Source organism: Fistularia commersonii, chromosome 34 (genome assembly GCF_037954325.1).
Source record: "Fistularia commersonii isolate RoL2024-O1a breed Wild chromosome 34, RoL_Fcom_v1.0, whole genome shotgun sequence".
Taxonomy (NCBI): domain Eukaryota; kingdom Metazoa; phylum Chordata; class Actinopteri; order Syngnathiformes; family Fistulariidae; genus Fistularia; species Fistularia commersonii.
This window is the reverse complement of record NC_141317.1, coordinates 5,324,852-5,441,592: the sequence shown is the minus strand read 5'-3', so window position 1 is coordinate 5,441,592 and position 116,741 is coordinate 5,324,852. Positions and strand designations below refer to the sequence as shown.

At 43.0% G+C, this 116,741-nt stretch overlaps 6 protein-coding genes across 11 annotated transcripts; 5 read left to right on the top strand and 1 right to left on the bottom strand.

Moving 5' to 3' along the window:
- The first annotated feature begins 20,482 nt into the window (after window positions 1–20,482).
- On the top strand, window positions 20,483–33,961 carry calcoco1a (calcium binding and coiled-coil domain 1a). The gene is made up of 15 exons (XM_086141750.1): window positions 20,483–20,640; window positions 21,611–21,774; window positions 21,852–21,954; window positions 25,183–25,385; window positions 25,545–25,757; window positions 26,308–26,456; window positions 26,542–26,611; window positions 26,719–26,874; window positions 27,256–27,510; window positions 27,661–27,786; window positions 27,968–28,063; window positions 28,974–29,061; window positions 29,239–29,486; window positions 29,756–29,847; window positions 31,891–33,961. Exons 2-15 carry the CDS (start codon window positions 21,643–21,645, stop codon window positions 31,916–31,918), a joined length of 1,959 nt encoding a protein of 652 aa, XP_085997876.1. The 5' UTR covers window positions 20,483–20,640; window positions 21,611–21,642; the 3' UTR covers window positions 31,919–33,961.
- Window positions 33,962–36,760: 2,799 nt separating this feature from the next.
- On the bottom strand, window positions 36,761–80,030 carry rarga (retinoic acid receptor gamma a). 4 transcript variants are annotated; one of them, XM_086141408.1, is made up of 9 exons: window positions 79,990–80,030; window positions 66,721–67,083; window positions 42,605–42,753; window positions 42,111–42,252; window positions 41,010–41,173; window positions 40,487–40,663; window positions 40,008–40,212; window positions 39,679–39,837; window positions 36,761–39,554 (listed from the first exon to the last, which is right to left on the bottom strand). In XM_086141408.1, the coding sequence occupies exons 2-9, from the start codon at window positions 66,887–66,889 to the stop codon at window positions 39,190–39,192; spliced, it is 1,530 nt and encodes a 509-aa protein (XP_085997534.1). In that variant the 5' UTR covers window positions 66,890–67,083; window positions 79,990–80,030; the 3' UTR covers window positions 36,761–39,189. The 4 variants fall into 4 exon arrangements, with proteins under 4 accessions (XP_085997534.1, XP_085997532.1, XP_085997533.1 ...); XM_086141406.1 differs by lacking the exon at window positions 79,990–80,030 and adding an exon at window positions 74,121–74,936; XM_086141407.1 differs by lacking the exon at window positions 79,990–80,030 and adding an exon at window positions 74,172–74,936.
- Window positions 80,031–81,882: 1,852 nt separating this feature from the next.
- Window positions 81,883–95,421, top strand: nr1d4a (nuclear receptor subfamily 1, group D, member 4a). 2 transcript variants are annotated; one of them, XM_086141814.1, is made up of 8 exons: window positions 81,883–82,281; window positions 89,544–89,852; window positions 89,950–90,038; window positions 90,127–90,271; window positions 92,430–92,968; window positions 93,080–93,265; window positions 93,600–93,810; window positions 93,924–95,421. In XM_086141814.1, the coding sequence occupies exons 1-8, from the start codon at window positions 82,263–82,265 to the stop codon at window positions 94,118–94,120; spliced, it is 1,695 nt and encodes a 564-aa protein (XP_085997940.1). In that variant the 5' UTR covers window positions 81,883–82,262; the 3' UTR covers window positions 94,121–95,421. The 2 variants fall into 2 exon arrangements, with proteins under 2 accessions (XP_085997940.1, XP_085997939.1); XM_086141813.1 differs by having other exon boundaries at window positions 89,541–89,852.
- A 387-nt stretch (window positions 95,422–95,808) lies between these two features.
- Window positions 95,809–98,731, top strand: slc61a1 (solute carrier family 61 member 1). 2 transcript variants are annotated; one of them, XM_086141863.1, is made up of 2 exons: window positions 95,809–95,933; window positions 96,304–98,731. In XM_086141863.1, exon 2 carries the CDS (start codon window positions 96,384–96,386, stop codon window positions 97,815–97,817), a length of 1,434 nt encoding a protein of 477 aa, XP_085997989.1. In that variant the 5' UTR covers window positions 95,809–95,933; window positions 96,304–96,383; the 3' UTR covers window positions 97,818–98,731. The 2 variants fall into 2 exon arrangements, with proteins under 2 accessions (XP_085997989.1, XP_085997990.1); XM_086141864.1 differs by having other exon boundaries at window positions 95,814–95,928.
- A 387-nt stretch (window positions 98,732–99,118) lies between these two features.
- LOC147214350 (protein lifeguard 2-like) lies at window positions 99,119–104,521 on the top strand. Its single transcript, XM_086141741.1, has 12 exons — window positions 99,119–99,306; window positions 100,528–100,618; window positions 100,746–100,834; window positions 101,588–101,652; window positions 101,751–101,804; window positions 101,898–101,948; window positions 102,037–102,076; window positions 102,370–102,407; window positions 102,596–102,683; window positions 102,803–102,898; window positions 103,026–103,079; window positions 103,184–104,521. The coding sequence occupies exons 1-12, from the start codon at window positions 99,292–99,294 to the stop codon at window positions 103,331–103,333; spliced, it is 831 nt and encodes a 276-aa protein (XP_085997867.1). The 5' UTR covers window positions 99,119–99,291; the 3' UTR covers window positions 103,334–104,521.
- A 1,664-nt stretch (window positions 104,522–106,185) lies between these two features.
- senp1 (SUMO specific peptidase 1) lies at window positions 106,186–114,756 on the top strand. Its single transcript, XM_086141990.1, has 18 exons — window positions 106,186–106,738; window positions 106,967–107,025; window positions 107,127–107,314; window positions 107,397–107,472; window positions 107,568–107,760; window positions 107,878–108,019; window positions 108,114–108,232; window positions 108,726–108,994; window positions 109,119–109,182; window positions 109,296–109,337; window positions 109,430–109,511; window positions 109,596–109,736; window positions 109,993–110,124; window positions 110,844–111,047; window positions 111,151–111,230; window positions 111,332–111,416; window positions 113,352–113,447; window positions 113,552–114,756. Exons 1-18 carry the CDS (start codon window positions 106,605–106,607, stop codon window positions 113,612–113,614), a joined length of 2,169 nt encoding a protein of 722 aa, XP_085998116.1. The 5' UTR covers window positions 106,186–106,604; the 3' UTR covers window positions 113,615–114,756.
- Window positions 114,757–116,741: the final 1,985 nt, after the last annotated feature.

The window sequence follows — 116,741 nt, the reverse complement described above, 5'->3', positions numbered from 1 at the left end:
TTGTAATGTTATTAGGTGGGCTATAAAAGTGTCAGACCACAGTAAACAGGTAATCAAAGAACAAGCTATGGTCCAGTGTATGTAGGCATCAATCACAAAATAATGTAGAGGATATCTGTTGGAAACTGCTTGCCATTTGAAATAATGTGATAGGTTTACTTTTTGTATTCAGAACAGTAAGTGATACAAACTCATCTTTGTAAAAGCGATTAAACAACTGTGTAAGCATAATGGATCAAAAGAGAAGAAAATTGGAAAGCATTAGCCTGTCATGAAAAGTAACAGATTATTCCATGCTGCACTTATCGTGATGTAAATTTTATCTGTGTTTATGCCATGCAGTGTGGATGTGTTGTCAGGAGACATCACATAGATCAATCATATCTATCCCCTAAAGTAATCCTAAAAGCCTCAGCATAAGAGGAAAAAAAATATCTGCATGAGTTAGAATTAAGAAAGAGTTTGTATTTTGCAAGTTATTTATTTTCATCAAGCAAAGTGACTTAATGGAGTAAGACAACATTGGTCAATCAAAATGTGAAGAATTACTCTGCAATAACAAAAATCTTACAATTCCTCAGGTTAGCTGGGGAACATGACTTGAGCAAAAGAACTGATCTACATCTAATTTGTAATTGCATACCATACTGTTGGGACTGTAATTGCTATGAATGGAATTTTGTCCACTATAATTCCAGTTCAATTATTTTACTTTCACAATAGCAGCATTTACTAAAGTAGTTGACATGTGACCATTTTATGGGATGGAGGAGACACCTGCTCCTCCTCGTAACTGTTGAGTTTATCTTCCTTCTTTTGTCTCCCTGACTTTTAGAGACCTTGCATTGAAAAGGATGCCTGGCACAGATTCAAAGAACGTATGGAAAGACAAACCTTTTCGTTTTTTTGGACCACCAAGGTCATTAATGGGATGAAGCCTGGGAGAAACTTTTGTCAGTCAAAATTTCACCTATGGCACACTCCTCTGCCACAGCATAAGTCCTTTTCATGTGCAGACTGGATGTATACTCTATCAAACTCTCCGTACACTGCTTACACTTTTATTGCATGTCTGCCACAACTCTCACACAAACTTTGTAATTACCAATGGCTTGCTGTTGGTCAGTCTATTGGTCATACCCCATACCAAAAGCTCAGTTTCCCAGCATTGATCCCCAGGCCATGTCAAAAATACTCTAGAGGGGAATTGATAAATCCCATTTCCAACTATGTTGGAAACTACCATGAGGGGAGTGCCAGTGTCAGAGTGCCAAACTCAAATGTGGTGCATGCTATAGGTTCTCATAAATCTATTCCATGTCGCTTATCAAGACCGAAATACATTGAAAACAGATTTAAAAATCCACTGTACAACAGATGGCACAGGTTAAAACACATTTCACCAGAATGACCGTAATAGAATGCAAATCTGGTGACCAGACGATTATAACAAGCTCAATTTTCCCTTTGTTTATCTGTCTGAATGCCCAACTCCCAACCCTTACCCTCTTCCCTTCCTTTTCCCGTTCTGTGAATACAGGTTATGACAACCAGTTATTTTGGCTTGGGCAGGTCTGTGCAGTGTCTGACAGTTACTGAGAAACAAAATAGCCTAACGTGGCATCAAGCGATCCCAGTTCATGTTTGTAAAAAAGGCAGCTGGTGCCCAAGTGGATAAAATGCCCTTACATCTTTAAGGACTATTAAAAACATAGATAAAAGATAAACTTACAAAAAAAAATCCTTGCGCAGAAGAAAAATTTTTGCTGGACATCTGACATGCAGTATGCAATCTGTTTACATCTCAGTCTCGGCAGTACTTCCTGTATTCTGTTCCTGTAATGGGCTGTTTGGTTGCACATTCCTTCCCTCACCGGCTGGTGAGTCACTACCCCTTTCCTCTGATTGGTTGCAGGCCTTGATAAGCATGTAAGAAGTGGTCTTTGGTCTGCAGGTGTTAGCAAAACCCCATTGAAATCCTAAATGATGGCCTCTCAAACATGGAAACACAGCTACCAAGACAGTACAGTTTATTGTCCGTCTTCGAAACATAAAGGGATGAAAAACTTGCAAAATGAACAACATTTTAAAAGCTACCATTAAGTAATTCATGCAGACCCCTGAAGTTCAGTCTATACATTAGTTTCTTGGTCCGCAAAACAGTAAACCATTTAAGATATGCGCCTTACGACAGTGATTTATAATTTTCTGGAATTTCTTATAAAAAAATAGGGCTAAAATGTTACTTTAGACTTTAACCAGGTTGGTGTCACCAAAACATTACCACAGTAACTCAAATCAGGTATTTCACAACAACCTTTTCCCTTTACTGTATGCTATCTATTTCTCCTCTGTCTTTTTTTATCTAAATAAAGAAGATATACTTTATTACACTTGTTTGCTGTTCCTATTAATGCAATGAGAAGGAGTCCATTATTTGTTTTTACTTCCTTAGTATACTATTAAATATTGTGGAAAAGGATATTTGATAACCTGGTTGCAGTTATGAGAGAAACAATGATTATATTTATCTCTTGCTAATAAGTTTCAAGATTTACCACTAAGCTGTCTCACAATTTTTTTTCTTGTTTTAAATAGTGTTTGGACATAAACTAGCTTTTACAATTTAATAACACTATTACTTAGGTTATTACAGTATGCAAGTGCCACTACTTGAGATGAGTCTGCTCATCTACTTCATAGAAATGCTCTTCCTGGCAGCTTGACAGGAGAAACTGATAGTGAGGACTTTGGTCCCAGATAATGCCCATCTCCTCGGTCTTTACATAGCTGCATGGATAGCATACGTGGCACTGCTAGTAGCACAAGTAACAGCCGTGGAATGTAATTTTATTTTTGTTTGGCTTTCTGTAATTGGTTTGAGAAAAATAATTACTTTAATTGTTAGGCAAAGCCCTAGATTGGACTAGTTGTCATATTTGAAGTGTGTTAAATATGAAGTCATGTCACCATGCAAATGGGGATGTATTACATTATTATCAGCAGATAAAACTGTATTGAGTTGGCGGTGTTCACTTTGTTGTATTTCATCACAGGAAGTATACATCCAAAGACGGAAAATCATCTAATATGAACTTCGTAAATGTACTGTTTTAGTCAAATGAAACCACAATGTGCATTGTGATAAAAGTTGCACAAGATACTTCACACATATCACCAGTGTTTCGGTTTAGTACGTAAAATATGTTATAAAATTGATGTGAAATATGTTAGTTTACTTGTTAAAAACAGCTTACAGCAGTTTTTGGCCATAGGCTCCAATTTCTCCACAGTGCTTTGAATGAAAAAAACTAAAGAGTGGAAACGACAGTTGGTCCACATCTACAATACAAGACCAGAAGTTGAATCATTCCAATTTTATAACCCATGCAACATATTTGTAAGAAAAACAACGGCCAATGAAAACCGAACTGCTAGCAGGATTATATAAACAGCACATTGCCAATTTCCAATTATTTCAAAGGAAGACCTTGGAAAGCTAGCCATGCAGGTAAAACTACTTTCTGCAATTAATAATGACTGCAGCCGCTAACTGTGGCAGGAGTGTCTGTAAAGACATGTCTCTAAATTTAAACTTGCAATGTGCTCACCATGTCTAAAATAGTCTAAAGCTGAAATCAAAAATAACAGGTGTATAGAGTTGTGCAATGAAACAGTGATATGTTACTACAACAGTACAAGATAATGATTCAATAGTTTCTGGAAGTGTCACTTTGGAGCCATTCAAATTTTCCAAAGTTAGTTTGCATGACAAACTAAAGTGAACTCGCTTCCTGGCGCATAAAAGACCATCATATCCCTCGGCAATGGAACTTGCTACCAGATACAACCAAACAGCCAGTACTTGAATGGATATGTTGTTCAAATGTATTATCTGTGACAAAAATGTGAAAATGGAGTGAGGAAAATGAGTTACAATAATGAAAAAAAAAAAAATTGACAACTTATTTTGCCAGTATACAAAACTCAGTTGTCTTGATCAGAATTAGCATAAACGATGGTGGGAAACCAACCTGACCAGCAGGCAGTGCAGAACAGTTTTTTTTAATTACCTCACTTGCTTCCACCCTTTAGAGTATGTTGTCAAGCCACATCTGCTACATCTCTAAAATAAACCCACAGGCATTTGTGTTTGTAATTGAGTTTCCACTAAGCTTACAGCATATCTTTTACATTTTGATAAATACATGACTCAATTCAAGGTGATCAGCCATCTATTTTATTCTTGAAAGTAAATTGGTAAGATCTAAAAATTGTGATCGATTCAAGGTGAAAATATAGTCTTACTATAATCAAAGAAACCCCCCCTCCTAGATATATCAAATTGATCCCCGCCTATTATTATTACATATATTGGGGGGCGGGGGTTAAACCATTGCTTACATACTCACAAAAATCGAGCAGCACTCTTCAATTGTTTTTCTCAAATACATTTTTTATTAAGTATTTGTATCAGTATCTGTATTGCAAATTACAAATCAGTCGCTGTGTCAGTTATGTCAGCAAAGCATTGCTATCTGATTATTCATTCTTTCCTCCATACGAGTGTAGGGCAGATGATTAAGTGGCAAACACATGGTCTCCAATCCATTCAGATAAACCAAACAAGAGTAGAAGATGCTTCCATTGGGAGACCTCTGAATGAGACAGCTTAAAAATGTTGGTTTTTGTGTGATTAATTTTATTTGCCCCATGCTACCCATGCCACAACCCTAAACAGCTGTGTGACTGTAACCTTTAGGTTTTTATGTAAACCTTGTGACAAAATGTAAAAAAAAACTGACAGAGAAAATAAATGATCCATTTATTTAGAAAATCTTAAAAACCCGAAGTCAACATTTTGAAAACTGGTTCATATGTAAAAGTGCATCTCAGAAGCTTTTTTCCCCCTTCAATCATAACAATAACTCAGTATTACAACATTAGAATACAGATTATAGGTGCCCTTTTTTGTGAGGACAAAATTTGTCTCAAATTCATATTCATTGTGCTAAATATGCTAGAAGTCTGTACCTAGAAAAAGGGCAAGCATATAATGCACAATGTTTGGCACAAACACAGTATGAAATCTGTTTTAGTATGCGTACCCCTTTCAAATTAGGTGTGATCAAAACTATTATCAAAGCTTAGATGCCAGTTTTTGATTATATTATGAGTATTTACAGCTATAGTATTTCATGAGCCATAGCATTTCTGTTTTTTTCATCACATCGTAACTCAAAAATAAAGGTCGTCTTTACTAGACCTTTTACAATCAATAAACTTTTTTTTTAATCTTGTTTAAAAGTCAGTTACTGTCAGTTTTTTGTTTAAAGAACCAAGTCTATAAATTTTGGAATGAAGTTTACTTCGTTCCCTTCTTTTAACTTTTGGTGGGAGGTTCACTATTTATGATTGGATTTGGCGTGCATCCTAAAGTCATCTAAAAACAGCAAATGCTGTGGATCAGAATCGCATCTCAGTGGTGCATCTATTGCCACTTGCTGTGCTTTTAGATGGCTAACAAATAATAATCATCTTACAAAGGTCTTTAAACCCTTCATATGAAAAGTTCCACGTCAACTCCAGTTTTTGTGTTTTCCATGTGTGCATAAGTAAACACCAAACACTGGTACCTTAACGTGTTATCCTGAATAACTAGAGAAATTATATGCATATACCATTGGCATACAATTCTAGCTAGGAGTTTGTGCGTGTGGGGAGGGGGGGTATTTTAATCAGCCCACAAAACCCCTTTGCAGCAAAGAGAGGTGGAGTACATCGTGGCTTCATGGACATATTTGGTCATGTGGGTGGAGTTCAAAATGTATCTCCTCCACTCTTGTTCTGACCAAATGGAGGAAAATGCTTATGCACAACATGGCTGCACCAGGACCTTTCCTACAACCTTCAACATTTTTCCACAGTAATCATTCAGAAATGTTTCCTGTCTTTTTGACATTTGTGAATTAGTTCAACCTCGTTTTCCATTACTACAAAGATACTACGCAATTAGACTTCATATGTTTTCAGTTACATGTGCTGAGCTCATTCCTGCTCACTATAGCTTTCCAACTCCAACACCCCTACCAACCATTTCAGAGCAATGTGGAAAACATAAGGCAGTCTTTAATTAGATAGACAAAGAGACTATTGTAACTATTCATTTATTTTTTGAAATACAGTGGACTGTGTGTCAACATTATATATTTGATGAAAACAATTTGTGACAAAAAACTGTCACCCTAAACGATGTGACATAGAAATATGGTGATGCTGGCAAATAATGGTTTTAATTATCCAAGATCTAATTGAAACCACCTGATATAATTGTGTCTAATTTCTTGTGCATGTATTGCAAACATCTTGTCTTAATCACATTTCTTCATGCCTGGCTTATTTTAGTTACAGACCTCCGACGGTACTCAAAAAACAATAAACTAACAATCTGAGGTTTAACATATATTTAGGCTATAAAATTGAGACATGAGCTTTTATTATACTGCAAGGTTTACATTTAGCTGTCTAGTCCTAAAATTGCCATATTCTTCCCTATTAAACAAGGCTGCATCCAAACAGATATGCAAATGACTGCTGTTTTTGGAGGAATCCCGAATACACCAAAGGTTTCAAACAATACATCTATCCACAAAGGAAGCTTTTTAAGAACCCACTTTGGTTACACTGCATAGGTTTAGTTTTTAATGTGTCTGACCCTGTTCTTTATCCCACTGAGGAAATCCTGAATGATACTATCTTTTATAAGACAGGCAAGACCATCATTGTCATAAAGATGTGGTTTACACTATTTGTTTTGCTAGGTTGAAATTGCTTTTTTACTCTTGCATGAGTGTGTCAATCATGTCTTGCCATAAACATTTATTGTAATATTAAACACTTGTGAGGGATGTATTATACCCGTTGACTGAAGGGTGCCAACACACAAATTATTTCAAAAGTCCGTTTACACCATATGCTGATATTTATCTCTTCTTTTACACCTATGTATATTCAACAGGACAATAAATAGTATGAGTTACATTGTAGCTGCCTCAATTGCTTTGGAGCTACACGGGCAGAAACGGTCTGGCAGCCAACTGAAGCGAACAGAAGATGTCATGCAATAAATAGATTGATAAATATACAAATACATAGATATGACTTGAGATTTCTCCAGCAATCCCCAAAATACTGCACTTAACTGAAACTGGTGAAGGATAGACTGCAATGGGTCCACACTTGCTCTACTTGACCAATGTATTTACATTTTTTTGGATTTTTACTTTCAGGTCCACCATCTGACAAGGCAAATATATCGATTAAAAATTCAGGTTTGACATTTCTTCTTTGGTGGCTGATTAAGTTGCCCTTAGTCAAAAGAAACAAAGACTTAAGGGTGAGCAATAAATCAATGAAGACCTTGTTTCCCCTGGGCTATTCAGCCACTTGGGGTGTAAAACTCTCAAAGGCAATGAGCACTTGAAAGTCTGGAGCTGTGGACAGATTCTGCCCAGCAATTATCCCGTCTGCGTGCCTCCTAAACTCTGCATACCAGATATGTTTGGGCCTCTTCAGCAACAGTCACAGTTATGGAGACACAGATGCTAATGGCACCATCTTTTCAGGGCTGCAGACAGAGGGCCTCTGGCCATCGCTTCTAAAACACATGCCACACAGCCTGCACCACCCACACCACACAGACCTGTTATTGATGACCATTGACGGCTCTCCTCTTCACTTGAGCCAGGGTGGCCGCCATAGGCAACAAAGCAGTAAATACAACTTGTCAAGGTAACATAACTTGCTCATCTGTGATTATCGGTTTCTGGCACTTATCTTGTTACGGAGAACAGATATACTATAAATGTGTGAACATATTGACAAATTTCCTCATCTCCAACCGACTTTGGTTGTGGTGGCTAAAGGTTTGTGATTCCTTTTTGAGCTGGTGCCCTGTAAGGAACGGACTGACAAGCACCTGTCACAAGGATTGATGTGTCCAGCTGGCGTGCACGAGGTGGGTTAAGACACATAGGAGCAGGAGCTATTCACATTAAGTCAGATGGCCAAGATGGGAGGGGTGTGGTTTAGGCCTGAGTGGAAGATTTGAAGGTGATAGAGAGATGAGGTAAGATGGAGGTGCGGAAGGGAGGGGTTGATCATTGTGGAAGACGACGACAGGAGGTGACTCTACCTTGAATATCTTCAAGGTGACTCAGTATGACAAACATTCCCAAGGGTTTACTACTTCAAAAAGGATAGAGAAGGGAGAGCAAAAAAAGAGAGAAAGAATTTCAAGGTGCAAAAGCTCTTTGCAGATGTCCAAATGCGCAGTAAATCACTGTGAGGACCTGAGGGTGCTCAAATGTTTTTTGACTGAATCTTTCTCCCAGAGGCTCCAGAATGACTAAAACATTAACAGGAGTCTTCAGGGTAGCAGAAGCCTCCCCATCCCCCACTAGCGCCTGCACAGTCCAAGGACTGTGCAAACATAAGGCTAAACCAAAATGGTTTCCATTCAGATGTTGTCCAAATGTACCGCAAATGTTTGAGACCAGGAGAACGCTTGATTAGACAATAGCTTTGTGCAAACTAACTATTTAGATGTGTGTCCCCATTCTCATGAGTCATAAAGTCGCCCCTGGCATTTCAGTTGAGGTCTGTGTGTCGAGTTACAGGTGTTCTTTTTAACACGGTTGCTCAAAAAAAAAAAAAGTTTATGACTGCTTCTGTGGCAGGCTTAGGAAACAGAAGTGACATTGGACTCAAAAAACAAAGTTAAACCGAAGATGTAATCACTTTTATAGCACAATAACAAATTGCATACACAACAATACTTGTGCAATAAACACTTTTCTCCCAAACACCTAGGGAGAAAATGAAAAGTTAATATTCTATCACACCAATCAGTGTGCTAAGAGAAAGGCAACACATTACTAATGAAGGAAAACATACACCATAATTTAATTTTATTACTCTCTATTACAAACACATAAAGCTGTATTACAATGAATATAAATGATAAAAAAATGAAGAACCTAATTAGCAGCCAAGAATCATTACTTGACTTTACTTTCTTTGGTTTAAAATAAAGGAAAATATAAAACTATTCTCTGAATATTCAGTAAGAAGTTTAGTGCGGCACCATTATTCAAATGTGCCATAACATTAATGTATCTATTTCTTATTGCTCATAAATGGTTGAGTAGCGAAATGAGTAGTAGTGAAATGATGAAATTCTTTTTAACAGTTTTATGGGTACAAAATTACAACTCCACATTTTGAATTCATTGAACTGTAACTGGCAAGCTTACTTTGGAGAGAGAATAAATGTTCTTTTTATGTATGCTGTTTAAACTTTTTGAATGCTTAAACATTAATGTGTCACAGCATTAACATTATTCTTTTCTATGCATTGTTCTATAGATTAGCAGATCTTCAGTCCATCCCTCATTTTGCCTCCTCTGACCTCCAAATTGAAAATGAATGACATGATTTAATGTTAATGAAGAGAACATTAATAGGGATATAAAACGGTGAATGCTTATAATTGCAGAAGAGCTTCACAAAACTATTTCCACGACTCAAAATTATTTCGGTACATGGAGTAGCACAAATCTCTACAATGTTCAATCTAAAAACACATAAGAGAGGCAGGAAAACAATACTGTGCCACAGACAAAATTTAGATCAGCGAAAGATAAAGTGGCTCTCTGCTGCCTTGATGTGTGTAATTGACTGCCCCCTGGCAGAAAATGCTATTATTGCACTAGCATTTCACCTAAGAGGAAGAGCGATCCATTCCAATGACCACCACTGGAAAAAAAATGCCTGTGTATCGTACAGAATGGAAATATTCATACACTAACTTATGGCACCTGCATTGGGTTAGTTTACAGTGAACGGGAATAAATATAAACAATATGCACACGCGCACACACACACACACACACACACACACACACACACACACACACACACACACACACACACACACACACACACACACACACACACACACACACACACACACACACACACACACACACACACACACAAAGAAACAAACAGACAAATCCAAAGCAAATCATTTATACATTATGGGCTGGATGTAAAGAAAATTGAAATAAAAACTGCTCATAAAGTTCACCTTTTTTGAGGTTTAAAAATAACCATACTAGCGATGCAGAAAAGTTTAAAAACACAGCTGGGCAGTATATATATGTGACAGTACTTTTTAATATAAAGCCACGTTCATTGAGACACTAGCTGTAATGCAGTAAGGTTAGATGTGCTATTAAACTACCCTCTGTCACAAACACATGCTATGTGACTGAACTGCAGATTAGCCCTAAAACTGACACTGTGGGAATGGATACTGCATTACAGTACCTCAGTTAAACTAAGGGTGGCAGCACAGCTCCTAGTACAAGTCAATGCAACTATGATAGCTGCCAGAGAACATCACCAATGCCTGAACAGAAAACAACCAAGAGATCCACAGGGTGGATGACGAACACCTTTGGTGATTAAAGTGTGGGATGGCCCTGGCAGTCATGACTGAATAAATATTGTTTACTCCATATCAGCCCACTTGCCTCTCCTTATAGCCATTCAAATTATAAATTGAGTATTTGAACCTTTCACAGATGTATAAAAAAAACTCGACACCTCACAAAAAGCACCACTCCACCAAGAATACAGAGGTATGACTCCAATGAAAAAATGAGTTCCGATCATGGGGGTGGAGGGTTTCAGGGACACTGATTTGACAGTGAAGGCATATATCATTTCAAGAGACATGAGTATTTTCACGGGTCTTCCTTTCTTTGTAGATCTGACATTATGCCTTTCTGCTGTTGTCTTTAAGAAGTCTAGCTTTATATATATGTGTCAATATAAAAACAGTTAATAGTTATGAGACAGGATAATACATTTCTATCTTGTTGATATTTCAATCAAGACCCAGTTGAAATTAAAACTTTGGACATAAAAAGATCACTGGGAGGGTCTCCATCTGAGAGAAGATTCACTGTTAATAAATAAAAAGAATAGGAATCCTGTCAAAGCACTCGGTGATAGCATAAAGTTTAAGGAGTGATAGTGTAGAATAAGCTGAAGCCCAAATGGCATTTTATTTTATTTCAGGAACAAACTACATCTGAACCCTCTCAGAGAGACAAGTCAATCTCGATGTTTGCTAATACAGTTCCATGGACAGGGGATAAATCCCTGTTAGGCAACAAAAAGCAGATCAATAAAGAAGGCATGTAAACAAACGACTGTGGAAATGAAGTTGAGATGGATAGAGATGGTGAGGGTGACCAGCAGTGTTTCATATAAAGCACATAGGACAGGGATGCTAAAGGATAAGCTGGGGGGACTGCTGACGTGAGGAGCAGTGGGAGTGACAATGAGTAGGGGGAGATCCAAGGCCATGAAGAAGAGAAAAGAGAAAGAAGGGAAGGTGCACTGGAGACAGGGGAAGCAAGAAATTGAGGGAGAGAGAAAAACGGTAGTGTAGAAGTGATTTATGCCAGCTGTATAATTTTCTACAACGCTGCTCCCCCCTTCCCCTTCCCCTACGGCTCTCCTTTCCTCCTCCATATCCCACCCTCCCACCAGGGTGTGCTCCTCCTCACTGTCACACCAAGAACAGTCCCTGGCCACACCAGCCAGTGATTAAGATTCTGCTGTGATGTGACTGCAGCACTTCGCAAATGGAAGACTGGACATAATTTCCCTAAAATGCTGTTTTTTATCACCTATTTCCCCTTCATCAGCTTGCCGCACACGATTGATAGCTGATGGCACCTCTGACAACTTAACGTTTTTATGGTTAGATTTATGGGCTATCTGCTCCTCTCCTTTTACAGCTCAAACTCTGTAAAAATGCTTATTTCTCAGATAAGGAGAGGGAGGGTGTGGGTCTATGTGTATGAACTGGTATCAAACCCATGGAAATGTATGTATGAGAGAGAAGGGCCCACCTTACTGCATTGCAGTCTACAACAGTGCAAGTCTTCCAGAACTTTATAGCTGTTTGGAAATTGAAATTACCCCTGCATGAAACCGTTGATTAAATAATTTGAGGAGGTACTCTGATCAATCTGAATATTTGTCATATCCTTCTTGCTAATTATTAGCAAGATTACGAAAGGAAGGTCTGTTTACAATGCATAAATATAAATCCATTTGGAGTCAATTATTTCATATTTTACGACAAGGCAAATGGGACAAAGTGCATCACTCTGTAGGGCTTAAAATAAACACATAAATAACATTCCTTTTCATACACACAAAACATAGTGTGCAATTGGCATGTATATTCACATTGACTGATTATGTAAAAAAAATCGTACATGTGCAACATGGAAGCTTCCAGCTGCTCCCAGGTTAAAGCATGCTGGGATAATTACGGTGCAAATAGTCTGTATGTGTGTGTGTGTGTGTGTGTGTGTGTGTCTACACACATGTTGATGCAGGTTGGTAATCAGTGTAGCTGGGGGCTGCTGGACGTACTGGACTGCAGTGGAAGGGTGGCCACTGCAGGTTCTCCGCCCACCCTGGTCAGATTTACAACCACCACAGGCTCCCAGTTAGCCTTCTCTTCTCTACTGATGATCCTGGCAGATCCCAGCCAGACATCCCTGGGGACTGGAGTGTGACAGGGAATGGGGGATGGTAGAGAGCCAGATAGAGAGAGCCAGAGAGAAACAGAACTAGTCTGATGGGATCAGTGATTCATAGACACCGAGGAGGACACACCCTGGAATGGGGTAATACCACACATGTTTTAACTGGGCTGGCCCATAATTCATTAGGGTTACCAAGGCTACATGGAGCACCTCAGGAGCGAGGCCACAGAAATCATCCCTACATATTTTGTGATGCAGCCCATTGCGCACACATGAGTACGGGTGTGTGTCTCTACCTATAGCATGTGTGAGACTGTGATTGTGTGTGTATTGGGGGGGGAAAGAGGTGGACTCCTCTGCAGAGGAAAATCAGAACATTCTGTATAGTTCTTCATCACGTTACATGTAAAAGTAATTTCCAACAACAAGTGAAAAATAAAAATAAATCCTGTCTTCTGATGTGAGGATATCATTTGAGACAATAGGGCATCAAATGTGCAAGAGTAAAATATGCAAGACTGGCAAATCTAAATAACACTATCTTGTTCTTGCACGGTAGAGGTAGCTATTAAAAAGTGTAATCTATAACTTTTACAGATTATTAATCAGAATTTATGATTTGTCTTACAATGAGCTTTTTTCAACCAGGACTGTCTAAAATTGACAGAAACAATGTATTACTGCATTGTGAATACAAAATCAACAAATACTGTCAAGTCAAAACCAACATAACACACACAAGTATATCTTGAAAATATCACACTAATGTTTTCTACAAGACACACTATGCTTTATGTTTTATAAGAGGAAAATAAAATGGCTGGTCCTCACTAGGAACAAAATATAATCTCTGTTTATAACAGTATTCTCATAAAGCTGCCTCAGGATATTACATCTCTACTCAAATTTAAAAATACTGTTCACACAACTGCAACAGTATGTCTCTACAACAGCAATAGTAAATCAAAACATCAATCCACAACAGTACTCAACTAAGGTGATTTGAATTTATCTGGTTTTGGGGCTCTTTGAAGAAGAAATTCATCCAAAGCAATAATTAAAACACAAATCCTAATCCTTTTGAGAGTTGGCCATTTAGGAGAATAGCCTGTGCATCAGTTCCATAGTTACAGTATGTGTAATTGTGAGAAAATCACTCACAAAAATCCAAATTATTTTAACTGTTTAAATATTGTTTAATTGTTTAATCATTTCTATTGAAATCAATACTTATCGTAATGTCTATTACTTTTAGCAATATTTTGATTGTGACTTAATCGTGGTTAAGATTGTTTCTGTTGACACTAGGATATTAACCGCCAAAATGCCGTAATTCTGCCGGATCAAATACAGAATCATTTTTCAGGATCACAACAGGAATTTGTTGATAGCATGTGGCCTCTCATGAGGTTTAAAATTGTTTTAGGGGAGTTTCAGTAAATTTAGTTTAAGTACTGCATGGATTAATTGAAGATTGCCACATATTTTGTTTTTTGGGGGAGATTGTTTATTTCTCATTCCTAGAATGTGCAAAAATAAATGTCTTAAGATTTATCTTTTGAATGTATATAAAGTTATGTCATTTGGCAATATCAGGCTGGCCCAATTGGTTGTATGTCTTGGGTCACAAACATCCCAATTCCATTCTTGGCGCAGACAGGTGGGAACTTAAGTTTGAGGGTTGGAGGTCACCGTAGCACAGATTATGTCTGAGCAAGTTCACGTTCTCCGAAAAATATTAAGTGTTGTTTGAGAAGATATGAATTCAATTATATTCAATGGTGTGAAAATGTAGAGGTTAAAAATAAACCATTCATCCAGGAATTTTACATTGTGACTTTCTCCGTATCTATGTACAGCCCTGATTGCAAAATAAATTAAATAAAAATTCTTTTATGTCCGGACAAGTGATGAATACATGATGAAGAGCATTCATAAATAGAAGACCACAACCCTGAAGCGGATTCCCACAGTGCTCAAAAGAACCTAACGTTTACAGGGGACATTAATTGCTCCGATTATTCCCTGTAATTGCTGTTGTTTTCTCTGTCTTGACTTTTATAGGGGTCCAACAAACAGGTATGATTTGATTGTAGCTTTGGACGACAAATACAGCTCATGTTGTTTCAATTAAATCTGGGGTATTCCTGTATCCCACTTCGGTTGACTGAGTCAGTTGTCTAATTCCCATTTTCTGAAAGCAAGGCAGGATTATACACAGGAGACCAGATGATGATGATAGTGAATGAGGCCATTACACCCTTACTCAGCACCTGGGAGGTACTGTATGACAGTGTGGCACTGAAGTTTTATTGTATCATTTCCTAACCCAGTCTCAGCCTGTTGACATCACACTGACATTCTGGACATATGTAGGGTACCGAAACAAACACAAAGTACCAAGTAAAAACATGACCTCAGTACAGTAAAAGTTCTTTACCATCTAAATACAATTTAATGGAAGCCTTTTAATCACATAATGTAAAGCATGGTCTCTTCTAAAAGGCCGCAAACTGGGTTATCCTTTTAAAAATGGTCTCTTTCTGATTAAGCAATCACATTGCTTGCATAGGCTGCCCAGTTTTCATAAATCACTTCAAACATACATGGCATTTGATTAGAGCCCATTAGCAATCACCAACATCGTGTACATGTGGGGAAGCATCTGCATGTATCTCATCTCATATTTTCCATGGTCTGCTCTTTTGGATGTTCCTCATTAGCGTGAATATTAATGCCACCAGAAAGAGGGAAGAGGGGTAGAAAAATGTAAAAGGAATTTGGAGGAGCTTTTTAAAGGGGTCATTTCATCAGAATCGTTATTTTTTTGCAGTTCTCTGTAGGCTCGTAACTTGCGGTCTATGAAGAGAGACATGCCGCAGTGGGGCTTAATTTAAAACCAGAAAGGTCACAGCACTAAGAAAGGTCCTCAGCTCAGCCAAAAATATAAAATGAGGAGGAGAAAAAGAAAGCAGTGGGGGCGAGGGAGTGGGCCAAGAAAGAGAGCAGAAAGAAAGGAGATCAGAGGCTGCCGATTGAGTAGGGGGGACCCAGGCAGAGGAAACACATTCAACTAATTTGGAAAGATGGTGTTATGGAATGAAATACAAAAATGAGATGAAAAAAAAAATCAAGCGAGAGGGACGAAGAAAAATGACAGTGGATAATGAACTCAATTGTAATTGAACTGGAGCTGCATCAAAACAGATGCATGGGGGGGATTTGTTTACTTTAATAGTGTTTTTGCAAGTAATTTGTTATAATGGCCTACAATTTTAGGGAAAAACAGCATTCATTCACAGTGAAGAATTGCCAGTCTGTTCAACAATCTGTGTTGGCAGAAACACAACCCTCCCCAAGCCTTTGCTGAATTAGGCTCTCCATACTGGACAAGATTGCTAATAGTCAGATGGGAAATTTGCTTTGCCATATGCAACTCAGCACAAAATATGTATGACTTTGAACAGTTAAATTCTCCCCAGATCAATCTGCTCTGTCCTAAGTATTGATGACACTTGATTTGGCTGCAAAATGAATGTCATGTTTTGGACCTGGCCTTGTTAACAATATTAAACGGTTCAGCACTGAAGCCAGCCGCTGCCAACTCCACCTTACATTCTACAACCTAACATCCATGCCTTCAATCACTTGTTTATCTATCAGTTCACTTTAAGTGTCCTCTGGGTTTTTGACTGCACCACATTACATAAAAGCACACAGGAGCCTCATGGCAGAAGCAAGACAACCTCTGATGTAAAGCCTCATGCTTTGCACAGATAAGGCGGGTTCAATTTTAATGTTGCTAGCACACCGAGACGCACCAGGCTCACTTGTAAAACAGAATGCCCCATTCGCTTGTAAACGCAGCAGCCCAAGAGGAGGAAAGATGGGGGTTGGGCCGGCTGAGGTGGGGCTGCATTAAAAGGACGAGAGGAATTCCACTTGTCCAACTCCAGCAATCCATTCAGTGGATCAATTTCATCTCTCAAATTCCCAATCCATTCCACATCTCGTTTAAAAACTAATACCCAATTCCAATCACAACTGCAGTAAAGCATATCTTGTAAAAGGTCATAGTGTGACCTCCGAGTTCTCTAAACTGGCTTCTGGTTGGCCTACTTTCCTTTGAAATATTGCACAGCCTAATTCAAAACCTGCCCTCTATCACAGTCACACTGCCACCGGGACCTGCATAAACCCTATGAGTAGGCGTTAATACGAAGTGTCACGAAGCAGAATTCAACACGATATTAGTTAATATTTGGAACCAGACTCTAACAGATTTTCTCCCTCTCAGATATTCTCTCTCTTTCTTGCTCTCATATATGTGCGCACGCGCACACGCACGCACACACACACACGCACGCACACACACATGCACACACGCACACACGCACACACACACACACACACAAACCCAACTTGCTACTAGGTTCCCAGGAATGATTTGGGGATAGGTGCATGTCTGTGGATGTGGGTTTGCCATAGGCAGAGTGCCAGTATATAGTAGAGCATCTCCCTTGCACCCAGCCAAGGGAACTGATCAGATGGACGATCAAACACTAATCATTCCCTCACGGCCCATACTGAGTAAAGCTGTCATTAATTTTGCGGAATTACATCAAATCTGAGACATTCTTTATGTGGCCCACGGCCTGTAGACAGTTATACGACAGGGACTGCTGCGCTAAGCAGATGGGGCAGCTTGGCTGTGCATACTAAATACCTCCGTCCCCCATTTCTCCATTTCCTCCCTCCCAACACTAACCTCCTTCCAGGCACTCGGCTCCAACTCCCTCTTCCTTTGTTTTCTACCCTTCTGATGCCTCTCCTTGAATATATGACCATATAGGTCTCACTGATTACGTCACTCAACCCACAAGAATGGTATTAACGATTTTAAATGATAATAAAGCTTTAAATAATATAGTGATTGGAAAAAAATGGCACTCAGTAGTGATTGCATTTCTGTTTACAATACACATCTTGTAATTTAATATGACGGGGAAAAACTTGCTTACTGACATAAATCTTTAATGGTTTTGCTCTTTGGAGTTGAATAATCTAATTGTTTACCCGGCAATACACAACAGAAGGTCATAATCCCATTTGCGGTTTCCCTGGCAACTGATTGCTGCTGAAGGCAAGCTGCAATTTATGACTAGTGACACATACCTGCCATTCTCTTTGAATGAGATGTGGTAAGCTAAATTCAAACAAACCACCTCAGGAAATGAAACTGCAATGACACATGGGAGCTAAAACATTTTTATACTGAGAGGAACTCTGAGCCAGGCTGCAAATGAAATAAAGTTGCATAAAATTTCCCAATTGTGGGACAATTAAAGGTGCTTTCTATTCTAAAAAGCATTGCTGCCACTAGTAAACAAAGGTAAAACATTTTATATCTGAATACATAGTAATGATAATTCTGATGCATCTGTGTTGGATTTCTTTGTTCCAAAATCATCCGTTTGTTCTACCATCCCCATTTTTTGGCTCAAATTAGTTGTATTCAAGTGGTCTGACTGTGCTATTTGATGATGATTTTTGCACATGATGTGCCATGATGTAATTTACTCCCGATGAATATTGTCTTTCATATCAGCTAATGTATATTTTCAGTTGTAAACCTAAAGAATGCTTAAACAATCACTACCATTCAAAGGCACTATTAATGTACGTTTTGGGGCAGTAATTTCATACAGTTTTGGTTTGTTTGTCTGAAGGTGGATATCTGTATCAAAATCAGAATATCTGTCATACCAGGCATCCAAGACAAGCTCATAACGTTTTATTAATAATCAACTTTCAGTCAAAAATAAACACCTTGCACTTCTGTCGAGAAACCATCTTAAAGTTTTAAAACTTGGAAAAGAAAAATCTGGGCATATTCTAATTTTGTTAGGGGAAAAAACCTAAAACAAAGTATCCAATTAATTCTACTGGAAGCAGCAAAGATTATCTAGGCCAGGATAATTGATTATGAGTTAAGCAGGTGGCTTATATGTTTATCCCCATCTGACTTTTCATAACAAAATCAAAGCAGGAGGAATCTAATGAGCATAATTTGGGCTGCCAATGCTACATAATGACGTCCCAGAATTTCAAGATTTGGAAAACCTGTTTTCTTTATATACATAGAATTAACACAAATCTAAATAATGGCAAATGAATGTTTACCAGAGCAGTACAAATTATTTAATTAACCCACTACATAGGAGGTGGCACCACTTTGCTCACATGGTCTCTGCACACTATTAATCCACTTAAACACAATTTATTGGGTCTCAACATTGACTGTCCGTCGACATAAAATTGCTTGAAGCATCCTTATAGTGTCTTGAACAGACTAAATTAGCCAAACTGAACTTACTAATTGAGGAGGAGTAAAATACTATGTGACTGGATTGACTCATCATTGAACAGAGATAAATAAGCAGGCTATAAACAGTAGGAGAACACCAATAACTATAATTATATATTACCAACATTATTTAAGCTGCAGTTGGTGATGCGGAATTACATTAATAGGCTTCTAACAGTAATAGCTTCTTATATGGCGAGAGTTTTTGCTTTTGGTCATTCCAAAGAATTTAATCTGACTACATGCATAGTAGATGTTTGTTTTTCTCTTGGAATGTGACTGTGTGTGTATGTGTGTATATATATATATATATATATATATTCATTTAAACTGATTCTGTCTGAGCAAAAGACTGTACAGCAAAAGACTAGCTGCTGTCCTCAGGATAACTTGTGTAGACACACACACACTCAAGTTGCTCCTAAGACTATAACAGCTGAAACATTTTAATGTGTAATCCTCATCATCTTACTGCCCATTTATATAGTGTACAACTGTGGTGATATCTTCAAAACCTTTTGATTGGCACCATAAATTTATGCTCAAAGGGACGCCAACATACACCTTCCTCATCGAAGTGCTTAGTGTTTTTTTTTCCTCTCATACAGTCAGAAGCCTGAGAAGAAACAAATGATTGCTGACATTGTTTTTCAGGGCTCTGGGTCTGCCTAAATGCCAGAAGTATGCACTGCATCTCGTTGGTGGCTTTCAAACATTTCCTGTATGGAGAAACCCTAATACGAAGCACCGGATTTTCAAAATGGTATACTGCCATCTGCTGTACGATTACGTAGCAGCGGCTGCATACGTCATGTACCGCTACTGTCCTTTCCTTCTCTCATGCACAGTACGTGCAGAGAAAAACGGCTACAACATTGTTTACTTTCGATTGTGTTTTAATTGGATTCGAATTAAACCATGGAGGTGATTTCCAGTAGTCAAAAGTTACAAATCTATCAAAACAAAGACGTTTTACAGTTGTAGAAATAACAAATTACGTTGTTCCATAGTGGAGATGTACGATTCATGGACACAATTATTTACGTCATATGAACGAAAGATTGGGAAATACGTCTTCAGATGCAACTGGCAGAGTTGCATACGAATCAAACACCGAAAACGTCAAGGTCTGAATGAAGAACCTTAAAAGTGAAGCACGTTCAGATTTTATACTTCCACAAGGCATCCTAAATGAGCAGACCAGTCTATTTTTACATATCAGAGCATCAATAGAGGCAGAGTTAATAGTTGTTTTTACACACACCTCTCGGTTCAACAACACCGTGCAACATTGACTCCGGTGCGAAACGTGACAGGCGTCATATTACGTTTTGTACACGAGGCGCGCTGTTCTACTGGGAAGTGTGGGGGTTGTAGTTTAGAGACGGCTTTTAAGCGTAGAGCAATCAGTGTCACGGACTACAACACCCACAATGCCTCGTGAGGGTAGACCTGTCGTGCTCGTGTTTTGCTTGGGTTTTTGTTATTGTTTCGGGGGTTGTAGAGCAACTGAGGCCGTGGAGGAGAACACGGCTGCTCGGCTCATTTGACGTGTTTTGTTTTTTTTTTTCGCAAAGTGTCTCGCCAGTGTCCCACGGCGAGACTCGCGTTGGTAGAGAAGTGAGGGCGATAAAGGTAAGCAAAATGTCAGACGGATGACAGTTATGTGCGCAGATGTTAACATTGTTCTCAACGATGCCTGCGAGTTTCCGGCCTGGCAGTCAGGGTGAACGTGTCACCGGACCCACGGAGAGAGCCAAACAGCGAGCACTTGTCCACAGCTGTCTTTGTGTGGTTTTAAAGTCAAAATGCGCACATCGGCGCTTCTTGTGGCACTCGACATGTGTTTTCTCGACATGTGTTACTGCAGGGCCTCAAGCCTCGTCCTGTGTAATATGAACCCTCACATTATGCTGCCCGTGTATTTCACGCAGCTGTGAGTCGTTCCGAGGTATTCAAACTAGTAAAAACTTGTAGAAAAATATATTCTTGAATTGCAAAATTCCCGGTATATTACCGAACTCTGGTTGGTAAACAACAGCAAAGAATAATTTTTATAAAAAAGACAATCCCGAATTTTAGAGCAAATATGTTGTCTCGCTAGTGTTCCTGCTCTTTGCAATTACATAGGAATTGAATTTCCGAGTCCTAATACAGTGGCAACTACCTTACAATGCCTTCTGTAAACCACATGTCAATGTGTTTAACTGAAAGCAGATTCCTCAAGCTTCATAGTATATCTACCAGTGGAATTTGAGAGCGGGGCGCGCTGGAGGCCCCAGACACCTTGTTCCACATGCTTACACGTGATTGTGTACAATAAGCAAATTACTTGAATCTTGACTGAAATAGCTGTACTGTCAGATATGTAATATGTCATCCTGCTCAAATACCTAACTGTCACTGAGATTTAGTTGGTGTGTCCTTGCCTCAAATGTACTCCCAGTCAGGATATCAGCTTACTCCAAATAACCACTCAACAGCTACAAATATCTTGTTTATTGTTTTGTTTTTTTTAGCTGTAACCTATGACCTAATTCATCTCGTCTTCCTTCATTTTTTTTGGTCACAAAACTGTAATGAAGCACTTTTTGTTTTTCTACAGGTGAAAAATAGCAAGATTCTACCAGTGTTGCCATGGAAAAGGCTTGGCGGGTGGAGTTTAGAAATGTCAGCTGCAGCTACTTCCCTCAGAGTAGGGTGGATTGCCACTACACACTGAACTCACTGCACAATTGGGAGAACAATGACTGGATAGGTCTCTTCAAGGTATTGCAAAGCAGAGACATGTGAGAAACATTAGACCAACACCTGTGAGCTAACTGTGTATATGTTTTCCTACTCAGGTGGGATGGTCTTCTGTGAAGGACTACTACACATTTGTTTGGGCACTTGCTCCAGCTGACTATCAAGAGGGCACCGTTGTCAACTGCTGCGTGCAGTTCCAGGGTACACTCACCTGTTTTCAACTTCCAATGGTTAATTTAAAATCCAGGCTTAGATGGAGCAGTGGATTAATGTTACTGAAAAATGCCTTTTCCCCTATTGCTTGATCATGTAGCTGTAAAATAATAGGAATTTACATGATTGAATTTTGACTTCATAGTACGGTTGAGGAAAAGATTTCAATTGAGTATTTGTGTAAGGCCAGCCATTTGTCTAAAAGCTGACCTTTGGAATACACTAGTAGGCAGACATCGGTGCACTCTCCACTTTCATAGGATATTGTAACCACAGAAATGATATTGTTGAAGGATTGAAAAATTCATGAATTTATGCACAAGAGTTTCAATCACAATTTACAATAATGAAAAGCATCTAGGACATAAAGTGTCACAGGTTTACAACTAAAGAAGTGATTTCTGTCAATATATTGCCCACTGTACTCTGTGGATTGTAATGGGGAAATTTGGTTTGGCTATTCCCAGTTTTTATATGGTCTTTTTGTGAGGTTATGCTATCTCGCTCCTTTCTGGCAAGATCAATTATCAAACCACTTTCACATCAAAGATGAGCTCACCTTTTGGAACCGGTTCCTCCGAAGTGGAGCCAACAACTGTTACCCTCACTCTCCGTCAATGTCGTCACATTAATATCGTGATAGGGAAAGGGGAAAAAATCCGCACACCCTAAAAGGCTCCAGTATAGTGCTTTATTTTTTGGGGGTTGGAGATAAAATTATTGTAACAGCAGCAGATCTCACAGACTATAGTTATCTGGCACCTGTCCTACAAGTCATCATTGCGCATGTCCCATCAGCCAACTTAGTCACAAATTAAAACTTCTGATTGTAGCAAAAGAACATAAAACTTACAACTTTGTTTGACTGCAGGGCCCTCAGGCACCATCAGAGAAAAGTATTTCCAGTGAAGGAAACAACTAAGTTAGTGCAGAAGACACTCGTCCCTTTTTACCAGTCTCATTCACAGACTGTCGTAATTTTCTTCTTTAGCATGTGGCTGAAAAATGAGGATGACAAAGACAGTGGCTCAGAACCTGCTCGTTTTTTGCTGCCCGGCTGGAAGCGACAGTGTTCACTCTGTCAGTGGCAGCTGATAAGCATGATTCAGTGTGAAGGGCACATTTGCAGCAGGTGATGCATTGACCTGTGCTGGCGTGATTTATCGCAAACTAAAGCATACCATCAGTGTCACTCTTCGGTGCAAAAGCAGAGGAGAGAACTCTGGGGAAACTGCTTATGGTCCCTTATCACCGCTGACGCAGTGATTTAAAAAAGGTTGCCTGCACTGTGACCTAAAACTGGTGTTGTGAGTTACAACGCAGCCCATAAACCACACCGCACGACATTCTCTCCCGTCGGGTTTCCATCTCCAACCCCCCTTTCCACTGTACACGTGTTGTCCAGGAGGATTTCCGAGTAAATCTCCGGATAACGGCCCCATGTGAGATAAGGACAAGCTAAGGACGCCGAGCTGTGGGAGCAGTTAAACCCGGCCTGCAGCAGGGGGGCTTCTCTCTGGACACAATTAGACGGAAAAGTGTTTCCGTAATTTCACGAAGGGGGGGCACAAATATAAACTGCTGCTAAGGGGAACTTACCATACAGCACAAATGCTGTAAAACACAATACTTGTGACCTGCTGATAGGCCTGTCAGCTCATCAATTATATCGGCAGACTTGGTAGTGTGGCGCAAAATTTGATTTCAAGTGCCTAAAAGTAAATTGTGGCACTTTATACCTCTTACTAGGATATGAAAGTTGTTGGTGAGAGAGAGGAGGATAGGTTGATTTGCTGTGGCGACCCCTGAAGGGAAAAGCCGAAAGGAGAAGAAGAAGATCGGGATATTTTAAGCCAGTTTTACTTTTATTTTCTTAACTATTCAGAAGCCATTGAAAAAAAAGATAGCAATTAACTAATTTGATTTGTGCCTTCCTCCTGTTTCATGTTAATTGTTTCGACCTGCGCAGTGGAGGAACGCCGTACAGCCATGGGGTGACGACGGTTCATAACGAGCAATAACGAAAAACACAGAAAGGGAAATATTCATACTATTATTCATAAACATTTTCACACATTCTCAAATATTTTCACACATTTATAAACATTTTCACACACTTGTAAATATGTTCACATATTTCCCCTGTCGGGTCATCCCGCCTCGTCGCAAACGGTAATGAAGGTTAGCGGTTCCATTAGAAACAGATAGCCGAATCGAACCCAGACCGGAAACACGGAGCAAACTTAGGTCGGCAGGGAAAAAAGCCGAGGCCCGAGTCAAGGGCCGCGGTCAAAGTGCGGACTTACGTTTGAAAGCGCCACAGGTGTTGACATGGAGGGCTTTTCCTTTTGCTTGTATCCGGAGTCCAGGACGGCACGGCACTGTTTCGTCGGATATGACGCTGTTTCTGTTGAATTGGACCGGTGTCACGAACGGTTATCTGTTATCCGCTGGCACGTTGGCGTGTTTACTGGCTTACATTAGACGCATGTAATATAAACGGTGTGGGTGTGACCGTTTCTTGTCTCTAACACATATATTTAGACAAAACATTTTAATGCCGGCCTGAACCGCCGCTGACATTGATTCTCTGTTCGTTCGCATTGCCCAATAGCGGCTCCCGCAAAAAATTGAACCTTTTTGAAACCGGAAGCAAAGGTGTGCAAAATTTCCTGCCAATCACAGCACGTTATCTCACAGGTCGCTATCACACGGATCTGATTGGCTGAAAGATCAGACACGTACACACACGATCAATTAGATATAAGTAAACGGATGTATACGATGAAACCCATTATAACACAAAACATTACTTTCATCATTTTTTTGTTTTTCTTCATGCAATTAGGAATTGTTTTTCATCCTTTAAATGATGAGTAGAACTAGCCCCAGTGCCTATTTAAATGCAAAGGGCGTTTTGTGCAGGAGTAGGTGGGGTAGGGCATTATCATTTATTTGAGGCAATGAACAATGATGATCTGCCATGAATTTTTAGTGAAAACCTAAAAATTATTCAAATCAAGTCTAAATCTTATTTTTGTTTGTGTAGGTAGGTGTTAATTCCTGTTGTTTTGCATTTTTTTTGTCCCAGTTCCTGTAATTTCACTGTGTGTATATATATTTATATATGAGTATATAAAAATATATGTATATACACTGCTATATTCCTCTGTACAGATAAAAACTAACATTTCTCTTTTTTTGGATCACTTTTAGCTTCATACCTACCAAAGCCCAGCTCCCAAAAGTATGAATTTGTATACATCGATGCAAAAGGGGAAATATGCTCACGCAGCTCTGCATTCACATTCGGGGCCCCAAGACCACTTGAAGATCTGGTGACCCTTGAGGAGGAGCCTCATGGAGAGGAAGGAGAAACTGGCATGCTGCTGGTTGTACCCAGGGCTGAACTGCTCCAGGTGAGAAAAACAAATGTGAAAAAAAGTGACAAGATAATGAGCGGAAGGAAGTATGTTTCAGCTAGTGGGAAATCAATAGTATTGTTTACTGCCGGCACAATGATTAGAGCACCATGATAATACCACCTCCGCTTCCTGCTTCCTCATGTATCTTTCCAGAGTCGGTTGCAAGAATGTCTGCGGGAGCGATCTGAGCTTCTGCAGATACAGGAAACAGCTAACAGGCAAAGAGAGAGGGAGGCGGAGGACTATAAGAAAGAGAGGGAGGCCTGGGCCAGACAGCGCAAATGGCTCGAGGATGATATTGACAGACTACATGAACAATTGAAGCATTTGCAAGAGGAGATCAAGGAGGTGGAGCAGAAGCACCAGGTAAGTGAAAGAGCCAAGGTTATTTTAGTGGGTCATTTGATCGGCGATGATATTGTGCTGGCAGGGTTTCACCAAAGTATGAGAAAGAAGAAGAATCTCAATTTGGCAAGAAGTAGATGGAGACTCTCTGTGAATTTAAAACACAATGCAAGATATGACAAACAGCAAGAAGATCAGGGCGCAAAATACAGGGATGGTGTGGGAAAATAGCTGGTTTCTATGTAGGAATTAAGGAGGGACATGCAGAGGCAGGACTGTTATACACATACCAGACGTTACTACAACATAGTCGAGGTAGAAAACAGAAAAGAGATAAATCCAAAACAAAATCACAAATCCTAATCTGAAAATCACCAGCTCACGCAGGTATGAATTATCTGATGAAATGCACATGTATCTGTTTTATCAATCTCTTTGCCATTTTCATGTGGAATAACACTGATCCATTAAATTCTGGGACTAGTAAGAAAGAATGATTAACGAGGTTGCCAAGTCATAAATTATGTCATAAATTAAAAGTGTCACTGACTCTCTATGTTTGGTCTGTCAGGAAGAAAAGGATTTGGGAGAATCACTGACTCAAGAGAAAACCGCTTTATTGGAAGTGAGAGAGGCGGATGAAGGGAGAATCAGAGAGTTGGAGGAGGAAGTCAGAGCCTTGACACAGAGAACTGTGGAAAGAGAGACAGAGCTGGAAAGGTTGCACATTTTTGCCTTTTCCTCTTTGGGATTTTTGACTTTGATTTTGATGACATTTATAGATGCTTGACACATTTTTGTGCAGAATGAAGGAAAGAGTAAAGAGAGCAGGAGCCCACAGGAAAGAAGAGGAGAGCGAGAGGAAGTACCTGCAGGTATTAACACTTGCTTTTTAGCTTATTGCGACTTACAGGTCAGCTTTCATTTTGTCCTACATTACAGTACCAACACAAACATGAGGTTGTTTTTCTTTCACTCACAGACCAAACTGGAGCAGACAGAGGGTGATCTGTGGACTTTGTCCAAGGAGTTCCAAAGCCTTAGGACTTCACTGGCCCAGAGAGACACCAGTGTGCTGCAGCTCCAAAACACCATCACCACTCTCACCCAGAAACTCACAGTAGCCCACAGGAAAGAGGTCAGAAATGTCTCTGAAATAGTAGCTTTTGTCTTTTAACACTGGATGAAGTAACCTCATGCTAGTATCTCCAAGTTTGTTATGCACCATAACAATTGGCAGACCTGTGCCTATTTCAGAACAACTTATTGTTACATAGTAGAAATAAAATATTTGTGATTGGAATTTCAAATTGTGTATTTTTATCCATTATAGCATAATTCAAATGAGATGGGTTTCTGTCTTACCTTTACCTAACAGCTTACATTTCTGCATAATTTCAGATCCTTTTTAATGACTCAGGAACTCTTGCACAGAACTCTTGTGAGCATTCTGTTAAATCATTCTAGATTGACAAACTAAAAAATCCTATCAAATTCTGTCTTCTTGTTTAATGATCAGACAGAAAACGAGGCCACGCTCAAAGAGATGAGGAGCCTGCGTGAGCGCCTGAACGCTAATGAGCGTGTTGCAGAGAGCTTGAAGAATGATTTAAGTGCCATGGTAGCCCAGAGGGATCAAGGGCAGGCCGAACTACATCAGGCCCGTCTTCAAGCTGCCCAGCTAACACTACAGCTTGCAGATTCCAGTCTGGCCATGAGGGAGGGCAGAGCCCAGTGGGCCCAGGAGAGGCAGAATCTGCAACATGCATCCGAGGTACTATGAGGTTTACTGCGCACCAGAATGGTAACATGGACAGTTCATCTGTCTGTGTTAGCTAGTTTTGAATGTTTGGTTTGTTCTGTTACATCAATGATTTCAAGTTGTGTCTATGTGCATGTGTGGGTACGTGCACGCGCCTTGCAGAAGGCACATGAGCATCTAGAGAAAGTCAACACAGAATTGCAAGGGATGGAGGAGAGGCTTCAGGAGGAAACGATGGAAAAAGTTAAGCTTGAAGTAGAACTTGGGAGGGAGAAGGATTGCAACAGGGTAAGAAAAATAACAATTACCTCAGAGCTTTAATTTCAATTTCTTGTTGCATGCTGATTTTTAAACCTACCGCAAATACATAAATGCATAAAGATACAAAATGTATCTCTGTATTTGCTGTTTAATGCTAAACAGTGTTTTCGTTGATTTGTCCAATTATTTTTGGTCTTTTGCCTCTCAGGTGCAACTAAGTGAATGTCGGAGGGAGCTCCAGGAACTGAAGGCAAGCCTTAGGGTTGCTCAAAAAGAGAAAGAGCAGCTGATTTTTGAGAAACAGGTAAGAGCCAGTTAAGGTGTACAGGGCAGCTGGCATTTTCATTGAGATTAAGTCAGCTCAGACTTCACCGTTGTTACTTTTTTCAGACACAAAGTTAGAGGGAAATAATTGGTACCACTGTGTAATTGCAGGTAGAAAAAAAATTCATGGCAATGTATGGAATATGTTTTGTGTCTCATTGATGTCCCGAATCGAACTAATTGGGTGTTCCAGGTAAATCAACATTCTTTTGAATGAAGCTGCTATGTCATCGAACTACTCCAGTCATGATCAACTTTATTATTCATCATAAATGTTAAATAACAGTTTGTGCCACTGCATCCACTGATCAGATTTATTTCTTACAAAAACCTATTCTTAGGTAAACGAAAACAGTTCCATTTTGCGGTGTTTATAGATACAACATACATCCCAGTATATTGGTATTGTGAATCTCCAAGGTGTTGGCCATCTTTTGTTTCTTGTTCTCTTCGTAGTTGTTATTGTGCTGTATAAATTGTTAATAGTTCAATATAAATCAGTGGATTTCCAGGCAGTTGGTACTGTGTTGTTAAAGTGCCTGACCACCATCACACTTGCAAAAGTACTGGCAGAATAAATGGTCACTTTTTAAAATCGAAGTCCGTTGAAATGTTAACATCTGCCATGTGGCAGAAAAGCGTGTATTTTGCAGTGCTTCGTAAATCAAATAAATGTTTAACTATTTATTGTAAAGTAGTAGCTTAGAAGTGATATTTATATGATAGCAAATGTTACGTTTGAGTATACTCAGTGTATATTCTGTGTAACCAGTTTATGTGGCTTGAAAGAGTCAGACATCAAGAGGGTTATGGGGATGACGGCTGTTAAGGCCTTGATTATTAAAGTGCCACCCTGGTTTGTGCTCTGATGGCTGTATTTCCTATTACAGGAGTTGATGGAGTACATCTGTCAGCAGGAGCAGAAGATTGGAACAGTGGCCAATGCCAAGTGGAGCACTGCCCCAAGTGCTTCCACAGGTGAATGGAACCAGACATTAATCTGCTCTATGCCCTGCAGATGTGAACAATAAAAGTGCTAACTATCATTGAGCAGCAACACTAAATAACATTCACAATGGTCTGTGTGATGGTCTACGCTAGCACTGCCCTGGGATAGTGACCACTTTTTCTTCGCCAATGCCCCTGTTATTCCAGGGTGTCCCGACAGTGAATCGTCCGACTCTGAGGACGAAGACCCAGAAGCGTTGCAGCGTCTCCGTCCGCTACGATCTGCGGGACACTATAGCCTCTGTGAGCAGGGCTCGTCCGGGTCCCTGATCCTCGCCACCCCTCCCCCCTCACCCAGGGAAATAGAGAGGGGTGAAGTGGTCATCAACCAGCCAGCTCCCCTGTCCTCACCGCACCAGCCAGGAGCCGACCCTCAGGCACACAGCTCTGATTTGGTGAGACATGCTACGTGAAGCACTCGGTCCCGCCGTGGTCTAATTATATGCGATACTGAAAATGAAGTACGTCTTCACGCTGGCCATGTATACGAGTTAAACATGAGCTCTGGATCATTTGATAGAGACATTATACCCCAAAGCCATTACTCCGTTAGTCTGTAAGTTATTAGACTGTAATAGCTGTAGGTGAGATATATGTTGAGTGCTTTGCGTGTGTGTGTGTGTGTGTGTGTGTGTGTGTGTGTGTGTGTGTGGACATACCATAGGAGGAGGAATCTGGCCCTCTTCAATGCGGAATGCACAACTCTGGAGAAGAATTGATGCTCTTGCTGCCTGATCATGGAGAAACTGTTCTCAGGTATAGCATGCATTATTATACACACGCTTCACACACACACACATTGAATTACAGAGTAAGATTTGTACGGATTTTCAATTGTGTCAATAGTGTCAAAGTGTTGCGCGATAAATTTCATTTCACTTTCTTTAAGGAAACTTTGTTCCTCTAATCTACTACATTTTCAGTGAGAAATAAACTTGTTTTTTCTCATTACATCAACTAAATTTAAATAACAACAATAAATGTATTTTTACTTAAGGCTCTCTTCATTCTGCATACATTTATGAGTTTTATCATTTTCAATACCCAGGTCCAGGTAATCGTTGATGAATCAAGTGAAAAATATGAAAATCAATAATATCTGTAAACTTTGGGACTTAAAACTTGAGAGTCTAGTTGACTGCCACCCCAAGTTACATTCTAATCATATCCTAATATTTATCAGAAAACCTGACACACCTGGAAAACAAGCAGTTGTTTTTTTTGAGTCATGTAATTCACAAGGAAATAAGGAGATTTTAAATGGACTGGAAAATGTGCTGGAGTCTGGAAAGTTCTAAAATCAATTGTCTTAATGGGATTATGAGCGTACGTGGAAATCGGTATCGTCTTAAAATGAAGCAGCGACAATTTTAGAGGAATTTATTAATGTTGGTTTTCAGTCTGTAATCGAGCCACATTTTTTTTCCTCTTGGATTACTTCATTCATCAAAGCAGTGATTTGGACAATGAGGGACGTCTACAGTCTGAATAAACACTGAACCCCCATCAACCCTTCCATATAAAGATATTAGTGCGTTGGTGCATTTGGAATACATCATATCACCCGGAATAGGAAGGCAACCTTGTTTTATTTGCTATATATAATTAGGTAAAATTACTGTCAAATGCAACTGGAACTGAAACTGCTTTATACGTTTGACATGATATTTATAGTGGTGAAGGCAGAGCTTGGGGCCAACAAGTGCAAATAAAAAAACACACACTCTCACCAAGTTGGCCGGAGCAAATACACACAGTCACTGACACGTCTGCTACGGAGCCTCAATTAGGGCGACGCTTCCCTTCACTACTCTCTCCTGTTCATAGTGTACTTCTGTTGCTTTGGCATATTTAATTATCATCATTAACGTTGCAAATTGTCAACGATTTAGTTGACTGCAGGTGATAAAGCCTCTAACGGGCCGAAATGATATAAATGGACGTATAAACACACCGTCTTGAGCCTTCATGATGCATTATTACTGAATCACCGTGGTCAGCATGCACTACCCTCAATGACGAGCAAGGCATTAGCGAGCAGGCGACAGCAAGATGGATACAAGGAATCAAGGACAGCTGAGGATTTTAACGTGGAAAAGTTGAGATTTTTATAGCTGACTCCATATCAAAATGAACATTTCTTTCTAACAAACAACCCCACACATTTCTTGGCTGTCAGGGTGGCCAGGTTTACGCTGCGGCAATGCATCATATTTTATGGGCTCACAACTTGATTTGTGTGTACAGCCTCACTCGGCAAAGTAATTAGTGAAAAATTTCCCGTGAAGTGAAAGGAAGTAAACGAACGAAGAAAATATTTCAGCGGGTGGATCAACTTAAGTACCTTTTGAAATTGTATGTACCTAAATAAATCCGGATATTTGCTCTACACATCTGCTCTGATATAAAAATAGTTCCACATGTACACTATGAATTCAAAGTCCGCTAATGCACATAGACAAATGCAACCGGTTATTTATGGTGACAGGGTAAGTATGGCTGGAAGATGGAAGTTTTGAATATGTGGTCGTAAAAGAAGTTGAGTCAGGGGGAGCCTGTGTGAGACAGAGCCGGGGCATGGGAGGGGCGAGATGGGAGGACAAGGGGACAGATAAGTTGACAGCAGGCTGTAGCAATGATTTACCTGAGGGGTATACCACAGTCACGGGCCAATTTTCAGCCTCATTAAAGCCTTCCTTCCCCTCTCAGCCACTCCCTCAGCCTAACCTTTTTAGACTACAATGTGCATTTCTTTGGGTTTTTCACACGTTGCACGCTCTGCTTTGTGTCTCCTTCCAGTGATCTGGCAGACACTTCGCTATGGTAACCAGCGGGCATCCCTCCACGTCCAAGCCGAGCCCAAGGCTCGAGGAGAACTTTCTTCGGAGTTATCTCGTTCCCCCGATATATTTTTCGTTCCCATCTAATAAGCACATATACGGTCTTCTCTCCACCCAGACAGAGTCGATATGCAATTTTCATGTTGTCTAAACCTTGCATTTTTCCTTTCTAGATTGTTGTATTTTGCGCCAGGTTTTTATGTTTTGTTAAAAACAACATAATGTTTGCCGCAGCAGGTCAACACCATGTTTATGCTGACTTATATAAGACTATTGCACAATTTGAAGTCGCAGGCTTTTAGACATGGGCTCTGGCGTTTGAGTTTGCAGGCTGTAGCAGAATGATTTCTGTTGAATCATTGCTATGTCGAGAGCTTTACGATGGATGTTATGTCGTTTTTATGACATTTGTGATTAGGAGTCATGACAGGCACTGTAATTATGTTTTGTGCAGGCCCAGCTCCGCTGAAAATCATGGCAAAACTGCCTTCCAGTGTTAAATCCTCCGTAGCTGCTTCGAACACTATTCATGACAGCGTAAAGTAATGACACAGCATCATGGTAGAATTATTTCACACTAATGTAGGTCTATGACATTATATTTCTCCTCCATTTACTCAGAACTAAGATTTGATATGCACTTTGTTGTACGCATTAGCGGTTGATTGTTGTCATGCAGTAAAGGGGATTTAGAGATGCAGAGACAAGAGAAGGGCAACGGGAAGCTTATTAAACAGGTTGGGCTTTAAGTCTGTGAAGACGGATGCCAGATGACACTTTCTTCTTCAGTTACGTCGTATCGTTACGATAGCATTAATACTCATTAGCTTTCCCTCATTGATTGGCTGCAGTTTTCACTTCATCATCCTGGACCGGATGTTTCATGACCATAAAAACGAAATGTTAATTCACTAGCTGGCCATGCGGTTACTCAGCATCACACTATGATAGTTTTTGGTCATCCTGAATTTGTGCCTAAAATGTTTAAATGAGTCTTATCCAAGCAAGTCATGTCTGAAGATCTGTCATCAGGTTATGGTGTCAGTATTTTCCCTTTGCCCTCTGGCAATATACTGCCTCATAAAAAATGGTTGCCTGTCTTTTAATCAATATCGTATGCATTTTTCATATTTTCTATTTATAATTAACGTGAGTTATGCTGCAATGAAACTATATTCAGGTTAGTTCAAAATAAGGGATTTTCTCACAAATGTTTGTCTAACGTGTAAAAAATTTCCACGCTCGGTTAAAAAGAATTTGCTAAACACCTTGCTTTTTTTTCGGCCGTATTTCCACCCTATTTTTGCTATAGTGGAGTTTTAGATGAAATATTGATACTTATATGGATACTTAACAAGTCCATCCTGTTGTTTCCATCTGGTTCTTCATCATTACCATCGCGTGTTGTGTTTAAAGTTGTGTTTATTGCTTTTAGATATGCGACTATATTACGGTTTTTGAACTCGAGATATGATACTGCTAGAGATTTGTTTGGAATTAAAGTGAATATACCAGCAGATTTGAGATCAGGCAGATGCATAATAACGGATTGCCATTTAAAACAGCTTCAAGAGGAAATTTTCAAATAGTTCTCTAGATCAGATTTAATATTTCATGTCTCCGTGACGTCCAATTCTTTCCTTTGTCTCGCCGAGTGTTCTTCGATAACAGTCAGTGTCAATTTTCAGTACAAACAATGTTTAGAGGAGACTGGTGTTCTTTCCCAGAGGACAGCGCACCCGACGTATTCTCACACATCCTCCATAGTCCTCCATGTGACTGTAGTACTACGAGATCAATTTAGAGAAGTGGGTTTTTCTTGTGGTTGTTGCTCCAAGAAGAGATCCAGTGCAGCTGCTCCTCATCAGACAGACCATCACGTTGCAATAAAGCTCTAGCGGTTATGGTTTGTTTTTCAATTTTTTGGTGCGTGAAAGGCTATTCCACATATACACCCCGTATTTTCTTATCAGCCATGTAACAGGATTTGGGTGGGGTTCGATATAATAAAATGGTTTATGTATCCATTATCAGGTGTAATGTGTCTTATTCTGGCCAAAGATCATAGCAATATTTTGATCCTCACATGACATTTCACTGGCAATTAACTATGCAATTTCTTTTCACACCGCTATATGGCCTATTCCCTCTTGGCTCATTGTGTCTTCCTGATGCGTTTCTCACCCCGGGTCCACTCTGCACTCACCTTTTGGCTCTTCACCGATCCCCCCTCGGGGCTGACCTCCTCGCCACCACCGTCCTCGCACCTCGCCACTCTTCTGCTCCCCCTTTTTAGCTTTCCTGCCCCTCAAACACACTCCCTCCATCTTAAGTCTGGGGTGACGATAGCTAATTATAAAATCAATGATGCCGGGCTGCCTAGTTTACAGCCCCCTCTAAAACCTTAACTGGGAAATCACTGTGGGATTGATGACTCCCTCACTCTTTATCTCTTTTAATTAGAAATGTAAAAGATATGAAGACCCAGAGGCCAGAACACATCTCCTAGCTTTTATGACCCCGACTCCTGCCTTCTCCAGCTACGGATCTCAGACCCAAATCATCCCCTCCTCTGCCAGGTCTTGTTTATTTCCTCCATTTGCCTCCCTGCCGGCGCATCCTCCTTTCTCACCCTTGTCACAGATACCTTTAGCCGTTGCTTCATCACTTACTTGATTACCTTTCTTTAAGACGGCCCACCTGCCTCTCTGGCTCGCACAGGGGGAAGATGTTAAATTTATGGTCTTTGCACTTGAAAACGTTTCTCACCTTCCTATCACCTCTCCTCTCTTCCCTTGACTGATTCCTAACCCTCCACGGATTCACTGCATATGTGCCAAATAATGAACATGTCCTTTTCGTCTGCTCTGACCTGAGCAGAAGACACACAGTAAGTGATGTGGTACCTCACATTATGACCCCGCTCTTGACTGCTTGCATCCAGCAAATGACATACACACTTCTCTGACTTGTATATAGCTTTGGGGTCTGTGCCGAAACACCCTCCCTTTTTTTTTTAATCACACTGGTCACATGCACATCTATCCCACACCTTTTATCACACTCAGAACCCAGGCATTACCTTCCTAACTGATGCCCGGAGCACTTTGGTTCACTGAGCTTTATCGTGTCGATCACACTCTCAGGAGTCAGCCTCTCTGCTTGAAATGCTGGCTTGAGTTTAAAACAAACCCCTCCTCTTTGTTCCAATTGTCAAATATATTTCTCTGATATACAGCAGTTGTGGATACTTTATTTAGTTGTAATTGTCTAAAAAAAAAAATCTGCTATTATACAATACGCATTTTTTTGCTCCTCCCTTTTTCCCGTGATTATAATATCAACATTCCCAATTCAATCCCAGTGTAAAAGCCCTCCCCAGGTAATTAGCTAACCCTACATCACTGATGGAGAAGGATGACGAAATAGAAATCTTGCCTGTCTCCTTTAAGAAACCATCCGTGGGTTCCCATGGCAACTGCTTCCAAGGGCTCCTCAATATATGGGTCCATTTGATTGTTCCTTGTAAAATAGTGTGTAATGTATGGACCCTATTTTAATTCCAGACAGGCATTATTGATCTGTCTTTAATGATAGTTAATTAAAGTAATCATATAATTGATAGAATCTCATCTGGGTTTATTACCCTCCTCCAATTCTGTCTCTCTATTAATAAAAATCAAGGTGAGGCATTAGCATCCCTGTGGAATGCTGGGAAAAGAAGACGTGTTTACCGTGGAGCCCCCGATGCTTTTTCAAGAATTTACGAGAATACAAAGGAAGTGTTGATCTGATCGTCCGAGGCAGCTGTGATAAAATTAGGTGCATTTATAAATCCTGATTATTTTTTTTTTTGTTCTGACATTTACAAAGTGAATCTGATCACAGGCTTTAGTCGTTTTATTAATTTGCCTGTCTCGTTTGTTTTTTGCTCAAACGGTAACGGTAACCCGGCAATGGTTCTGACTTTTAATGGAGCCTAAGGCCCCGATGTCCTGTAATCTCATCTCAGGTCAGCGGTCAGATCTTTATTTGCAGCTTTAGTGTGTCAGTAAAAATCAACAAGTATTCAATAGGAGACGCTATACTATATATTGCATTTCTTTTGACATTTTTAAAGAGCTGCCAATTTTTTTGGAGCGGTTACCGAGAGGGATTGTTATTGCTTTCCCTGAGATTTGTCTCATAGGTGAGACTTTTAATATTGTATAAAAATAAAAGATATTTCTTTGTAGTTTTTATTTGTTGTGTGGCACCATCAGAGGAACGTTATTTGGTTTGAAGTGAATGGTGTCCAATCCTTCTTTTAATTAAGTGAATCATAACGCCTGGATTTATTTTGCCGCTTCTAAGCCACTTCATCTCAAGAGGCAAAACTAGGGTAGTGTTGAAATCTTATTTATGCCACCACCTGCATTCCTCCAAGTGCAGAATGAAAAAAAAATCTTATAAACAGACCTTTATCTGATGTCCTTGTTCAGCAGGAGTGTGTGATTTATTGGCCTCAGCACCCACAGCTTCACATGACCTTAGAGACAGAGCTGTTATCCTCTATGCGGGGTGAACATTGCTGCATGCGGTACACTTTGAACTGATGGTGCATGGGCTCCCTCCACTGGTGTACTCTGGTACATCCCAATTATTTTGTTCATTGATGCATTAACACACACACATCCATTCAATCTTACATAGTTAAAACGTAATTAGAACTGTCAGCGTCTTCAAAAGCTTTTTAATTCTAAATCTACTTAGTGTTTACCGTTTCATAATACATACCGACCATGCAATAGATTTTCAACTAAATTTGAAAAAAAAAAAGGAAATCTCCATTAATCTCACAAAAGTAGTTTATTGTGCCTCTTACTGTTTATATGGCTTTTCTTTGTATGACAAGAGTTGACATAAACAGAGGATAGACAACGCCTTGGCCATGTTGAAAAAAAAACAAACAAAAACAAAACAAAACCACCCACACACTTTCTCACTCTCTCCCTCTCTCTCTCTCTCTCTCTCACACACACACACACACACACAGACACACACACACGCACGCACGCACGCACGCACGCACGCACACCCACACACACACACACGCACACGAAACCATAATCTCAATGTTCTGCCAAAAATTACCATCATTTACATCATGACAGCTCAGCAGAGAGAAGAGTTGTGGTCATCACACAACAACTTCTTGTGTGACAGCACCATACTGAGCACATTCATCCTATGACTGGAAACATTTGAAAACATTCAGACACACATGCACACTACTCAAAATGAGGAGACCTGCCCATATTTAGAAGATGGGACCTCTCGTCACTACAGAACAAATGTTCGTATTGCTTCAAAGAGAGACACAAAGAACCTCTGTACTGTATATCAGCTGCACTTTCCCAGCTGAGCCATGAATGAGACAATTTGGCAAAATAGAAGTGATACATGAAAACACATAATCCTACACAGATCATTTAAAGAGAGGTGAGGATATACATAAGAAGACAAGATGATATAATGGCTTTTGGGATGAGAAGGCAGTTACCTGCATGGATGCCAGCACCGCTACTGATGATGGTGTCGATGATGATGATGCTCATTAGTCCCCCTCCGGGAGAGTCAGAGTGGCATCCATGCTTTTGTTCTGACTTGTTACCTTCTATGTACATGCAGAGGGGTTGAGCGGATCAAAACTGAGTCAAGAATATACACATAAATATTGCCCGTTTTCTAGCACGCCTGCAGGCCGCTAGGGTTTGGTCCTTACTGAAAAGCCCTGAGTCTGATTCCAAAATGTCTTCCGTAATGATTTCAGTTTTCCACTTGCATGCGTTTTTGTTCGCCGTGATGATGCATATGTTGCTACTATGTGTGCATGTGTTTTTTATCCATCTTCCGATATCACCGGGGAGTGCGATTGGTGAGATAAGCTCACGGACAGAAAATCTACTTTTTGCGGGATGAGACGTGTCTTTCTTGAATAGAGGCGACACGGAAGTGCTACATATACGGTCAAGAGTAAATCTCTGCCAAAGCAATCGTTGCCAGGTTGGCACATCTGTTACATCTGAGGGTAGTGTGGAGAGGAGAGATTGTGTGTGTGTGTGTATGCATTATATGCTCTTGTATGTATGCTGGATAGAGGGCGTGTGTTGTGTTAGTGCATGTGTGAGTCAGCGCTCGCTGTGAGGACTGCTGGGTCATGGCTGGAACCCATGCCAGTAGTCTAACTCATGCTTCAGAAGATGACTTTTGGTAACTTTGGCACCAAGGTTACTTTCCACATTGACAGCATATGTTGGCTACAAGAGCAAAGTAGAATAATGCCAATTCCCTGATAACAAAAACTGATTCACTGTAACAAAACAATAATCCTCTGGATTGTTTATCACTGACATCCACAGTGAGCCAAAGTGCCCCAAAAAGCCTCAGCTATGCATATATAGCTGTTAAGGAAGACCCAGCCACTTCTGCTTTCCCTCTGAATATCCTCTCAGGAAAGCTCTTCAAAGAAAATACTTGTCTAAAGGATTCATATAAAAAAAAGGATAACAAATAAAGACAAAAAATATAATGATATATAGATATGTATGGACTTATTCATAAATTGGAAAAAAAAACTGAAAAACATTATTCGAAAGCAATAACCGCAAAAAACAAAGATTAGCATATGTGATTTTGGTTTTGCCCGGTACTCGTTTTTTTTTGCTGAGAGAAATGCGCCTGTTGAAATCCACCGCAAAAACCACTGCTCAGCTCTGTTGTCTGGTTTTGCCGGTCCCATATTTAGATACAAACAACCACTGTGGTGGTGGGATTGGGAAGGCAGGGGGGTCTTTCTGCTTTGTCAAAATAGCTTGTGTTCTCGCCGTCACGTCATCTTCTGACTCGGGGAGGAGGGGATGCGAGGAGTTCATATGCTTTACCATCATCTCTTCTTTTACTTTATTTTCCTGTAGTTCACCTGTCACGGACCATGCGGCTAGAGTTAGAAGTTTCTGTACACGTAAGGCTCTGCTGTGCTCCACTGTGGAGGACACAATGTGCATTCAGGAGAGAAAGAGAGAGAGAGAGAGAGTGAGAGAGCAAGAGAGAGAGAAAGAGAGAGTGAGAGGGTAGAGGATGAGAAGGCCAGCATTTTCATGAGGTGGGAAACAGAGGGAGGTTGTGCTGTATGTCTGTATGCTTGTGTGCGTTTTGTATGTCTGTATGTGTCTCTTCCTGTGTGTGAGTGAATCTGTAACTGCATGAAATTCTCTGTTCACTGTGCCCTCCCAACGAGACCCTTCCTCGACCCGTCGATGGCATCCAGGGCCCCCCAGGGCTCCCCGTCACTGTCCGAGCCCCTGTCTCTCTCCTCGTCTCCCACGTCGTCGTCGTCGTCGTCGTCCTCCTCCTCCGGCGACGGCTCGCTGCCGTTCTCCGTGGCCCAGCTGTCGTCCTCGTCCTCGGCTTCCTGCTTCAGGACAAGGGCCGGTGGCGGGGGCGGCTGCGGGGGCGGCGGGGGCGGGCTGTCGTTGCTCTCTGTCTGGTCATCGAAGGCCTCTGGATTTTCAAGCATCTCCCTGATCAACGGAGGCATTGGCCCTGGGATTTCCATCTTCAGAGTGATGGCTCTCTCCGCCCCTGGACGCAAAAGATATGGTGATGCTACGACCGAAACTCGTGGGAATATTTTCAAGATCAAGCTTTTTTTTTTGTTTGTTTGTTTTATTTTGCTTGCATCGGGAACCCGTCCCTTCATACTGACCCTTGGTGCTGATTCCCCTGAGGTCGGTGATTTTCATCAGCATGCGGGGGAACATGTGGGGTTTGTTGGGGCGGCGGCGGCGGGCGTATATCTTCAGAGCCTCGAGCAGAGGCTCTTGGAGCTTATCGACTTTCTGGGGCTCCTCTAGATCCATCCGATCTGGTAAAAAAAAAAGCAGACACACCGTCAAAAAAAACAACATAAAATGATTCTATAAATCATGTTTGTTTTTTTTTAAAGCCCTTTTTAACTCGAAGCGGTGACAATATTGCTGCAACAGTGACCTTCTGGAACCACTTCCTCTTTGAATGACATGTCTGCTGCAGTACCTCCACAGATTAGGCAGATGGCACTGAGGAGGCCCGTCTCTGTGTCGTCCATCTCCAGGGGTAGAAGCTGGCCGGCGAAGGCAAACACCAAGTCTGTGAGCGGTCCGAAGCCGGCGTTGTGCATCTGAGTCCGATTCAGAGTCAGGCCATCCGAGAAGGTCATAGTGTCCTGTTCCGGGGTGTAACGTGTGCAGATCCTAAGCATCTATTGTGGGCAAAGAGGGTTAAAACAACACGGATGAATTTCAAGCGATGGGAAATATTAGAGAAATATACAAAATGACCAAAAATATCGAGATACTTTGGTTTCCTTTTCAAACCCAACACACAGGAAGAGTATTACTTGGTCAAGTGTTGTGCTATCATTTGTCACCAGCAGAGGCCGTTATTCTATTGTTTCACATGTAGTGAAACGCGCCTGGCTATCAACTTTGCTAAAAGAAAAAAAAAAGAGGTAAAAACAAAGAGTGGCTCCTCACCAGTATGTCCAGGCAGGCTGACTTGAGAAGGGTGATTTGGTCAGCAATGGTGAGGGTGGTGAAACCCGGCAGCCGCTTGGCGAATTCCACGATCTTGATGATGCATTTGGTGGAGAGCTCGCTGAACTTGTCCCACAGGCCCAGATCGAGCTGGACTCGGTGATCTGAGCTGGAGTTCTGGGCGGCGAATGGGACGGCAATGTCGTGGAAAAAAAAAAAAAAAAAAAAAGACAAACAGTGGTATGTAACCGTGTTTGAATGAAGCTTGAACGTGTCGGGGCTTTAGAAGCAAATTTACATTTTACATCAATCAAGGAACAAAAATCCATTTACATGTTGCATCAATCATTCAGAGGCCACACAGATGGCCTAATGGGGAACTGAATTAGTTAAGCCATCGCTGTGTTGGGAAAGCTACGGGGAATTTAGGTCTTTGCATGCAACTTTGTAGTCCCTACGTGACGGCATAGCTCTGAGAATATTGCCACACATGGCTTGCTACGTGTGTCTGTCTGCAACTTACGGTAGTGTATTTGCCCAACTGGCAGAGTGAAGGGAAGGTTTCTTGGTGAGCTTTGCTGACTTTATTAACCAGCTCCTCCAGCTCTCCACTCAGCTCATAACTCTCTGGGAGGACCACCTCCTCCTTCACGTCTTTCTTCTTCTTGTTTCTGTCGTTACGGACCGCTACATATGGAAAAACAAGACACGGTCGGTCAGCTCTAGAGCTCGTCTCCCCGTAATCGCGTAAAAAAACATCGGCGGCGAATGCGCCGCCGGCCACCGAGGCTCACGAGTGGAAAACCGTTGTGACAACTGAGGCTGCTCTTAACTGTATTGACATATTTCCTTTAGCACGGGCACTGGCCTCCTTATCGCAGCTCTCTTCCTTGTTCATCTCTCTATCTACTTGACTGGTGCACATAAGCCGGTCTGCTACTCTCTCCCTCCTCTCCTTCCTCCTCCCATACTTTCCTTCCTCTCAGGATATCCAGTAATAGCAGAGGCACAATGTGATCCCGGTCTTTACACACATCCCACACAAACATTACACCCACATACATGTCCCAGGGGCTCTGTGAAGGGCAAGAAACTGCCACTTACACACAAATGTCCGCGCACAAGGTCAAATTTAAGTACGAAACCGACCGGGGTCTTTTGCTAGCGTCGTGAATTCTAATCTTTGTCAAAAGCTCGGGGGCATCTTTTTTTTTTTTCCTTTCTTTCTGCTGTGTTGTGAATAAAAGTAGTATCTACGCTTGCCGGAGGGGGAGGTTTTCAGTGGAAACAGGAAGTCAGACTCATTTCATAATGCGATTAGTCATATGATTGGTACAGTGCCCAGCCTCACCCTGATCACCACCCCTGGTAGGCTCATCATCTGCTCATGTCTGCTGCATACTTTCCCATGGTGTCTGAGAGAGCATTAATTGAGCAATAAATTCACACTGTGTGATTAAATCCCATCTTTCTCTTAAGGGCGTGACTTGAATTATTCCGGACTTATGAAAAGGTAACTGAAACCGTGGCTGTGTCAGTATCCCCGTGTGTCAGGCGCCGAGTATGCGCAGGGTTGGGAGCGGCCATTCGGTGTGGCGGGACCCCCGTTCCTGAAAGGACTCACCTTCCTTGGACATGCCGACCTCGAAGCACTTCTGCAGCCTACAATACTGGCAGCGGTTGCGTGTGACCTTGTTAATCTGACAGTTCTTGTCTCGGTGGCAGGTGTACACCATGTTCTTCTGGATACTGCGGCGGAAGAAACCCTGGAGCGTCAGGAAGCGAGAGACAAAAGGCGAGAGGGCAATAGAGAGAGATTGTGTTATTGTCAAGTCATCAAATCAAGGATGTGACATTAAACTGTTTGTCTTTCAGCTCTTTCCAGCTTTGTTCTCACTTGAAGAAAAGCAAGCCATTAAATCTTCTTAACCCTGAATTGTCGTGACACACGGTTTTCCTCTCTCCTTTGTCATTTTATTTATAAAAAAAAAAAAAAAAGGTGACGAGTGTTTCTTCGCCACGTAACGCGAACGGACGCAAACAAACTTCTTCCTGGGGCAACGCAATAGACACGCACAGAAGCAAGCAAAAGTAACTCCGCCACATTCTTCTTCTCACCTTACAGCCCTCACAGGAACTGACCCCGTAGTGGTACCCCGAGGACTTGTCCTGGCATACAAAGCAGGGCTTGTAGACTCGAGGCGGGGGAGGTGGAGATGGAGAACTGGGTACCATCTCCTCTGAGCTGGTGCTCTGGGTCTCCACCGCTGTAGACAAGAAACAACAAAAAAAAAAAGAAAAAAATAGAGCACATGAGTAAATGTCGACAGTTAACGCGTGTGCGCGCTTGGGTTGAATGTTGAGCTGGAAGTTGTCGGCGGAGTATAGCGGTTTTGTTTCGTCGGGGAATAATGGTGCAAAAGAGTAGCGTACCAACAACATGGAGCTACTTTCATTTCCAACTACAAATATTTTGTGTGACAACGGAAGAACGGTAGATGGACGTCTGTCTGACAACTGAGACACAACAGTCAAAGGACGCCAGGCAGCTTGATTGGCAGGTTCCTCGATAAAGCCAGGTAACAGAGCGAGCGAGCTGCCGCCTCTGTGTCTCAAAACTAGCTCTTCGTCATTCCACCACCATCGTGACAACAGTGAGCGCAAATACAGAAGTTGCAGGGAAAATATATGTGAGCGCGCCACTTTCCCTTGACACCGAAGCCGAGATCGTGACATCGGTACTAATTCGAGTCGTACCCTCGCAAAACCTCGCCGTATTCCAAAGACGAGCCTGTTAAAGGTTTCCCTAGACGTGCGCGGGGTATGGATTCCATACGTCCCCGGAGAAGCATTAGCGCGCACACATCGGACCAGGCCCTTGTCACATATGCTAGCCTGCACAAACTCACAGGCACACATGCACTTCTTTCAACTTTCACCCTCGGTCACCCTCGAACTTCACCCCCACCCCCAAATGTGTGTCCCACCACCCTATGACACACAAACCCTATTTTTCTCTTGTTTCCTGGCCCTAAATTCCACAGTGCAGCCCTGCCAGGTTTTAATAGAGGCCTAAGCTCGTAAGGCGACCTATAAAGGCGGTCCCATAGCTGGACTGGAGGCCCCAGTCCGGCTGGCCTACACTTTATTGGGACTCAGTCACCTTGGGCAGCTATTCACACCACCAGCTGTAGCTCCCAGCCCGTAAAAAAAAAGCCAATCATAAAATAAAAAACAGGGAGGCTCTAAAATTCTAACTTTTACTGCGCCCACCTCCCCCAGCACTTTCAATGGAAAGCACAGAGGGCTAGCCTGAACTTAACCTACAACCCCCCTTCTCTCTCTCGCTCTCTCTCTCTCTCTCTCTCTCTCGTTCTCTCACTCTCTCTCTTACACACACACACACACACACACACCCAAGGCTGAGTCAAAAACCACCAGCTTGGCTTTTTACAAGAGAGGAGAGACTTCAAAAAGAAGAAAAAAGGGGGCATAAAGAGAGGAATTTGATCAAAAACAGAGAAGGGGGCAGAGGGGAAAAGGGGGAGGAGAGGACACAAGTTCCTGAGGGCAAGTCTTGTTCAAGACCAAACTGACCATTACTACCATTTCTGCCACAGCTGCTGAGACTGACCAGCCACAACCTCATTAATGATTGTAACAGAAATATGTCAGACATTTTTTTTTTCTGTGGCCTGCTGCTCAAACATCTGTTTTTCATATGTATTTTCATATTTGTCCATTCAGAATCCACATTCAAATTCCTCCGGAAAGCCTTACTTTGCTGGAGGCAAAGATGTTTTCCATTAGTTTTAAGAGCGATGCCGAAGCCAAATGTGCAAATCAATATAAAACCTGAAGTTTATACCGGCAACATGTTCCTACAGGATTTCTCATATCTCCTCGGCCAGATTATAACAAAGCGGCGAGGTCAGTGGGAGAGCAGAAACCCTCTGAACGTGCCATGAACCTCTATGTTTATGCAATAATAACATCGGCAAATGAGGCTGCAGACCGAGTGCTGACAACCCCTTAGAAAAGGACAAACCATATGTGGCGTTAAGTAACAAACATTGACTGACAATTTAAATGCAGGAAGAAAGCGAGCCAACGGGAGAGGGCCCTCTTAACTAAGAGAGAAAACCCAACAGGCTCCATCAACACATAAAATCTGGTTCATGCCAGAGAACATGACTCCTGTACCCGCCTTGCAGGCTTCACCATATTCAGGCCGCTCCATCCAAATCCCCCACGCCACTTACCCCAAGGCGCCACAGTAAGAGGGCCTATTCAGGCAGCTGCCATGAACCCCTTTCCCCGGTCTCCTCAACTCAGCTCATCACTGTTTAGAAAACAAAGCCCTGTGAAATGAGAGGCCTCCTTATCAGCGCTCCAAGGCCTGGGGCACCATTTGCATGACAATCCGCCTGCAGAGGCCTGTGGGCTGATGATGGACAGATGAGATGAGAGGAATGGGATAGGTGGGCTGCTGTTGTTGGCGGTGGGGGGTGGGTGGGGGCGGGCAGGATAAGAGAAGGCAAGGAGGCGGGATAGTTATCAGTAGTCACTGTTCGTTTCCTGCTAAGTATCAGTTTACTCCCTAATCCTTTCTCTCCTTGCTCTCTGCAAACAAGTGGCCCAGCTGCACTGACCGGGCCCTAATCCCCCGGTCACATACACACAGATACTTTTCGATTCACATGCAAAGAAAGACATACACGCAGGAAGATATTACTCACAAGACGCGAACTACGGAGCGCAAACACAATTCCTCCCACTCTGCATTACATTAGGGTGCTTGGGGCTGAGTGGGACATGTAGTGCATTATTCCCCACAACCTCATTAGGAGTGAAACGTAACTGCACATGACAGAAATAGCTGTTTAGCTGAAGGTGACTTCAAGTAGGTCAATTATATTAAATTCTGGGTCAAGTCAATTGGGCCCACTAAACTCCCTTTGGGTTCAACAGATACAATGGGAGAGAAAATGGAGAGAATAGAAAGATATCACGTATGGAAACGGGGAGTTTCTACAAACTAAAGCTGCCTCGTGTTTAATGGACTGGAAATGGGAGTGTTTTTCTAGTGTATGTGAGCAAAGGCATGACTATGCGGCTTGTGTTTTGTGTTGCAACAGACCCCTTCTAACTGAGCTGCATTTGACAGTCTGGCAGCGTAACAAGTATTCTTTCGAAATATGCGTGAGTTTTGTCTATGCGACTTGTTTGTATGACTTAATCTCCAGCCCGATGCGGTTTGAGACGTCTGGTCTTAGTGTACGAGAGTGAGCGCACAAGCTTTTATTGTATGGGGGACAGTATATCTACACATCACAGTGTCTGAGGGAGGGTTCATAACAGAGCACTAGTGCACTCTACAGTCTCCCATTAAAATATAGTGTTCGTGTGTGTGTGTGTGTGTGTGTGTGTGTGGGGGGGGTGCTTTATGTTCCCACTTTACTGTTCATGTTACTGCAAGCGTGGGCATGTGAGGCCTTTGTCTCCATCTTTGCCTTCATTAGAAAGCCGACAAAGCTTGCATGTTCTTGTCAAACCCGAAAGATTGCGAGGCTGAGGCAGCAGTGTGCAAGAGGGTGGGGTGGAGGGGTTTGCAGAGCGGCGCTCACAGCGGCCAGCGCGCCGGGTGTTGGGCAGACAGAAGTGGCAGAAGGGGAGCAGATTGAGGCGGACGGCGAATGCCTGGCTGGAGAACTTGCACGCACACTAGGTGGGGCCTTTGAGAGTGTACCCCCTAGCTGTTTACCTCATGGCAGAGGGTGGAACGCCACCCAAAGCACACTGAGTGACCATCAGCACACTGCCAGGCTTATATGAAGAACTGATTCTCATGAAAGAGGAAAAGAAAGTACCACACCCTTGTCAGAAGTACCAACAAGTTCTCGCTCTCTGCGCCCTCCTTCTCGCTCTCTCTCTCTCTCTCTACCCACGTCTTCCTGCCATCCCTCTGAGGCTTCTGATACAAGGTTCCACACAACAGATTGTTTCCTTCCTCTTGCTGCAAAGCACTTTTTTTTTTTCCAAATGAATACCGTCACTGCTTTTGTAGCCACCTCTGTGTCCCTTAGCTGCAACACACATTCTTCCACGCTCGCTCCCTTTCCCACAGGTTGAATAATCGCGGCGCTCTGTTCAAGCTCCGTTGCACACAGTTGAGTCACCTGCATGCTTTCAAGTCAGAGGTCTATCAAGTCTCTATTGTATGAGTTACACAAGCCCCACACACACGCAGACAAAAGGGCGCACAATGTAACCTGCCCACAATTGAGAAAGAAATAGTTTATACGGTGGTGGAGTCAAAAGCTGGGAGGAAGGGGGAAGGAATGTGTGTGTTGACAAGGGGGAGGGGATGCTTTCATTAAAGGTGCTGAGCAGTAGAGACGCCTTTCAACAGCTGTCAGAAAGCTCATTACCTGGGCTCCCACAGACACGCACACACCGACGTACACTTGCCCACTCGTAAAAGAGGCCCCGCTAAGCTGTCTTTGGAACAAGGTCTATGATTGTAAAATATCCCTCCTGTATTTGGATACTGGGCTCCTGGCCAGGGGATGGTTAAGGTTTAAGTGATAAAAACACACACCGAGCTGGCCAGAAATAGTGAGAAACCAGACATTAACAGACACACACACACACACACATACACCCCTCCAGGAATCCACACCCCTCTGTCAGAATCAGCAAAAGTCGTGATGCACAGAGGGAGAAGCGGGCCACGTGTAGAAATACATATGATGCATATATCTGACAACGGACCAGAAGTTTACCCACGGCAGAGCATTTGCGGATTTGTTGATCGACGTTGCTACTCGAAATACGTATTCAGACTCTCGGGCGCGGAAGAGCGTCCCTGCCAACATGCACACGATCTATACTTCTTTATCTAAAGCTCCTGCAATGAAACTGCCCGGGCAGAGCGGGGCAGGAAAGGCAGCAGGTGGGATAAGTCTGTATCCTCGGGGCACTTTTTAAAATGTGGAATTACCCTTTCAGACTTCTGGCGCTCTCAAAACACCCTTTCTTCTTTACAGCACCTCATAAAGGGCCTTTTGATATTTTCTTGATGGAGTCAGCCGAGCCAACATTTGGCAACAAGCATCCGCTTTTTCCTGCAACGCATGGGCCCTGAAAAGCAACGCGCACGTTGGCTTCAAATAGACAAACTTGGCAGCCAAACTGTTGGTCCCCCAAGAACTCTGCGGGTTTCCTTCAAACGTCCTTGCACAAAACCTGAGGAAGGAGGTATTAAAAAAAAAAAGGGGGGGGGGGGGGGGTCAAAGGAAATATAATTTCAATTTAAGTTTTTAGTCGACAGGCTTTTACGTCTAAAACAGGAAGAATACAATGATCGAGTGCATACTGTGGAAAAAATGTGCCCCTCATCCCTGCGGTGAGCTCCAGCTGACTCTTCATCTGCCCACCAGAAGACAGAGAGGAGCACAGCTCTTCTTCGCTGACTGGAGAGTGAACCCGAACCTGGCAGCGCGGCGCAGGCCCGGGTCATTGATCATGTCAAGGAGACAGGACAACTCGCGGGCGCCGGGTGAGGAAAGCAGACTGAGCCGAGGCAGGCGGACGGGCGAGGAGAGGAGAGGAGAGAGGAAAGAGGAGAGAGGAGAGGAGCGTCATCGAGGGAAACCCTGAGTCTTTTGATCTTGGGTTGTTTCTCGTCCTCCCAGACTTCCTCTCACCATCTGTAGCACTGGCTCTCACCTGTCTGTCTCTGGCAAGGCCACTAGTGCTCATTCAATTGCTATTGCTTCCTCTCCACAACAATAGAAACCTACAAAAGTAGAAGTAGTGCGGCCATGGCTGCAGCCTCGCTGTCAGAGGAAGTGAGGGGAAAGGAGGATAATGTAAACAACAACAGTAGTATTCACTCCTGCTCCTCAGGGAAGTACGGCAGACCAAAATGTGCAAACTGGAACCTGGTCTGGAAGGGAAAACGTGCAGCCACGAGTGCGGCCGCGCCGCCCGTTCATGCTCGGCATGCAAATGCATGCATGATGCATTTCAGCGATATGTATACGACTTACTTTATTTCGCAATATGCCATCTCCGGCATCTGTTCTGTTGTGAGACTTTTAATAATGAGCAGAAAACCCCCGAGGACGACTTTGGCGTCCTGATGTCTTGGTTGGTGACTCGCTGTGCACTCACACAGTGATTGTTTTTAAGACAAACTGCCACACGCTTATCTGTGGCACAAGTGGCACTCAAAACAGAAACAGGAGTCAACCCGAGAAACATTTCCTCCGGTGTTTCAACAGAGCAGTGATGCATTTGAGAGTTTTTCACTTTTGCTTGGCAACCAACTGCCAACAGCCTACCCACGCCTCGCCGTGAAGTTACCGGAATATCGACAAGATATTGAGATACCGTGATTCATAGTAGCCTCTCTTTGATCTTTTATGTAAACCGTAACATTTTCACTTTAACCATTGAGAGATACATCAGATAGGAAAAACGCCCATTCAGTCAGTTCCCATAGCAGAAGTGTACCCTAACTCATTCAGCATTCCTGAAGCAAATAAATCATACGAGGCAGCTCCTTTAGTGGACCACTTCCTGTCTTGCTGGCTGGGTGGTGTTTTTTTCTTTTCTTTGTCGTTTTTGGCAAATGTCTTCAAACAGTTGAACAGGATCTGATAAATCTAGACCTACTGACAGAACAACTACAGCCAGCTTTGACTAAATCTCAGATTCTGTTATGGTTAAGATATGGATATCATCTCTGCTAATTTGAAGCCAGTGAAGAGCATGTGCCTGTTTGTGAGCTCATATCATGTGTGCGTGTGAGAATGCAGTGTGTGTGTGTGTGTGTGTGTGAGAGTGTGTGTACACTCCATTAAGCCCCATGCAGTCAGAAACCTGCTTACAGTATTCTCTGTCTTGGTGACTTTTTTTTCCCCCTGCAGGAGAGATTAAGAGAAAAGTAAGGCTGCGACATCGCTCAAGGGGGGTGGGGGGTAAACCTGATCCTCAGACATGAATAAACATCACCAGGTTTATAAGGAAGAATTTCAGCACACATGAGCATGACAAACAGAGCCAGGACGGGGAGAGTATCACTATGAAAGCAAGGCAGCACAATGAAAGGACGTATCACCGCTGTAGTCTGTAAACGCCTGTGCCAAAAACTAATAAATAAAAGATTTGATTAAAACCGAGCCGAAAAACCGAGTTAAGTAATTTTCCACTGCCTTATAGTGGACTTTTTGTGCAACTGAATGGCTGCTGGTTCCATACTATGATACTAGGATACAAATACTGGTCATCTGTATGTACAGTTTGCATAAAAGTGAGAAAAATTTGCTCCTGTTTCCTGCTTTCACCTGATTTCATGTGATACTCTAGTCAAGGTAAACAAAATGGACCCATTAACAGGGTTTGCCACGCTTGTGACTTCACTGAGCTATGTGAGTGAGTGTGTGTGTATGTGTGTGCGAATAGAATTTTAATCTGTCATAGCTGAGGGATTTTTGTTTCCTTGCAAAGTCTCGTCAAAGTACAATACTGTCTTTGTGGCGGACCAATGAAATGTTTTAAATGTCAAACGCAAACCGATGCATTTTGATTTAGAGGCAAACCGTACACAGGAAATAGGCCAAAATAAAAATATGAATATCAGCTGAGCAATTTTGGTTGAGCTCTTTGGTACGCACAGACATCTATATTTGCCCAGTACAGAGTCAGTTAGACGCACGATAACCAGCACGTCAGTTCAAGCACACCTGCTATCCCCTCTTGGATCACACACACAAAGAGACACACAAACAAACCCATGCATGAATATACAAATAAACTCATACATCACTTGGGGAAAAAAGGGGGTTGTGGCAGTTGCACATTGGCAGAATTTGACTAATGTTGAAGTGAAGACAATGACAGCGTGCCTCCCTCCCTCCATCAACTTCTCCTCCATCACTCTCCACCCTTGAGCCCAGATAATAGTTGAACTCCACCAGCCGCCCACCACTCCCAGCCAAACACTTTATGCTACGTAAACACAGCCCATTCACACACACATACACAAAGGGAGGACAGTCAGTCTTGGCTGTCCGAGCACTCCGCTTCTCATAACAGTGAGCCCCTAGCAACACTCGAGCCAAGCTGTCAGTCAATAACACAGTGATAACAGTACTGCTCTCTTCACACATGACTCCAATGTGACACACACACACACACACACACACACACACACACACACACACACTCCTGTATACACGGCACTCACATCCACTGTACATTGCATTCTAGCCAGAGAAGGTACACACATGTGTGGGCACACACAAAAACACACACACACACGCAAACACACGCAAACACACACAAACACACTGCCAGTGGCCTACACCTATGAACAAGGGAAAACGTGCCCAATTCCGTTCTCAGTAAAAAGCCACAATAGCAGAAGCCAGACATGGGTGTTCGAGTGGGCGGCTACAATTACTCTGGAACCAGCAAACAATTGTGAAAGAACTTACGAAAGTGCGGTTTTTATTCTCTGTTGATTCATAGAGCAAACTATTGCTTATATTGCCTCAGAAAAGGGGCTGTTTTGTCTTATTGGACAAAAAAAAAAAAAAAAGCAATCTCCTTTATGTTATCTCTTGTGAAAGGAACATTTTTAACCAAGAAGTGACAAACATCCAGTCTGAGGTGACAGATTCAGCCTCCACACGGTGCTCGATGAGTTTTATTTACAGTGGTGTGACTGACGCTACCGAAGGGCCTATAAACTACTATTAGAGCAGAGCCGGATTCCAACACAGGCCTGTGGAATCCAGCCTGGCACATTGTCCGTCTCTGGATTTGACACAGCAGTTTGTGTTCCAACACCAACCAAACAGACACTTGAACGCTACATACACTGACATATGGGAATTCACGGACAGCCTCCACAAACCCAAGCACAGTTTACCATCTTGAACTTATGTAGAAGTAAAAAACTGCACTTGCACAGGGGAAATAAATCTAAGCAACTGCAGGGATGGAATCTGTTTATTTATAGACGGCACTGCTTATTAAACTGCTTATCTATTGCAGCAGTGTTTCCCAACCACTTTGCCGCAGCACATTAGTGTGCTGGGAGAGATCGTCAGGTGTGCTGTGGAAAAAGCCGACTTTCAACCGATTGGTCCAAAAATTATTTATTCAATGCAAATAATGTGTCTTAGTACATCTATCCATGCAAAAAGCATGCAGTGAGAGGCAGAACAATTATTGTAAATTCCGTCAGAAAAGCCGCCACTTTTTTAACACGCTTTGAAAACTGCAGCTTTTACAACGATGCGGCTAATTTGTGGATTATTACAGGGTAATTACAGTTGCTTCCTTCCGCCAACAATGTCACAGTGGACAAATAAAACTGTTTCGCCAAACCCACTCGCATTTACAATAATTCTTCAGATCAGCCATTTGGCACTTATTGTGTACACCCCTATTATAAAAAAGACGCGCAGAAATGCAGTTGATGCAGCTTTCAAGTTGAAAGTGATCAGTCTGGCAGTCAAAGAAGGAAATACAGCTATTGCAAGTAAGTTTGGCATCTGTTCTGAAAAAAAACATTTACTTTATGTACCGGTAGTTGTAGATGTTCCTGTCATTTGTTTAATTTCCAAAAAATCTTTCCTGTAATTGTTAATATTTCATTTTTCAATGGGGACACCTACAGCTTATAGACAGGTGCAGTGTAGACAAGTGCAGCTTCTTTATGCACAATTTCTTTTAAAAATTCAGAGGTGCCGCTTATATACAGCTCTACAGTCCGGATTTTACAGTAAATGCTCTTCCACTAGATGGCCACAGGTAGTGAATGAAGTTGTGTATCTACAGCGGCAGTGATACGCGATGGATAAATATTTGAAAAGAAAAAGTACTCAATGAGAACCCTCTGGTCCTGGAGAACATTCTGACCCAGATGAGGGCCAAAGTATGAGTAGTGGTCAAAAGAAAATAAAAAAGGTGAGCTCAAGACAATACAATGAAAATAATATTGCATTTGGATTCACTTTTTCTGTGGAAAAGCAGTCCAACAGCGCTATGGTTCCAAGCAAACTTAAATAATGCCACCTCCAAACTAAACACACTTCACTTCAAGATAAGAACACAGACTATTTTGTTCATCTGCATAAACAGACGGAAAAACAGGCAGCGTTGTTGAAGAAAACCATCAAGACGAATGAGACAGCTCTGAAAGCTAGCTACAAAGTTGCTGAACTCATGGCTAAATCCAAACAGCCCCACACTGTGGCATTAATACTACCTGCCTGCAAAATCATTGTAGAAGAAATGCTCGGCCCTGGCGCTGTTAAAGAAATAGCCCCACAGCGAGTAAGTAAATTGAGATTACGGTTTCATTCCATTTCATTAAAAACGTTTTAGACATAATTATTTGGTGGTGTGCCGTAAGATTTTTCTAACGTAAAATATGTTCCGTGGCTCAAAAAAGGATGGAAAATACTGTGTTACTGCACGGTGCAGGCAGCTCTGTTAGCAGGGTGGCGTGATTCTGTCCCCCCAAGTAATTCAACTGAACCAAAGACATTACGCTATAAATAAGAAGTAATAAAATGCAGAAGGCTCGATTTTTATGTGGCCAGCATGGCATTTAATATCATGGATATTAGAGCTTAATGTAGAATAACATTAATGCATTACAGGATAGGAAAAAGGGGATCTCTTTCTGCTTTAGTGTTAGCTTATTTCACCGAAACAGCGTATTTGGTTAATTTTAGCTTAATTGGTAAAAGGCAAGTGAAGCCCCCCCCACTCTGTCACATTCATTATAGAGCTGTGACCTTGGATGAGCTGACTACTTAAGCTATTTACCTTCAGCACATTAATTTGACAGTATCTTGAAAGGATCAACAGGGTCTATGTATATATAACAGTACTGACAAGTTCATTAGAGCTGCAACTATAAGTCTCCTTCATTCTCCTTACACCCCACCCGCGCGCCGCCCCTACCAAGATACCGCTATCTATCCTGAGTCCAAACCCCCTCAGGCATTCTAATCTTTTAATTGAATCTTTTGTAATTATAATGAAATAACTGCGGACTTCCATCAGGGAGAAAATGATCGGGGCCAGAATGTGCCAGCGGTCACAGGAAGCTCTTATTTCTCTGCCATTTTTGTCGCAATTTACCCTCATTTCAATTAGTTCCTCAATTCACATTTGAACAGCACATTAGGGGGGGAACAAAGAGGCCTGTGTGTGCTTGTGTCTGTGTGCATGTGTGTGTGTGTGTGTGTGTGTGTGTGTGTGTTAAGACTTTGATTGCATGCGGGGTGATGGACTGCACCGCCAATCTGTTTCTGCCAGTGTCACTCTTGTATATGTTTTGCTTGCAAACATCACAATTAATATCCAGCAGTGCTTAAAATGCTTGAGTTATTGGTGAGCTTTGGTGAGAGAAACACTCTTCCCCTTCTTCTGACCCTGGAGAACTGCTAAACGTAATTGCCTCATTCTTCTAAGCAAATGAACATTGACAGAGAGAGGATTGGTCTGCTCAGGCTCTCTCAAATGGCTTCCCTTGCAGTTGACTAATTCAGTTCTCATTGACGTATGACTAAATCAGTGTCCATTATCCTTACGTGTTAGGCCGCTCGGACGTAGTACCAGCTCCATGGCATAAGGCACTTAAGGGCATTACACAATCCAAGCTGGTTCACAGGTTCTCCTTTTCAGCCAGCTGACAAGGCCGCCACACATGGTGCAGATATGACACTGGCCAGGCTATAGCCTCCGACTAACCTCTGACATCAAGGTCCCCCTCCTCCGGTGGACAAAAAAAAAATCGGGGGAAAACTGACCACACACTTTTAAATACTCGGATTGTCCTTGGCGGGCAGCCAATGGCGGCGACACTTATCACCGCGAGAGATTTACAACGGAGATAAATTGCTCATCTTGAGGGGGAAATTTTGTTGAATGATCTGCCACTTTGCCTTGAAAACACAGGGTTTTGAAACACACGCGGTCACGAAACGCCGCGTCCTCCTTGAGTAAAAATAATTTGACAATCTGACCACAGGCAGGTGACTATTTGCCAGCCCGGTGGTTATTTTTGTGTGTGCTTATTGAGCCCGGCCGGGCAGGTCCCTCTGTTGTGCAGCTGGGCTCGCTTAATGAGATATCAGACTCAAACATCAATTCATCAGCCTCATTGATGAGGACAATGAGGGGCAACTGCTTCAGTAAAGAGAGGCATTATTGGCTTGTGTGGGGATAGGGCAGCCTTGTTTACAAAGGTTATTGGGCACAGAGGGCTTGAAACAGTACACCACAGCAGCCTCCACTTTGCTCTGCTCCACTAGACTCCACTCTTGTACCCTCGGGGCAGCTTCAGGGGACTTTTTTTTTTATCTCCCCACCCTCCTCGTTCTTTTTTCTTCTTTTTTTTTGGGGGGGGGGGGGCAGCTACCCCAAAAGAAAAATGCACTTTTCAAATCTGGAGGCCTAATTTCTAAATATGTGCATGTGTGTGAATGGGTTTCAAGGGAAGGTCATGGAGGCCTGATTGATTAAATAAACAAATCTCATCTTGTTATCATCAGGGCTCCCCAAGCTAAGCAGAGCAGGCTGAGTTGGCTGGAGTTCCCCCCCGCCCACCCTTCACCCCTCCTGGCCTCGGCCTCCACTGACAGGGCATCTGTCTTCATTAAAGCTCAGCCAGTGTGCATGACAGCCACTGAAATGCTGGTGTCTTCACGATTAATGAAGACAGATGACCACCCCTCCAGAGGCAGTGAAAGGAACAAAAAGCAGGAGGACGAACAAACAGACAAAATGCAAAAAATCACCACGACCCCAATCGAAAATCCCTCAAAACAGGAACACAGTTAAGATGACAATCTGCTGGGTTTTTTTTTTTCCGCTGTCATATCTGGGATGGCTCCCTCCACACTTCTCCCACCATACTATGCACATACACACACACAACCACAGACGCACACAACCACACAAACCCCCACTCCACTCTCCCAGCAGCAGTGGCCCCCTGGAAGTGTATGGAAATGGACCCCAGTTTTAGTCTGTCCAGAGACAAACCTGTTGTAAGAATCAGAGCATTGTCTGTAGTCGGGGGGGGAGAAAAAAAATGAAACGCCCAACGACCAAAAACGATGGCGGCATTGACAATACGGAGGAAAAGAAAGCCCTTGTCAGAATATCTCGCAGCTTCCTTTAAACTGTTCCCGCATTCCACATTTCTGATTTATTCATCCATCCATTCATTCAATAATTCATCTCCTTATTAATTCATGGCTGTTTGGCTCAGGAGGATTATCATTATCCATCTAGTAACCAAAAGCATAAACAAACCCCCATCCTGAGAAAGCTACAGCAGGAAACAGAAAGTTTCTGTCTATAATATTAAACAGGCTGCATTTGACATTAACATTTCATTGGAAATGCATCACTAACCAAAGTTATAGCGTCAGAGCCGATGAGGAAATGAGGTGAAACTTAACCATGAATCCAAAGAGGCAGGGATTTTTTTCTTTTCTTCCTGTCACTCAGCGACCCATTTTTTGTTTCTGTGTCTACTCATAGTTGTGTTTTCAGTACACAGCACCTGGCAAGGTCAAACCTCAGGTGGCTCATATTGTCACTGAAACTTGACTCCGCCGGCTAAAAAACTTCCACATTAAACATGGACACGCACGTACACGCACACACACACACACACACACACAGACACACACACACACATACACACACACACTGCATATCATATCATAGCAGAGAGTGTCTTTCAGATGGCTGAGCTCAAACTGGCTGTGAGGGGTGTGGGAAGAGGAGGAGAGGAGACTGTCTGTCCCAGTCTCTTCCTGTGCTGCTCTGTAGCCCCTGACAGCAGCCCCCTTGGCCGAGCCCTGAGGGGTAAACAAGCCGGCTATGAAAAAAAGAGAGAGCCGAGGAGTAAGTGTGTGTGTGTGTGTGTGTGTGTGTGTGACATGGAGACAGAGACAGACAGAGCCAGAGAGAGACATGATTGTGTCGCATGAGAAATCCAGACAGCATGCCACTTACACTGAATGCTGGCACTGCCAGTCCAGGCGAAGGGGTCCAGCCCTGCGAAGAAGGGGCTCGCCTTCCGCAGCATGCACGCACCGCGACTGGTGACATCATAGAGCTGGCGGGGGCCCATTCCCAGAGCCTCCATACAGTCGAACATGGCACCCACCCCCCACCACCCTCGGAGAAAAAAATTCTGCAAGCTCTCTAGACTTGCCCCGTGTCCTGCCCTGATTCCGACGCACACGTCAAGCGCCGGAGCAGTGACCACAACAGACAGCGGCGAGCTGGATCTACTACCTTCACCTATCTCTCACTGTCACCCTCTCTCGCCAAGGCTTCGGTTTCCTCCACCTCCCCCCCCCTCAGCTGCAGGAATGCAGATCTGGTTCCTGGCTGGCTGAGTTGTGCTGAGCGTGACTCCGACTGTCTCCTCTCTCCCTCTCCCTCTCTCTCCCTCTCTCTCTCCCCCTTTGCCTTGGGTGAGCTGCTCCCTGTCTGCTGTAACAGACCTAAATAACAGCCTCTCACAGCTCTCTCTGAGACCCAGACACGGCGGAGCGAACCAACTGCCTCAGTGTGACACTCGGGGAGGGGGGTGGAGAGAGAAAGAGAGAGAGAGAGAGAGAGAGAATGCCAGAAGGAGAGAGGGAGGGGGGGGTAATGAAAAGGGGCCGTCCGGCAGAGCCTGCACTGGAGGAAGAGCTGATCGGGGTTTTTTTTTTAGGACAAAACTTTATTCCCATTCTCCTCTTGCTGTTTTTGGGCGAGCTCCTTTTTGTGTTTCATATTTCAAGCAGCCAAACACAAACAAACAGAGCTCCCCACCCATAGCGTCCTATTCAGATATGGTCTCTGTCTCTTTTTCATTGCACCTCCCCCAATTCCCCCTGCAGTAAATATGAGCCCCTCCCCTCCCTTCTGTGAGCCCCCGTCTCTAATCATAACCATATTAAAGTCCAGCCGCTAGCACGGTTAGTGTGTGTGTGTGAGAGAGAGAGAGCAAAAGAGAGAGAGAAAGAACATTGTGCCGCGGTTGAACCCAGAAACCAGATGCCAGGGCAAATCCCTCCCTCCTCTGTCTGCTGAGGGAACAGAGGATGGGCAGTTCTTTCTGCCTCTCCCCTCTGGTTGTGCTTTAACTGTGATAAATGAGGGCCGCCGTCCTCGATCCCCGCAGTGCATTTACACAGACAAATACCCCGAAAACACAAACACGCCGTGCGCGTCGCACACACTTCTCACAGGTTCACTTGACCTCCTTCGCCGCATGTTTTCAGGAAGGGAATCCACGTGGAGGAAAAAGGATGGAGACAGGACCTGGTCGTTCGCATTTGAACATATTCATATATGCACGTGAGGTCATGGGTTTTGCAGCAAAAACAGCAGAGTATGAAATATAGTCTCGCCTCGGCCGCAGAGCTAAATCATAGGAAATAAATGGGTGGTTTAGTGTCAATAAAAAAAGTGGTCCTAACTGTTGCTCAGCAGACAGATAGACTGGACGGGCTAAAGCAAACAGCTTTATACAATGGGAGATATATGATAATAGAATGGCTTTCATCAGCGTACCTCACACATTCATCTCCCCCCCTGTCAGATCAGTACAAGTGGTACGGCCCAGCAGGCAAAAAAGACACAATTTCCTGTCAATCTGTGCTGCTGGCTAGGCTCTCCATAAACAGAGAGTGCCCTCCCCCTCCCTCTTCCTCCCCTTCTGTCTAACACTTCACTCTTTTTCCTGTCTCATGAAAGAAAATGTGCTTTCACATTTCAAATGATTCCGATCGAGCTGTTTATTGACTCGAAACCTTTTTCTTTTCTCCCCGCCCCTCGGGCCGAGACACCTCTTGTTTGTTTTCGTAAGCTGGCACCGGCGCGCACATGTGGGCTGATGTGTCTCGCAGTACACTTAGCTCACAGAAAAATTTAACAACTTTTTTTTTTTTTTAGCTGCAACTAACAGTGGACAACCTCAGTAGGGTTTTTTTTTTTTATGTGGTTCCTCATACAGCTGTCAGGTCATAAAGAGAAAGCTTTATAACAGCAACAAAAGAACAGTGAGGCTAGATAACAAACTGTTATTGATCAAAGACTCCCCTGCTAACAGTTTGTTGTTAAGTCTCTTTCTTGTTCCTTACTTTTCTGCCCCTCCACCCTTTTACACGACCGTTAAAAAGAAAATAGATTCTGGGTAGGAATGTATTTCCAATTGGATTACCGCTGTCCCGAGTCATAGTTTTATGATCCCACGGGCATTCTCCTCACACACGTCTATTGTCTCCTTCCTGTCTTCTTTTTCGAGCTGCTAGTTTCACACAGCATCCAGGAAAAATGAGACCGGCGCATGCCCCCCCCCCCCACCCCCCACCCCCCGCCTCGGCCTTGGTGTGAAAAAAGTTCAGCGTAACATCGGCGTCGTTTGCCAGGGTTGCTCTCCGCCCCGGCAAGCCAAGAAAACAAAATCGATTTGTAATATCAATAGCGCGCACTTGAAGGAGATTAATGGACCCTATCTGGCTCTCTCCCGCTTTTGACATTTGTCTTCGCTGTGTTTGCGAGTAAAAAAAAAAATTCAAGACCGCTAAACTCAGGTCCTCCGCTCACTGGCGCCCGGCACTGACAGCCAAGAGTCAGCCAGGATTTGAGAGGGTTCGTGGCACAAGTTTAGCGTTCTAATATATGCATAGTCCATACTGCTGATGACCGAGGCCGCTCTGCGCCTCCCCTCCCTCCTCCCTTTCCTTCCCTGGCCAAAGAGATTGAACTCTAGAACAAACCCCCATTGGGCCACTAACTTTCCCCCTCAAACTTATCTTGCCCTCCTTCCTTCTCTCCCTCACTCTTTGGCTAACACCCCCCTGTCCCCCCCCGCCTCCCTCCCCGTTCTGCAAAAACTCCCCATTTCAACAAGTTCCCTATGGCCATTTTTTCCTGACTGCATGATTTGTTTTAGTTGACAATGTTCTCTGCCTTTTGTTTCTGGTTTGGGAAATATCCCGTATCCAGTGGTCTTACTGTGCGACTGCTACTTTCCGACGTCTCTGTTTGTGTGTGTGTGTGTGGGGGGGGGTTGAAAAAGAAAGAATAAATTGGAAAAACTCTTCTGTTTGTTTTGTTTCAAGACTAAAGATGTTTGATCTATCAATTTGTGCGCTGTACAAGGAAGTGCAGTCAGCTGGTCCCGGTTTGCTTAGAGCTCCACGTGGGTCCCGGCCCGGGCTTTACTGGCGTCTGACGCTCTGATGCCAATTACAGATAAGACGTATACAACACATTGTTGCCACTTCCTCTGTATACAGTCGGGCAGGTTCCAGACAAGCGGTCAACAGCGCAGTTGTATGTGAGGCAATAAAGGCAGCGTCTTCTGCAGGGGCCTCCGTGCTAAATGCAGCATGGTGATTTTGAGGGAGGAGGAATGCGCGGCTTTACCGTCGCCGATGCGAGCATGTGTGCAGTGTGTGGACGTGCCGAAACAGATAGCCAGTGATGATAGAGGCGCTGAACATCGGTCCGAGCCCCCCCCCCCCCCCCCCACGCCCCCGACCCCCAGAGAAAGATTCAGGTTACACACAGGGTACAAACACACTAACAGATTTAGATAAGATTACGAAGCTTATAAAGCTATTTTTCAGTCTTTCTCCAGCCCCTTTCAGATCCACGTGCTATTGGGTTCATCGACAAAAACAATCCTCGCGTTCCTCCTTGTCACGTCCATCAAACCGGCAGCCGCGGGTTTTTACACATGTTCAGCTCTGACGGGACATGTAATCTTTTTCACTCATCTGGCTCGCTCTCTCACAATTTATCTGTGGAAGATTATCCAGCGTGTCGCGGAGAAGGAACGTGGGGAAAGTGAGGCCTGAGTTATGAGAGTCTCTCGGCGGCAGCCATGTTCACCTCTGTTCACATGCTGGTCCCACCAGAAGCCTAACACAGAACTACTTTTCAGAACATTATCAGCCTTGGCCATCTTTCAGCGGTCTTTTTCACTCCCTCTATCTGCACTGTCATGACATTCTGCTGCTCGTGTTTTGAGGTGGGGGGGGGGGGGGTCTTTTAGTTGCTGTGCCAAACATACAACACCCCCCCACCACCACCACCACCCCACCCAGCCTTGTTCTCATAAGCCCGCCGTGAGATTGGGTGCCCGTCCGTGCTCTCCGAGAGCCTGTCCCGTCCTTTCTCACCCTGTCTGAAAAGAGACCCCTCCCATTTTTTATAGTAGCCTCTTTATCTTCATGTGTCATCGTGTCAGAGCTGCAGCACACACTGTGGTCTTTACTTTACCAGGAACTGCCTTTGCGCTCTCGAAAAAAGGCATGCACGCCCAGTAAAATGCGCTCACAAAGTCTCGCAAAGTTTCCAGTACTTAGGGGCAGCTGGCTACGACTCGGAGAGAGGGATAACGAGAGGAAATCCAAGGCGAAAGGCTGAAGAGAAAGAAAGAAAGAGGAGAGAGGAGAGAGCAGGGGAACTTGAGAGTGTGTAAGCCGCCAGGGTTTAGGTGGATATCATTGGAGGAGCAGATATTCCACTCACGATCCATTTCACCAAAAAACCTTCTTTAGTGGGTACTTAAATTGTCTGGAAAAACAAAGTGAACATTTTGGTCTATTCTTTCTCTCTGGTTTTTTTTTTTTTTTTCGGGGTTGAACAGCAGCCAAGCGCTGATTGAAAAAGAAACACAGAGCAACGTGAGGGGAACCGATTTCCGAGGAGATGAAAGCGGGGGTGTCAGATGATGCAAAGCTGCTTGATAAAAGCAGTGGAGGCTCCCCTCTCATTGATTGATGGCACGTTCGCGGAGCGCCGTTCGTGCCGTCATCGCACACAAGCGCACGCAAATGGCGCAGCGCCGCCCCAACTCATTTGCTATGCAGATCATGGGGAGACAGATATAACTATGAAAACTTATGAGCGTGAAAACTGAGTGCTCAGTAGGTTGACGCGGGAAGTTCTTTTTTCAGCATGGTGCATTGTTATCGCCCTCTCTTAATTCTGTCTGAAGATGAGCCCCAGGTCAGTTATTGATAAGGGATCTGACTGACTGTTAGAGGTCAGATATTGCCAATATCATTCAAAGGGGGCAACAGTCACATATGTTGTGTCATTTAAAATTCCATAACAAAGTAAAAGAATTCTACGCTGCCCTGAAATCTGCCCTAGATGTAGTGTGTTTAGCAGGGCTGCCATTCTAACAATAAATAACTCAATCAATCGTTTATTGTAGACTTGGACTTGAATTGGTCCATCAAGTATCAGAAAATAGTGAAAATCGGCTAAAAACATAAAACAAACCCCGAAATATGCACGTGACAAGAGCAGGGACAATTTTTCCCACTTAATTTTCCCATTATAGGGCTCAAAAAATGATTTATCTATTCTCATAGCAGTTGTTAGCAAATGTAAATGAATAATTGAATCAATATTTTCATATCTTAGACTCAGATATGAGCCAATTTTGGTGAGAATGTGTCACAGGAGAACTGTAATGATGAAATACAAGTAAATCACACTAAGCCTCATTACTTGATTACAAATTTCATGAGTTGTCCTATTTAAGTCTTTTCAGTTATTATTAGCCATGCTCCATGATCCCATTTGTAATTTGCTGCACTATCCACCAGGAACAGAATGGTTCCCACAATCCTAAGAGATTTCTACAAATCTCAAATGGAACAATCAGTCCTGAGTTTGCTCTGAAAATTCTTTGAAATCCTCATTTGTGTTCTTTTCACCTCGGGCTCAGACCGTGGCTCTTGCCCCGCAATAAATCTTACAAATCAGTAAATGCCACGAGGATTGACAGCACTCAAAGATAGAGTGGCCCCTGCTCCGGAGAGAGGCAGCAGAAAAAAAAAGGGAGCGCTCAGGTGTCTCCTGGGGCCCTTCAATGTTTTAAAAGGAGAGACGACGTCACACTTTCTCAAAAGAGTTTGGGTTAAAGAAAAAAACAGATGGGAAGTGGTATTCCTTGCTCTTTACTTAAGCTCTAATGAAGTGAAAGGGTAGCAAGAGGGAGCACATACTCTTTTCAAAACACAGATCACTGTCTCTTCTGTCTCTCCCTCTTTTTTTCTCACACATATACAAATATTAGCACAAACTACACAACCCACACATCCAAACCTACACCATCAGTCATGTACATGTGTCATATATGTGAGCATGATCGCTTCTGAAAGCTGAGCTGAAACCTAGTACTTAAATCTTTATTAAAATAAATAAAGCAGTACAATGTACTATTTGTACCCCCTCCCACACACACACACACACACACACACACACACACACACACACACACACACACACACACACACACACACACACAGGGAAGGGTTTCACTCTGTTGACATCATTCCCTGCTGTCCCTCTCCTCCATTTAAATGTTCATTTTATACTCTGTCTCAAACCATATTTCCCCCCAAAATGGTTCCTTTACGCAACTCCCCAAGCCCTCTAAGCCAACAAGAACTCCTTGTGTGTGTGTGTGTGTGTGTGTGTGTGTGTTGTGATGTGATGTGTGTTGCGATGAGTGTTTTTAATTATGTCACACGGTATGAAAATGTTTTTTTTAATGGAGGATTTTTGTTCTCTTCACAGCGTGACTTAATAGTTTGTGTATGTGTGTGAAAACTTGCTCGTTAGATAGGCAGTCAGTATCCAAATGTCTATGTGTGTGTGTGTATACACATGCGTGCGCCGTGCATAAATTCATTATGCAATACACACATGTAGCCAAAACAGCTGTTCATGTCATCTCCACAGGAGGCACAACTGAGCAGACACAGGCAAGTTTCAACAAGCCATTCATTCCTGTCTATCAATACAATGTGTTTAATTTTATCGCATTTCGATGCGGTTCTCACACGCTCTGCTCGCTGAACGTCCCGCGCGCGTCCCATTTACGTCACTTGGCGCAAGCTTGGAAATGATGGTCGATTCGGAAAATTGGAAGCTTCGAGATTCGGTCTGAGCCATGTGGGCTAAAGGAAATGACCTACCAGCTTTTCAAAACATCCCCGTGGCTGGCTTTGAGGCCAGGGCTCCGGCCCTGATTGGCGAAAGCTTAGAGAGGTGTTTCAGGGCTCAGTAGTGATGTTATCACATAGTAAGTGGTCTTAATGGGCTTCCAACTGTTTGTTTGAAGGGCTCCCATAATGACAGGGATCAACTGATAACGGCCTCGCTACAGCACACAGCGCCGAGAGCCGTCAGACCCTCTCATGGATGAGCAAATGTCTTTGCGCTACTACAAGATACGCGTGTGAAGGGCGGGAGTCCTGCCGCGTCTCATTTTCAGACCGCCGCGCTCTCAAATGGGAACATGGGAGTTGGAGGCTTTTCACGGGTCCCCTTCTTTCGCACAATATGGACGTACGCTGTGGAGAAAAAGCTCACTATCTCTACATGTGCAAACACAGTCCACCCACGCTATCTCTCCCCACTCCTGTCTCTTCCCACCTCCGTGCAAAACAGGTATTTCCAAAGACACTCTGGTGCCAAAACACAGAATGTTGTGGGCGGTGCTCTAACCTGTTGGCGCAGCGTGCTCGCCCAACAATAGTGGCTGTCACCCGGGCTACCTCTCCAACAGCAATTATGCATGGAGCTATGAAGCCGGACAAGAATGCGGCGCGATTTACTACACACACAGAAATATCTGCAGTGTTACTCCCTTTATGTGGAAGGTATTTTCTCAGTCTGGCCCATAGACAGTCTTGACAACAATGAGCAGGCCTGTTAAGCCAACTCCTGGAGAAGAAGTAGAAGGAGGAGAAGAAAAACGGGGCCTGGGAAATGTCCAAACTAAGGCCTTTTGTCCTCTCTGCTAATGTTTAAGAGCACAAGGAGAGAGACTCCTGTCAGTAAAGTGACTTGCAACATTCCTCGTTTTTTTTTTTTTTGTATGTTCCTATTCACGCTTAAAAACACTGAATCAGACAGCCGCCGGTGCGTACGTGCACTTGGAAACTTTCTTGATTTTAACTCAAGTGGCATGCAAAATAGTTTACAGGGAATTGTTGATTGGCAAAAAGGTCATCAAATCAAATTCTGATCAAGCATGGACACAAAATATTTGTTACATAAACTGTAGCACGCTAGAGTGTGCGTGCATGTGTGTATGGGCTGGATCCAGGAGAAAGCTGCTTGTTTAAAAGAACATTTAATTCCCAATCCTAGTTGTTCTGACATTTGACAAATGCCGCCCTCATGAGTAAAAACCCCACGCAGGTACGACCAAATACCTCAGAGCGAATTGTCACAATGATCCAGACTTAAACTCTGACCCCGAGCCTCGCTGGAGCTCTGATACACAGCTTAGATGGAATAACTTCGGTCCTTAACCTTTATGAGAGGGATGCGGCTGCCAACGTGGATGTCTGTGCAAACGGTCACCCTCACACACACACAAATTGCGAGTTGCGTGCGTCTGTTTGTGCTTTGATACTTGTTTTTTTGTTTTATGCCGGTGTGAAAACCCAAAATGACTCCATCTGTCAGCACCCTGGGATTTCAGCGTCGGCGGGCGGGCGGGGGTTCTAGTTTTCAGATAAAAGAAGTGCTCTGTGTGTATATGTGTGTGTGTGTGTGCGCACGCTCAACAGACAGAGACAGCGAGACAGAGTAGGAAAGCTGTCTGATGGTGTGTTTGAATGTGTGTATCTGTATGTTTTCCGAACAGGGTGTGTTCTTGGATTCCACCACACTAGGACATTACCCCCAGGTTCTCTCTCTCTCTCTCTCTCTCTCTCTCTCTCTCTCTCTCTCTCTCTCTCTCTCTCTCTCTCTCTCTCTCTCTCTCTCTCTCTCTCTCTCTCTCTCTCTCTCTCTCTCTCTCTCTCTCTCTCTCTCTCTCTCTCGCTCTCTCTCTCTCGCTCTCTCGCTCGCCCCCCCCCCCCCCCCTCTCTAAATACCTTGAGGATTAGGTGGGCAGCATCAGTGAGGAGGGGGGGGTGAGGTAGTGATTGACGGCTGAAAGGCTGGAGAGGTGCTCAGGCATGCTGTGGTCGGGGAGAGCGGGGGCATGCACACACAGGCAGGGGGCTCAGGCTCTGCACTCAGCTGTTGCCACCCACACCCATTATAGCCCCTACACCACCTACCACCCACCACCACCTGCCGTCCCTTTTATTACTGCAGCCAGATAAGATTTCAAATAACTTTTGCTTACCTTTACCTCGTGGAGTACCCCCCGAACGATACCGCCCCTAACTTTCCCTCACTTGTCTTTTTTTCTTACTTTAACATCCTGAGGTCTTTTGCAAAGACACTCCCCAGCTGAGAATTCTAATGTTGATTAACTACAGTGTTTCCAAACGAGAAATATTTTTGAACAATGAGCGAATGCGTGCCGGCAATGTGTGCGTGCGTGTGTTTGTGTGTAATATGTCTAGTTATCCGCAACAGAAAAACATTCTAGATTAGCCAACAATCTCCTCTTTGTGCTCCGCATTGAGTTCCCATTCTCGGGGCTGCAGAATGCAGCGGCGCCCCCTGTGTCGGAGCCCAGGAACCACATCTCTGTGGCGGAGGCGGCGTGCAGTGTGTAATTTAAATTTCGCCTCCGGCCCGGCTTTGAAAACAACGTGAGCAACTCTGTTTTTCATAAATTTCAGAACGACTATGAATCACAAGCGCGTCCCCGGTTCTTACATGCCTTTTCAAATCTATTTGTTGATGCTCACAACACTTGTCACCTCGCGATGGTAGAATGGTGTTCGTCAGCTAATTGTAGACGTGTGTGTTTTGTGAGGCTCACGAAAACCCTGTGATATGTGCCCAGATAGAAACACAACAGAGCGAAGCCAGAGCCACAGTTTTGTGGCCACAACCACACGATATATAAGCATCTATAAGGAAACCACAAAAGCGAGCGTAATCATCATATTGATGAAAGTGGACTTTTTCCTCATGGTTTCTATGGTGCTCTTTCCTTCTTTTTTTTTTTTTTTTTTTTTTTTTACACAACTCGCCTTATATCACAAGCAGAGCTTCAAGTTTTCCATTTCCACAAAATTACATATAATGAAGTGCAATTTAGCCAGACTTATTTTCCTCCTTTTTCTAGTGGACGTCCAAATTGTTGAATGTGACTTGACTAAAATGGAAGTATGGGGCCTTGCATGTAGTTTGGGGTTGAGACGGAAAATGAAACAGGAACGGCGATGAAGAGGACTTACAGAGAGCAGCCATCTCTTTGGGCAGGTCAGCGCCGAACCTCCCGAACAGACTGCTGTTGGCCAGCAGGTCGAAAGGGGAGTGGCTTCTCATGGAGTTGAAGGCGAAAGGGTAGACAGCCGGCGGGAAGCCTGTCATGTGACCCATCTGCTGTTCCCTGTTGGTAGCCATGGCGACGGAGCACCCAGGGGTCCGCAGCGGGCCACTGGCTGAAGGGAACACTTTTGCAACACCTGGAAATCCCCCGCAAAAGTTGAAATTCGTGGGCCCTTGGGATGCGAGGGAATGGAGGAGTGATGGACAGCCTCTGGTTTAGCGAGGGAACACCAACACGCCGCTGTTGTTAAGTCATCCGTTTCACTTTTCTGAGAAAGAGAAGAGAGAGAGAGAGAGAGACGTGTTATTTCTACAGAATAAATGTACCACATTAAACATGAGGATAAATGATCCCGATCGGCATGATACAATCGGCGGTTTGCGAGACCTTCTCGAGATTCCACAAACATGATTAAGCTCACATCAAGTCCAAGACCGTAATCCATCCACACTCTGACGCCGAGAGTAGTTCTTCCACGGCTTTAAGGGCTCCGGGGATATGCAAAGCTCATAATCAACAGGTATGAGCAAACGGGAAGGGAGCTGGCGTGAGTAAGGAAGGCAGGATAGAGGGAGGGATGGAAGGAAAGGAAGGAAGGAAGCAAGGAAGGAAGGAAGGAAGGAAGGACGGGACAGCGAGAACCAAAACACATAAAGATGTGCAGGAAAAAGAATGAGAGAGAGAGAGAGAGAGACAGAGAGAGGGAGAGCACTGTGAGAGGGAACGCCAGAAAAACTAGGACTGGGCAAGGGGAAAAGAAAATAAGAAAGTGGTTTGGAAAAAGTTATAACAGGGAAGAGCAGGAGGGAGGGGGGGAGAGAGAGAGAAAAAGAGAGAGTGCTCTTGTTCCTGCAGTTTTGAAGAGCTTCCAGACTTCTGCAGTGATTCCAGGCTATGCCATATGATTTAAATCACCAGAACTCTACTATAAAGAGCCTCTCTGTTCCTGCTGCCAGCCTAGCACAGCAGCCTGCCTCTATGCCTCTTTCCCCCAGGACCAGAGGCCCAGACACAGGGTCCAGAGCATGAAGAAGAGGGGGGCGAGGGGGGTTGGGGGGGGGGGGGGGTGTTGATGGGGGTAGGGGCTAGAGAAAATGAGATCCACTGATTGCTAACTGCTGCTGTCACTTCCAACAATCTTCTCTTGAGGTCAGGCTCTCATCCCACAGAGTCATTTTGGCTCTAGCCTCCTGCAAAACCGCCAGTCACTTTGACTCCACACAGTAGGCACAGACAAGTGAGGCTCAATTATGGACAAGGCAGCAGTTATGCCCCTCTGTTGACTGTTAACACAGGAGGGGAAAAAAATCCCGGTAAAGCCTCCCATTTTCTTTTCTTTTTTCTTTTCTCTTTTCATATTTTCTCTTTGCTTTTCGCTCCCCTAGCGCGATTTTATGAGTGGGTGGTGTGATCAGCTTGTTTTTTTTTAAATGTGGCTTTGAAAAAGAGCAGAGCCAAGGAATTTGGAACTGCTGTGGCTTGTGAATCTGGGAGAGAAGACAGAAAGAAAGCAAGAAAGCAAGAAAGAAAGAAAGAAAAAGAAATACAGAAAAAAAAAAAAATCTTGGTAATGAACTCGGTATAAACAAAGAAAACGGGGTGGTGGGGTAAAGGGGTGAGTGAGATCTAAGGCTGAACCGGTGAACTGCTGAACTGAGCAAAAATCCAGAGAGGCAACAGTGACGGGGTCTGGGCACTGGGGGGCACTAAGAGGATGGCGCCGAGTCTCCAGAAAAAAGAAAAAAAAAGGTTTTCCGAGACGCACTCATATGCCTGACACAGTCTGAAACACATCTATATGCAATCAAGCCCCAAAAAAGAAAAAAAAAAAAACAAACTGACACACATGTGTGAGAGCGCCCATGAACACACACACACACACACACACACACACACACACACACACACACACACACACACACACACACACACACACACACACACACACACCTCACCCCATGCCTTTTCCAGGGCTCTGGCTCCCTCCCCACCTCTCTTTCTGGCTCTTTTTCTTTCAACAGAGCCAGTTAATTACACCCTACTGCTGCAGGCAGCTTCGAACCACCACTAATTTAGAGTTCCATTACAGTAAACTGTTCCACATGTGCATCCAGGGCCAAGGCAGGCTCGGGTGGCCACGTTTCAGGAAGGAGCAGCCGCCGATAGGCACCCACCCCCATCCTGCCAACATAGCCGTACTGCCATCTTTTCTTTCCTCCTTTCGCTCCCAATTTTTGTCTCCGACCTCCCTCCGCCCCCGCCCCCCACCCCAGCCCCCTTTTCCAGCTGGTTTCCCTCTCTGACCTGCCCCGTATCCCCTCTCTACAATCAGGATCTTATAATCAATCAGCCTCCGCCCCGCTCCGTCTGCTAGATCAAGACAAATTGTACAACGACCCCGAGCGGCGGATCCGGCGTGTGATGAACGTACGGCATCGCGGCTCGAGATTTCACAGCGGGCCTAATTGGAAGAGAGGTACAAGCGGGAAAAACAATACGCGCGGCCTCAGAATGTGCGTGCGTGCATGCGTGTGTGTGTTGTGAGTACATACTTGGCCGGTGTTTGGCCCGTTTGGGTATCTGCCTTATGAACTCAAACTGGCCCTTACAGAGGCTGCAAAATGTGCCTGTAGGAGCTGGGAGGAGAGAAAGAGATGAATAGAAAGAAGGAAGATGCGTGCAGGAAGACCGGGACGGAGAGTAACACTCCACATCCTTCGGCCTGATCCTTGAATTAATCCCACATTGTAGCCGACGATGCCGCTCGGCGCCGCCATACATTCATAAATTTGAAATAGAAAGAGAGCGACTTAAGCGCAGAGAGCTCGCGAGCCCTTTTCAAAATAGAACCCGGTGACTTTACTTCCATTTCCAAACACAATAATGAATTAATAAAAAAGTTGGCGCCAGTGTTTTTAATGAGTCACATCAGCCCAGAAGCTTTTTACTGAGCCATTTATGTTTTATGTTAGGTCCTGTGGTAGGCTCACTTCGCCAGCCCGTCTGGGGCTATAAGGGGAATTCGGAGTGACCTCATCCCCTGTTAGCCAGGGCCAAATGGGCATAGAAGGCCTCCCCACTTCCCCTGAGCCTAGGGGGCACACAGGAGGCAGCGGGCAACCAGACAGGCGAGGAACACCACGTCCAGCTATGGGTGGATTCACGGCTGCCGGGACTTTCCGTTGGTCCCTCGGTCATGCCCACTCCGGCGCTTTTAATTGTTTAATGTGTAGCTTTTCTCGTTTCCGCGGACAGCGGCGAGTACGACCTCGCGGCGGTTCACAAAAGGTAGTGTATCAGTTACATCTCGGGCCCGGGATAATCCATAGATGGTATCGGAGTGAAGTGCGGCGCGGCAAATGAAATGAAATCAATCGGGACGGCGATTTGAAGATACTAAGGGAGGGCACGCTTGAGGGAAGAGGAGATTCTTGTTTGCTGGGGAGTTGGGATGTCAGCATAAAAAAGGGGGAGAAACGGGAATCCGGCAGGAGCGGCTGTGACAAAGGGAGACACGGCGCAATCCCGCAGATTAAATGTCTGTCAAACAAAAGGTATCAAATCCTCAGAGCAAAACAACAACCGCGCTCTAAGTGTTGAGACAAAGCAGGGCCCCTCGGGCGAGGACAAAACTAATACGTCGCAGCATCTCAGGAAGTTGTACACCACACGGTCGAGAAGGGCATTTCATTTTTTTTTTTTTCTTTCAAGCAAAACAAGAGAAACCACAGGTGATTATTCTACATATAATAGGGATCCTCGGTGCCAAGACTACCCTGCATTGTTTACTGGAAACTGCCTCTTATTCCAGTCAAGGAAAACACCATTTTACTGTAATTGTGTGCAACGCTGGATGGAGTAATACTTGTATATTTAGGTGGATTTTTCATTTAAAAGTCACAATTATAGCTACCCTTCCCGTTCCTCCGCAGCTGAACGGCAACTTGCTTATTTGCTTTCTTTGCCAGTGAGCACGGTTTAGGTTGCGGGTTCTCTTTTAAGTTTCTTCAATTCCCTCTGCAATAAACAAAATGCACGTTTCTCTGCAAGGTAAAAATAAAACTGTACAACAGTCAGTCTGAGTTAACGGTACAATGTATCCTGAAGGAGGGGGTGCTTGGCGGAATCACAGAAACACTCTTTTTTCCACTTCTGACATGCCCACTTTGGCTTTTTTTCCCTCTTCTTTACATAGAAATGTAAGCATGTCTTCAAGGCACTGTCAACATCAGAAAGTGATTTATGTCCGGTACCTTTGTTAAAGGAAATGACTAGAAGCACCGAATGTTATGTTAAAGATGTGGGTCATGGTTAAAAGTCATATTACTGCATCAGCAGAACAATAATTCCATAGTACATGAGTCATACTGATTTAATAAGCTGACTTTCCAAACTCTTGAAGGGGGAAGAGAAAAAAAAAAAAAGACGCGACCATTCGGTTTTGCCTCCATCCCATTTGCACACAAAAGTCGGGGCGCAGAAGTGTCAAGGCGATTCAAACGTTCTCTTCTCCCAACGCGATGACGGGATCTTTACGCGTGCTCGCTGCTGGCGTCGGCAGTATTCTGGCTTTGAAAACAATATCCCTCACACATTAGGATCTGACGCAAAGCTGACAGCTTCCAGTCTTTCAACAAGTGTCTGGCTAATGGCTCAGAAAAAAAAGACACCTAGTGACAGACGGCCCAAAGTCTCCAAACAGACCTGCATTCCATCACTTCCAAACTTGTTTGACATCTGCCTGCTCCTGGCATCACGCAAACAACGCAAAGTAGGACCTCTGTCTAATCATTTGTCACTTTAAGATGTACTGTGCCACCAGGGAGTGTCCTTATGCAACCATTGTTGTTGTTGGTTTCTTTACCTATTAATCATTAAACATTGGTTCTTTGTCTCTTTGTTTGAAAGAAAGGTTGCAAAACAGGAACGCAGTAGTGGAAGAGAGTGTGGAAAGACTGAGAAATCACAGCGAGACATAAAACACTTTGTGACATGATGAAGTCATCCTGACAGCTTGCTGTTTCCATGATGTGGTGGAGCAACTTTGGCGTCCTCAACATGGAGACTCCAACAGTAGGTCCAGCAAAACAAGAGCGCACACCACAACAGGCAGAGAGAGACATATGGCGGGATGAATTTTGAGAAACAACGTCGGCCACAAAACAAGGGGCGGGGGATCGGGCGAATGAAGAAAACCCAAAGAGGCAACCATATCATGGCTGGAGTTCTGATTTAAAGAGTAAAAAAAAAATGGATGCCACAGAACACAACTCCTTTTGGAACTACTGGGAGAGTATTAATACAAGTATGAAGGCATTTGTCTTCCTCAACTTAGGGAGAAAACAATCACCCCTCTGTGTGAGGAAATGCATAATGAATGGGCTTCACCACCACTGACTTTAGCCTAAGGAGTCAAAGCAACACTCAGACACAAACAGGCCCCAACACACACACTATCTGGCACAACATGCAAGAAACACACTCGCAGCGGTTTTAACAAGTTCGTGCCAAAGGAGCTTTTAATGAGATCTCGGAGTTACGGCGAACATGTAAATCCTCACCAACGGAGCAGCACACCTGTGAAAATAGACACAGGAAACATGTGCAGGTAGTTTCCTTGTTAATTATAGTGCAGTGTCGGAAATCTCCTCGAATCCCCCCACCCCAAAAAAAAAAACCCACCTGTCTAACCACTCCCAACTACTTGGGAGTTAATTGCTATACAAAATTCCAGAAAATGACAGGTATCAACAACTCCCCGCTCGGAGTCACGGAAGATTGTTGATTTCACGTTTTGCAACGTAGACAATGTTTTTGTGTCGTCTGCTCGCCAAAAACACATCATTGGACAATGAATCAGGTTGTGTGATTATGATTAAACCAAGACCTGGAAGGTCTTTTTTTTTTTTTTTTTTTTTTTTTAAAACGATCCAGCCTCACTGTGCTTCACTCCCTCAGTTCCTTGAATCAAACCAAGGCTGAAATTAAAGCCAACTCAACACGAGCAAATGGTGATTAATACGCTTTCCGCACAGTGGCTTCTCCATAGATGGCCGACATATGTCATGATTATATTGTTGCTGACGTCCGCAGGAGACGTTCAAAGTTGTTTGGCAGCTTAATGGGTGAATATTAGCGAATGGAAAACACTATCGGGGAGCCTGATGCTCACTATTTATGACTTGTCGATACAAATCTAGGCCACTGAGTGCGGAGCAACTATAATAAGTGATTCCAAACAAAATGTGGGACTGAGCGATGGCGGGTGATATGATAATACTGAACCACGGGGATGAGCTCCTTTTCCTTCCACTCCAGATGTCATCGTCAAAGTGACGGCCTTCAGCGCGCCTGCTTCGCTCGGCCACGGGGCTGTTTTTTTTTTTTTTTTTGTCTCTCCCCAATGAAACTTCTCCTCGGGTCTGCACACTTATGTCGGGTCCACGGGGGCGAATAAGCGTCAGACAGCAGGTGCAGAACCAAGAGAGTCCAGCTGCCGTGGTTTACCTACGGCGCAGTTACTGTCATAAACCTTGGACATGCTGAGGGAACAAGGACGCGCAGAATGGACAGAACCCCGCTGTGACATCAGGGGCAAGATTTCTCGATATCTAAATCGTGCAGCGCTGCGAGCACCCGATGGCTGTAACAAGTACAGCCTGTTATACTAGTCCATATGTGAGAAACTAGAACACTCTGAGGTGCAGCTGACTCTGGAAACGCAATGAATAAAACTTCATCGACTTGCAGGAACACTTCACTCCACATGAGTTACCCTTTAAAAGGTGAAAAACGACACCTCCCTTTTCCAAGCTTTGCAGAGTTGGTTATTAAAATTAAATAAAAGAGAGACCAGATCAAGGACTGGTGACTCCTCTGATCAATACGCATTCATAGACTTCAAACACATCCAGGCCTGTACACACTAACACACACATATGCTAATAATAAAGAGCTCCACAGGCACTAGCTCACACTTGCAACACTAATAAGCACATGTGTGCACGCAGATGCACGCTAGCGCAAACGCACACACGCACTCACGCACGCACGCACGCACACGTATGCAAATGCTTTTAATTAGAATCACATAAACATTGTGTCACTCTCACGCACACGGATCGCGATGAAAGCAACGCACGTATAGGGATGTTTAGCAAATGAAACATCCCGATCCATAGAACAAGGCTTAATTGTCCGAGAGCCTCTCTGTCTTCAATTAAAAATACCGACCCGGATTCTCTGTTAACACCGAGGGAACGGCGAGGAGAAGCGAAAGCAGCGGGGAAGGCTGAAAGTACTTACTCTCTACTTCTTTTTTTTTTTTTTTTTTTTTTTTTTTACGAGTGGCCTCACCAGATCTTGTGCGGCGGACGGACGGATGAATCGCCCGACTGAAGGATCCCGATGTGCGGAGTAAGCCAGGAAAAAGGAGACAAGACGTGTGTACGTTCTTCTGACAGCACAGACAGAGCAACCAACCTCTCTTTCTCTCTCTCTCTCTCCTCCCTTGCACTCTCTCCTCCTCCCTGTACCTCTTAAAATCACTCTTTCACTCCCCAAACTCTCTCTCTCTCTCCCTCTCTCTCACTAAGAAATAATTATACTCTCTGATTCATAAAGCCTTCCTCTGTCACGTGACCCAACACTTCAAATATACAGAACATTTTTTCACAAGCCACAAAATGCCTGGAGGGAAGAAAACGGCCCAGAGAGCTTAAGTTTCTGTTTTTAATTCTCTCTCCCCTCTTTGTCCCTTGCTGAATGCTTTTTCTTTCCCTCATCTTCTTGGCTACACTCGGTTTACCTATAAACTATTAATGCGTTGCCGAAACTTACACGGCACGGCCGCGATCTTGCTTAGAGCGTTCATGTTTAATCAATTAATTCACTTTTTGAGAGCAGATTACGTTGAGGACGTTCAAATATCCGCAGATCATCCACTTTGCAATGTTTTGATTTAACACAGATGCGGTCTGAATGGCAAACCAATAGGTTTATTCTTCTAAGCGTGCCTAAGTTGTTTCATCTAGTCATTTATTCCCAGTGTGATAAATTCAAGGAATGTTCATAATCGACTTTGGCCGCGGCTTTCCGCTCTGCGCCGCACGTACTACGATTGCTGTCTGTTTTTTATTTGTATTTATCCTTATTTGTGTTTGCCACAGTGTTATGTAGCTTTAATCCCACGACCGCCCTCTCACAGCCACTAACAACTGTCATTACTTTATCCATTTTAACGGGACTTCGCATTAAAGAGGGCCAGTATGGGGACACGTCTGGAACGAAACGGGGAAGTACACGGGGAAAACTGAAAACATTCTGCACTTATTGAGGATAAATGAAAACCAGGATTTGGCTTTCAGAGCTGGAATCAAACATTATTCAGGATACACAACATCTGTCCACATCCTGCCAAACATTATGCAGTTGGAAATATTTTTTTAAAAGTCAAAAGGATCTGAAAAAAAAAAATTGAAAAAAAAAAAGAAGAAGAAACTTGCAGGTTTCTGCCCGTTGATCGAAGCAGTTCTTGAAGTGAAAGCGGTGGTGGCACATCAGTATTGGGAAGTTGTTGCGTGAGATGGCAGCAGCAGCAGCAGCGACAGATTTGGGTGTGCCCCTGAGCGTGCTGCTCGCTCCATATGAGTTCATATGTTTCAGATCTGTGTTTATGTGTTTGTGGTTCTGGGCGTGTGCCCTGTTTTTCTGAAAGTAATGTTTCTCGAGTTGTTTTGGTTATGAGGGGTACCTCAAACCTCGAGCGGCACTGGGAATAGAAGGTACACCTCAGCTGCCGTGCTGCAGCCAAGCACCAGTCAAGGTAACAACAAAAAAAAACAACACATGGAGGCCTCTCTCGACCTAGATGAAAGACCAAATTCAATTTTGAGGAAGTGGTAAAAATTGTATAAAGCGTGTTAAAAAAAAAAAAAAAAAAAAATCAACTTCTACATGCATTTTTATCTAAAACGTTGCCCTTCAGGCACACTCGCCATGTGTCCCTTACTGAGCCGTATCAGAGAGCCCGGCACGGATCGTCTTCTCAAATTCACCAACCTCAATATGTCTCCTAGAGAGTCACAAGATAGAATAAAACTGGAAGGGGGAGAGAGAAAAAAAACATCACCGTGCTCATATCTCGCTCATATACCGCTCATATATCCCCTGTTCTACCGATGTTTTCAGTCCCACGCTGTCTATTGAAATGTTCTTTCATGCATTTTTGATGCAAATGTGCCAGTACATACAAGCCGGTGTAAAGATGAATGAGATGCACCGATGGGTTGAGTTTTTTTTTTTTTCTTGCTCTTTTTTTTTGTAGAAACCTTATATTCAGGAAGCACACATCCGAAGCTATACTGAAAAAGCACTTCAGCTGATCCTTATCTCGTTTACATTTGATTTATGTGTTGCTTGCTAGAGCACTGCAGCTAATAGAAATCCCTTAACTGTTTACATAGCGGTGCTAAATCAGCAATTACATAACGTGGTAGAAGAAGGTAAATAAGGCCATAGGATTCAGTAAACCTCGCCGTGATCCACATCGGTGTAAAGTATGAATTTCAAATCAGTGTGATGACATCAGGCTGACTGAGACCATGCATGTGTGGCAGAATGCGCAGTCGAGTGCATAAAGAGAGTCGTGTGTGTGTGTGCGTGTGTGTGTGTGTGCATATGTCAATGTGCAGGGTATGCTACTGTATGCTCCTTATTAAATTATGACTGTGAGCTTGAGAAGGGTGTGAGTGTGTGTTTGTGCATGGATGAGCGTGTGTAGGCAGTAGCAGCGAGGGGGTCAGAGGTTACTAGTGTTTGTGTTTCAGTGTCAGTGAAGTGTGCTCCAGGCAGAGATTTATGATCATTGTGTCTGGGAGGCTGCAGAATGGGGGATAATGAAGATAGATCAGGGTGCTATCTCTCTCTCTGGGCACCACTGGAAACATGGCCTATTGCCCCGACCATTCTCATATCATTAACTTCAGCCCGTGACATCATAACGCACTGCCCTGACATCAATCCCGGCACAGCGGGCTCCGACAAAAAGACGAACCCGGAGAAGCGATTCCTCACAGGAAGTCATCCGGCAAACACAGGCATTGTTTAGCGCGTAGCTTTGCTGCTTCCCTGGGCGTGTTTATCAAGATATGAAATATTCATGGAAAACACTGCCGCTCGGTCGTGTGTTTCGACTTCAGATTCAACATATTTGCATTTACGGAGCTGCGGAGGAGGCCTCGGGCTTGGCAGAGGAAAAGGAGCAGAAGCCGGAGAGGAAAAGAGGGAAGGGGGGGAGGGAAGTGGGAGATGATAGCGGGAGCAAGAAAGGGAGGAAGCAAGGTCAGCGAGAGATGGGTAGAAGGAAGGAAAGAGGGGTTGGAAGGCGAGAAGCTGGTAAAAGGGAACGAGAGATAGGCGTGTGAAATGGAAGGAGGGAGGGGGGGGAGGAAAAAAAAAACTATATGGAGAGACAGCGAGGGGTCGAGGGAGCGGCAGGTTTTAATCAGTAACAAGATGCCTGTAATGAGATCACCATTTCCCCACATTTAGATTAATGTGATGTTAAGTTTGGTACCGCGCCGTGACAGGCAGGGGGACGCAGGGGCAAGCGCACCTGACCCAAGACTCATTTGCACACACGCGCGCACACATATGCACACACACACACACAGACACACACACAAATATACGCTTGCTTACACTTTCCTGGTTGTAGACTTAAACACACATCCTGTGAAATGAAGGAGCTCATTCATCCCGCCTGGCAAACTGGGCTCATTTATAGTCCAAGCTGCCTGGAAGCAAAAACAGAGCAACACTAATCATAGGAAAATGAGTTATTCATGGCAAATGTATGTGTTGTGGACAGAGGGGCACAGTGGACTGTGAGCTCTTCTAACAAAACAAATGATCGTAAAAGCAAAGACGAGTGAAAATGAGCCCAAAGTTTTCTTTTACTAGACCAGAAACTAAAAAGGGGGAGGGGTCAAGAGAACAAAAAAAAAAGAGCTTTTGTGTGCGTGTGTGTGTGTGTGTGTAATGTCGGGGTGTATTCAGAGGTCGTGGACGCGGCTACCGGTGTGTGTGCCAGCGCACGAGCGCTCTGCCTGTTCCCAAACATATGTGTCCAATGAAAGGTGAACGGCTCTCCTGTCTATACTTTCCTCAAGAAAAAATGAAAAATAAAAATCAGCCATGATGTCACCATGAACCCATCTTGAACCCACCTCTGTCAAAAAGCATTACTCCGGCCCTCCCTCCCTCCCTGCCTCATTTTCTGTTCCACCTCTCCCTCCATCACGCCGCCTCTCAGATTCTTTACCGAGCTCCCATTCTTTCTTTTTTTTTTTTCTTTCCCATTTTCCTCTTTTTCATATTTCCGTAGTCTTTGACGTTTCCCCTCTGCCTGCCACCTCTCTCCTCTCCTCTTCCTCACCCAAAGCGCGCGCTGGCAAGCATGGGCAAACTGAATCAGCCTGTTGCCAAAAATGCCAGGATGTTCTGATTATCATAAACTTTGTTTAAGCTGTGGTTTGAGGATAGAGAGAGAGAGGGAGAGAGAGAAAAAATGCTCGGAGTGCATTAAGCGAGTCCAAAAAAAATAACGGCAGGAACAAAAAAAAAAGAAGAAAAAAACAGAGGAATAGGGGGAATGCAAATGTAAAATGGGAGAGGAAAAGAGAGAGAAAACTGGGGGGGGGGGAGAGAAGGGGGCGGCGGGGGCAGCGAGGAGTGAGCCAGCGAGCAACATATGGAAGTGATTCTGTAATTACTGCAAATCTGTGAGCTCAAAAGGAAAGGTCTTCTTTTCCATGCCTCCTCTCCCTGCACTTGTGAGAACGCTGGGCACTGGGGCTCAGGAACCAGAGCAGTGTCAGCAGGGCTCCTGACACGTTCGCTGCAATGGCGCTTTCAACGCAGGCCGTCTCCTGACCCCCCCCCCCCCCCCCCCCCCTCGACCCACCACCACCACCAGAGAGGAACAAGATCATGAGGCTAATTTTACCACAGGGGACAGTGGGGGGAGGAAAGCAAGGAAAATGAATAAATGAATGAACATTAATGAACATAAATAAATACAAAAAAAAAATATGAATAAAATCAAATAAATAAAAAGAATAAATGAAAACACACATACATAAATGAAATGTTTTTTTCTTAAATAACACTTGTAATTAAAATACCTAAATAGATAAAAAAAGATAAAACACAATGTAAAATAATTTTAAAAATAAATAATTCCTAATTAAATAAATAATTAGATAAAATAATTGATTAATTAATTAATAAAATAAATAAATATGACTGAAAAATAAATGAATGAATTAACTACATTAATAAACTTAAATAAACAAGAATGAATGACTACACATATATATAAGAATACACTTAATTAAATATGTATTTTTTAAATGCATGCAATTAAATTAAATAAATACATAAATAACATGTAAACAGAAATACATTAGGTAGAATAAACAAATATGCGCAATTTGAATAAAAGAAATGGTCACATGCAAAAAATAATTAATCAATTAATATGAAAATAAAAAGTAGATAAATGACATTAAATGTCAATAAATAGATAAATAAATTTAAGTTATACATTTATGCAATTAAAACACATAAAAGTTTTTTTTTTTTTTTTAAATAGTATTAAAAAAGATATAATAAGCTTCCTGCATTCTTTGTGCATTTGCTGTGCTTTCCAGACCTTAATGAACGCTGCACGCTGGAAAGTTAATCTAAAACAAACTAGGAGCTCCGGCCTGGAATGAATTTTAAGTCATCGGCCACGCAGGCGCACACACGCGTAACTGCATTATTCACATAAAGCACACATTCAACAAGGTATGTGGGGGTGGAGGGGGGGGGGGGGGGGCGGAGGGTGCGGGCACACAAGACAGCGGTTGTCTCCCGAGCCTCGGGGCGAGCCGGTGCTCCGCAGGTGTGTGCGTTGGCAGGCGCCTCCGCGGAGCTCCGTCCCCGGGCAGCCCCCCTGTAATTACCCCCGCGCCCTGCAGCGGCGCGCTCCCGTCACGGCCGCGCTCCCGTTCCGCGCACACGGTAAACACACACACACATACGCAGACCATCGACTCTGTGTTTATTCTAAGATGCGTCTTATTAATCACGGCGGAAGATGAGTTTGACGCGAAACGCACGGTCCTACCTCCTCCTCCTCCTCCTCCTCCTCCTCTTCTTCTTCTTCTTCTTCTTCTTCTTCCTCCTCCTCCTTCTTCTTCTTCTTCTTCTTCTTCTTCTTCTTGGGTTGGAGCGGTGAGCGCGCTCCCCACCAAGTTGGGAGGCGAAAAAGCGTGAGTGACAGCCCGAGTGGACTGCGTGGAAGACGGGACAAAGTTAGACACAGTCCACGGGAAAAAAAAAAAAAGAAAAAAAGAAAAGAAAAAACGCCTATGGGGTGCGGGTCCTCTACTTTGAGGAGCGGCTGCGTGTTAAATCCACGCAATTTGGTCTTGCGCGTCGCGGTTCGCCTCGGTCATTTGTCAGATTACCCGCGTTTGTTGTCTAGCCGTCACCGCGTCCCGGGGCTGCTGGGCGTAGAAAGGGAGCCGCCGAGCGGCCAAGATCCCTGGCGAGCTGTCGCCCCCCAGTGACGGGAAGGGATACTCCAGGGTGTTACAATAATCACAACAACAATAATAATAATAGTAATACATTTTATTTAAGGCGTCTTAGTCGACACTCAAGGACGCATATTCATATATTCACATATTCATAATACGCTTTCATCAGAAGGCATATTCATATCCACGAAATGCTGATTGAAAAGATACAATAAAGGTGACAAAGTGGTAAAAATTAAAAATAAAAGTGAGTAGTTGGCGTCAGATGGAATGATCCGCGTTAAACAGATGTGCTTTGAGTTGTGACTTGAAGTGGGGGGGGGGAATGAATCGATTTTACTGAGCATCAACTATAATAAAAATAATGGGGTCAGTGGTGTAAGTAACTATAAATATCCTATATCTGCCATTTCTTATCACAATGAGCGGTTTAAGCCGCAGGCTTCATTGTACTACTATTATATTTTTCACGGTTGGTCATTACCACTTTGATCTTTGAGGATATTGAAAAGTCAGGTATTTTCACATTAAAATCATGAAAAAATTATAAAAATAATCTATCACATAAAATTATTTAAAATAGCATAGATAAGTAGATGTAAGTGGCTGCACTACCACTTTCTACCACTAGGAGGCGCTGTCTCCTCGCGGTGAGCGCTCGCTGCTGTTTGCTCCACATCGCCTGACCTGCCCTACATCCACAACCAGAAATGTCAGGAAGCCCAGAGACACAAATGCGGGTTTTTTTAGGAGTATAATGTGAGTCAGGAGACAATTTCAGCCTCAGAGAAAAATACTTTTTTCGGTGTAAACGATCACACGTCGCGGTAATGTGCGTCATATTGTCTCCCTTGCACACACGAACATACACAAGTGTTGCGTTTACGGCCCGCATTGGCGCAAAAGGGATTGAACCCGCAGCGCTGTTTGTCAAGTCGTGTTTATCATTCGTTTTTGAGCTCGGCTCGCCCGAGGGCAGGCAGTCACGGTGAGCCACGCCTATTGTCCATGTGCTCGTCGGACCAATCCCCTGGCCCTGCGCGCCGCACACGCTTCGTGTTTTGCATAAAATGTGTATCAGTAGGGCAGCGCTCTCTCCGGCACATGCAGGGCGCACATGTAGCGTTGCTTTTGCACGAACACACACACACACACACACAGCACGGTCGAATAAACGTTTCAAACATCCCTCAGCTTCACATCCCCACCAATGAAAAGGAACAAAAGCGTGGGGTTTCAGAGAGTGAGACAATTCCCACGCAAACAGATTCAACACAAGTTGGATCGAAATGAAAGGCGGTCACATTTTCAACTCACCTGAAAACGTGATTGACGTGTGTTTTGTATCAGTGGCGGGGCGGGGGGGGGGGGGGGCGTATGTGGATGCGTGTGCGTGTGTATGTGTCATTCCCGGATGTGCTGACTCTACTTTCTTGGAATACATGAGAAAATTGTAATCCCCACTCGTGCAACATCACACGCCGAGGCGCGGCATCCAGGGCTCAGCGGGGCATCCAGGTATCCAGAGAGGAAGTGGGAGGAGGAGGAGGAAGAGGAGGAGGAAGGTTGGACCAGTTTTCTATATCTCACCTCTGTCAGAGCAGAACAGAGAGCATACCGAGACCCCACTTTACACTCGAGTTGCGAGAAGAGAAAAAAAAAACAACACGATCTCGCCACTTGGACTCATTCCACCCGCGCTTCCATCCATGGAGCAGGTGTTTTACGCGCAGCTATTTCTCGAGATTTTCAACCATCAGCAAAACACTTTTGCTCCAGTCTAGAGATTTTTATTCCCACTCCCACGGACGCCTGCCTTCAAGTCTCGTCTAAAGTCGCCCAGGATCCATCGAGAGAAATGGATAACAGCCCCGGTGGTAAGATCAAGTTATTTTTTACATTTGCATGATCGATTTGATGATGAATTCATAATCGAGTGTTTTTACTCATTTATTTCAAAGTGAGAGGAAGAATAAAAATCGTAAAAATAAAAATATAAACGTAATGAAATAACATCCCAATGCAACACAGACGCTCCTCAGTGCTGCGCTAATAAGGTGTCACATTTTTTGTACAGTGGCACATGAATAAGATGTTTTTACATGCTTGTCTGAGCCGGTTCATGTTATAGGTTGGGCTTTTAATTTATTTTTTCGGGCAACATGGCTTTTTTTTTTATTTCAAGTTGGAGCGATATACAGTACATTGTGATAACTTGTCAGAAGGGGAAACTGCTGCCCTGAACTTGAATGACAGGCGGCTGCTCTTCATCTCCCACGAAAACAAACTCACGTGGAGCGCCTGTCATTCTTATCGATGGGCATCATCTGGAAAGAATCACATGAAACTGTGCGTAAAGGGCGTGTTTGTTGATGCTCTCCAAGCCTGCTCCATATCTAAGGCATACAATAAAAGTGAACAGCCGAAGGACGTCCATCCCCTTAAGCAGCTTTAGGCAGGGTTTCCTCGGGGTCAGCCAAGGTGCGCCACTTCCTCTTTCCCTAATTGATGGTGAATTGTTTTGCCACAGTCACGTTCCGGCACAGGTGAGGTGCACACCATAAGCCCGTGTTGGTGTCAACACATCAGCACCAACCCACCCATGGGTTATTACCTGACCAGGTAGTGATTGATCACATGTGAAAACAAGCTCAAGGCTGAATGTTTAGGTTATCTGTCTGTGTCGGTAAATGTAACAACACCATGTAAGTTGGCGTTTAAATCACTGTCTCGTTCAATTCACGCTCGTGTCTGTCCACGTGATTACGTTAGAATTCAAACATCCGCCACCATACAAGCGGAGGCGAACTTTGAACTGGGCCGGCTCGGCGCACATGGGTTCGAAAGCACTTTGGTGGAATAACAAAAACAAAATCTCATAAACATCAAGGAGACCTGGCGGAGGTGTGGGTGTGGGTGGCGCCGGGATTCACAGTTTGTGTTTCGGTGGTGTGTGCCTTTCAAAGAACTCCATCCAGGGATAGTTAAAAGAAATGACCAGGAAAGGAAAATCAGTTTACCACTGAGTGACTGGCACACTCTTCTGTTTCCTAAAAGGTGCCCCGGTCAATATTTATTTTCCAATTCCACGAGAACAATTAGTTGGCACACAGTTAGTGCATGTCTTCGTCGAGTTGCCTGATGCTGAACATAGAGTTCCATCAAATAACCTTGACCCCGTCAAATATTTAGTCATGTAAATCTGACTTCACACAAGTGTACCGGCAACCTCCCGTCCCAGCGCAGTCTAGTGTGCAACCTCACTAACTGCGAGCTCTTCACTGCCCTAATTCTTCTTCAGAGGATGGGTGGGTAGGTTAGGGGGGCTGTGTTTTCCAGCATCTCGAAAACAAAAATGTCTGGGTTTTGTTTTTTCACCATGAGCAGGAAATAGTCATCATCTTGTTTCCAGGCCAGAGAAGAAAATGTCCAGTTGTCTGGACAGCCAACAAAAATGGACTCATTAAGTCAAATAAAACCATCACTGTCATCCTGCTATTTGGTTATTATGGGGGATTTCATTAAGAAAAAAAACAACAGGAACCACCAATTTTAAAGAGTTCATCCCAGAGAATATGAATGGATACACAGATGATGCGTGTCTCGGCTGCAAACATGGCCATTACAGATATTTTTAAAAAAAAATTCCCACTTGCATGGCACTCCGAGGGGATAAACAACAAGAATCCTTTCAAATGTAGGTCTGGTTGAAATGTCAAGCTGCAGTGCACAGTCACACCAACCCTCGGTGGACGGTGGCGGGTTCGGCTCCACGCCTTCCCCGCACCCCCCCCCCCGCATCCTCACGTGGCTTCCCTTGCAGAGCCGCGTGCGACGCGTGAGATCCCCGGCCCTCCTCCTCTTCCTCCTCTTCCTCTTCCTCCTCCCCCTCCCAGCCGCTTCCTCTCCTCTGCTCTCTCGGACGCTCCTAGTGTCGGTGCCGCCTGCGGTGAATATGAGGGAAAGTCTGGTCAGTGGGTCAGCGATTCCACGCTTTAATAAGTTTTCCCTATTCTTCCTTTTTTTAAAGAAAGAATAATAATAATATCACGTTTTTCCGCCTGATGCTCATTTTATCTGTGAATTTTCTGGATGCGCTCGGCGTTGCCTCTGCAGCGCCTGTCTCCACCCGTGGCGCGCAGAGGATCCGAGCAGGAACGTGACTCTTTGCCTTGCACTCCCCCCCACCCCCCCCCCCCTTAATGCTGGCATAGATATCAGATTAAAAGCATTGCGTTTTTGCAACCGGTGTAGTTGATAATGTTACTTGAGCTACATGAACTTAATAGTTTCAACTCCCAGTTCCCACATTCACTTATTCTGCCCGAGTTGCACAATAACAAAAGGCTTAAACTTCCATTTATGCTTCCTTTATGGTCGTCAAACAATGACGGACTTAAAGCAGAACCTTGTGGCAGTCAAGGCTATTAATAGCGCAAATCAAAGGTCAATTATTGTATGAATGAACTCATGGTAAAAAAAATGAACAACTAGTGTTTGAATTGCTTTAAGAGGGTCATCCGTATTTATACCTCTGATGACTGGGCCATAAAAACAGCACGTGAGAAACTGTCAAAGCAAAACGGCCAGTGGCATTCCTTATCACATTCAATGAATCGGTGAAACGTTTTATTGGACGAAAGGGCTCCACGTTGTTGTTGTTGTAGGCCTGTGTGCGATGCGGCGACCCAGTCGAGAGATCGACGAAACGTTGTAAACAATAGCACTGGCAGCACATTTTTGGAATATACATCCAATAACAGACCGCAGCTGTTCCGAAGTATCCGTTTCCCTCATTCACATTAAGCAGGTACCTTGACCATGAAATCCACACGGTGTAAGCAGTGTGTGACCCGGGTAATAGACTTTGAAATTATGGAAATTATTCAGCAAGAGAGGGAGATGGAGTTCGAGAGTGAGTGTTTGTGTCTCCGGGGATTGCAAATTAGAAAAAGGAAATTAGGGGAGAATTGAGAAAAGCACTAGCTAATGAATTGTGCAACTATCAGGAAAGAATTGGTTGACTGGGGAAACCTGTTGTTACTATTAATATCACAGCTTCAAACGTGTGTGTGTGTGTGTGCGTGTGTGCGTGTGTGTGTGTGTGTGTGTGTGGGAGTGGGAGTGACCTGAAACTGATGCCTAATTAATGTTATGTACAAAAGTGTCATGTCTATGTTGTGGCAGTGGAGGAGTGTGTTCTGTAACAGATGTATACGGGCTGGGTAAATGTCAGAAGCAAAACAAATAGGGTACCTGAAAGGGATGCATGCATTTGCCAGATTATTCAGTCATTGTCTGGTCTTTATAGCATTTATCTGGGTAGCAACACCTAGAACATGTGGATTCTGCCACATAGATTTGACGCTATGCAGTCAAGACGGCAGGGTTCCATGTCACAGTGGCAGCTGATGTGCCAGCAAAGCACCCAAATCGAGGCGGAGGGAAAGGTCAAAATCGTTTCGCCTGAATAACACCTGCATCTGAATTATATTCAGGTGCTTATACATCTAAAATGAGAGCTACCGACCCTTTTAAAAGCGTGAGCCAGAGGTAGAGTAAGGTAAGGCATCAGTTTGAGATGCTAGAGGGAAGTTTCTGTGATATTGACCTACTTACCCGAGCCTGACTTAATGAAGTCTGTTGTGAACACCAGAACAGAGCTTGCCAAATTTTCTACAACAGAACGCCACGGCTCCTTATTGGCTTTATCGCTTTCAGGTATATTAACACAAACAGTGTCCCGCTCCCAGGATGCCGGTGTGTCGTGCTAGGCCAGGGCGGGGACAAAACGTGGTTCGCCTCAACTGCAGGCTTCCCCTGCCATGTGAAAGTTAAAGTAAGAGATAAAAGACGAGAGGGCAGAGACGAGAGGAGCTGTCGTGGAGTGCTATGCTCACGTTTCTCCGCCTGACTCCACTCACAGGCAGATTAGCGCATGCACGGGTAAGCCTAGGACTGGCATCGAAGCCTGATTGTGTCTTCAATTAATGCTGCCTGCAGTGACCTAAATCGTAACCACCTTGTGAACAGTCACAGTGTGAATGTTGTCCGGTGTGGGAAATCCTGTAAAACATAAGAGAGAAGCTTTGAGAAAAAAGAAAAATAACATGTGAGGTTGGGCAAATGTTAAAATATGCACGTTACAATGGACCACATATCAGTTTAGGATATTTGACAACAAGTAGCCTCTGACAAATGTTTGCATTGGCATACATAGTATTTTTATCATCACGGGAAAAAGGGATGCATTCAGACATAGAAAGTGGATCAAAATCTGAATCTGAAATGACAGGACTGTCAAATGTGGAAGTTGACAGGCTGCTGATTATAGCAAATGCAATGCTGGCTGCCTATCTTATGATCATAAACAAATAACCACATGGGAACTTTGATTGTTTTGTTGATACTACAACTTCCTGCACTGGCCAAAAAAAGATAAATAAATGCACGTGCCATGTTTCTAATCTACGTTCCTAGAACAACTGACATGGTCGCTCCTTTGACTTTCGTTGGCAGCAGTGTGTAACTGTGTATGCCGTATTTCCATTGATCCTGCACGCACTCTGCACATCCCTACTGGAAAACAGGCCGTAAACAAAATTGTTAATTGACAATGTTTACAGGGCAGCGGGGCCAGAGGTCATTCATAAACATTTGCAGCACATGCTAGTCTTCAGGTGGACATGCAATGTGTTTGGGCGGGGCGGGGGGGTTGTGCCACAACCGTCTGCATGCAAGTTCAGGAAGAGGTGAGGTTTTAAGGTCTGCGTCCGCTGGATCTGTCTGCAGGCTCCGGCATGAGTCAACAAATCCACCAACACGTGCCGGTCGAGGGATTATCAGAACATTTGAGCTAAACAATTACCTTGTGCAGTGGAGGGAAACACAGCGGCACGGGGACGGGCCTGCTGCCGCGTGCATATGCATGTTTTTCATAAAGTAGGCTGGGTTTTGGTATATACCATACTGCAACACGAGTATGGGATTAGATTAGCTCCACCTTGGTTGGATGATTTATTTATACACTTATTCAGAACATCACTCCATTTCTTGGAACCTCCACTGTACAAAAGGGCGTATGTGTGTGTGTGTGTTTATATTATTCCACGCTACTAAATTGACTTTGCATGAAACGTGACTCACATTCAACAACAGCCATGATCGGTAACCCGGTGCCACCCCGCTGCCTTCGGGATGCGCTCACGAAAACACGCACCCGGGGCCGCTCGGTTTGCGTTGCGCGTCTCGACACGAGACTGCGGATTTGTTTCGGGGCAGAAACCGTGTCAGGAGTCCACGCATGTGAGGCGGCGGTCAGGTGTCGTGCTGCGAGCCGGCGCTGGGCACGGCGCCAGGGGAGAGAGCGCGGCTATTATTGGAGCGGAGGAGGCGGCGGGACCCCGCAGACACGTGAGGCCGCGTCTCAGCTCATCCTCAACGCATGACTAAAAGTGCGGGGTGGGAGGAGGGGGGGTGCGGGGGTAAGGGAGGCGAACTTGAGCTGCTACCGCAGCCGATCGACGCTCCCGTTAATCCGCATCAAAGCGCAGCGGGGGGCGTTTGACACGCTCGGCCGTGGTAGAAAGTGCGCCCGCTCTATGCGCGGTGGTATTTTTAGCGTTCATTTTTTTTTTCATCCGTTAAGCTGACTGTTACCGCCCGTTTCACGCACAACGAGGCGATGTTTACCCGCCCACCCCGAATATTAACCTACCCGGAAGTTGGGTAAAGCTAATGATGGGACTTTCGATTCTGCAGTATCGATATATCAGTACTCACACGCTATTCATTTTTGGTTACTCCAATAAAGTATCGATACTGATTACTACGTGTGAAATACAAGCGCATTTTCCACTTCCGAACTTGTTAGAGTAACTTACCCCCGGATTTGGTGCCGAACCTCCCCCACGTAGCATATAAGTGAACTAGTCCATCCATGTCACGTGACCAGAAATGCAGCGAGAGGTCTGGTTAAAATCTAGGGTCTCCCAAGTCTCATATTTTGCAATTGTTTCTTTCTTGGGGGGAAATTAAAGTTTGAATAATCATGGGTTGCCATGTGATTTGTCTCTAACTGAACTAGTTTGATTGAAAAAGAAAAAAAAAAATCCAAGTATCAGTATTGATTAAATATGCCCAAAAAGTCATCTGTATGGTATAGCCATCACTTTGTAAAACCATAACATATGGAACCATAAACGAATCATTTGTCTACAATTTTTCTTAAATTACTCAATATTTAGCATACATGTAGACAACCATATTTGCAGGGCAACCACAATCAATGAAAGCAGAGCCATAGAAAAAAAAATACCCATCAAGCCTTTTTATAAACAATGGGGTTATGCAGCATCGAAAAGGCCACAACTAACAATGAATAAAAAATGAAATATTCGATAAATCAGTTCAAATAACAATAAATAAATCAATTAAAATCCCAATGAATGCACCGAAAATATTGAAAACGAATTCAGATAATTGATTACATGTACAAACATAAGATACATACTGCAGTTATTGATGGTGCATTTACCGGTAATAAGTTGCAGTTGTGAGTAGATAGCTGCGCCATTTCAATCACACTGAACTGAACAATAGCAGCAGGTGCAAAGGCAGGCCCTCAAAGGAACTTCACTAATTGCAGAAGCCACCGTGTCAAGCCCTCGCTTGTCAGTAATGACTTTTGATAGAAGTCATGTCACTTAAATATATGGTTATTTTGATCATAGCATGACAGCTTGTTTCGTAAAATTGCTCACTTTATTTTCAAAAACAGCCATATGTATTCGAAAGCGGCCCAAATTTCACCTCTACCGCCAAATGCTTTTCCCCCACCCATCGTAATGAAAAGAAGCCCAAAAAACCACCCAAACTGGCAACACTGTGTCCCAGACAATCTGTGCTGCTCAGAGGTTGTGCAACATTGTGTTGTGTCACTACCCCTATGTTGGAAAGGCTGAATGATTTCTCAGGAAAGGGGATAACCAGCTGAACTTGGTTGACTTATTAAATCCAGCAATAACAAAGTTCAGCTGCTGGTCTGTGGAAATGTTCAAGGTCTTAGACATTTTAAGCTGTGATTGAATTTGAAGTCAAGTAAGACAACTAAGACCCACACCTTCCCCCGTATCAGCAGGAGGTGGAGGAGTCATCCTGTACGCAGGCTCGTCTGGCAGTGCCAGCCCAAGCCCAGGCAGCCCTTCAAGCGGGTACCAGACTCAGTCACCCTCTTCACACTCCCAGCCGTCTTCTCCGGAGGAGGTTACCTTCACGGAAATTGGAGCGGTGAAGCAGAGGGCAGCCGGGTGTGCCACCCCATCCTCCAAATTGGTGTTCCAGTTCCCCGATGTCTACACAGGTCCCTCTGCAGCGGCCACTCCTCAGCAGACATATGCACATCCCATTGCAGGAAAGAGGCCATGCGGATTCGCAGGGACTTTCACCAGTTAGTGTTCCCTTTTTGTCCATATACAATCTCATGATTTTTACCTTCATTTAAATTTCTGTGGTGTTAATCTAACTTTTGCTTGCTTCTTCATCAGAAACAGGTGGGATGGTCCTGCTGTGTAAAGTTTGCGGGGATATCGCATCTGGTTTCCACTATGGAGTCCACGCATGTGAAGGCTGCAAGGCAAGGCCTTAATCAGATATATAAATGATATAATACAATCACATTCCCTTCTTTGGCCTCCCAATTAAACTTGACTGTTTGTTTTTAGGGCTTTTTCCGCCGCAGCATCCAGCAGAACATCAATTACAAGATGTGTGTGAAGAATGAGAACTGTCTGATCATGCGCATGAACCGCAACCGATGCCAGCACTGCCGCTTCAAGAAATGCCTCTCTGTTGGCATGTCAAGAGATGGTGAGAAATCCTGACACATTTTTTTTTTTTTTTTTTTTTTTTAATGAGAGGGGCTCTCATGCAGTCCTGTCAGAGTGCTGTGATGTGCCAGAGCAGCAGGGAAATGGGCAGCTGGGAGGAGGCACAGAGCTGATAAGTAGGTCTGTGTGAAAAATGTAATGCGGAAAGTCTTTTGAGGTCATCATGCCAGTAGTTCAGTCCCTTACTTTATCAGCAGACCTGCACCTGTCTTGGCCTTCTTCTGTATCACAGCACTGCCAAAGATTGCCATCTGGAGTCGTAGCACTCTCTTAAGTTTCCGAGCGTCTTTCTCCTGCCCTTTGCAGTATCCTCACACAATAGTGTTGATTATCTGCTCTGGTTGAGCAAAAGCTGCCGCAAATGCACCCACCCCACCCCACTCCACCCCCATGTTCCCTCAGCTCTCTTGCATCCCCACCCCCCCAGACATTGATTTATGAGAAGAGGAGCCTTGAAGTCCCTGAAGCTATCTATCATCTGGGAAACTGCAACAAACACAGAAATTATTTTGGGAAATTGGAGCAGGGTCAACTTGATTACCTTGTGCATGCCCATACAAAAGCAATTAATGAGGGATAGGAAAACAATTAAGAGGGGGATATAGAAAACAGCCAGACATAACAACAGGATGTATCGGGCATGACACTCATATTTGCTGGTTTTAGCTCCGACAGCTGAACATTGATTGATCACCTATCACTGCAGATTAAGAAACCAACTCGGTTGACCTAGAAAACAACAGAGAATTGGGTTTATAGTGTACTCATTCATCATGACCTACTTGGTGTAGTTTGCCTTCCTTCTTCCTCTCAGTATAGTTTCTGCTTATCTGCACCCACCAAACACTCCACTGCCTAATCTTGCAGAGGGGCTAGTGATATTTCTGCACATACAGGAGAGTTCTGGTACATAGAAAAAAAAACTGGGGGTGTAATCAGCGCCCAATAATAATGCAAAGAGTCAGGTTGGCCCTTTTTAGAGCGGGATTTTGAAAGAGTGAAGGACCACAACCTAGAAACCCCCACTTGTTCTATATAGACCAATACAAAAACAGGAAAACCGCATAAAGCTGCCTGAAGCCCACAAAAATAGTTCACCCTGATTTCACAGCAGGCAGGCACCAGGCTCACTCTGCAATGTAGGCAAATATAACTCAAATGTCATGATGGCACAGTTTTATCTTCAAACCATATTAGAAGTTTATGCAGATTAAGTAGCTTCTCTTTTTCAAGTCTAAAATGCATTCCACCCCTTCTCACTTTAACATCTCTTTCTTGCAGGAAAAAAACTGCTAACATATCTATGAATAATATAATATTGAGCAAATTGCCTCACTTGACCCAACACAGTGCCTTTCTGTTTTCAGACAAACTGTATGACCGTTTTTCTTCTCACAATACAATAATATTGTGATATTGTGAGTTGATTATTAACATTATTTTCCAATGGTGTGAAGATGATGGTGTTAAGATATGTCTCAAATAACCATACCTCACTGTCACTCTTTCACTCTTCTCTTTTACACACAAACACACACAGTTCACTTTCCATGCACCACCATCTCTCCAAGTTCTCATTATACTCTCTATCCCTTTAAGCCCACCTCTCTCATCCTTCTCCTGCTCACAATCTCCGAGCCAGTGACATCACGCTCACGTTGCCCCACTGCCCTACTTAACAAATGGAGGGAGGGAGAGGGAAAGCAAGGAGACAGTGGTGGATGGTGGAGAGAATGAGGCAGATGGTAGCAGGGGGTCTATAAATAGCCTCTCCAGCTGATGGTTACTGCAGAGAGGGGGAAAAGGGGGAGAAGTTTTTCTTTTCTTATAACATACATGATTATCCTTGACACCCTCTGCAACTTCAGAAGTTACTGACTTTGACATGCGTTATGTAGTGTCATTGGTCATTTATCTCAGCACGAGTAACTGTAACAGTCTTTATCAGACCACTGCTCAGTGTGTCTGCATCTTTTATAATTCAGAGTGAATTTTGTCCTTGTAAAACAGTATTTTGGACGTTTCTGAAACATTAAATAATATTTAGGATATCTCTACATGTTTCTGGTATGGTTGTCCATTTGTCACAGTGAATGGAAGCTAATCTGTCTTCCCTGCTTTTTTTTTTTTTTTTATAGCCGTGCGTTTCGGCCGCATACCCAAAAGAGAGAAGCAGCGTCTTCTGGATGAGATGCAGAGCTACATGAACAGCCTGAACGACTCATCTGCCATGGATATGGACTCCTCATCAGTGAGAGACACTCTCCCTACGCCAGAAGAAGGCAACTCCAAAGAGGCCATCGGTGCCATCTCCCGAGCCTACCGTGACATCTTTTCCAGTGGCACGCAGGAGAGACCGGCCAAGCGGGCTAACATCAACCCCACCAACGCGTCTCAGTTTTCTCAGAATGGCCGTTTTCCCCAGCTCTCATCTTGCCCCAACACCCAGAGTTACCAGTCTTGTCCGGTTGCGACAAACGATAACCAGCCCACATTCCACAATGTGGACAATAATCACTATACGTACTTGGTGGCTCCAAATCAGAATGACGATGAACCTCACGCCACGACATCTCAGAGAAGCAGCTCGTCTAATCTCAACAGTTATAACAATGCAGGAAATGCCGCAACTCAGTCCTCCTGCCCTTGGAAGCTAGCTCAAGGAGCTAAAGTACTGGTAAGTACAGAAAGCTTACCTCAGGGAGTACATTATTATTTCGATATTATTTCGAATGATTTAGATAAAAGTCATCTGACCCACAATCGACAACTTCTTTTTTTCTTAAAGGCCTGTCCCCTCAATGCATGCCCTGTATCAGAGGCGGATCGCACAAGTCAGGAGATATGGGAATCCTTTTCCCAGTGTTTCACTCCTGCTGTAAAGGAAGTCGTGGAGTTTGCCAAAGGCATCCCAGGATTTCAAGAACTAAGCCAACAGGACCAAGTCATGCTGCTTAAATCTGGCACCTTCCAGGTAATGACATACTTTTGTGATGGCGTGCTGGGTAGAGTGATCATCCTTGGAACCGAATATTGGTTCAAGTCCCGGCTCCTCCTAGTGTGTCGAAGTGTTGTTGAGCAAGACACTGAATCCCTAATTGCTCCCCTGGCTGCCAACTGTTCATGATTCATCCATGATTGGTTAAATGCAGAGAGGAATTTTCTGCAAGGGATTAATGAAATTAAAAAACTTCAAAAATGTATACGCTGTCATCATAGTAGAATACACAGAGTCTGATGCGATTATTGCTCCTAGAATGTAACCTAACTGTATCTCTGTATATATTCTCTTCTACTTGTGTGGTTAGGTACTCATGGTGCGGTTCTACACCTTATTTAATGCTGAGCAGCGCACAGTGACATTTCTAAATGGCCAGACCTACCCACTTACTACCCTGAGGGCTTTGGGCATGGGCTCTTTGTTGGATGCAATGTTCGAGTTTAGTGAGAAGTTGGCCTCTTTGGGGCTCGAGCCTGATGAAATGGCCCTCTTCATGGCTGTTGTGCTGGTCTCTGCAGGTGAGAAAACAAACAACAAAGAATGTGTAATAGAGACACACAGAACCGGCCGATAATGCAATAACTGCATTTCATAAATCAAATGCTCAGACATGGTCCGCTTTTCTTCCCAGATCGTTCTGGCATCTCAGACATGCAGGCTGTGGAGCAGCTCCAGGAAGGTCTTATACGTGCTCTGCGATCCCTGATCACGCGTCGTCGTCCGGACGACACTGCCCTCTTCTCCAAACTCCTCCTGCGACTGCCAGACCTCCGTACCCTGAACAATCTGCACTCCGACAAACTGCTGGCCTTTCGCATCGACCCTTGAACAAGCCTCATTTTGCAGAAGTCGTGGAATCCTTTTCACTCTGAGCTACACAGATAAATCACACTCATGAATTATCTTCCAAGACTGTGATTTCCTTGTTAACAGAGGATTAATGAATTGTGCAATTTGAAGAGGTTTTTTTAAAGGAAAAATAAGGGCAGTTGCAAACATATTTTTGCTTTAATATTGATTATTATGCAATGTTTTGGGGAAAAACAGACTTACAAGTACAAACTCTTGTACACATCAACTGCAACAAGCCCTCAGAGACATTGTTCATGTATCTTTAAAAGAAAGAAAAAACTCATCATTGTGTAAATTTACTATTACCCTTTAGGAAAAATCATCTGTTCACTTGGTCATTATATCAAGTGTACTTATGTATAAATAAAAAAATCAATTCTGTTTATACCTTAAGTTGTATAGGATCAACCGTCTATCACTAACAGCAGCTGAGAGACGGATGTCACAGGTCCAAACTGTAATTAAAATAGGGGCCATTAGTGAACACTGAGTATTTATCAACTTGTGTTTAAGAGAAAGGGAACATGTAAATAATGCATAGCAAAACCTGAAATATAAAGTGTGTCACTGTGTCACTAACGTACTGTTGACATTAGTTCTAGAATGGGACATTATTTTAGCATGTCAACTGTACATGATATCAGGCATTCTGTTTAATGCAATATCTGACTAATCTTCCAAAAGCTTTTGGCATACATTGGGTTTAAATATACCAACTTCCGAAGTCAGAGGCATTTTTATATCCGTTGATTGAAATAATATATCTGCATTTGTCCACTGTACACAGATCTGGAGTGTTAGACATACTCCCCATGCATGTTTGGTTTTAGAATCCCTTTGTTTTTTTTTTAATTTTGCACTGTAAATATTATGTAATGTAAAAATAGCAGATGGATTGAGGAGTTGAAATGGTTTAAAGAAGAATGTACTGCGGACCTTCCTGTATTGGGCGGGGGTTTGATCATGCCAAGGGGGCTTTGCACAGGAGAACACACATTAGGGATTCTCAGATGATTTTAACACAGTGCTATCAAATAATGTAACCAACCAGCATAATCCTACGGATCACCAGCGCTCACTCCACATGCACCCTTCTTCTACCCCCAATGTTTGTCATACAAACAAAAGAGATATTTTTGGGTGAGAGATCTTATTTGATTGGTCCTCTCACTGTTTGCTTGTTTGATTGTGGCTGACAGAGCACATCTTGTGCAATTTGTAAATATTTCTTTCTTTCTTTAATAGAGATGATATAAAGTTCAAATTGTATACAAATATCTCCTGTGTTGTTTATTTGTGTGCCTGCGGAACATGTCTATAAAAAAATCAGACACATATGGGTCAGCAATGAAGACTTTAATGTCGGGTTAATTATGTTAGTTATTTTCAAAAACATAAGTTATTGGGTGTGAATAAAGGACGTACCATGACATTCTTATCGCTCCAAGTAAGAGCTTGTAAGAAAAAAAAGACAGAAAAAATATTTAGATATTTTTTAAATATTTTAAATAAGATGTAAATCAAATGTACTCCACAAAACACATGGATATGGCTCCTGAGAGGTTTTGTCCGTGAATCCAAGTGGGAGTTAAATCGGGTTAAAAGCAAAGCAGGGACGTCACCTCGTGGTGAAACAACAGACTTCCTCCCGGATGTCGCTTCACGGATCCCGGAAGTGAAGGAGCTCGCAAACACACACACACACGCAAGTTACGACAGTAACTGTTGGCCTTAATGTCATCTTCTGGAATGTGGGATAACAGATATGGAACCGCCTTTTGATGGTTCGGTGAGACCTTTTGCGATACAGCGATATGGAATAAACATTTTTCTTATAACGCAGAGTTAGTTAGAATTATGCATCAGTGACAGGTTAGCTCGTTTCCTAGCGCATGCTAACAACAATAGCTTGTTACAGAGATAATGGCACTGATGCTGGTACGTTTCAGCGTTTTGAGTTCCCTCTCGGGTTAAACATTTGACGTATTGGAGTTTCCACGCCTACAGAATCATATTTACGACGAAGCTAACCTCGTTTTCTAAGCTAACGTTTGGTTTGCTTAGCTGTAACGTTTCAAACATGGCAATTTCTTTGATTGGTAGTAATCCTTTAACTGGCTAACTACTACGCTATTTGTCCTACCATCTCTTTCACACAGGTGCTGAGAAATAAAAAGAGAAAGTTGAAAGCGGCCCTGGACCTGTAGTTTGACGTGAAGTGGGTGCAGTTAATCACACCATGTTGGTAGCAGCGTACCTTGCCATCATTCTCCTGCTTGCCCTCTGTGTTGGCCTGGAGTTAACGGCACGCCGTCTCACCCCACCGCTGCAGACTCCAACTGCTGTGGCCAACCCGGCCTTCCGTCGGTTCCAGAGCGTATTCCTCCGGGCGTACCTCTTAGCTCTGTGGGCAGACTGGCTCCAGGGTCCTTACCTCTACAAACTCTACCGTCATTATAGCTTCCTGGAATCCCAAATAGCCATCTTATATGTGTGTGGCCTGGCCTCCTGTGTTCTGTTTGCTCCTTTTTCAGGCTGGCTCCCTCAAGCCTTGGGCCGCAGACAGACATGTCTCCTCTTCTGCCTGTCGTACTCTGCTTGCTGTCTCACCAAGCTGTCCAGAGACTACTTTGTTTTGATTGTGGGCCGAATCCTGGGGGGTCTGTCGACATCCTTGCTCTCCACTACGTTCGAGTCATGGTATGTGCACTACCACATAGATATTCACGATTTCCCCAAGGAGTGGATCCCCAGCACCTTCACCAAAGCTGCTACCTGGAACCACGGACTTGCTGTGGGAGCTGGTCTGACAGCAAACCTGCTGGCTGAGTGGCTTCACCTGGGGCCAGTGTCTCCCTTTCTCCTGGCTGTCCCCTGTCTCGTTTGCTGTGCCTGGATGGTGCTATTTGAATGGGGCAAGGAGGAAGCAGAGGGAACTCCTGAGGACAATAAGCAGACGCTGCTCCTCGGCACTCCAAACGGAGGTCTGACACGTATGTCGGCAAAGGGGAGGTTCTCACGTGGCTGCCAAGATGGGCTGCGTTGCCTGCTTTCGGACAAGAGAGTCATGCTCCTGGGTGCAGTGCAGGCTCTATTTGAAAGTGTTCTTTACATTTTTGTATTCTTGTGGACCCCGGTGCTGGACCCCCATGGGCCTCCTCTGGGCATAGTGTTTTCTTGCCTGATGGCTGCCAGCATGGCTGGTTCCTTGCTGTACCGCCTAGCAACGTCCACACGCTACCGCCTACAGCCTGGCCACTTACTCTGCCTGGCTGTTCTGATGGCTTTTTTCTCTTTCTTCATGCTGACCTTCTCCACGACACCAGGACAGCCAAGACCTCATGAATCCTTTCTAGCCTTCCTGCTGCTGGAGCTGGCATGTGGCCTCTACTTCCCTGCAGTCAGCTTTCTCCAGGGCAGGGTGATCCCTGAGGAGAAACGGGCCGGGGTGCTGGCCTGGTTCCGGCTGCCGTTGCACCTTCTGGCCTGTCTAGGGCTGCTGGCTCTCCACGGGGAGGTATCGGGTTCTGGCGGAGGGGAGGGCGGCGGTGGCACTCGACACATGTTCGGTGGCTGTGCGGTCATGATGCTGGCAGCTTTAATGGCCGTCGTCTGGCTTTTCGCCCTGGGCAAAAATGACACAGAACTCAGACTTGAGGGAGAGATGCACTGAAGGATTTGACCTCAAAAATCCACCGATTGCTTGACTGATTTCAGACGCATCAGGTGTTTTTTAAAGTGGAGGCTTCCCCCGAGGAGAGAGGAGGAGAGGCTCCTAATAGACAGACTGATAGGAAAATAACGTCACAGTCATAATCAAAAGGAAAACCTGAATGTAAAATGCGTTCTGTTCTCTGTGAAATTAGATCAATGCATCATCAGGAAGTACCTTTTCTCATCCTTATTTTTGAAAGTTTCCTTTTAGAGCTTTGGTTTGAAGAAGTCTGTTAGAAAATTGTAAAAAGCTTGTACGTTCCAAAGTAACGTGAGTCCTCATTTTGCCAAAAACATCAATAAAAGGAAGTCCAAAAGGACAGTCTGTTAGATTTTAATTATGAATGTTTTTTCTTTTTTTAAATTGAATTACACGCTTACATTGTTTTATATTTATTATCTACTAAATTCATGTCTGAGCATCCTATTTGTTGATGGAACAATGCTTCACAAAAGTGCCACGTCTTCATCTGTCAAGTAGATTGCTATGAACCCATCCAAGGTGTCCTATTTATTTTGCACTGGTAGAGCAAAATAAAAACAACAAATCAACATTAATTCACCTGCCAGTCTCACAAATGCTTCAGTGAATCATCACTGCTTGATTTTTATTCGGTGGACATTTTGCAGAGAGCCCAATTTTAATATCCAAAGAAACAACCTTATGTCTGACATGTATAGAGGATTATGCGTTTGCAGCCCAATATCCAGCACTGTTTCTACAATCATCTGTTTTTTTATTGTTTGTGTTTTTCCCTATTTCCATTATCTTTTAAAGCAATATATTGTGCGTTGGGTTCTGCACTTCAGCTTTGTGCTGTCGTAAGATTACTGTCTTTTTCGTGGTCAAATAAAGGTGCACATTGTAAACCATATTACTGTGTCTGTATTGTCTTATATTGAATGATGATTTATTATGCATAAACCGGTAATTTCAATAAGAATCGATGCAACAAAGACAGTACTGTCAACCATCAGGCTACAAATCCAAGTGTTTGAAACCACCTCCCCGTTGTCTTTCAGGTCATCACATAATGAAAAGATCTTTTATAGAACTGAAAGAAGTAGCAATAGGAAATCTGTTCATATTAATCCTGGTTACCACTGCGGATCGTGTTACCAGATTTTTCTGGACTTCAAACATCCAGCATCCTCCCCATTTTTCTCAATAGTGTGGTTCAGTCCCAGTCCCCTGTGCTGCGGCTTCACCTGGATGTTGCTAGAACATCCCCTCCGTGGGTGCGGGAGGGGCTCATCTGCGTGGATCCTCGCTGCGTTGTTTTTGGAATTACATCACTACACCGTCAGCGTGGACGAGAAGAACCGCGTCTCCCGGGCCTCTTTCCACGCCGCTGTCCACCCGAGACTCCCCCGCCGTGGAGAAAACGGACGTTATTCGCTGAGTGATTTACATAAAGCCCAGGATCGACATCATGACTCAGGGGAAGGTAAGAGCCCGGCGGCCGGCTGTTTGCGGGTCGCTTCAGGACAAGTGGGAAACCGGTGGTCGGAGTCTTGACGTTACCCAACACTCCCCCGGATTCCAGAATACTCCATGATTCAGATAAAGAAGTTATACTTATTTCCTGTTTTTTTTAATTGCATTATTATTATTTTTTATCTAAATCATGCCATTGCTACGATCATTTCGGCCCAACGGCCGGGCTAATCACCTGAATGCGTCATCAGTTACTACGTCGGAAGAATGCCGTCAAAATAGAACGTCACATGAAGATGAAATAATTCAAATAATAAATCACTGTTAAAAAAAAAATCATTTAATTCATTCATGAATGGGATTTCAAGTGTTACTGTGGCCCCTCAGTGTGAAAACTTGTGAGCGCAAAGAAAACTTGATAACAAAATAAAGGAAGTCGTGATCTGATTGGTTGTGACGATATCAGAACCAAGTGGATGTGTTGATCTTTACCTCATGTTAAATGATATGAAATCCTTAAACACACTCACATATATATTATTCTGTATCATATATAAAAATTTCCCAATGGGGAAATCTTTGCCCAGGTTTATCATTGCCTCTTTGAAATCCATAAAATGCTCCCATATCATTACAGTTGAAGATACCAGAAAATTAATGCGTAACTAATGATGACACCGCATCTTGTGTTTGTGCTGACTGTCAGGCCAGGAAATAATTACGTTTGATGAGCTTATTTGTGACTACCTGCAATGGGAATTAATATAGATGAGGATTTCTAGAAAGGGTTTTGACAAGACGTAGCTTCAGCCAACAGGGATTTCTGTTTTTACTCTTCGTATGACTCTGGCGTTTAGTCGTTTCACAGGTACACTTTTACTTGTATAAGTTACACTGTGCATATGCTCCTTGTGCATGAGCAGCACCCAGACATCTGCAGGTCATGAGTACCATATATGTCTTCCTGGGATGGAGAGGATTTTGCCATATGGCCCGATTGTAATTATCCTGATTACTTTAAATGACAGAGACAGGGACACTGTATATAGTTACATGACAGACGTAATTTATTCAACAATAGACCGCAGACGGTACCTGGAGCAGTAATTTGATCGTACACTTGGTCAATCAAAGGGGTAAGACAGCTGTTTTTGATTCTGTCATTGATTTTATTTCCCATTGTCAGCAGATTCTATAAATGAAAGATACCAATATATATTTCTGTTCCCAGTTGTCACTCGCGAACAAATCCACTGATGGCTCCACCAATGGACAGGCCCTCACCCCACCTGCACCCCCCAGCTATGAGGAAGCCACTGCTGGTATGACCATACTTTTGACCCCTTTTTTACCAGAAAATTACCCCGTCGTCATTTAAACGAATAACTCTACGTAATGTTTTGACAATATTATAAGCCGCCACAATGTTCATCAAATTGTGTTTGACAGGCACCAGCACTCCGTGCTACAATGATGTTGAGATGCTTACAGAATTCACCTGGGATGATCAGAACATCAGGAGGGTGTTCATCCGAAAGGTATTGAAAGATTAGGATTCTGAATGTTACAAGTATCTCAAAAGTTGCCCTTCTGCACTTAACGTTGTCAACAAAAGTCACAGGGATGGTGGCTGTGTCAGGAGTATGTTGGGGCCACTTACAGAATAAACACTCATAATTCACTGGTAACAACTAAATGCTAATGGTAACCAACTAAATACCAATAAGCACTTTAAGCAATGTATGACTGATAAACTGTCATTTGTTGACAATTTAAAACTTGAAGATTTGTCAAAAAAGACATCTTTGCAGTTCGTATTACTATATGTGACCTACGATATGTCAAAACCAAGTTTGTCAAAAGGGGAGGACAAGGAAGGAAGACTTGGCCTGCGACTTTATTGTTATAAATATTAGACTAAATCAATTGGAGTCAAAGAAACCCTATGAAAGAACGTAAGAATAATTATTTTTGAGCAAACTACTTGATTAACACACAAATCAATAAATTAACACACAAATATGTCAGGGATTGAAATAAGCATGGCATGTGGACATTTCATTTTTTCAACACTTAAATAAATCAATACTTCACGCCCTTAGATAATTACACCATTGGTCCAAAATCTGATTATATTATTGATTTTAATCACATGATGGAATCATTACCTTATTGGCAGTTATTATCGTGGGTGTATTTATTATACTCTTGGTTTGTAGTACCAGCTTCCAACTTTCAGATGACCTGCTGACCAGCACATATCTACTTATTCCTAACTTGGTTTCCTTTAGGTGTACACCCTCCTGTTGGTCCAGCTTCTAATAACCTTCGCCATTGTGGCTCTTTTCACTTTCTGGTGAGCGGTACTGCTACTGTCTTCAAAATTAGCCTCTTACACCAGATCATACTAAGCCCCCCTCACCCATTTTCTTAATTTGACTCTTTTACTTGTAGCGAGCCTATGAAGGACTACATTCAGTCCAATCCAGGGTGGTACTGGGCCTCTTAGTAAGTAATTTGTATACCTGATCTCATAAATATAGATGTTTTTGGAACATTCTGTCAAATGTAACAAACTTTATCTTTTGGATTGTTTGACAGCGCTGTGTTTTTTGTCACCTATTTGACTCTGGCTTGCTGCTCTGCACCAAGGTATTTTCTTACAATTCCCTCTTTTTTACCTAACGAATCATTTTTTAGTTAAAATATAGAAGATTAAAATCTATCCTCCATCATACAGGAGACAATTTCCATGGAATCTGATCTTGCTGGCCATCTTCGTAAGTACAAGGCTAATGATAATTTATTGATTATCATCATCATCATTACTATTATTATTATTATTTTTATCACTTGATTACTATGTGAAGACACTTAGAATGTGCCTGTTTCCAAATTAGCAATCTTTTCATTTGCTGAGTTTACATGGTAGGATTGAAATATATTTAATAATATTTGTACAGATAAGAATAGCTGGTGTCATTGAGTGCTTTGCTGGTTTGAACTCCAACTGATGAAAAGGACTACATTAATGCTTTCAATTCACACAATTGTGAATTGTGTCCCTCTACAGACCATCTCCCTCTCCTACATGACCGGAATGTTGTCCAGGTACACTTCTGGAATTTTTATGCAATGATCTTATTTCATTCACACTGTTTGTTGGGCTTGCTTTGCACGCATCTTCAGGCACAGGGCCAGCAATCTACTGCAGGACCCAAAATGCAAGTGAATTAACAACTTAATTTATGACGATTTTGGATTCCTTAAAATGTTTTTCACATATTGTGTTTTGAAAGCTTCTATAACACCAAGTCAGTGGTGATGTGCCTGGGCATCACAGCGGCAGTCTGTCTTCTTGTCACCATCTTAAGTTTTCAGACCAAGGTGTGTTTCTTGTTTTTTTTCTTTGTTCAGAAATAATAAAGAAAACTAGAAATTTTGTCACGGTACTTTTAATGCTGGAAGATTAATAGCGGTTTGACTGACGTGCTCTCCCCTCCCAGATCGATGTGACATCTTACCAAGGTGTGCTTTTCATCTTCTGCATGGTCATGTTCATCTCTGGACTGGTGCTTGCTGTTGTTTTGCCTTTTCAGTATGTAAGTATAACAAACCAGATCAAGCGATGCATTAAGTTTGACAAAAAAATTGGAAGGGAGAGGATTTTTGACTTAAAATAGCTGAAAAAACACTGCACATTCATTAACTTTAAAATTTGGCTATTAGGTCCCTTGGTTGGAGGGCATCTATGCTGTCTTGGGAGCCATATTGTTCACCATGGTAAGAGTCCAAACACAAATCCCTTTGAGTAGAAATATCATATCGGTGTGAAACAGATCATATGATTTTTTGCAATTTACTTCCTCTTTCACTTTCTGTTTTAGTTTTTGGCATTTGACACCCAGCTCCTAATGGGCAACAAACGATACACCATGAGCCCGGAGGAATATGTCTTTGCCACTCTTAACATCTACCTGGATATCATTTACATCTTCTCCTTCTTCCTTCAAATCTTTGGAACAAAACAAGAGTAAACCAACACCCGGCCTTTCAGGCTCACAGGCAAGGGATTGCACCGTTCTGGAAATTTAGACACACAAACTTAGAGCCTTTGCACTATGGCAAAAGTGGTGACAAAGCTAATAATAACATCTTTATTTTCTGCCTGATACTGATATGATTGTGAATACATTGTGAAATCCTTGTATGAAAAAACAAACAAACACCTCTTCAGGTGTCTAGATTTCCTCTCAGCACATCGTCAACCTGTAGTTGAAGGTCTTTTGCTAGATGTACTAGCCAGAAACAATCAGTGTGATGTGTTTCTCCATCTAACAAAGAAAAAAACAGACATTGTGTGGGTGTCCTAAAAAGGTATCTTGATATCCTCGCTGCCATGTGCGATAAACAATTGATGTCAATGCGCTTTAGGAGGTATTTGATCTTCAATACATTATGCATGAGTCTTAAAGCCCTACCTATGCTACGGCACAGCCATCCCATCACTGGACTAAATTCGTGAGTGTTTATTTAGTGAATGGAATCACAGGTGCCATTTTTTAAAAATGATTAGGCTTGTCTACTATGTGCAAATGTAGCTGATGTTGTCTTACCACTGTGCAATAAAAAAATGAAACTCCTTCAGTGTAATCAAGTAGAGCTTAGGTGAGAGTCTGCCTTTTAAATGACAATCTGAAAATGTGACGGGTTTATCCTCATTTTGTTTTGCTGGTCATTGTGTTCCGCTTATTGCAGGGATTTTTTTCCTTATTATTTGTCAATATGCAAGATTTTGATTTAATTGAATGAGGACTATTTCTGCTGCATTTTGGCTTTTTCATTGATGTTTAATTTGAGCAAACAGCGATTGTTGGCATAATAGTGCTTCATAATAATTTGAAAAATGTTGATTGGTTCTAAGAGATGACACAAGATAAATGTAAATATGATGGTGGTGACTTACTATGACACTTGATAAAGGCCTCCAAATGAGGAAGGGCTTCAGGTTGAGGTTTTTCCTCATATTTAAAGTATATTTTTAAATGACAGAATGATATATTTTAGAAAGTGTGAGCCTGACGGTTGATATTCATTCTAAGTAGTGTACACTGGCCTTTGAATATGTTCAATGCTGTTGATGCAGTGTATTGCTAAACAATCACTTTTCCTGTCAGTGTCCTACTGGTGTTACAGTTTTGAATTATTAAAGGACGAATGTCAAATGTTTTGCTATCCTCTCTTTGATTGAACATATAACTTTGAGGTTCATTAATCGGAAGCATTATCATCAACTGGAGAAGTAGTGACTGGCACTGGTGGCTCACAGCAGAACAGTCCTTGGTCCCAGGGAGACTTGAGCCTAAATGTTCTCTCTGCCTGTGTTGGTTCTCTGCCGTACTATTGCTAATTCCCACGGACCAAAGACACGCAGTAGGTTCATGAATGATCCTGAATTGTCTATCAGTTTGGATGTGACTGTGAACAGTTTTGCCCCTGTATGATCAGCCAGTGACTGATGCAGGGAGGACCCTGTTCCACATCTAATTTCAGCTGGGATTGGCTACAGCCTCCTTGCAACTCACTGATAGGGATAAGACCAGAAGGTAGTGCATGGAAAGATTATCAGCAAGGTTTTTATCTGCTCTTCTCAGATATCAGTCCCCAAAAAACTAAAAAACAGAAATGAGACCATGGGCCAGTGTACTATTTACTCTGTTTGGCCTCCCTTTAGATGATCTTAAATCTTTGGAGGACAGAAAAAGTTACTTTTCATTTGATCTTGGCCTTTTTGGAATAGGAGAATAAGAGCAAGGTGCATGTTTACATCCACTTGAGAAAGAAAATGCCTTCAGTTTTTAATCAGACCTTTGCAAGGGTCTTTCAGTTTAACTTTGGTTGTGTTGCAGTAACCGGTGCTCAGTGACAATGATCCTGATATTTCAGGGCATGGAGGCTGGTGGTCAATATACAAAACGAAGTGTAAACTGTCTCCTTTGTCTCAGAGCTCAAATAAACTCTCATTAATGTTTTGTTTGATTATTTTTTATCATATGAAGGCTTTCTCTAGTATTACAAAAGCTAAATTAATCAATGTAATGCTCGGGTCTGGTCAAAGTATTAAAGTGTGTTAAATACTGAAACAAATCCTATTAATGCTGGGGTTTGTTGTTAACTTTGATAAATTGATTAATATATCAACTTGTTCAGGGAGAATAAATCAAAACTTTGTAACTGTAAATGAATGAAACAGACATCAAGGAACGTCAGTGCACACCATGGCTACGCTTCTGATAACCAGTCTTATCAGCCAAGGCAAATACTTCTGTTGAGGATCTTGAAAAATTGTATAAATCAGTCTGTCAGTCTGTCACTAGCTGCACTGATGTAACTGTTTTACCGAAGCAGCTTAGGGTACTGGATTCCTTCTTCATTTCGGACACAAGACAACAACCTGCAAATCCTAGAAATCCTTGAACATCAGCCTTAAGGCTGAGCAGGACTACATCATACGATTTCTGCGTTTCTTTTTTTGAAGATGTAATTAGTGCTATTTTAATCTAATTCAATAATATCTTTATTCCTCAAATATTTGAGGTAGTAAAATGCCCAGTTGCGTCTTCATCCATTGCTGTAATTGTGCGTGACCGAGGAAGATATATATGTATATATATATATATATATTGTGTTTGTCCTCGAAAATCACGAGTGACATTCACGAACGCCCGAAAAAAGAAGCGTGGAGAAGTCAACTCCAGCGCCTTTGACGTCATCGCATCCAGTCTGCGATCAGCCACTAAATTTCCGGTATACTGGTCTACGCGTCGCCCGGTAATCCAATCAAATCCCGCGATGGTGCAGCGACTCGTTCAGCCATGTTGTGGTTTTGAATGAGGAAGAAGCGGGAGATGTAACTCTTCAACGAGTTTTTTCGCAATTTAAAGTCACGTTAAGCTCATGGAAATGAGTTAGAGGGCGAAACAACATGATTACCATTTGTCCGAACATATTGGTTGTGACGTATCGCATTTCTGTTGGAATTTAAACATACTTCTATAAATTAGCCGTGTTGCTAACAACGTTAGCTAGCAGGATAGTTAGCATTGTGTGTTAGCCAGGCAACTAGCTAATTCTTAGCCATCGAGCTTATGGTTAAAAGGTTAGAAATAGCTTCAGCTAGTCTGCCTCAGTCGAATGAATAGCATTATCTTAGTTTGTGTTGCCTACAGTGACAGGCCGACTGGGCGCAATTCTAGCCATCAGCTAATAGACTGGACGCGTTATTTTCTTTAAAAAAAACTTTGAGTCATGTTGAATAAAATCTACGAATGGATAGAAACGAGCTTTGCCAATCTTCGCAATGGGTTACCAGCTGCAGAACACGCAGATGCACACCGGCCGCCGGGAGATGGTCAGATGAGGAGGAAAAGACCAATTGAATGGTATCCAGCTCCAGCAACATATACGCTCGTAACCTATGCGTGTCATTTAAAAAGACATGGGACTGTGTCCAAGTTTTGTTGAAGCTTCCCATGTAGCCTTTATTAATTTTCCTTTTGCAGATCCGTACTTCAAAGTTTTGACGGCAAGCGTTTTAGTTGTGTGCACTAATGGTTTATACTACGGCCCGTTTTTAACCGGGAAACTTCTCTGTTTTTCTTTCTTCTAAGTTTGGACGATGGACATGGCATCGACCCAGATGAGTTAGTAATAAAGAAATCTCGAATGGGTAATTGCGATTCTAATTTCTGTCAATTATGTGTTTCACCTATTATTTTATACACGTTTTCTTACTGTAATGCTGACTGCATGATTTCATTGTTCCTGTAGGAGATCTTTTAGACTCTGTCAAGATTGCTGCTGAAGGGGTCAAGACTCATAGTTCTAGTGTGGCTACATGGATGAAGAACAATGTGACCCCTACCTTGAGGAATATATTGCCCGCCTCCCCCGGTCCCCAATCTGGAGATCTTCAGCCACAGGCTTCAACATCAGCAGCAGTGTGGTCTGGGAGACCAGTGAGTAAATGCTTTGTAGTACTGTTAGTGGAAACTCATCAGAGCTGGTCTTTTAAAGATGTCAAAATCTCTTTCATTAAAGATTGCTGAAAGAAGATCTCTGAAAGAAACATTTGCTGCCCCCTCAACAACTTTGGACTGGAAAACATCTAAAACAGGTAAGACTAGCTCTTAAAATATGGTCATTTTCATTTCACAATTGCTGCATCAAGCTTTTTGTTGTATAATAATTTTACCATATTTGCAATTTTAGAATGGTTGCGCTATGAGAGGTCCACTGTGGGATCCAAAGTTTGTAGGCGACAAGTGCTCATGAATCCCACACATTGTGAGGTGCCAAAAATAAATGGACATCCAGCCAACTTACCACCCCCCTCTACTCCCAAAATGCAATCCTCTCCACGACTAGGCAGGCCCCTAAACCTTCGGCCATATGGAACAATGAGGTACTCCATACATCTGGACTTCAGTCCCAAGGAAAACTTTTATTTGATTTGATCTCTGTGCATAATTTTATACCACTGTTAATTAAAATTATTTCCAAATCATTTGATTTTCTGCAGTTTAAGTGGTATAGGTTCCTCGAACAGCCCCTGCACCAGCATCTATGAGAAGAGCTTTCCAATCAAAGTGGTACAGAGCCCATCCCATAGCACGTCATCTGGCCACATTCACAGGTCTAAGCCCTGCTGCACTGCACAGGAGGTCGGACATCAGAATTCAATGGCACAATGTGATCTTAAGAAAGTCAGTTGTCTTTTTATTATAATCTAAGATGTCACCACCTTTTTTTTTGCAGTCTGTTCGTGAAGAGGAGAAGGAGGTCTACAGGCAGCTTCTGACCATGGTCTCTGGTGGTCAGTCATCTTTTCTTCACAACGGCAGCTCACATGCTATTGTGAGGTCTCACAGAGATTTGTATGTATCCATACAAATGCAGTAGACTTCAACAATGCCTTTTGAAATGTCAAAACAGTATATAGGGAGCCACTTTGCTAAAGTAGAATCAGAACGATCTCCCAACGGGTGGTCCATAACCCAATCACAACCTCAAAATAATAACTTTTAGTATCAATTTCTGTCTTTGCATAATTAAGAATAAGCATGTAAGAACTCTTTCTGTGAAACAAGGAATTTTAAATGTGTAAGCAATTTCATATTCTTATTATCAGATGTTCATAGGAAAATTTTTTTCAACTCACTGTCTATGAAGAAGGTTTGATAATCTTTTGTGCAATATAGTTATATTCATTGTTGTGCCACAGATGAGAGCTACTGAACTTTTTACTCTATATCCCTTACAATCAATAGAGACTATATATTTTGATCGTTTGTTTAAATATGTCTACAACAATGTTTGTGTTTGCTACCAAATTACTAATCCTGTTTCCCCTCTTAATTTTCTCATCAGTACCAGCTTCCTGACTACCAGCCGAAGATTGCTTCAGCTTTCATCCCCCTCTGGGTCAGCAGCAGATGGAACAGAAGAACCCAGCAGCCCAAAAGTGTTGAGCCAAAGCTCCAGTAACCTTCCCAGCCCGCTGGGGACATCCTGCAGGCCAGGTAACCAGACATGGTCTCTGGATGCGGACCTCAACTCCAGTCGAGCAGCTACACTGATGTTAGCTCCCTCCCCATCTGCCCTGCAGGATACCTCCTCTCAGGATACACAGTCATCAGGTAAGATTGTCATCCAGTGTTATGCAACTTAAGATTTTATTCACTCATATTTCCTAAATGATTTGTAAATGTTTAGTTTTAATATGTATTTTGCACTTGTGATTTCCATCTCTTTTCCTTGCAGGCCAAGATGGTGACTCAGTTATTTTTGTAACTGAGCAAATTTGTAAAACACAAGACAGCTCAAGGCTAGTATTTGTCACTTTGTTACTTCATTTGATTTATGATTGCCTGCGTTCAAATCAAATTATTTCCATTTGTGTTTGAAATCATACACAATAAAACGTTTCTGTACTTGCAGTGTGCCATGTTCCCAAGTCGAGTTATGGATTAAAGAGTTGTAATTTCACCGCATTCTATCACATTTCTTTTTGATTATCAAATATATTCAAAAGTGGTACAACCATATAACCTCATGTTTTGTCTCTGCAAAACTAGCTTGTATGATTCTCGTGCAAGAGAAAGACGAAGACAGATTGAGGAACAAGAGGCCTTGGCCGCCAAGCTCCTGCGACAGGTGAGTATGCACCATGTACTGTACATTTAGTTGTTTAGTCACAACCAATGGAACATCATTTAACTCTGTGCTGTTGATTCTTAGCGGCTTTCTGAAGAGGGGCTACGAAGCACTGATGTAGAGGTCCATGTTCGAGTTCCCCTTGAGAAAGAAGTTCCTTTGACATTAATTACAGAAGAGCCAAGGACTTCGGAAGACAAACCAGAATTTCCCGATCTCACAGAGGTACAGTTCCTTTCTGCTATGTAGGGTGCTATGGATAAAGACTGCTTCTTTCATGTAATGGACTTTCAGTATGAGTGTGATTGAAAACATCTCTTGAACGTAACAGCAAAGGACATAGGAAATAAATGTCTTTGTGTGATAAGCGCAGAGTTTACATGTATCTCTAACTTTGGGACTACCAATGATGTAATGAGTGAAAAAACTATAAAGCCTATTTTCTGCCTTTCCACATATGCTTTTTTTTGTTTCTCGTAAGGAAATGGAGGGTGCAGTGAACAAGGTGCTAAGAGGAGGAAGTCCTCATGAAGTGTTAAGTGAGGGTTTTGGGCTCAGTCTCACACGCAAGGACCTGCAGACCCTCAGCCACCTGAACTGGCTCAATGACGAGGTGACTGCATAGTGAAAAACATGTCATGTTTTTCTCGTGCATAAGTTTTTTTTCCACATGATCCCAGCTCAACTAATTTCTGCTGTCCCTCTTAACTGTCTATCAGGCAAAAGTTCTAAACACTACCTGTTTTGGCCTTGTCACTGTGAACAATACTTTATATTGTCTTCCCAGGACTACAGATGGAAATTAGCTATGAGCCACTATCTGGTACAAACATCTCTGCCTCTGTGCTTAATGTAATTTTACACTGTCCTGATAAACTTTAAAAAAAAAAAAAAAAAAGATTCAAAGCAAACTTAGCCAATACTAAAACACAAGCCAGAAAAAAACTTTGGCCTACAGATTTGTCAAGTCTGATAGTCACTAATGGGTGGTAATGCTTCATCATTGCAAAATGGAATGGAGTCCCTTTGCTGGTGAATTTATTTTAGTTTTTTTAATTTACTGGGCAACCCCACTGTAGCCAATTGAGGTGCAGATACTCCTCTAATGACCAGCAATACTTTGTATAGGGCATAGAGTATAAAGCGAGAAGCCTCTCATCTTGGAATTTCAGGTCAGTGTTGCTTTGGAGAGTAGTCCAGATCAACACGTTACTCTGGTTGCTGTGCAGATAAAGTATTTTCAGAGAGATTGTTTAAGTCGCAATTGTATTCCTTTAAACTTTTTTTTCTAACAAATGGAATTCTATCTCTCCCTCCTTCCTGATCTCTTAGGTGATCAACTTTTACATGAATCTGCTGGTGGAGCGCAGCAAGGACCCCAGCCTGCCATCAGTCAATACCTTCAACACATTTTTCTACCCTAAGCTGCGTAGCAGTGGCTACTCTGCTGTTCGCCGCTGGACCAAAAGGATGGATGTGTTCTCCAAGGACATCCTGCTTGTTCCTGTACATTTGGGGGTGCATTGGTGTCTCTCTGTACGTGATGACCGGCATCCATTATCTGTGTGAGATATGCTGTCATGTCTTTTCATTGTGTTAATTTTATTTATTTAATTCAATTTTTTTGTCCCCCCATCAGGTGGTGGATTTCCGAAAAAAGGCTGTAATGTACTTTGATTCAATGGGAGGAAATAATGATGAAGCATGCAAAATTTTATTGTAAGTGCCCATGTAAGATTTTTCTAAGGGGAGCTGAATGAAACCCCTGTGTGTTGAGTTTCATGTACCTTCATTAATGTCATTCATTCTTTGGTTTTCAGTGAATACCTCCAACAAGAAAGTAAGGACAAAAAGGGCAAAGAGTTGGATACCTCAGGCTGGACTTTACACAGTAAAAAGCGCAACGTAAGTTCTACATAGGGCTGACCACATCAGTTCTATTTCTAGCATTCTGTGATGGTATGTTATCAAATTACATGTTTTGTAGTTAAAGATGGAATCCTATTATCAGAAAGTTAGAATTTACTTGTGCCACCATACTTTTCCAAATGTTACATGTTGCCCAAAGACTGGGCATTATATCGAAGACAGTTGATTATTCTGCACAGATTGTTGCAGTCTCACAGTTGTAATTTGTTGTAATTTGTACCAGCTACATATAAACTATTTAATCCGTTTTTGCGCGCAGCTCTTAAATATGTAATGTGTGTTTTTCTGACAAAAAAATGCAGATGGCGGTGTATCTTGGCCATGCATAACTTTAAGAAAACAACCACCCAAGCTCACAAGTAATGCCTGGAGAGTCTTTCTTTGTACTGAAATTAAAGGGGTGTGAGCAATAATTCTGGCATGGTTGAAAGCATGGTTCTCTGTGGGCTGTTTTGTCTTTATCTTTTTTTTTTCCTTTTAATAAAGTGCTGCCCTGGGGTAATTAGGGGAACAAGCCCACTTACAATGGGGCCCATTGTATGGCTTCTCTTTGAAAGGCTCATACTTACACATTTTAATCATAAAAAGTGATTGGTGTTTGGAGTTCAACTAAGATTCAAAACTCCCTGTTAAGAAAGAACACTGTGTTCGGTCGGCACTCACGCATCACCACGAATTGATCGGAAACATTAGAGTGGGCGGCTGATGTTCATTTTTCCACTTCCAACGTGTCTAGTTAAATTGATCCATGGGTTAGAGATCTGATGAGCTGATGAGATCAATAAATGCCGATACGCACTTCAAGTGACAATCAGAAGGAAGGGTTGTCCATCAAAACTGGGGCTCACAACCTTATAGTGAATCAGAAAAGAGCAGCAATAAATGATGAACGTTTATCATGAAAGACAGATGAGGGATACAGATTCTTTTGTTTTTTAATTTTATTTATTTTCAACACTGCCTTGTTTTGTCTTTCTGAGTGGGAAGTTGTATAGACCTTCTGTTAAAAAAGGACTACCATGCAGGTGAGGAGTAGGTTAAAGCAATTGGAGAAATGTGTTTGCAATGGATCTGTTCTCTATTGCTGTAGTGCTGAGCAGGTCAGGAATAGCCTCGCTGTTATGAGCAGCACAGGTTTTATGCCCCTTTGCCACTGGGTTCAGCTTAGTAGTAGTTTTGTGTTTGCTGTCAGATGCGTGGAGTTAATATTTTAGAAGATGAACTGGTGTTTGATTTGCTGAGTTCTGTTATTCACCTCAGCTGTTTCTGCTGCCATCTGTGTCTGGAGCTGACATCTCCAAACACACAAAACATGTTTTTTTTTTGCTTCCCTGTGACCTATATTTCAAACAACAACAAAACAAGAATACGTGACAAATGTATGGACCATGAATTTTTTTACCTTGGTTTAACTTTATTAAAGGTTCAGAGCGCAGTTAGTGATTGTCGCTTCCCCTGTTGGAATGTTTATGCCTGACTGACCTCGATTCCCTCCCAACTGATGGTGGGGGTTCCGGATTAAATTGTAACTTATTGTAACGTTTAACCACTGGGGGTCAGCAGAACACATGGTTTCCTGATGGTCCGAAGTTACTCCTGCAGGAGCAGCCCGACCTCCAGAGGCCACTAGAGATCACAAATGCTGACACTCGCTGTCTTTTACTGTGACCTCTCTCAATTTCACATGATAGAAGTGAGCTCGGTAAATGAACCAGAGCACATCGGATGTATGTGGCTCGGCATGCAGCTGTGTAAATAGGGAATTAATAACACCAAAAATTGGATTGCTGGAGGGGTAGTGTGCACTCAAATGAAAATAGTGTCTGTTCAGCACAATCGGCTTGCGTTACAGCAATTAGTCTTTGACCGAGTACACCTATTAATGACCATGTATTCTTCCTCTATCCTCAGGAAATCCCACAGCAGATGAATGGCAGTGACTGTGGAATGTTCACATGCAAATATGCAGATTACATCACCAAAGACAAGCCAATCACATTTACACAGGTGAATTCATTCGAATGCAAAGGGAACAAAAAAACATTGATAAATCGTTATAGTAGTGATACCCAGAGGCTAAGTTGGATCTTTCTTCCCCCCCCTATTCACAGAAACACATGCCCTATTTCAGAAGAAGAATGGTTTGGGAGATTCTTAACCACAAGCTGTTGTGATGTCAAGACGGAGAACTGTTTCCCCAATGTTACAACCAGGACTCACGACAATGGCTGTGCTTTGTCCAACAGCAGGATCCATTCAGAGTGGTCCTGTTCTGCGAAAGATTTGCACACCAGCTTATCAGATCAGGAACTAACTCCTCCGCTCACCATCCTCCAAGGTCAACTGAGCCCTCAGCCGAGTTTTGCATAAATGATGTTGCCGGAGCACCAGGCACTGCCTCCAAGTCCTCTACTCAGCCCCTCAGACATTGTGGACTTTTTAACGCTCGGCAAAAAAGGTTTTCGAAGACACGTGTACTGACTCAAACCATACTCTGAGCTGCAATGTTCAGTTTACATGTTTTTGTCTGGACTGGGGACGAGTGCATTATGCTGCATTGTTTTATAATAGCAGTAAAAGCACATTTTGGTGTGTTTCTCAAGTGTTGAGGTACTTCTGAAAAAGCAGAGTACCAAACACAGACAGTCTTTGTAATGGGCCTCAAGATTTGTGCTTATTTTCCTCCTCGACATCATACCTAAAGATTATTTTTTTGTAATTTGTTTGATTAAAATGCACAAGTCTAGAAATGTGACATTGCCTCAGAGTGTGATTTGTAAGTGAAAACTATGCTATTGACCCGAAAGTGTAACTAAATAATCCTGGTTACACCCAAAAACGGCAGGGCAAGAACATTCTACCATTTCCTTATCAATGAGTCTTGATACAGGATTTTAAATTATGGTTCAAAGTCTATTTTAAATATTTCTGTTCAACAGCAGCTTTTGGGCATAAACAGAATATATTGAACTTTGTACATATTTATAATACATCCTCTTGAACAATGTAATATACATTTTTTTTACGTATTTCCTATCTATTTTTTATCCAGATCCGAGTCTGTTTTAGAAATAAAATGTCATTTATTGTTGTTTTAATGCGTGTTATGTCAAAATCAATTGGGTTTAATATAGCCACTTGGCAAAACGAGAAGAAAAACGAAATTTTACATTACAGGGCCATGCTAATAAATATGCAATCGTCCAACAAAAGGGATGAAATAGAAGAGCCCATCACCCACTAGTTATCCATTACCCTAGTGTTCATTTAAGGTCCCACATAATATACCTGTTAAACCTGTTTTGTCCTATCATGGCCCATTGGATGTAATTAAATGATAAAAGTGAAGCAAGAAAATGTCTCATAATGAAATGTGGGGTCTTTTTTTTCCCTGGCACATTTAACATCAATGTGACCAGTGGGCTTTGGATGGGTCAACAATGACAAACACAAACACGAAACCATTACACTGCTGAAAACATAACCTCTGAGGAAGAGGCAAAAAATTTATTTAAAAACAACAGTTTCATCAAAGTTAAAGGTTTAATAGCTGTAGGGTTTTTCTAAAAGGGAACAACAACAAAAAAATGTAAAAACCAACCTGCGTCGCAGTGCGGACAGATGAACGTTTACTGTGGAGATGTCGGGACGCGGGAAAGCAAACAAGGCTTTGTGGACAAGTTACAAATTGACCCAATGTTTCACTCGGATGACCTTCAGCTCAAAGATTTCTCGCGATACGAAGCAAACCAAAATTAGCAGCAATAGTTCATCAGTCTCAGTGAGCCACTCCGGTTTTCATATATCTATCTGTCTATATATATATATATATGTATATATATATATATATAGACAGATAGATAGGTAGATAGATATATATACACACACACGTATATATATTTACTTTTTAAAATCTAGACATGATGGAATGACAATGGAAAACAGCAGCGATTACAACTATTCCTTTGCTTCATAGATCTGTTCAGAGTGGTTCGGTAGAATAAAAAAAAAACTCAAGCATTTATTACATGAAAAAACAAACAAAAAAAAAAAAGATATTCCAGTCAGATATGAAGCCCACTGATTCTGAGTAGCACTTTGCCAAATCCCTCCAGTGAAATCTAAGGCATTTCTGTGATAGTTTTCATTTTCTCCTGCAAAATTGAACAGGTTACATGATTTAAAAAAAAAACAAAACAATAACAATAACAGGAGTCTAAAGGAAACAAACAGAACTACACGAGACAAAAGCAAATTTACAAAGTTGGCGACGGCAAACAGATGGAAGGACGCTCCACAACCAGCTTATTACAAAATAAAAATGTTGGGGCGGACGAGCGGGCTCATCCACAATCACACACCTACGACAGAACTAATGGAGACCCTACCTTCTCTACTCTCTTAAACAACAGCCACATTTTAAAACAAGTTCCCTTTTGATGCGGTCGGAAAACTCGAGCTGCCAAATGTGCGGCGGCGGACGAAGCCATTCGAGTCAGATGTTCTCGGATGGATGTAAAATATTGCATTTTTTTTTCTTCTTAAAGGACAATAAATTAATTGCATAGATCATCAGACCTTGGGCGTGTTTTCCAAAAAACGTCGGACGGAAGAGTTAAAGGATGTGGACACAGTACCAGCTGTGAACGGCCGCCAGACCCACTGAAGCTGATTATTGCCTGTAAACCTTGCACACAAGCTGAATGTACATTGCTCCGGTAAGATGAGGTAAGTTGAGTTTTTTTTTTTTTTTGAAACATAAATCTCTTTTACAATGTTCCCACCTGCGCTTGGGGGGAGGTGAGGGGGCACAACTGTAACAATGTGTCTGAACTTTTTCATTCGTGATCAGGAGTCGTGTTCATCTGAACTTTTTTTTTTTTTGTCTTCAAAAAAAACCTTAAAGCCTTTTTGGCATCAGGACTGAAATGAGGGAGACAAGTATGCGGACATATGGGGAATATATATATATATGTATATATATATATATATAAAAGAAAAGCATCTATATCTATCTTCTTTGAAGCACACGTCACACTATCAAAAATAAAAATTGAAGTTTCTTTTTTTTTGAAAAATAGGTAACAATCTTAAAAGTATTAAACGTGAACAAAACACTTGAGAAAACATTTAAATAAGAGATGTAAATTTAAAAAAAAAGAAGAAGAAAAAAAAACACAAGGCTGGAAAAAACAGAAGAGCTCAATGCAAAAAAATAACAATAAAAAAAAGAAAAGAAAAACAAACTATGCCAAACACTGGCCGTATTGATCCACCTTGGAATGAGTGAAGCAGGACGGA

Excerpts from the sequence above, each read along its gene's own strand:
- calcoco1a (XM_086141750.1), top strand. The coding sequence starts at position 21,643 with ATGGAAAAGGCTTGGCGGGTGGAGTTTAGAAATGTCAGCTGCAGCTAC. Across the intron at positions 25,758-26,307 it reads AGGTGGAGCAGAAGCACCAG|GAAGAAAAGGATTTGGGAGA; the intron begins GTAAGTGAAAGA and ends TTGGTCTGTCAG. Across the intron at positions 28,064-28,973 it reads AGCTGATTTTTGAGAAACAG|GAGTTGATGGAGTACATCTG; the intron begins GTAAGAGCCAGT and ends TTCCTATTACAG.
- rarga (XM_086141408.1), bottom strand. The coding sequence starts at position 66,889 with ATGGCTACCAACAGGGAACAGCAGATGGGTCACATGACAGGCTTCCCG. Across the intron at positions 40,664-41,009 it reads AGTTGGGCAAATACACTACC|AACTCCAGCTCAGATCACCG; the intron begins GTAAGTTGCAGA and ends TTCGCCGCCCAG. Across the intron at positions 39,838-40,007 it reads CATCTGCCTAATCTGTGGAG|ATCGGATGGATCTAGAGGAG; the intron begins GTACTGCAGCAG and ends TTTTTTTACCAG.
- nr1d4a (XM_086141813.1), top strand. Across the intron at positions 89,853-89,949 it reads ATTCGCAGGGACTTTCACCA|AAACAGGTGGGATGGTCCTG; the intron begins GTTAGTGTTCCC and ends CTTCTTCATCAG. Across the intron at positions 92,969-93,079 it reads CTCAAGGAGCTAAAGTACTG|GCCTGTCCCCTCAATGCATG; the intron begins GTAAGTACAGAA and ends TTTTTCTTAAAG.
- slc61a1 (XM_086141863.1), top strand. The coding sequence starts at position 96,384 with ATGTTGGTAGCAGCGTACCTTGCCATCATTCTCCTGCTTGCCCTCTGT.
- LOC147214350 (XM_086141741.1), top strand. Across the intron at positions 100,619-100,745 it reads CTATGAGGAAGCCACTGCTG|GCACCAGCACTCCGTGCTAC; the intron begins GTATGACCATAC and ends TGTGTTTGACAG. Across the intron at positions 101,949-102,036 it reads GCTTGCTGCTCTGCACCAAG|GAGACAATTTCCATGGAATC; the intron begins GTATTTTCTTAC and ends TCCATCATACAG.
- senp1 (XM_086141990.1), top strand. The coding sequence starts at position 106,605 with ATGTTGAATAAAATCTACGAATGGATAGAAACGAGCTTTGCCAATCTT. Across the intron at positions 109,338-109,429 it reads TTATGGATTAAAGAGTTGTA|TAGCTTGTATGATTCTCGTG; the intron begins ATTTCACCGCAT and ends TCTCTGCAAAAC. Across the intron at positions 111,048-111,150 it reads GGGTGCATTGGTGTCTCTCT|GTGGTGGATTTCCGAAAAAA; the intron begins GTACGTGATGAC and ends TCCCCCCATCAG.